Source organism: Scyliorhinus canicula, chromosome 20 (assembly GCF_902713615.1).
Source record: "Scyliorhinus canicula chromosome 20, sScyCan1.1, whole genome shotgun sequence".
NCBI classification, from domain to species: domain Eukaryota; kingdom Metazoa; phylum Chordata; class Chondrichthyes; order Carcharhiniformes; family Scyliorhinidae; genus Scyliorhinus; species Scyliorhinus canicula.
The window spans coordinates 29,875,119-30,019,297 of record NC_052165.1 but is presented as its reverse complement, the minus strand read 5'-3'; the positions used below and the strand labels follow the sequence as shown (position 1 = coordinate 30,019,297).

At 45.1% G+C, this 144,179-nt stretch overlaps 1 protein-coding gene across 1 annotated transcript; it reads left to right on the top strand.

The window, feature by feature from the left end:
- The first annotated feature begins 39,467 nt into the window (after positions 1-39,467).
- Positions 39,468-121,080, top strand: lrig3 (leucine-rich repeats and immunoglobulin-like domains 3). The gene is made up of 19 exons (XM_038780476.1): positions 39,468-40,026; positions 55,650-55,721; positions 55,824-55,898; positions 84,401-84,529; positions 92,613-92,756; positions 92,919-93,062; positions 93,477-93,620; positions 95,937-96,080; positions 99,749-99,829; positions 100,493-100,564; positions 100,968-101,039; positions 101,245-101,408; positions 101,599-101,919; positions 105,695-105,976; positions 106,211-106,660; positions 108,425-108,580; positions 109,271-109,417; positions 109,523-109,777; positions 120,332-121,080. Exons 1-19 carry the CDS (start codon positions 39,824-39,826, stop codon positions 120,574-120,576), a joined length of 3,300 nt encoding a protein of 1,099 aa, XP_038636404.1. The 5' UTR covers positions 39,468-39,823; the 3' UTR covers positions 120,577-121,080.
- Positions 121,081-144,179: the final 23,099 nt, after the last annotated feature.

Here is a 144,179-nt window from a genome sequence, read left to right as displayed (position 1 = left end):
ACCGATCGTCGGGCTGGCCTGTTCCCCCACCCTTCCTGGGCCTACTTTGTTGCGCATCCGCCCCCAGAAGCCCCGCGCCATGTTGTGTCAGGGCCGGAGCGTTCAGTAAGGCCACCGCGAATGCGCGGGTTGGCGCATCGCCACTGCGCATGCACGGGTTGCCGCTGCCCCCAATGCACGCCAGGAAGTAAGGCTGGAGCGGCGTGAACCACTCCAGTGCTGTGCTGGCCCCCTGTGGAGGCCAGAATTGGTACTGCCAGCGCCCGTTTCACGCTTGGACATACTCTTAACCTCGGGCGAACAAGGGCAGCACGGTGACTCAAGGGCAATTTAGCATGGCCAATCCACCTAACCAGCACATCTTTGGGTTGTGTGGTGAAACCCATCAGACATGGGGAGAATGTGCAAACTCCACATGGACAGTGGCCCAAGGCTGGGATTCAAACCCAGGTCCTCAGCGCCGCAATCCTAGTGCTAACCACTGTGCCACATGCCGCCCGTAAAAAATCACTTCTAACTCCAGAATAACTTTTAAAAACCCATACCCAGCCTCGCACAGGACACCCCCACAAATATGCATCCCCATTAAAGAGAGGTAAGTGCAGTGAAATCAAACACTTGAGTGATTGGAATGCACCTACTGCTTGTAATGCACTTACTTCTCTTTGATGTGGGCAATGTTTATAAACTTTGGGGTTGCACCACTTAGGCCACTGAACCAGAAGATGAATGAATCAAAGCTGCAGATGGGCAGCAGGGTAGCATGGTGGTTAGCATAAATGCTTCACAGCTCCAGGGTCCCAGGTTAGATTCCCGGCTGGGTCACTGTCTGTGCGGAGTCTGCATGTCCTCCCCGTGTGTGCGTGGGTTTCCTCCGGGTGCTCCGGTTTCCTCCCACAGTCCAAAGATGTGCGGGTTAGGTGGATTGGCCATGATAAATTGCCCGTAGTGTCCTAAAAAGTAAGGTTAAGGGGGGTTGTTGGGTTACGGGTATAGGGTGAATACGTGGGTTTGAGTAGGGTGATCATGGCTCGGCACAACATCGAGGGCCGAAGGGCCTGTTCTGTGCTGTACTGTTCTATGTTCTATGTTCTATGGTTTGTAGAAGCTGTCAATTACAGACCACTACTAGAAAGCTATGAATGGCTTGCAACTAATGGATCTGTGGGAACCAGATGCAGGTCACAGCTGTTCTCCCTTGAGGAATGGCCTCTTGGAAAGAGCTGAATCATACATTGGTACTACAAACTTTTAACAGAAATTAATTCGTAAGTAACACAGAGATCGCAGAGCCACTTCAGAAGGTACTACACAAAGGTGCACAGTGGGAATGGACAATCACACAAAAAGAGTGTTGTGGTGGTATGACTAGGAGGTTTACGGTACCTCAGAGTAGGGCTGCCATTGGTGCAGAGGACTCGCTGCCCATTGGCTCAGGCAGGTCATGTGTCTCTCTGCCAATTGGCTGAGGCTAGTCACGTGACTGCTCTCTGATTGGCCGAGAGGCCAGTAGCCCCTCCAACAAGGCGGGGTATAACATCCCATAGCAGCCGGCAGTCGGCCTTTCTCTGTAAGTCAACTGCCGGGCACACAACTAGTTCATTAAAGCCTGATATTTGGAACTTCTTCACGACTCGAGTCCAATTGATGGTACATCAAGTGTTTGATACATTAAAGATGGAGATTAGATCTCTGCCAATCCTTGTACATTTCAACCCACATGCATAAATACATGTCACAATAGATGTGCCAGGAAATGCGATTAGAGTTGCACCCTCACAGTGCATTGAAAGAAGTTAACGGCAAATGCAATATGCCCGTTGTCGGAAAATAAATGGAGAGCAGGAAATACTCTCCTGCATCTACATTTGCGAACATTGGCACATGCATCTTTATGGTAGAAAGTTCACTCTTCAGACCGACCACCAAGCATTGACTTCATTGTTCACCATGATCCCTGGAATGAAGAGTTTGTCATATGAGGAGCGGTTGAGGACTCTGGGTCTGTACTCATTGGAGTTTAGAAGGATGAGGGGAATCTATTGAAACTTACAGGATACTGTGAGGCCTAGATAGACTGGTCGTGGAGAGGATGTTTCCACTAGTAGGGAAAATAGAACCAGAGGGCACAACCTCAAACTGAAGGGATGATCCTTTAAAACAGAGATTAGGAGGCATTTCTTCAGCCAGAGGGTGGTGAATCTGTGGAACGCTTTGCTGCAGAAGGCTGTGGAGGCCAAATCACTGAGTGTCTTTAAGACAGAGAGAGATAGGTTCTTAATTAATAAGGTGATCAGGGGTTATAGGGAGAAGGCAGGAGAATGAGGATGAGAAAAATATCAGCCATGATTGAATGGCGAAACAGATTTGATGTGCAGTGTGGCCTATTTCTGCTCTTATGTCAGGGTCTTGTCACTGACCTCTGCATGTGTACCGATGGTCCGATCTTTATCAATATAACTTCAAGGTAAAATATTTTGCAAATTCACGCAGCTGAGTTGATCACATGGAACCACAACCTCAAATTTACAGATCTTGGAGCTGTCATCAGAGGCCATTGTATCTCGAAGACTATTTCTGTGCCTGTAATTCAACTTGTCCATTATCATTCAGAAATTACTTGAAGTATGCGTGTTTGTTGTTTAGGGTGGTTTAATTTAAAATAAAGTTTGTTTTAGTTTTATAATGAGTGAAAGATAATATTCAATAAATCAATTGTTTGGTGTCAGATTATGTGTGTCTGTTGACTACTCACTGTATATGTTTAGTTAAATCCAGGTGTGGTCAAGTAGGAAAATTGAGAGAGCAGACATGTTAATGCATCGAATAAAACTCCGGTTCTACATATCTCTGAGTCAGGAAAAACAGCACGCTGAACAGCTGTATGAGAGCTGCAATCTGTAACCTCTTTACCTGCATTTCAATTGAATGATGAGCAACAGGATCAATTATTCAAAAGAATCAGATATGATAAGATTTGATATCCTCTCCATTGTGCTGCTGTTAGATGGAGGCAAGGTTTGCAGAATAATATTATCCACCTAAAATTACATATTTCTACTTCCTTAGTCTGGGATACATTAAGTAGGTGTATGTGGGCTCCACTGATGGTAGAGGGATCACAACGCAGGGTGATCAATTGGTATTATGAAGATAGTTGTTGCAAGGTAAAATAATGTTTTTAAATTCTACCGTCTTTAGCCAGAAAGCCATCGTTTTTATAATAATAATCTATATTAGGGGCAGCACGGTGGCACAGTGAGTAGCACTGCCGTCTCACGGCGCTGAGGTCCCAGGTTCGATCCCGGCTCTGGGTCACTTTCTGTGTGGAGTTTGCACATTCTCCCCGTGTTTGCGTGGGTTTCACACCCACAACCCAAAGATGTGCAGGGTAAGTGGATTGGCCATGCTAAATTGCCCCTTAATTGGAAAAAATGAATTGGGTCATCTAAATTTATTTTTAAAAAATAATCTTTATTAGTGTCACAAGTAGGCTTACATTAACACTGCGATTAAGTTACTGTGAAAATCCCCTAGTCTCCACACTACGGCACCTGTTCGGGTACACTGAGGGAGAATTCAGAATGTCCAATTCACCTAACAGCACATCTTCCGGGACTTGTGGGAGGAAATCGGAGCACCCCGAGGAAACCCACGCAGACGCGGGTAGAACATGCAGACTCCACACAACAGTGACCCAAGCCGGGAATCGAACCTGGGACCCTAGCTCTGTGAAGCAACAGTGCTAACAATTGTGCTACCGTGACGCCTTTGTGACAAAGCAGCAGGATGTTCATAAGAGTCAGATGTTTACAGCATGGAAACAGGCCCTTTGGCCCAGCTTGTCCATGCTGCCCAGTTTCTATCACAAAGCTAGTCCCACTTGCCCACATTTGGTCCATATGTTATTCTAAAATGTTCAACTTTTCCATGCAGGGCAGACCCCATGAAGCACCTTACATACAAATGACCCATTCCACTATCCTCCACTTTTGGCAGTGGACCAGGCATCTTGAAGATCGAGGTTTCAGAAATTAGTGCAACTAACACCCTACTGGCAATATTAAAGCAGCTTTTAGTTTGGACTTGCCACGTAGTACCCACGTAAACCAACATGAAAACATTATTTATTGTGGAGTTAACTTGATATAAAAGCAGACTGTTCAGCCACGCCCCATTGTTTACAGCTCATCCAATTATTATTGTGACCTATTTTCTAGTATTATAGCAGTAGTTAATCAAGAATCAAGGGTGAGAATTCCAAAATATACAAAACAGCTTCCCAAGGCACCACAGAGTAAGCAGATGCCTGCTCTGTGGCAGTCAACCATTCAAAATGTAATTATCTCGAGGTCCTGAAAGGTAGAGCTCTTCTGCTTGCTCTCCACTTACTTTTAAAATAAGGCATTGATGCTGCCTAAAGTCCAGATGTCTTTCCAGGGTATTACTGTTAATTGTGGAACAAGTTGACATTACTATGGAATGTCTTGCACTTTGTTGCAATTTCAATCCAACACACAAATTAGTCAGCAATTCAGTATTTGTCTGGTGCCGTGAAAGACGTCCCATGTATTTCATCAAGGGAAAAACGAAATGTGGAATCTTGCAGAATTATAAAAATGAGAACATATTAGGCTGTATTACAAACCACAGGTCATGTGTATAATTTACAGATTTAAAACATCAACAAAGTTTTGAACATTTTCTTTCAGAACAGATGAAGGGCCATCAAATCAATGATAGGCGTCAGTAACTGATGTGTCAATGTAGTCAGATGAAGTTCCTGGGCTGGGTTCTCCAGTTGCCGACGCCAAAATCGCATTCAGCGATCAGCCGGAGAATCACAGTTCCCGACCAAAACGGGGGCAGCGCCGCTTTCACGATGCTCCGCTGTAGGCCACCACCATGCAATTGAGCAGCCATGGACCCGGCAATTCTCTGGACCGCATTGGCAGCTAGAGCCGGATGCTCTACGCTGCCAGCATGCTAGCCCCCAGCAAAACGGGGAATCGGTGGCCATTTTACGCCGTGATTTCTGGCGCAAAGCAGCACTGATCCCACACCGGCGTGGAGACATAGCCCCAGAATCGGAGAATCCAGCCCCCGTCTTCCATTTAAACAAAAATATTAACTCCGAACTTAATCAAGTTAATGTAGTCGTTAAAATAGTTAGTAATGGAATTTTATATGTGAAAGAAAGAAAGGGGTGGCACGGTGGCTCAGTGGTTAACACTGCTGCCTACGGTGCTGAGGACCCGGATTCGATCCCGGCCGCGGGTCACTGTCTGTGTGGAGTTTGCACATTCTCCCTGTGTCTGCATGGGTTTCACCCCCACAAACCAAAGATGTGCAGGTTAAATGGATTGGTCACAATAAATTGCCCGTTAATTGGAAAATAAATTATTGGGTACTCTAAATTTATTTTAGAAAGCGAAAGAAAGAAAAATCTTGCCTTTTATTGGCCCAGGATATCCCAAAGTGTTTCTACCTAATTAATTACTTTAGAAATGTATCCATAATTGTTACGTGGGGGGAAGTTGCCAGTTTATATACACTAACCTCGCACAAAACAGAACTTAAATAAAAGACCAGAAAGTTTATTTCACTGATATTGGTTGAGGGGTAAATGTCTGTTAATAGTGCTGCAGGATCTTTCACCTCAACCTGAGAGGGCAGACAGGGCATCTCATCAAAAAACACCACATCTGTACTGCAAGAAGCGATAACCTAGATTATGTAATCAGTGTTTCAGTGAGGCTTGAATTCACAACCTACAACACTGAACCAAGGCATCTAATGCAAGGTAATTTCAAACCACTGATATTGCGTTATCAACTGTTCTCATGTATTGATAACAAGAAAAACGACAAATGCTGGAAATGTGAAATAATAACACAAATTCCTAGTAATCGTTGATCAGCATCTGAGAGCGAAACTAACAATGTTAATGTTTCACAAATCATGTATTCTATCCATCACCAAGACTACTTTCTGTTTTTTTACATCACTCAACTACCCCATCACCACTAAAATTCCAAACCATACTATTGTTACCTCCAAACTGTTTGCTTCACTTTGAGTCACTCCCTACTCAAATTTCAACTCACCCCAAACCCTACAAAAAGCACCCTGTCTTAAAATAACAGCCAGATTTTCACTGTTAAGACAGGTAACTTGAGTTAGGAAAATTTCCAGACCGGCCTCAGTTCAAAGGGCATTACACTTAATTTATGCTCTAGAAGCTGTGTAGCCCTCTAGCTCTAACCCCTTACATCTTCTCACCACACCATCCACCCCCTCTGCTCCTCCATGCTAACTCATGGCCATTTGACCTTCATCACATCTCCATGGCATCTTATACCCCCATGCCACTTCACTCATCACCCACTCAGTATCCTTCATGGGTATATTCAGGAACCATGTGGAAATTTATAAAATTAAACCTCTAACAATCTAATAGAGCTCTCATTGATCTGCACTTACTGCAGAAAAAAACTCAATCATGAAACCATTCAAATATGTTAAATCCCCTCAAATATTCAATCTATTATAGAAACAAACCAACTTCTATTCAGTAACCGAATCAAAGATAGCTAATCCTTTAACAGCCGTTTGAAACTGTGAATCAAAATGTGAACTCAGCCCCTGAGTAATGATCCCAGCTGTAAGAATGATCCTCAGAAAATGTCAAGAATGGACTGCCTGGTGGATAGGACCCAGGTGCAGACGTCCTGGCAGTAGAATGGTTTTATATTTTCAGTGACAATGGTTAAAAATGTATGATTTGAATCTTATCCATTTGGAGTTTTATCAAGTGTTCTCATAAACTTTTCCCATCTCCAGACTTAACTAACCCTCTGAATCCAGAAACAAGCTGCCTCAAGCATCATACGCCCAAACCAATTTGCTCACCTGCACAAGCACAGTCATGTTAAAAAGCCTGAGTGTGTTAATGCATTCCACCCATATGCACTGTGAAGTTAGGATGTGCAATGATTTTGGGAATATGTATGAGAATGTTCAATTTCATAAAATATATACGTGAATGTATACCTAAATGTGCTAGGACCTCATAAAATATGTATGGGAAGATGCACTTTATTGCACAATGACTTTACAAAATAGATTTGTGAAAGTACGCCTGTGTGTATTATAGTGTCATACATATGGAATTGTACTTTCTTCAGGTTTCCCCAAAAATCTTCTCTGTCAACAGTAGCTTCTGAAACAAAACATTAATATCTACTGGGCTCTTAACGGTTTTACTGTGGGTCTCATGTGGTGGGTAATTGGAAATTGGATTTATTGGTAAGCAATGGGGAAAACATGTAAACTAATGTACCTGTATCCTGTCAGTGCAATTGACTTCATCCTTTGAGGATCGAAGTAATATTTCTGCACCATACAAAAATGTAACAAACTTACAATCTTACACTTCGAGAATACAACAAATCAATAAATACTTTACGGTCATCGCATTGCTTTTTAAATTAATTTAGTTTGCTTTCCATTTTATTTACTTTCCTGCAGCTTAGCATCGACCCAACCAAAAATTATTTCTGCAGCTGTTAGATAAAGAAAAGTATAATTTGAACACTTGAAAGGGCTTTCAATAAGTTCATAGAATGAAAGTAAACATTGAAGCAATCACCCTTGGGTAACAGTATATACAATATTAGTTATTACTGTATTTGGCTTGAACTGTCTGTATTCGAAGCTCTGCAATTCAATCTTGGTCCTGATCCGACTTACTAACTTGATCTGATTCATGTTCAATTCCCTCCTCCAACTCTGTTAATTTAAGCTGCTTTCCTGTGTTTCCACCTCATTTGAAACAATTATAATTAAATACAAATCTCTTCAAACCCAAATCGAAGAAAGCATTTTCTTGGCCTGATTACACTGAGCAAAGTGGGTAGGGTATGGGGGGGGGAGTGCGGTTTTGGGGGGTTACGAAGGGTGCTCTGGTAGTTGAGAGAATCGGATGAGGGGCAAGAGGGTAATTGGATTGTTGGGGAAGGTAGATGGGGGAGTCAGGTAAGGGGCTCGGGGGAGCCGGGAGTTGGGAAGGAGTGGGGTGGAGGGTATCTGGGGTCGTTGGTAGTCAGGGGGTTGAGGTGTTGGGTGGTGCATAGGGGGTTCAGGGATCAGGGGTTAGTCAAGGAATAGTTAGGGGGTGGGGGGGGATAGTCTGGGGTAGCAAGAGGGTAGTCAGAGGGCCCAGTGCGGGAGGAGTGGGGTGTTTGCAGCAGGGTCCATAAGACCATAAGACCATAAGACATAGGAGTGGAAGTAAGGCCATTCGGCCCATCGAGTCCACTCCGCCATTCAATCATGGCTGATGGGCATTTCAACTCCACCTACCAGCATTCTCCCCGTAGCCCTTAATTCCTCGCGACATCAAGAATTTATCTATCTCTGCCTTGAAGCCATTTAGCGTCCCGGCCTCCACTGCACTCCGCGGCAATGAATTCCACTGAATGTTCCAATGAATTCAGGTGGTAGGGGGATAGAGGGTAGTTTAGGGGGCAGGCAGGGTGGTCAGAACTTTGACAGTTTCTGGACAGCTTGACTGTTCCTGAACAGGTTGATATTTCCTCAATCGTTTGCGAGTCCCTTAACAGCTGGGGACCTCCAGCCAGTTCCAATGAGTTTGTGCGTAAAAAGTGAATAATCATATTTAATTCTAACAATACCTAAGGGTACCTTCCATCTTCCAAAGGGTGCTTTACCTGTTCCAAAGGTGTACCTGGACCATATCTAAAGGGGTACTTATCTTTTCAAAAACGATCCAAAGAGTACATAAAGTTCAGACCGCCTCTTCGCTGTTTGCTCTGTGCACTTTGAGGCAGCTGGTGATTTAAATGGCCAACTGCCTCCACAAGTCACGTATGCACAAACCCTGTACTAACTCCAGTCCAATCTCCGTGAAGGTGGGAAATGCCACATTTGCGGGCAGGAGTTAGAAATGGTGAAAATCCAGGCCTGTATGTCTAACATCCAGTATCAAATGAACACAAACTTCATTCAATTTCCTCCAGTTAAATATTTTTATTTTTAAATAATTTTTATTGTCTCAAGTAGGCTTACATTAACACTGCAATGAACTTACTGTGAAAATTGCGAAGACAGAAGCCATTTTTCATGATCCCCATCACAAGTTCCATTCTCTAGCCACCAAATCCCTGACCCTGGCAATGATCAGAGGCTAAACTAAACTGTTTTATAACCTTAGTATTATATTTGATCTTGAAATGTGCCTTACCACACATCAGCCATAATTGTCTTGTTCCGACTTCACAACATTGCCGAACTGCCCTTGCTTCAGTTTATCTGTTGCTGAAACCCTCACCCACGCCTTTGTTACATTTCGGGTGAGGTTTTCTGACCCTTCTGTAACCTTCATGCCGGTGGCAGAATCTTCCGGTCCTACCAATGTCTACAGTGTTTCACATGGCTCACCAAGGGGGGATTCTTTGGTGTGATCGAAAGATCGAGAGCTGACAAATCCCGCCCTTAGACTTAATTATTCCAATGTACCTCTGGAAAGTCTGCTTTTGCTGCCATCTGCAAAATTGAGTATATTCAGAACTCTGCTATCCATGTCATAACAGGCATCACGTCCTGCTCACCAGTGTCCCTGTTTTTGTTGATCCACAAGCTTCCTGGTCAAAAAATGTCTCAATGTTAAGGATCTCAGCTATATAGTCCCTTAAATCACTGCATTCTGTAAATTGTGGCCTATTGAGGATTCCACATTTTAATCACTCCACCATTGGCTGCTATGCCTTCAGCTGAATAGGCCTTAAGCTCTGGCATTTCCTAACCTTATCTTTCCACCTCTGTCCCTCTTTTTCCTCTTTTTCACCTATTCCTTTGACCAAAGTTTTGGTCATCTGGCTTAATATCTCCTTACATGGTTTAAGGTTTCATTATACTCCTGTGAAGTGGTTTGGCATAATGTATTTAGCTAAAGGCATTCGATAAATGTAAGCTCTTGTTGTTGAGATGCTGATAGGTAATAAAGGGCAAAACTTTTATTCCATCAGTCTGCATTGAATTCAAGCAGTTTATTGTCCACTTCACTCCAACATCAGTCTCTATATTAGAGTTGATGAGAATATATCTCCTCTGGATGGATACAATGACATAAATGCCCCTCATGTGGTTAAAGATTCAGAATAAGTGTTCCATAAAAAGGGCAATCAATAAAACAAAAATAATGGCAATATGGTTTAAATAAATTTAAGATAACTTACAAGATAATACATGGCTTAGAAAGGGTGGACGCAAAGAAACTGTTTCCGTTAGGCGAGGAGACAAGGACCCGTGGGCACAGCCTTAGAATTAGAGGAGGTAAATTCAGAACAGAAATGCGGAGACATTTCTTCAGCCAGAGAGTGGTGGGCCTGTGGAATTCATTGCCGCGGAGTGCAGTGGAGGCCGGGACGCTAAATGGCTTCAAGGCAGAGATAGATAAATTCTTGATGTCGCGAGGAATTAAGGGCTACGGGGAGAATGCTGGTAGGTGGAGTTGAAATGCCCATCAGCCATGATTGAACGGCGGAGTGGACTCGATGGGCCGAATGGCCTTACTTCCACTCCTATGCCTTATGGTCTTATGGTCTTATGCTTTACTATGTTAAAGGTGCTGTATAAAAGTTGTTGTTATCCGGAGCCAAATATTCATTTCATAATTTAATTGGTGATAAAAGGCTATTTCACTGCACAAATGAATGTTTTATAAATCAGGCCAGATACTATTTGTATTAAAACAGCTAGAGGTAGGATAAAATAGATTGCAAAAACAGTGCTCAGCCTTCTTGAAACACTGAAACGTATAATTATTTTGCCTTGACAAGTTTTTGCATGATTTAGAAAACACATTGAAAGTCAAGCTGAACCAAAGAATTGCTTCTATTTGAATTCCTTCCTATAACAAATCAGCCCGGAACTATTATATCAAGACTATGCAGAAATGTATTACTAATGCCAAATGGACCTTTAAAAACAAATGTTACAACAGAGATACTCTGCATGCCTGCAGCTACTGTATTCATCAATGTCATAACAGGACATTGTCAGCGCTGCAGTTTCATACTGGCCAAAATGCTAGCATAATAGAGAAACAAGACTGAAATTGGGTCAAATCCAATCCAAAAGTGTCAAAAATCATGCCAAAAGTGATTTATAAAATTGGCTCAAGTAAAAGATCTTTATTAGAGTCGTCCTTCAGGACTTCACTGTGCCTGTACCAACCTGTGCCTGAAAATTTTCATATTATGTGTAAAGACTTGTAGCATTGCTATGATTCTCTTCTTGCAAGTTAGTAAATAGGCTGTTGCCATGGGTAGGTTGCAGCAGTAGTAAATATCCCAAACAGCAACAATTTTAGTAATATAAATTAAGGGCAAATCTCCTTCACAGGACCAGTAGGCAAAGATGACACACCGTGTGCTATTAACCTGTACAGGCAGGAGATGCCAGCTTTTAGCCACAGTCTGTTCTGTGTTAGTCAAACACAATTCTTTTTTTTTAATTTAGAGAACCCAATTATTTTTTTTTCAATTCAGGGGCAGTTGAGTGTGGCTAATCCACCTAACCTGTCCATCTTTGGGTTGTGGGAGTGAAACCCACGCAGACACGGGGAGAATGTGCAAACTCCACACAGACAGTGACCTGGGGCCGGGATCAAACCCGGGTCCTCAGCGCCGTAGGGTCAAACTTAATTTGAGTAGAAGTTTGAGTACTAAAATTGACCTCAACATCCCTGCACTAGAAAGGGAAAAAAATAGCTAGAGTATCTACTTCTCATCTTTCCAGTGGCTTCTACTGTAACGTATATGTCTGTGGACATCAAATCAAAACATGATTGAGGTTAGCTGCCAGGGTATCTTCCAAGGTGAATTGTCATCCAATGCTTTCCATTGAAATTTATTCCTTAAGGATGGCCATTTGGACAACAGCCCAAAGAGTTCATACTAGTGGTAATTTGAGTGATTTTTAAAGCTAGTTTAAAGTCATTGGGAATGTTGACTAGATGAAAATGATGGATACTGTGGATTCCATCTCAAGAAACTGGGATTCGGCAAATTCTACAAGATCATTAGTGGGGCTATGCACATGTGTGATCAAGTCAAACATCCATGCTTATACCTGGCTTTTACATGGGAGCTGCTACAGCTATGGACCTTGATTTTGTATGAGTCAAAAAGGTCCGTAATGAGTACCAGCAGGGAAGCCTTCTATGTCAACCTCTTTCAATCTATGGAACTATTCCAGACATTACTTATTGATATTCTGTATTTTATATGCAGAAGTTTAATTGCTAAACCAGTGTTATTGGAGCGTGTTTTAAGTCACAAGTATGCTCCTGGATTGTATCCAAAAATAAAGAACCATTTTCTTTCCAGCTTTTCTATGCCAACAGCAGCTATCTGAATCAATGACCTGAGGTATCAGTTCCAAATATTGTTGCTCCTGGTGCACTATATTGCTATGCCACTGAACATTTTTTAAAAATTGGCTGAGGGAAAACATGTTAAAAAATCTCTGTAACAAATGGCAGCTTCTTGTAGCAAAAATATGAAAGAGTGCCTGAATGTTATTCGATTACTGGCATGATACCAGAAGCACTGATCCCTGTTTGGGAGTCCCACAGACTGCCAGCTCCTCCAGCCACTCAGCCTTACAGTATTCTGTGGTGAGTGAATCCTTTGACATTAAAGCAGTATTTGATTCTGACATCAACTAGCACTAGCAATTGGGAATCAGGAGAAGAATTGCAATCATACCTAGTGCAAAAGATGATGGGGGCCATTGTTTTCAGAGACCAATCATCTCAGCCACAGGACATTGCTTCAGCAGTTCCTCAAGGTAGCATCCTAGGCCCAGTCATCTTCAGCTGCTTTATCAATTAACTCTTTTTTTTTGGAAAATCTTTTTATTGGTTTTTCTCATATTTATTAACCGTTGTTATGTATGGACATTACATTTTTCTTGCCGACTAATTTACTTTATTTTATAGATAGGTTTATTTTGCCCTTCATTTAACTAACTCTATGTACATTTTGTTGCCCTCTGGATCGATCTATAATTCCCCCCTTCCTCCCCCCCTTCCCTCCCCCTCCCTCCCCTTTGGCTTCAGCACCCTTCCTCTTCTCTTGTGGTTTCCTCACCTACCTTCCACCCCCCTCCCCCGCTGGGTTGCGCAGTCCTTTGGTTCCTCATCTATCTTTTTTTTATTCTTAGCTTACTCCTCGTTGCTAGCCTCGAACAGGTTTTGGAATAGGCTGACGAACTGCCTCCAAGTATCCAGGAAGCCTTCCTCCGACCCTCGGATGACGTACTTAATCTTCTCCAGGGGAAGAAATTCCGAGAGGTCAGCGAGCCAGTCTGCAACTTTGGATGGTGCTGCCGATCGCCAGCCGAGCAGGATTCTACAGCGTGCGATGAGGGAAACGAAAGCAAGGGCGTTGGCCCCCTTCCCCATGTGTAACTCTGGCTGCTCCGATATCCCGAAGGTTGCCACTATTGTGCATGGCTTCTCCCTCACCCCGACAACCTTGGACATTGCCTCGGAGAAGGCTGTCCAGAACCCAGCAAGTCTGGGGCAAGCCCAAAAAATGTGGGTGTGGTTGGCCGGATCCCTCTGGCAGCGCTCACATTTCTCCTCCACCTCTAGGAAGAACCTGCTCATTCGGAATCTGGTCAGGTGCACTCTGTGCGCCACTTTGAATCAATGAACTCTTAACTCTACCATAAGGTCAGAACTGGTGATATTGACTGGTTAATTGCACAGTATTTATTTCCATTTACAAGCCCTCAGGTAATGAAACAGTCCATGCATGTATGCTGCAAAACCTGGGCAAAATTCAGGCTTGGGTTGAGAAGTGGCAAGTAACCCTTGTGCCACACAATTGCCAGGTCAATGACCATCTCCAACAAAGAGAACCTAATCATCTTCCCTTCAAATTTTGTCATTGAATCCCACACCATCAACATTCTGCAGGTTACCAATGACCAGAAACATAACTTGCAATATAAATACTGTGGCAGGTCCAAGGCTGGGGATTCTGTGCCTCACCTCCTGTCTCCCAGGAACAATGCACCAATCAGGAGTATGATTTTGACAACCCCAGGATGTCCCAAAGTGCTTTATAGTCAAAGAAGTACTTTTGAAGTCAGTACAAATAGACATGTGATGAAATACTCTCCACTTGCCTGAATGACTGCAACTCCAAATACACTCAAGAATCTCAACTCCATTCAGGGCAAAGCAATCTGCTTGATCTGCATTAAACCCATCCACCACATTAAATATTTGCTCCTCGACCATTAGCAACAGTCCATCGAAATGGTGCACTAAATACAATTGCCAAAATTCTTCGGCAGTGCATTCCAAACCCATGACGTCCACGACTAAGAAAGAGAAGGTCAGAAAACATAAGGAACACCACCACCTGCAAGTTTCCCTCCATGCCATACACCATCCTATCTGAGAACTATATTGCCTTTCCTTCATTGTTGCCGGGTCAAAATCCTGGAACTTCCTTCCTAACAGCAATGTGGGACATCCACACCACAGGGGCAATAGTGGTTCAAGAAGGTGACTCACCAGCACCTTCTCAAAGAAAATTAGGGATAAGCAAAAAAATGCTGACATAAATAAACAAATGAGCCAGCTAAAGAACACCCGATAGTTGTAAAATGCTACAAACTCTGATTGTGCCACTGAAATATGGTGAAAAATATAGTGGCCATGTTTGCGCCCCTATGAAGAGAAAATTAAGATAATTTTAATTCCTTTGATTTCATATTTCAAAGTTGTCTTTCTTTGGTCATCCATGTCACAACTGGAAATTATGAGTATTGTAGCACCACACAATCCACAAATTTGGCATGATTCAAAAAATCTGCTTGTTACCAAAATTAAATCATACTGAACTAGAAAAGTTAAAAATCTGCCAAAAAGAGATTACTGAATGCTACCATCTGAGAGAAAAATCTCCATTGTTCAAGTCTGTTTCCCCCTCTTTTCTGCTCTCTTATAAGTGACATGGCCTTGTCATAACATATCTTTTTATGCGCTTGCACAAACAAAAGAAATGGGAATTGGTATACCTAATGAGAGGCAGGTAACCAATTAAACATGAATTTCGGCAAGAGAAACTTCAGCAAAGATTCTCTGTTTGAGAGGATAAGGGCGATATTCTCTGCTCGGGAGACTATGGCGGGATTCTCCGCTTGCCGACGTCGAAATCACAAAATGCGATTGGGCGGAGTATAGCTTCCAACGCACGAATCAGGGTAGGCGCCAAATTGGGATGCTCCGGCACCCCGTAAATGGCATAAATACGTCGCTCGTCCCGCGGGAGTGAGCATATCATTAGCGGGCCTGACACCCTATTCTCCGTGGCCTCCGCGATTCCGCACCTCCAATGGGCCGAGTTCCCAAAGGCGTGGTTCACTTGTGGTCTCAAAAATCGTGAACCTGGTGTCGTGGCTGCTGAGACGGAGAGAAAGGAGGTAGGAAATGGCATGAAGTGACTGCAGGCTGCTGGCTCCGGTGGGGGGCCCCCTGCCAAGGCCGGGGGAGGGGAGGGGGTGGCCGAGCAGCCGGGGTGCCCCTCACAGGACTGGGGCAGTGCCGAGGCACCGACCACCATTGGTGGCCATCTAGGTGCACACCAACTGACCACCCACCTCGGCCCTGATTCTACACGGTGACACCGGCCGTTTGGGTGCGCTCACCGCCATACCCCACCCCCCCGTCAAAGCACGCCCCTCCACCCCAAACACCCTGCCAACCAGCTGCCACCCACCAGCAGAGCACCCAGGGCCACACCCACAGCCGCTGCCAGTGAGGGCAGTGCCAGCCAATGGTACCAAGGCAGTGAGGACTGGCCAGGACAGGGGAACTGAAGGTGCCGGATAATGACGGGGCAGGGGTGTGGGGGAGGGACATGTATGCGCGGAGCCCGCAGTGCCAACTGGGGTCACCATGTACCCATGGAACCTGGTTGGCCACAGGAATATGCGCCAGGCTAACATGTTGGCCTTTCACCCCATGCAGACAACGGCGATTGGCATTCAACCAGCAATGCTGGCCGCCAGGGTGATGGCCGCAGCTGTGAGGTGCCCTGCGGCCGCATGAGTGGGGGCATCTCAGACAAGAAGGGGGAGCTGCAGCAGCGGAGCGGGCAGCAGCAGAGCAGGCAGCAATGGAATGACCAGCAGAGGACTGGGCAGCAGAGGACCGGGCAGCAGAAGAATAGGCTGCAGAGGGGCAGGTGGCGGCTGCACAGGCTGGAGGGCTGGCAGCCCAACAGGCCAAGGAGGAGGAGATGCCAAGGAGGCGCCGCACGTGGCCTTGTATGTACCAGCACCGTCTGTTATTTGTGGACCTGCCAGACCGGGCATGCTGTCGGAGACTCCGGCTGAGCAGAGAGACAGTACGCCACATCTGCCAGATGATGACACACCTGGCATTGCAGGGGTATGGGGAGGGCATCTGCTCCCGGTGACTGTCAAGGTGATGGTCGCCCTGAATCTCTAAGCGGCGGAGTCCTTCTAGTCACCGAGTGGGGACCTGTCCGGGATCTCACAGACCTTGATGCACGGGTGCATCTGCACCGTCACGGAGGCCCTATATGCCCAGAGCCCACTAGGATGCCTGGACAGCAGGGTTCACTGCAATGGCCAGGATGCCCTGGGTCCAGGGGGCAATAGACGGGATGCATGTCGCCCTACCAGGCACCTGAGATAACAGGCCACTCTACATTAACCGAAGGGGGTACCAATCGATGAACATCCAGCTGGTCTGTGACCATTAGCTGCGCATCGTGCACCTCTGCGCCCGATACCCGGGTAGTGTGCACGACTCCATACTGGCACACTCGGTGATTCTTGACATGTTTGAGGGGCACCACCCCGGCTGAGGGGTTGGCTCGTGGGCGACAGGGGTTACCTGCTGCGACTGTGGCTGATGACACATATCTGGATGCCACAGACAGGCGAAGCGGAGACCTTCTACAATGACCCCACACAGCGACCAGGAGTGTGATCGGCATCCTGATGATGCGTTTCAGATACCTGGACCGCTTTGGAGGGACCCCATTATAATGCTGAAAGGATTTCCCGCATCGTGGTGGCCTGCTGCATCCTCCACAATATCCCGTCAGCCCACCGTGAGTTCCGTTACATCAGGTACACATGTGTGAATCCTGCCCATATGATTTCCTCCTGGAGGACTAGAGAATCGCGGAAACCCGGAGACTCAGGGTGCCCGGCAAGCTAAGTGGATGCAAATGGGTCATTAGGACCTTTTTGCATCCGCTAGCATCCTACTGCTGGCACATGGTCGCGAACCCCAATCCAGCCGCCAGTGGGGGTGCCAGAGCATAGCTGTCGGTTTTGTGCCTGGCGTGATCCTCAATTTTGGCCGGACACATGATTCTCCGCCCGATTTTGTGATTCTGGCGGTGAGAGGCGGTGAATTTAGCTCTAAGTGTACTCGCCAGAACTGAATTGTATGTCCCGTTGGGGCCGTTAGTCATTCAGCGAATCAGGACATGCAAATGGACCAGAACTATGCCCACATGAATTAAGAGCAATTCCATTTGCTGTTTTTGTCTGAATTAGCATTGGAGTGCCTGACAAACTGGAGCTGCTTCTAAGTGCTTCACTCACCACACACTCTCATTCCGGCCAAGAAGATGGCACAAAGGAGACCAGTCCACCCCCGCCTCTTCCAGTTTTCGGGAAAGGGAGCTCGATCGAATGCTGGACACAGTAGAGGAGAGGAGGGACACCCTCTTCCCTGTGGTGGGATGCCGACTAAAGCCAGCTCTAGTGAACAGGGCCTTGGACGAGGTGGCAGAGGCAGTTAGTGCTGCCAACCTCTCTCAAAGGACCGGAACCCAATGCAGCCAAAAGATGAATCCCCTCCTCAAGGCAGCTCGGGTAAGTCACCACCTCTGTACCCCTGTCATCACTCCCATCCACCCCATTCACTCCTCACGTCACCTCCCAATCCCCGAGAGGCCAACACCGCACCTGCCTGCATCTGCAACCCACCGTCCACTGGACCACAACACATGTATTATCCTCTTTGGCCAGGGGACTTGCACATAGATGCTACCAGCTACAGGCCCCGCCTTGACCTCGCCCCACAGGCTGGCACTGTGTCCTTTTTGTGTTTATAGTATAAGACGGCCCATAATAGGTGTGAGCACCAAAATACTGGATGGGGCATCCCTGAACTGCGGATCCACACCCCAGCTGAGGAGAGGGCAATGCAGCTAGCGGGCGATGTCATAAAAAAGACAGTGGCTGACACAGAGGTTGGTATATGGCAAATAAGTGAGAGACTATAGCAATGCTGATGGCCCTATAGCAAGTGAGTCTCCCCTCTTCCACAGACCAGTCCATCCCAAGATCTCACCATGTCTTTTGTCTTGCAGGATCACTATTAGACAAGGCCGGGTCATGCGGGGTCGCTGCACCCCAGTCACGTCCCCAGTATTCCCCAGAGCATAAGTCCAGAGAAGACACCGGGTTTTCGTCATTACTGTTACCTGCACCCTCCACCTTCTATCGCCTATCACCTCTTTGGGTCAATTTAATGAAGAGGCTCCTGGGTCACCTTCTGGTGCTTACTTCATACATCCTGCAACACATCAAATGAAGGCAGGGACTCTCAAGGGTGTGGATGGTCGGAAGGCTTCCCGATCCCTGGGAACAGCTGCAGTTCAGACAGGTGTCACACTTCTGGAAAGTATGATCCCACCACGTAAAGATGCAGACAAAGAGCCAGAATTTACAGGAAGGGGTGAGAGCATCTTTCTAGCTCTGACAAGTGCAGCTGGTGGAGTCCAACCACCTTCAGACAAAAGGAGGTGGGTTGACAATGTGTGGTACCCAGTCCAAAACTAAATGGGTGGCGATCATAGTGGAAACCCTGAGGCAAGAAGTCAGAGCCATGAGTTCTAGACATCCAAGAGTTGGGGCACACTTTATGGTCGATGGCTGAGGCACAGGACAGGGGAGCCAAATCACAGGCAGATATGTCCCAGGTCTGCATGGATACTGCTGCGGTGCTCCAGACCTTGGCCAATTCCACACAGGGTCATGGCTGAAAGCATCAAGAGCATTGGCTGGGTGCTGACTAAACCTCAGCTAGTCACAGAGGGAGATGTCACAGTCACAGAAGGATATGACCGAGGTAGTGAGGGACATGTCTCACTCGTTGAGAGACATGTGCCAGTCTGAGTGCTCCATGGCTGAGGGCATCAAGGCCATGGCTGAGGGCATCAAGGCCATGGCTCAGGCAAGCGTGGGTCTCCAGGACTGGCAGTGCCAAATGACGATGGGGCCTCCAGAATTCACTCCAGCTTCACCTCCATCCCATGGAGTAGCCCGGGCACTCGGAGGGAGGAGGAGGTGATGGGGCCTATGTCGTTGCCTCCACAGGGGATGTACGCCTCAGCCCTTCCGAATCCACCCACTAATGCTGGCACATGGGCAGCGGGTGGAACAGGGTAGTACATCATCACACGTGACACCCGAAAGTCATCCAGGTTAGAGGTTAGATCTGCTTCTAAATCTGTCTGATTTGTGTTCGGGATGGGCTGCGCCTGGGTGTAGAGGATGTGCCAGGTCGGTAAGCAGGAGGCTGGAGGACAGAGCAGGGCTCCCATGACACAAGCACACCCCACATGGTGTCACCCTCAGAAAGAAGTGGCAGGTCACAGGGCCAGAAGTGAGAGCCCGCCTTGTGCGACAGCTTACCGAGTGAGTGAGCCCCAATCGTTCATCATCGCCCGACACCCCCCCCCAGGGATATACAGGCCCGTGAGATGGATTAGTCAGCACACATGCAGGGGTCACCCTAACGGACAGTGAAATGTGATCGTAAAGACAGGAGTCAGATATTGTCAAACGATGATGAGCACCAGAGCTTATCTCATAGCGAGTCATCATTATCCTCAGTCCGCCTCCTCGTGTCTGCGTGGGTTTCACCCCCACAACCGAAAGTGCATGGTAGGTGGATTGGCCATGCTAAATTGCCCCTTAATTGGAAAAAAATAATTGGGTACTCTAAATTTCTGTAAAATATATTTTTTAAATTATCATCCGTCCCGCGGACAAGATCCGCTGATACTGCCAACCCAGGGCCAACATCTGGGGTGATACCGATGGGAGGGTGAAGGAGAAACTTTGGTAGTGGGAAGGAGTGAAAGGCTAGGGGGAAGATGGAGTGAAGGACTGAGAGAGAGGAAAGACAGAGTGAAGGACTGAGTAACAGGGGAGGAGTGAGTTGTGGTGGGGAACGAGGTTAATTTTGAAGTGGTGGAGGGGGGTATGGAGAGGTGGGACAGGGCGGCGGAGCTGTCAGTGGCCAGGCCTTGTAGTTAGAAAATCGTGATGTAATGAGGTTTTCCCATGACCGCTGGCCCTGCATCACATGTTGAGCGGCCATCCTGCCAGTCTGTGCTCCATACCCAGATCATCGTCGACACCCTCCTCGTGAGATGAGACCTGCCATTCCTCTTCCTCCTCAGCATGTCGCCCCTCTGCTGCGCGATGTTGTGCAGAATGCAGCAAGCCAGCATGATCCTCGAGAACCTACTGGGGTTATATTGGAAAGCCCCATCAGAGCAGTCCAGGCATCGGAAGGGCATCTTGAGGATGCCGATGCACCCGCTCAATGACACTCCTGATTGCTGTATGGGCGTCATTGTAATAGGTCTCTACGTCAATCTGGGGCCTTCGCACTGGTGTCACAGCCATCACCTCAACAGGTAACCCTTGTCGACCAAGAGCCAACCCCTCACCCGAGGGAGCACCTCGAAGGTGCTGGGAATCCCAAAGTGCACCAGAATGTAAGTGTTGTGCATGCTGCCTGGTTATCTGGTGCAGACGTGCCTGGTGTGCAGCTGGTGGTCACACAATAACTGCATATTCGGGGAGTGGAACCTTGTCCTATTGATGAAGGGCATCCCCTAATAAACCAATGTTCGGAGGGGTCATGCGTTTCATCGATCTCCCCTGGACCTGGGGCATTCCAGCCATGGCGGCAAATCCTGCTGCCCGGGCATCCTGGTGGACCTGGACCAGATTTAAGGTTATATCGGCCAATGCACAGGCGCAAAGGGCAACCGTAAAATCGCAGACGTTTGCCAAAACCCACACAGGTCCCTGCTCGAGCTCTGGAATGACCCAGAGGCATAAACATTCAGGGCAATCGTCACCTTGATGGCCACTGGGGGCAGGCGTCCTCCTCCAAACCCAGACGTGCCAGTTGTGGCATTAGCTGGTACAAGTGACGCATGATCTCCCTGGTGAGCTGAGGTCTTCGGAGTCACATGTGGCAAAGGTATATACATGCCTTGATGCGGTGCCGCCGTTGCACCTCCTCCTCAGCCTGTTGGACAGCCGGCAACTGAGCCTCAACAGCTGGCCCCTGCTCTTCTGTATCATCTTTGAACTGGCCCTGCTCCTCCAATCTTTGTGCATCCACAATGGCAGCAGAGGCCAGGTAGATAGTGAGCATAACTGGCTGTACTCCAAATCCATTCTCTGCAGGGGACGGAGGAAAGAGACAGAAGTATTAGCAATATGAGTATTCCCATGACCATCCAAAGCCACCAGGTTACATGGTGACCCTAGATTGTAATGTAGCGCCACCCTCATCATGTTCCCACTCCCACCCCCACACCTCAACCAGTCCCCTCAATCTGTTTCCAAAAACACTGCACCCCTGTCCTTATCAGTGAGTGGCACCAGGCCTATGGTGTGGGGAGCCTCTATTCTCGCCATCCATCCCTGTAAACGATGGGCCATAATCCATGTCAGCGATAGACTCTGTGGCTCCTCTTCTGTTTCTCCCAGTGGAGTCGACTGTGGATCTCCTCACTGGTTGGGCGATGTGTTATCCTGCCAGCAGGGTGGCACCTGGTTAAGTTGTGGAGAAGTTCACCATGTGCCACCAATTGCCTCCATGCTTAGAGGTATTTGTGTAGGCAGTCTCTACAGATGGGGGTGAGCGAGGGAAGTGTGTCTGCTGGGCCCTTAGCTGCAGTGTGATCTAGGTCTTGGGCATAACACACAAGTTGTGGCAGAGAGCTAATCATACTTCCTATCTGAGGGCAGGATGGATGGGAGCAGGGGCATGGTGCACAGGCAGCGCTTGAAGACACCTTGTATTCCTAACGGGTGGGCTAGCTGATAGTGTCACTGGTGAGGCCTCTGCCCTGAGAGGGGCAGTTTGCCAGGGAAGGTGCGAAAGGCCACGGTGTATATGTCCTTTGTTTGGGGTGAGCTCTGCTATTTCCCTGCAGCGGGGTGCACTGACAAGTGCACTGAGGAGTTCCAGCACCTGGTCTGCCGGAGATTAAGCATGGCCACACCCATTCCATTGATGATACTACTGCGATATGAGGTTTCCTGTGTGGTGGCCTGGGTCCATTCCCAGATGACCAGAGGCTCTTTGAACATTTACAGGACGGAGTGAGCAATCAGCAGTGTGAACAGCCAGGGGGCCTGTAAGTAGCATCAAAGGGGTGCATTTAAATCCACAAACTTCAGCAATGGCTGTCTGAGCCAGGCCACCCTGATCCTGAGGGGACACCCAGCGTCAACGGAATTGGCATTAAGTCATTCCTCAATACTCCCCCCAGACCAGGCAGTCACCCCCACCCCCCCCCCCCCCCCCCCCAGCATGCCTGACAATTTTTGAGAGTTTTCTTTTTTTAAAATAAATTTAGAGTACCCAATTAATTTTTCCAATTAAGGGGCAATTTTAGCGTGGCGAATCCACATACACTGCACATCTTTGGGTTGTGGGGGCGAAATCCACGCAAACACGGGGAGAATGTGCAAACTCCACACGGACAGTGACCCAGAGCCGGGATTGAACCTGGGACCTCGGCACCATTAGGCAGCAGCACTAACCCACTGCACTACCGTGTTGCCTTGAGAGTTTTCTTACATGTTCGCCGCAATATTTAAATCCATGCAAATGACGGTTTTGCTATTTTCTGCCCAGTCACAATACTCGCTGCCAACATTGCAAACGGAGAATTCAGCCAATATAACATCACAGGGAACAGGAAATTTTAAAGACTAAAATTTACAATCATATGTATAAAATAACAATTACAATATATCATATATATTATTTTAATATCTCAGGCAGATACTTGTACATGCAATCCCTCAACTCAAAAACTGTATATTGACCAATTTCATAATGCTATTTAATAAGCAAATAACTGTTCTCAATATGATAGTAATTTTGCTAAGTGTTCAAACTAGGAACAATGACAAAATAAATCATTAGAAATTAGAATTAATACAATAGAAGCCTGGGAACACAAGAAGTTGATGAACTAATAAAAATTGGTCATGTAGGTTCATCCCTCTGATACCTCAACGAGGAATGTTCCCAATCTTTGATGAATTCTTTAATGGAAAGCATATCAGAGGTGAAAACAGATGCACAAACATTCAAACTCTGCAAATGAGTCAGCATTTTATATACTGGAATTAAATGTACTGTCAACCATAAGGCATAAATATTATCAACAACAACTTGCATTTATGCATGATATTTTGGGCGCGTTTTATGCTAAAAAAAAGAGTCCCATTTTGACAGCGTATAGCGGGTGTTTCTCTGCACCTGCACCCCTGCAAGCCTCTCACAAGACTTAATGACCTCGTCACGTCACCAAGTTGGGCACAATGAAGCTATTAGATCGCACCCTTTAAGCACACAAAGGGACAACTAAATAAAAATTGGTGCAAAAATTAGTTATTAGGAGGGCTAATAGAAAATTTCCCTAAGTAACAAGTCTTAAGTACTTAAAAAGGAGAATGAAATGGAGAGGCAGGGGAGTTTAGTGAGTAATTCTAAACCATGAAACAATTTCAATCCTTTCTGTCATCAGGAACCAAGTTGCCAAAGAAAATGGAGACAAACACAGCATTTACTTCCCCACTCCCCAATCAGGAAAAGGGTTGCATATTTATCACTAAGCTCGCCAGGATCAGACAGCTGCACTGCAGGAGATGAGCCATTCAAAGTAATTGAAGACATGGTTGATGGGGTAATTTGTGTGGAGTCTTTTGAAGGTTAGAAGAGAGGAAGAAAGCAGAGAACAGATGACTCTATTCTGATGATGTAGATAGAACTGGTATGCACAGTAGTCAGAAGAAATGGTGAAAACTGGGACAAAGCATTACTGGGTCACAGTGTACTAGGTTTTTTGGGGGGCGGCACAGATTATTCAGTCCAACCATCTCAGGCTGCTGTTATAACCTCCCCGGATCCTATTGGCTGCGGACAACTGGTTACCCCATGTGGTCTTTTGGGTCCAATCAAATCAATAAAATAAAGGAAATTAACAGGGGCAAATTAAAAGAGGCAGTTCCTGGTAGGGGGCAGACACGGCCCAAAAATAACAAAGCAACAAAAACTGAGCAAAGATCAAATAATAATGTGAAAAGAGGGGGTTACTGAATGTTGTCTTTGAGGTCCAATCAATACAATAAAGGAAATTAACTCAGGGGCAAATTAAATTACTCGTGGTAGGGGCACTGTCCAAAAATAACAAAGAACAATGGAAGCTTTAACAACATCAAATCATATGTAAAGAAGGGGTTACACCATGTTACTTGGGGAGTATGAGCTCCCCGATGAGAGGGGGGTGGGGCAATCATTTGTAGTGCAGCTGTATAAATAGAGCTGGCCAGTGTGGTACCAGCTGGAGTGGGAACCAGTAGTGAACTACTGGTCCTGTGTACATATTCTAACAAATAAAGTTACTTTCTTTTTGACTCTACAAACCCATGCTGGATTATTTTTGGCCCTCACAAAAGCCACCTTACAGCAATAACACGCAGGGGGAAAAGTAACAAGCTGAGGGTCGGAATTCTGTCTGTCAGTAAAAGCATTGCCTGTCCTCAAGAGCTGTCAGCCAATCAAAGGGTGGCACTGTAGCACAGTGGTTAGCACTGGTTCTTCACAGCCGCCAGGGTTCCAGGTTCAATTCCCGGCTTGGGTCACTGTCTGTGCGGAGTCTGCACGTTTTCCCTGTGTCAGCGTGGGTTTCCTCTGGGTGCTCCAGTTTCCTTCCACAAGTCCCAAAAGACGTGCTGTTAGGTAATTTGGACATTCTGAATTCTCCCTTACTGTATCCAAACAGGCGCCAAACTTTGGCGACTAGGGGACTTTCACAGTAATTTCATTGCAGTGTTAATGTAAGCCTACTTGGAGGGCAGCACGGTGGCGCAGTGGGTTAGCCCTGCTGCCTTACGGCGCCGAGGTCCCAGGTTCAATCCCGGCTCTGGGTCACTGTCCGTGTGGAGTCTGCACATTCTCTCCGTGTTTGCGTGGGTTTTGCCCCCACAACCCAAAGATGTGCAGGGTAGGTCAATTGGCCACATTAAATTGCCCCTTAATTGGAGAAAATGAATTGGGTATTCTAAATTTATCCAGTGAAAGATGGTGGGCTGGGCACTTGGTGCCAGTCTCCCTCCATCATGAGTAAAATCAACAGGATGGGGCTCTTAAGTGGCCTTCAATTGTTCATGATCCAATGCCACCCCTGCTGCTAGTAAAATTGCAATTGGAGTGCATGGGTAGGCAGCAGGAATGGTGCTATGGCATGGCACCCAATTTTACAACTGACCCACATACCTCTCAACCCACCCATGGCATGTGTATGTGTGGGGGACAGGGCGAACTAAAATGCAGTCCAGTGACTGTCGGGCATTCTGCAAATATTAAGATTCTACTAGAAAGTCACCCAGCTCCCTAACTTATAAAAGACAATGTTAGCCCCCCAAAAAGGAAATAATGCTAACATTGCAGAAAATGGATTTTAATCTTACAAATCAACTGAAATAACACACTCAGCATGTGAAATTCTGAGACATTTCCTTGGAGTACTGGAGGAATGTATGCAGCCACTGTGCTTCTTCCCACTGGCTATCAGGTTTTACACAAAATGGTTCTCCTCATATTTATAATACAAATCAACGATTCAGTTTCCCCATACTGAGCAATGTGAATTTTCTTTGGTCAATAAGGGGTGATACTGGTGGACGTGATGCCATAAATAAAATTCAGAATTGTAACCTTTTGAATAACTGTACTCTGAAATATAAGATGAAGAGAGGGTGGATTCATTTTGCAAAAGTACTTCAAGTAGAACCAGCTCGGCAATGTCAAGGGGATAGCAGAATGTTCGACCATATCTTCCATTTTTTGAAGCAATTTCAAGAAAGACTTTGATGTTCATTCACATTATATTCAAAGTAGTTTTGTCGCTGTCCATGCATACTACCTTCACTGATCCATTGAATGCATACTGCAACATGGAGGTAACGAAAAGCACCATTTTTTATTGACCACATCCATTCAAGCAATTCCTTTGTTGTTATAAATAAGTTTATCTTCACACCCTAGCCTTTATGGATATTGATTCTGTAATTACTTCTATCCTTAAATACTCAATGTGGTGAGAACATGTGTGTCACATATCTTGAAGATATGTGTTAAACTGGAAATGCCTTAAGTTGTTCATTTATTTTCTTTTAATTCAACAAAAAACACTTTTGCATTTTGACTTCAATTAACAGAATGTGAACATTATTTGCCCTAGGCAGGACGTGTGCTGAAAGTTCATGTGGTTCTGCTGTTTGCAATCACAGCATTCAAATTATGCATAATTTAGTTGCCATAGTTTCAGTCTGGGATCATATAAAGCCAAGCATAATTGTTCCCAATGAGAGAACCTCTATGTGTACCTTGGGACATCCAGCATGTGTTTGTAACACACCAGAAAAGGACCAAAATTAATAGGAAACCACTTAAGTACATACTACCATTTCCTTCAAAGGCACATCGAAGCAAAATTAATGATAATAGGAACTTCTGTAAATAAGCATGAGTTTTTTTTATGAAGGGGCAATTTGGCCAATCCACTTACCCTGTACAGACACGGGGAGAATGTGCGAACTCCACATGGACAGTGACCCGGAGCCAGGATCGAACCCGGGTGCAATGAGGCAGCAGTACTAACCACTGTGCCACGTGCTGCCCCGAAAATAGAGCATTTTAAACTTTAACAACTTATTTTGAAGTGAAACAATTTACTGTAACGATATTGTACATTTAATCATTTGTCAATAAAATTCCAGGGGCATATTCCCATTTTGCTTTTTGTCCTTAAATGGTGCAGGGAATAAAACAAAGGGCTGGATTCTCCAAAAATGGGGCCTTAAGGAAGTACCTGCAGGGGGCTGGCAGGGCCCTGGAGTGCTCCGCGCAGCTCTGTCCAAGGGAGTCCGCGCATGCGCATGGCGGCGGCCTGCAGCGGCTGCGCCGTGCGCGATAGCGGACTCGGACCGTGGACCGTCATTCAAAATGTAGGCCTCCTGAGATCACGCGCGTCCGCGGATCTGTGCTGCCCGATCGCTCCCTTGAACATCCAGGAGGACCCCCCCGATGAGCGATGCCCCGCCCACCACCAGGGGGATGCACACTGAGTCCGCAGCCACCACCCGAGGTTCCCGACGATACATGGTTAGAGCCACGCCGTCGGGAGCTCGGCCAGTTTTGCGCAGAGGATCGCTCTGTCAATGGCCCCCTAGCTGTGCCACGTAGATCACGTGCGAGCGATTCCCGAGCGATTCTCCGGGGACCGGAGAATCACTTCAGCGGCGCCGGTCCCGATTTCCTCGTAAGAGGCCATTCTCCGCCCCCGTACCGAATGCGGAGAATCCAGCCCAAAGTATCCCAGTTACCTGTTCTCTTTTTATAAAAGGTCAGCAGAAACATTTAAACATGTATTGAGATTTATCATTAACAGCATTGATAAACCAAGTTCTCAAGGTCTTCTTGCACAATCAGTGCAAACAGAATTTAATTTGAAGATGTGATGTTCCAATATTGAATATTATATTTGTTTACTGTAAATGAGAAATACTGGCAAAAGTCACCCATTTTGTTGACAGGAAAGTCAATGTAAATCACTCAATTATGATTAAATGTAAACAGAAACATTTATTTTAAAAATCTAAACTTTTCTTGCCTAAACTTTTCAAACTTCAGGCTGAGCACTCAGTGAAAAGCAGATACCAAAGTGCCTTGTTTGAATGGAATTCCAAATTTTCATGGCTATGTCAGAAGGACAGAATCAATTTTATAGTACTGTAGTCAAATGGCACTGACTCAAGCTAGGATACTAGTATACCAGAACTTGACCTAAACAAGAGGCCACTTTTGCATTCAGTCTTTCTTACATCACTGATTAGTAAGTTTGCAGACGCACAAAGGTTGGTAGAATTGTGGATAGCGATGAGGACTGCCAGAGGATACACCAGGATTTAGATTGTTTGGAGACTTGGACGGAGCGATGGCAGATGGAGTTTAATCCGGACAAATGTGAGGCAATGCATTTTGGAAGGTCTAATGCAGGTAGGGAATATACAATGAATGGTAGAACCCTCAAGAGTATTGACAGTCAGAGAGATCTAGGTGTACAGGTCCACAGGTCACTGAAAGAGGCAACACGTGGAGAAGGTAGTCAAGAAGGCATAAGGCATGCTTGCCTTCATTGGCCAGGGCATTGAGTATAAAAATTGCAAGTCATGTTGCAGCTGTATAGAACCTTAGTTAGGCCACATGGAGTATACTGTTCAATTCTGGTCGCCACACTACCCGAAGGATGTGGCGGTTTAGGGAGGGTGCAGAAGAGATTTACCAGGATGTTGCCTGGTATGGAGGGCATTAGCTATGAGGAGAGGTTGAATAAACTCGGTTTGTTCTCACTGGAACTACGGAGGTTGAGGGGTGACCTGATAGAGGTCTACAAAATTATGAGGGGCATAGACAGTGGATAGTCAGAGGCTTTTTCCCAGGGTAGAGGGGTCAATTACTAGGGGGCACAGGTTTAAGGTGTGACGGGCAAGGTTTAGAGGAGATGTACGAGGCAAGTTTTTTACACAGAGGGTAGTGGGTGCCTGGAACTCGCTGCCGGAGGAGGTGGTGGAAGCAGGAACGATAGTGACTTTTAAGGGACATCTTGACAAATACATGAATAGGATGGGAATAGAGGAATACAGACTCCGGTAGTGCAGATTTTCGTTTAGACGGGCAGCATGGTCGGCACAGGCTTGGAGGGCCGAAGGGTCTGTTCCTGTGCTGTACTTTTCTTTGTTCTTTGGCCTTAGTGAATCCATTAGGCTTACTCTGGAACTGCTGATGGCTATGCAAGACCCTCGAGTTGGCAACCATCATCTCTCAGGTAATCAAATGCGATGTAAAAATAGTTAAACTGTCGACTGTCATATCCTCCTCGAAAAACAAGGGAAAATAAAGCAATTTTTAAAAGAATTTAGAGTACCCAATTCATTTTTTCCAATTCAGTGGTAATTTAGCATGGCTAATCCACCTAGCCTGCACATCTTAGGGTTGAAGGGGTGAAACCCACACAAACACGGGGACAATATGCAAGCTCCACACAGACAGTGACCCGGAGTCGGGATCGAACCTGGGACCTCGGTGCCGTGAGGCAGCAGTGCTAACCACTGCACCACCATGCTGCCTTGAAAATAGAGCATTTTAAAACTTTAACAACTAACGCCAAGTGTTTGTAAATGTTAATACTTGCGAATGGTGGAATCTGAAACAAAAACAGAACGTACTGGAGAATCTCAGCAGGTCTAACAGCATCTGTGGAGAAAAAAGGGAGCTAATGTTTCGAGTCTGGATGACTCTCTGTCAAAGCTTTGTCAAAGAGTCATTCAGACTCGAAACACAAGTATTTGGAAAGATATTATTCCAGACATCTACCATTCTAGGTCTTTGTTAAAGGTGGAATTGATCTGAGATCTGAATGATTCAGAGATGAATAACAGGAAGTGTATCTATCACACGTCTGTGAATGGGTTCTCGGGACAGTGGTGTGCTGGGGGGTGGGGGGGAGGGGTAAAATTGACTGCAGTTATTCAAGATGAGAAAACAAGTTTAAAATTCTCCCTCCCACTAAACAGTAATCCCGCGTGAAAGTGTAGGACTTTGGGGGGTAGAATTGGAACTCTTATGTCTTCTTAATATGCACTCTTAATATATGCACACAACTGTATTAGGGAAAACTTGGGGAAGGCACTGTGGAACTGAACCTCATTAGATTGTTAACTAGACAAAAGGAGAAAACAGGAATAAATAGAAGGATCAATATTTAGGAATATAAAATAGTTCATTATTTTGTTTGCCACTTCGGGATGGTCTCCCACATTCTAAGCTCCAGAAACGTGAGGATATCCAAAACTCTGCTGTCTGTGTCCTGACTCACACCAAACTCCGATCATCTTCTGCTTGCTGACCCATCCTGGCTCTTGGTTAAACAGTACCTTTCATCCTTTTTTAAAAATCCCTCTGTAGCTTCACTCCTTCCTACCTCTGTAATCACCTTCGGTTCTGCAACCTTCCAAGATATCGCCCTCCTCTAATTTCCTCTCTTGAGTATCCCTGATGTTAGTCGCTCCAACATTGGTGGCTGTGCCTTCAGTTGTCTAGGTCCGAAACTCTGAAATTCCCTCCCTCAACCTCTCCACATCTCTACCTCACTTTCCTCCTTTAAGACATTTCATAAAATCTGCCACTTTGACCAAGCTTTTGTTTATCTGCCCTAATATCCTCTTATATGGCTTGGTGTCATGTTTTGTTTTATAATCCCCCAGTGAGGTGCCCTGGAATGTTTTATTATGTTAAAGGCGATATATAAATACAATGTGTCATTCTTATTAAAAGCTGCACCTTCTGCAGATTAATCACTCCAATTTCAATTCCATTTTTATACCATCTGAACCCCTTGGTGTATTTCTTTGTTTTTTTCTTTATTCTATCTAAATTCCATAAATCTAAATTGCCCTATTTGGCATATTAAAATGTATCATTTACAATTTTATGGTGCCTAAGGTCCTTTGAAGTCACCACATTCTAATTATCAGACTGCTGAATGATTACAATAAACTACAACGATGCCAGGACATAGAGATTTCACTGAGTAATATCCAAATGCCTTTATACAGATATTGCTACAAGATTATATTTAAATATAGTTATGATCTTCATAAACCTTAATTCAGTATATTTTTAGTCAAATAAAGTGTAGTTAATTTTTCAAACCAAACTTAGGGCGCAATTCTCCGCACTCACGACGGTGCGGAGAATAGCGGGGTTCGTAAATTTTTACGGCCACACTAGTCTGACGCCCTCCCGCTATTCTCCCCCCCCCCCCCCCACGCCCGACTCCCGACACGAATCGCTGCCGCCGTTTTTTTACGGCCAGCAGCGATTCTCAGCTGGCCGATGGGCCGAAGTCCAAGCCCTTTACGGCTCTTTTTACGAACGGCAAACACACCTGGTCTGGCCGTTCGTAAAAGCGGCCGTAAAGTCCCGATTTTGAAAACCATGGCACCGATTGTGCCATGGCACCAAGGGTGCCATGGGCCCGCGATCGGTGGGCACCGATCGCGGGCAGCGGGTCCAATTCCCGCGCACTCTTTGTCCTTCCGCCGCCCCGCTGTATCACTTCGCGGGGTGGCTGAGGGGCATCCCGGCCCGCGCATGCGCGGGTTGGAGTCTTCCAATCTGCGCATGCGCAGCTGACGTCATGTGACGCGTCAGCCGGCGCAAACTCTGGCAAGCGGGCTTAACGAAATTCGTTAAGCCCGCGATGCCGGAGTTCACGGCCGCGGCATACTAGCCCCGACCGGGGACCAGAATCGGTTCCCGGTCGGGGAGGGGGAGGCTGGCGTCAAACCCGCCCGGATTTGACGCCAGCCTTACGATTTCTCCCCGTCTGGGAGAATCGCGCTCTAAATTCTTTGTGCACTTCACAAATGTTGTCCTCCTCACCAGAAGCCACTGACTCTAGGCTGGGATATGTATTTTACCTGGTTCTTTGCTGCAGCATCCTTTATCCATATTTGATCTACAGCTTAAGGCATTGACGAGCTATCTATATTGTAGTGGGGGGACATCACTGTCAACCCTGAGCGTATATTGGGCGGAACAGTGGCAGGACCCGGGTTCGATCCCGGCCCCCTGTCACTGCCCATGTGGAGTTTGCACATTCTCCTCGTGTCTGCATGGGTCTCACTCCCACAACCCAATGGTGTGCAGGGTAGGTGGATTGGTCACGGTAAATTGCCCCTTAATTGGGAAAAAATAAGAATCGGATGCTCTAAATTTTTTTAAAACCCTGATCATATCATCAATTAGAATCCACATTCAAGGGCAGCATGGTGGCCTAGTGGTTAGCACAACTGCCTCACGGCGCTGAGGTCCCAGGTTCGATCCCGGCTCTGGGTCACTGTCCGTGTGGAGTTTGCACATTCTCCCCGTGTCTGCGTGGGTTGCACCCCCACAACCCAAAAATGTGCAGAGTAGGTGGATTGGACACGCTAAATTGCCCCTTAATTGGAAAAAATAATTGGGTAATCTAAATTTATAAAAAAAAAGAATCCACATTCATGCATTTCGAGCAGAAATCACTGGATAATAATTGGAAGAAGAAACTCAGGCTGACTTTTTTTCCCTCCTGAACCCCAGAGGCCTATTGTATCAATCTTATAGCCATCCTGGTTGTGATTAGTTTTGTTTTTAATTATAAATTTAGAGTACCCAATTCTTTATTTTTCTAATTAAGAAGCAATTTAGCATGGCCAAACAACCTACCAGGCACATCTTTGGGTTGTGGGGTGAGACCCACGCAGACACGGGTAGAATGTGCAAACTCCACACGAACAGTGACCCGGGGTCGGGATCGAACCGGGTCCTCAGCAGTGCTAACCACTGCTCCACCGTGCCGCCCTTTGGCTGGGATTAGTTAACTGAGCACTCACGTAGGATCAAACCTGGGACACAAATGTCAGTATGCTTCAGCTACATTTTGGATCAATTCACAAGACAATTAGAGCATCACAAAAATGTTCTTTCTTAATGAGATCCATTTTATGAACTTTAGTTTATGAGTCTTTAGTTTGAACCTATATTTTTCGTTACATTGTTCTTGTGATTCAAAGCCACTGAAAGCATAGCAGCTTTTATATCACAGGTGTGGGCATTAATCATGGAAAATACATTCCACAGGCGATTGACACCACCAGCTGTGGTGATTGAATGTACTTTTTACAAGTCCCTCATTCCCAGAAACTTCCTGTTCCCACCATCACATTTTATTTATCCTTGTTTGAATTTCAATCTCCTTGTATCTTTGACCTTAAATATTTAAAAAATTTAACACTGAAAAGAAAACTCATAACATTACTTGCTATCTCATCAGCACAGGGAAGGTCACTCCAGGCAGAATGTAAAGAGCATAAATGCAGACTGAACTACACAGATCTGCAGCTTGAGTGGCTTTTGTAGAACACAACCCTGCAACTCTTAACTTTTGTCATATTTTGGTAAAAAAAAGAAAGGATAATCAATAATGAAACAAGACATTTAAATACATTTAGAGTAATAAGTTCTGTTCTAGGAACAGGGTATTCAGCATTTCAACCTTTCCCAAACAATTATGAAAAATGTTAATGAAATGAAAAAAAAAAGAAAATTGTTTATTGTCACAAGTAGGCTTCAAATTAATTTACTGTGAAAAGCCCCTAGTCGCAACATTCCGGCGCCTGTTCAGGGAGGCTGGTTCGGAATTAAACCGTGCTGCTGGCCTGCCTTGGTCTGCTTTAAAAGTCAGCTCTTTAGCCCTGTGCTAAACCAGCCCTGAAAAGTTGTTACTTTCGAAGCTCAGACCAGTGACAGCTAAATCCAGCCCAATTCTTGGCATCATCTGGGCCTGAAGGAAGTCACATGTAATTAAAGTTTCCTCTTTTATTTTGAGTATTATTAATTTCTCAAGGACAATTAGAGATGGGTAACAAATGCTGGCTTTTCCAGTGATGCTCACATCCTGAAGTGTTGGCTAGTGTAGACATGAGAGATGAACAGACACTTCCAACACTGATGAAGGTTCAACTCAATTTTATTAACTATTTCTAACTAACTAACACACGATGACTGTGGGTCTAAATGATGCTAATTTAAACTAGAGACCTAAGCCTTGTCCAAACCAGTTGATTCGCTCAGCACGTGTTGTGAGTCTGTGCTGGGCTGGATGAGTTCTTGTTACACTCAGAGACAGCACCCAGAATGAGTGGGAACCGTGGTGCCCTCTGCCTTTATAGTGTGTGTATTCTAACTGGTGATTGGCTGCGGTGTTTGTACATGTTGATTGGTCCTTGTATGTGTCCATCAGTGTGTGTCTGCACCATGATGTACTGGTGTATATTATGACACATCCCATGAAAGATTTTTAAAAACTGCTATAATGAAACCATAAATATTGAAGGGAAGCCCAATATTCTCTCCGTGTCTGCGTGGGTTTCCTCCGGGTACTCCGGTTTCCTCCCACAGTCCATATATGTGCAGGTTAGATGGATTGGCCATGATAAATTGCACTTCGGGACCAAAAAGGTTAGGTGGGGTTATTGGGTTATGGGGATAGGGTGGAAGTGAGGGCTTAAGTGGATCGGTGCAGACTCGATGGGCCTCATTCTGCACTGTATGTTCTATGTTCTATTCATTATACAGGTGGCTGAATGCATAAACGTATTAAAGAACAAAAAATGCTTGATCTGCAGAGAAAATCAGCATTTAGAAGGGAAAGCAATGTTAATATTTTAGATAGAACCCTTTCTCAGAACTTGAAAAAGTGTTTACTTTTTATGTACATGTTATATATATAGAATTATCCAAGTATGAACCCTGTTTTTAACCAAATGAAAAAAGTGGTGCCGTTTTCTATTTTGTGAAAGAAAGCACATATTAATTTAAAACATTTAGAGGACAGCACAGTGGCTAGCACTGATGCCTCACGGCGCCGAGGACCCAGGTTTGTTCCTGGCGATAGGTCACTGTCCGTGGAGCTTGCTCATTCTCCCGTGCCTGTATGGGTCTCACCTCCACAACCCAAAGTTGTACAGAGTAGGTGGATTGGCCACGCTAAGTTGCCCCTTAATTGCAAAAACTTTTAAAATGTTTTAAACATATAACATTAGATCTTCCAGAATAGTGCAGTTCACTGCCCTGTGAGAGAAACACACAGGTATGGAGAATACAGGCTTTGGAAACAGATTATACTTCTCAAACAAAAGCAATTAATTCAAGTAATTTTAGCATTACAAGAGACACGTGATGATATATAATAATCTTTATTGTCACATGTAGGCTTACATTAACACTGCAATGGATTACTTTGAACAGTCCCTAGTTGCCACTTTCCGGCGCCTGTTTGGGTACAGAGGGAGAATTCAGAATGTCCAATTCACCGAACAGCATGTCTTTCGGGACTTTCGGAGCACCTGGAGGAAACCCATGCAGACACAGGGAGAACGTGACCATAGCCGGGAATCGTACCTAGGACCTAACCACTGTGCTACCGTGTATACTACACACAAAATTAATCATGAATTCTATATATTAGTAATAAATAAATTGTAACCAAACATTCTTAAGAAATTCCTCCGACATTTTAGCCCAGTTGTTAAATTGGGAAGAAACACAGAGCTTGCAGTGAACCGTGCAATTACTGTTGTAATGTGGGGAACAGTCAATTTGTACACAACAATTTGCCACAAATGTCAGAGATAAATAACAAGATCATTTGATATTTTAAGATATTGGTCAACGAATAAATATTGGCAGAGCAGTGAGAACACTCCTCTACTCTTCTTCAAAGTGTCATGAGCTCTTTTACAACCATCTGAGAGGGCATTTAAGTCCTGGCTTTAATAAGTAATTCAAAAGAGAAAACCTCAAACATGTTAGTACTCTAGCTGTAAAGTATTACCTTAGGTTATCTGCTCCATTTGCTGGAGTGGGACTCCAACCTGCAACATACTGACACAGAGATGAACCAAGGTAGATCACAACAGCTGATTATAAATTGAATTTGTAGCCCTGAAACAAAGAAGGAATAAAACCTTAAAACATTTGTTTTAGCCATTACGCAGACATAGAGGGCGCGATTCTCCACTGCCCACGACGGGTCGGAGAATAGCGGGAGGGCGTCCCCGACATTTTTCTCGCCCTCCCGCTATTCTCCGCCCCACGGCCGCCCCACGACACAAATCGCTGCTCGCCGTTTTTTACGGCGAACAGCGATTCTCCCCAGGCCGATGGGCCGGGTTCCCAGGCCTTTACGGCCGTTTTTACGGCAGCAAACACACCTGCTTGCTGCCGTCGTAAAAACGGCCGCAACATGCCTGTTCTGGGCATCCAGAGCCCCGATTGGCACGGCAGTACCACGGCCGTGCCAAGGGGGGCATGGGCCTGCGATCGGTGGGCACCGATCGCGGGGCGGCCGAGGGAGATGACGGCCCCGCGCATGCGCGGGTTGGAGCCGTCCAATCCGCGCATGCGTGGCTGACATCATCATGCGCGTCAGCCGGCGTGACGCTTGGCGCGCGGACTTAGCGACGGTCGCTAAGGCCGGGCTTCACGGGGCCCCGCTGCTAGCCCCACCCGGGGGGGAGAATCGGGTCCCGGGAGGGGGCGCGGAGGCTGCCGTGAAACATGGCCAGTTTCACGGCAGCCTTTACGACTCGCCGCATTTGCGGAGAATCGCGCCCAGAATATTTTGCCTTTGGCCATTAGCAGTTCTTCCCCAGCATGTACTGGTATTTTAGTTGATTTAGTTGTTCATGGGCAGCACTGTAGCACAGTGGTTAGCACCGTTGCTTCACAGCGCCAGTGACCCGGATTCCATTCCCGGCTATGGTCATGTCTGTGTGGAGTCTGCACATTCTCCCTGTGTCTGCGTGGGTTTCCTCCGGGTGCTCCAGTTTCCTCCCACAAATCCCGAAAGACGTGCTTGTCAGGCGGATTGGACATTCTGAATTCTCCCTCTATGTACCTGAACAGGCACTGGAGTGTGGAGACTAGGGGATTTTCACAGTAACTTCATTACAGTGTTAATGTAAGCCTATTTGTGATACTAATATACGATTATTATTAGAAGGAATTAGCTTGCAATATAAATGACGTGGATTTTATAGCAATGATTCCAGTATTGGTAAGCCATTTCTCGCAGATCAAGATTTTGTAGTGTAACATTCTACTGAGTTCATCATTCACCACTGATCATAGAATCGTATAGTCATAGCCCAGAAAGAGGCCATTTTAGTCCATTGTGCCTGTGCTGGGTCTTGTAGAAAACCAGTCCATTAGTCCCTTCAAACTCCCCTCACTTTTTTCCCATAGTCATATAATTCTGTTTCCTTTTCAGGTACATATATCCAAACTCCTTCCCAATGACCGCCTAACCCATCAACCTACTCCCCTCCCCCACCCCGCCCGCCTCTGCTAACCACAGTGATGCTTAAGTTCTGTTCTGATGAAAAATCATCGGTCTAAAATGTTTTCTCTCCTCAGACATTCTGCCTTACTTACTGAGTGTTTTCAACATTTCCTGTTTTGTTTTCTGAATTGTTCTCTTTCTCTGCAATGTGACAGAATTATGTCCCCAAAGTCTGCCGTCAATTTGCAGTTTTTAATTTCAATCTTCAGTCCTGCTTTTCCCTTTCATTCACAGACCCTCTACTGCACTGAGATGTTGCTACCTTCTTCAAGCTGCACCAATGTGTCTTTGACCACAGGACCAGGAAGCACAGGGGCAGCACGGTAGCATGGTGGTTAGCATAAATGCTTCACAGCTCCAGGGTCCCAGGTTCGATTCCCGGCTGGGTCACTGTCTGTGCGGAGTCTGCACATCCTCCACGTGTGTGCGTGGGTTTCCTCCGGGTGCTCGGGTTTCCTCCCACAGTCCAAAGATGTGCGGGTTAGGTGGATTGGCTATGCTAAATTGCCCTTAGTGTCCTAAAAAATAAGGTTAATGGGGGGGGGGGGGGTTGTTGGGTTACTGTTATAGGGTGGATACTTTGGCTTGAGTAGGGTGATCATTGTTCGGCACAACATCAAGGGCCTGTTCTGTGCTGTACTGTTCTATGTTCTATGTTCTAAGTCAACCAGAGTCCTGATTTAGAAGACCGTTGTGCTGACCACCCTCCTCTATTCTAGTGAAACCTAAACTGTCTATCGATGCCACATAAAGATCCTTGAGAGTTTCCAACAATGATCCTCTCGGTGCCTGCTTGTGTTGTTACTTTTTTGTTATTTTCATCTCGAGTTCATTTGCTTATTTTCCACATTCCTGACAAAATACTCAATAGGGACTAGTTGAGCGTGAATATATACTGTCGCTTTTACAAATTGACTAATACACCTTTCATTAGGAAACATGAATGGGGCAGTTTTAAACTAACGCACCAGGTTGGACCCACAGGATCAGGTGGAATACTGATTTTACACCACCTCCAGTACTACTTCTTGACAACAGAGAGTAAAATTGGGCGAGGTTTAGAAACCTCACCCAAACAAAGCATGTTTTGGTTAGTTCCCTGACTGGCAGGATAGGATAAAATTGCATCCATTGGGCGGGATGTTTTAATCTGCAGAATTAATCTTCCCAGCCTTCTGGAGGGAATGGAGATGGGGCTGTAGGCTAGTAAAACGGGGATGAATTGCTTCAAGACTGCTCCTTGATGCATAGCCATGATGGGATGTTTCCCCAAAGCGTTGGAGGTAACATAATAGCGTGCATGGAGAATTGGTTAGCACTTTCCGTATCAGCCTCCCCGAACAGGTGCCGGAATGTGGCGACGAGGGGCTTTTCACAATAGCTTAATTTGAAGCCTACTTGTGACAATAAGTGATTTTCATTTCATTTTAGCTGGTTTAGCTCAGTGGGCTAGACAGCTGGTTTGGGATGCAGAACAGGGCCAGCAGCTCGGGTTCAATTCCCGGAGCAGCTTACCCGAGCAGGTGCCGGAATGTGGCAACTAGGGCCTTTTCACAGTAACTTCATACTTGTGACAATAAAAGGTTATTATTATAGTCCAAACCACCAATCTTGCAAATCACCAAACAAGCAGCGAAGCTTTCCGCACAATCAAGTAGCATCCTTATTTAATGGATGTCACAATGTTAAATAGCTTTATTTACATGCCCTGCATGCATCTTCCTGATCAGTATGAGCATCAGATAAATACGGTCAAGCACATCAGATGGGCACTTGCATGCCTTGCAAACTCCAACACACGTGCCTTCCCAGCGCCTCGCGCGCGGAGCTCCGGGCAGCAAGCAGGCGCGCGCGCGGCAGGCCGGGAGTCGTAGTCCCCGCCGGCCCGACCAGCGGCCACGGTGCCGAGGGAAAAACTTCAATGACCAGAAGGCACCGCGCAGGTCGGCTGCGAGGGCCGGGGCTGGCGCCTTGTTTTGGTCACGCGGGCGGGGGGAGGAGGAGGAGGAGGAAGGCTGTCGAATGGGAGGGCGAGGGGGCGAGGCTCCGGGCCGAGTGGAGGTTTTCCCTTCCCACAACTCGAGAGACAACAATCGATGGTCGCCGCTCCCTACCTGGCGGCGAAGCGACCGGGATAACAGTGGGATTTATCGGAAAGTTCGAAGAGAAGAAAAAAAGTTGTGCCAACTTTCTCCTGCCGCCGTCTCCCCGATCGTCGTTTTTCTTCAGTTTCGGTGACAAAGAGGGTTTGAAGTTGGAAGTTTTCGAGTCGGACGAAAACATCCCCCCCCCACCACTTGGATTCGGGAAATTGGAATCTGGGGGGGGGCGGTGAGAGAGAGAAAACACAAAACAATAAGAGAGGTGGAGGTGCTGTTCTGTGGATAAACATGTCTCCGCCGCCGCCGCCGCTGCTGCTGCTGCTGAGCGGAGCGCTCGCGCTGCTCGGCGCCCGCACTCTCCCAGCCGTTGCCCTGGAGCCGCAGCCTCGCGCCTGCCCGGCCCGCTGCTCGTGCCCGGCCCAACTGCTGGACTGCAGCCGCAGGAGGCTGCGCCGGGCGCCGGCCCCGCTGCCCAGCCGCACCGTCCGACTGTGAGTACCACTTTCGCTCCTCTCGCTCTCTCTCTCTCGTCGGCGCCAGCATTCCGACTCCGCTGCCACTCTGTTCTTTCCCCAGTTGCAGCCAAAACTCTTCAGGGTTTTTGCCAGCCCTCCGCGCGCCATCGAGACTAGACACCCCCTCCCTCCCCCCCCCCCCAACCCCATCCTCCTCTCCCCCCCAACCCCATCCTCCTCTCCCCCCCCCCCAACCCCATCCTCCTCTCCCCCCCCCCAACCCCATCCTCCTCTCCCCCCCCCAACCCCATCCTCCTCTCTCCCCCCCAACCCCATCCTCCTCTCTCCCCCCCAACCCCATCCTCCTCTCCCCCCCCAACCCCATCCTCCTCTCCCCCCCCCAACCCCATCCTCCTCTCCCCCCCAACCCCATCCTCCTCTCCCCCCCCCAACCCCATCCTCCTCTCCCCCCCCAACCCCATCCTCCTCTTCCCCCCCCAACCCCATCCTCCTCCCCCCCCCCACCCCCATCCTCCTCTCCCCCCCCAACCCCATCCTCCTCTCCCCCCCCCCAACCCCATCCTCCTCTCCCCCCCCAACCCCATCCTCCTCTCCCCCCCCCAACCCCATCCTCCTCCCCCCCCCAACCCCATCCTCCTCTCCCCCCCCCAACCCCATCCTCCTCTCCCCCCCCAACCCCATCCTCCTCTCCCCCCCCAACCCCATCCTCCTCTCCCCCCCAACCCCATCCTCCTCTCTCCCCCCCAACCCCATCCTCCTCTCCCCCCCAACCCCATCCTCCTCTTCCCCCCCCAACCCCATCCTCCTCTCCCCCCCCAACCCCATCCTCCTCTCCCCCCCCAACCCCATCCTCCTCTCCCCCCCAACCCCATCCTCCTCTCCCCCCCCAACCCCATCCACCTCTCCCCCCCCCAACCCCATCCTCCTCTCCCCCCCCCAACCCCATCCTCCTCTCTCCCCCCCCAACCCCATCCTCCTCTCTCCCCCCCCAACCCCATCCTCCTCTCTCCCCCCCAACCCCATCCTCCTCTCCCCCCCCAACCCCATCCTCCTCTCCCCCCCCCACCCCATCCTCCTCTCCCCCCCCAACCCCATCCTCCTCTTCCCCCCCCAACCCCATCCTCCTCTTCCCCCCCCAACCCCATCCTCCTCTCCCCCCCCAACCCCATCCTCCTCTCCCCCCCCAACCCCACCCTCCTCTCCCCCCCCCAACCCCATCCTCCTCTCCCCCCCCCAACCCCATCCTCCTCTCCAACCCCATCCCCCTCTCCCCCCCCCCAACCCCATCCTCCTCTCCCCCCCCACCCCCATCCTCCTCTCCCCCCCCAACCCCATCCTCCTCTCCCCCCCCCCACCCCCACCCTCCTCTCCCCCCCCCAACCCCATCCTCCTCTCCCCCCCCCAACCCCATCCTCCTCTCCCCCCCAACCCCATCCTCCTCTCCCCCCCCCCAACCCCATCCTCCTCTCCCCCCCCAACCCCATCCTCCTCTCCCCCCCCAACCCCATCCTCCTCTCCCCCCCCCCAACCCCATCCTCCTCTCCCCCCCCCAACCCCATCCTCCTCTCCCCCCCCAACCCCATCCTCCTCTCCCCCCCCCAACCCCATCCTCCTCTCACCCCCCCAACCCCATCCTCCTCTCCCCCCCACCCATCCCTCTCCCCCCCCCAACCCAATCCTCCTCTCCCCCCCCAACCCCATCCTCCTCTCCCCCCCCCAACCCCATCCTCCTCTCCCCCCCCCCCACCCCCATCCTCCTCTCCCCCCCCCAACCCCATCCTCCTCTCCCCCCCCAACCCCATCCTCCTCTCCCCCCCCCAACCCCATCCTCCTCTCCCCCCCCCACCCCCATCCTCCTCTCCCCCCCCAACCCCATCCTCCTCTCCCCCCCCAACCCCATCCTCCTCTCCCCCCCCAACCCCATCCTCCTCCCCCCCCCCCAACCCCATCCTCCTCTCCCCCCCAACCCCATCCTCCTCTCCCCCCCCAACCCCATCCTCCTCTCCCCCCCCCAACCCCATCCTCCTCTCCCCCCCCAACCCCATCCTCCTCTCCCCCCCCAACCCCATCCTCCTCTCCCCCCCCAACCCCATCCTCCTCTCCCCCCCCAACCCCATCCTCCTCTCCCCCCCCCAACCCCATCCTCCTCTTCCCCCCCCAACCCCATCCTCCTCTCCCCCCCCAACCCCATCCTCCTCTCCCCCCCAACCCCATCCTCCTCTCCCCCCCCAACCCCATCCCCCTCTCCCCCCCCCAACCCCATCCTCCTCTCCCCCCCCCAACCCCATCCTCCTCTCCCCCCCCCAACCCCATCCTCCTCTCCCCCCCCAACCCCATCCTCCTCTCCCCCCCCCAACCCCATCCTCCTCCCCCCCCCCAACCCCATCCTCCTCTCCCCCCCCAACCCCATCCTCCTCTCCCCCCCCCAACCCCATCCTCCTCTCCCCCCCCAACCCCATCCTCCTCTCCCCCCCCCCAACCCCATCCTCCTCTCCCCCCCCAACCCCATCCTCCTCTCCCCCCCCCCAACCCCATCCTCCTCTCCCCCCCCCAACCCCATCCTCCTCTCCCCCCCCCAACCCCATCCTCCTCTCCCCCCCCAAAACCCCATCCTCCTCTCCCCCCCAAACCCCATCCTCCTCTCCCCCCAAAACCCCATCCTCCTCTCCCCCCAAAACCCCATCCTCCTCTCCCCCCCCCAACCCCATCCTCCTCTCCCCCCCCCCCCCCAACCCCATCCTCCTCTCCCCCCCCCCCAACCCCATCCTCCTCTCCCCCCCCCCCAACCCCATCCTCCTCTCCCCCCCCAACCCCATCCTCCTCTTCAAAGCGTCCTGAGTTTGGTCCCCTTTCTACTCCCACGGTCAAATCGGTGGGTGGTGTGGGGAGCCCGGAACAGGTTTGCTAAAGCTGTGTGGGTGAATGTAAGATCTGGATGGGGGTGGGGGCGGTTAGGAAGCCGTGCCGCGTCTGGGCTTGGAGCGAGCGGTGCAATCATCCTCTGCCACCCGCTTCCAAATCGTTGCCACCAGTTTCCATAAACGCAATACTATATCCATAACGCAATACATTAAAACACAGAACTGCGAACCAAGAGGCTGGAACTGCTAACTCCTTTCTAGTTCGTATTGGTTTGCAGTTGGTGCTTATATTCGCGCGAGTGTAGTCCTGTATCAGATTGTGAATGTATCAAATGCAAGCGATTAAGCAACGTCCTAGTTCTGCTGTAAATGTTTTGGCTCTTTTGCACATTGTTTTGCCACAAGTTTGTTCAAGGTGGTTTCCTCTATTGCACTTTTGGCTACGTTTTTTTTTCGGTACTAGATGAGACCAAAATGATCCCGGCTTTAACGTGTGATCTGAGACCTCTGATCTCAGCCCCGAGGGAAGCATAGTTACTTTGTGCCCAGGGTTTGGTGCAGGAAAGTCCGCTGGGGTTCATATTTCTGGACACTATCTGCTGGATGCGTGTGTGATGTTGGGTGAGGACAGAGTTGTATTTGGTCTCTGCTTTCTGCAGTTGGCTCGTTCACCATGTACCCCTTGGGTGAAGTACCAGAGTGTTGATGGCACATCTGTCCAAGCTGTCTGAATGGAGCTCCAATCCTCAGAAGGAAGAAATGTAGAACAGAGAAATTGATAGAAAAAAAGGGAAAAATTAATTGGCGAGTAATATTTGTCGTGTAATATTGTCCATAAAGCTATGAAGGAAGTAAAGGAATAGGCACTCAATTTTTTGCAAATCTTCACCACATTTGAACATGTGCTGAGAAGGGTCTAAATGTTGAACAAAGCAGGAAGACTTGCAATTAGTTGTAGCTAATTCCCTTCCAATTAGCTCATCTGGAGGTCATGTGGCCTTTACTCTCGATACTTGAGTAGCTCTTTCAACACTTTTTTCAAACATCTTGAATGCCAATTGGTGAACAACTTCCAAGGATTAAATTTTAATAAATGCAATGGATTTTCAAAATAAGTTACTTTATTTGGAGAAAGTGTGCCCTTTGTCAAATTGAAGTGCCTAAAATTTCTATAAATTGCATATTAAACAATAGGTTCCAGTATATTCTATGATTGAAAGTGAATTAATTTCTTTGGGTGAACATAAAGAATTCTCTTTTCATCTCATAATAATTGTTTATTGAGAGCCAATTTTTGGAGTTTAGTGATATCCATCTTGAATTATAACTGGAGGTGGCACATTGGTGAGCACTGCTGCCTCACAGCGCCAGGGACCCAGATTAAATTTCAGCCTTGGGTGACGGTCTGCGTGGAGTTTGCACTTTATCCCCGTGTTTGTGTGGGTTTCCTCTGGGTGCTCTGGTTTTCTCCCACAATCCAAAGATGTGCAGGTTTGGTGGATTGGCCATGATAAAAATTGTGTAGGATGCTGTTTCAGAGGGACTCAATAGACCGAATGGCCTCCTGCATTAGATTCTATGGTTCAAAGTTTCCTTTCTTGAGGAACTAGGCATTATTGTTATTGGACAAGGCATCTTATTGCGCTGGGTGTTTTAGTTGCTGTAAATACTAGTTCCTTCAAAGCACTCAAAATAAATTTTCCCAAATTTTATTAAGCTCAATATCTAATTTATGTGGTTAAGGTTTTGTTTTGATAATGGATCAACAGATAAACATGTTCAATGTGCAGGAATTTGGAATTGCTTCACAGTAATGCTTTCTGAAAGATAATGAGCAGACTTTTTTGTATTAGGTATTAGCCAGTGATGATGATGCAGCAGCTGGGTCGTCTTGTTTGAATTATTCCATTATTTCAATCCCTTCAGAAATGCGAATTGTACCCATACGTTCCTCTTGGTTAGTAGGGAAGTGTTAATGAGAAGAGCAGCTGTGAATAGTTTCCAGTTGTGTAAACAAGTACTAGCATTGCTGTTGGTGCACATGCTGTGCTCACCCTTTGGAGAATTCTGCCAGTTGTTCAAATATCAGTGAGCATCTCTTCTGTTTACACCAAACCATGTGTTAATGTTATCAGAGTGTAAACACTTATTAAGCGTATTCACTATCAATCAAATGCTTCCTGAGGAAAACAATGGGTTACATGTATTGGGGTTGAGCTGAGGAAGCATTTCATATAATTCCCCGTCCTCGGGTAGATGGCCATGTACACCTGGAGCAATGAAACACACTTTAGACAAAATATAATTGGTCTGTTGAAATAACAGCTCTCAATCTTCCTTTAGTGTCATTGCTGTGATTCTGGAACTGCTTTTGGAAGTTCTGTATCCCTTTCCTAATAACAACTGAGAAAGCACTTGATTTTAGACAGTGCTTTTCATGTCTTCAGGATATCCCAAAGCACTTCACAGCCAATTAATTACTTTTGAAATAAAATAGACAACACACAGCCAGTTTGTACACAGTAGGCCCTTTAAAGTTCAAATGAAGTAAGTATTGTCTGGACCCTGGAAGGACTCCCCTGTCTTCCTTTGGGTAATTCTATTGGCTCTTGTGTCCGCCTGATCAGGCAGATCAAATTCATCCAATTCTTTAAAACTTGCTATAATATAGGGGGTATGGTTCAGTCATCCTAGATTGTAATCTGTTACACAACATATTACCTCTTTAATAAAGCAAAACAAGTTACCTGAACCGTTTCCTTCTTGATAACTAACTTTATTTCTTGTCCCCCTCATCCTTCAATCTTATGGCCACATTCAAATAGGCCTCTTTCAAGCTTTTCCTTCACCAACTCTGTATTTCCAAAGAGTGAGGTCCCAGGGCAGACTATCTTAACTCGATCTTAAAATCAGCCTTGGATTTCTCATTTTGGACTCTTCTGTCTTTATTGCGAATACTGAAACTAGACCTCAGCAGTAAAACTGCCCCCTACTATGGCCATAAAAGACTTCACCATCATCTCTCCAAAGTTTAGCAACATTCTAATTTGTAACAACACATCTCAACATGTATTTGTTTACCAACAGTTTTAATCTATTCACCGAAGTCCCCCAATGCTTCAGGCCACCTTATTCTTAAACTTAATCTTGTGATTTTATACTTGTTAAAGTTTGTCACTTGGCCTATCCACCACCCTTTAAATTAACACCCAATGGTTAGCATTATTAGCCACTGCATCCAGTTTGGTGTCAATTGCAAACACTGGCAACCAGTTTCACATTTCACAACTCTCCACGTACACTGTCCTTAATCATCTCCTTTTCAACCTGCATGAATTTAACCCTATATTTTGCTTGATATCTTGGAAGTTGTGGAAATATCATAGTTTGATTTCCAAGTTCTCTGTTCAGATGCATGGCATAGGATTTTCAGTTTTGAGACCTCCTATGAGCCAAATAATACTTTAATTTTAAAAAAAAGTGCAGTTTAAAAAAAATAAAAGTTCAGTTGGTAAAAAAGGTATTGGTGTCAACATATGATCAACCATGCTGTCAATGCATTGTACAAATAACATCAGATTTTATTTCGATCACATTTTGATAGCTTGATGCAGTCTCTCATTGATGGTGAATTTATTAATTTCAACAGCAATTTGCATTCCTCTAGTTCCTTTTAAGTACACAGTGTTTCATAAGGAGATGCAGACTGTATGGTAGAATTTGAAGATATGGCATAAGAATGATCAGAAACTAGATTGAGGAGGTTAAGACTGAGAAAAGGTCAAATGGGTGGGACGTGGGGAATGGCAGTGGTGTCTAGCTAGACATGTGTGTTGCAGAGACGTAGTTGTCATTACTCATCTTTTTTCAGGCAATGGTAAAGGTATTCTACACTCAAATTATCTTGATCATTGTCAGACCATGCTATGACCGATGAGCAGCAGGGACAATTAAGAATGAAGCAAGTTAGATATTTTTCATAATTAGTAACAAAATAATTTTATATATGCAAGTTTAGTGGAACAAATATGTACATCAGTAGGGTCCTGATTTATTGAGTTTCTCTGCCTATTCCAGATCCTTAGCATGAGGCATTGAGCAAATAGTTACCCCACAGTGCAAAAAGGAAAAAAGCCAATTTCAACTTCTAATAACAATTTCTCCCTGGGAACAGATTACATGCTAAAGTGAGTTGAATGGGAGGGGGAGTGGGGAGAGTAACATTTAATTAATGAACTCCCTGACATGTGAGAATTTAAAAATAAAAACTCCTTCAATTGGGGATCAATTTTGAATCTTGTGGATGCTTTGTTTTGTGCGTAAATTACTTCCAATACACCGTTTCATGTCCACCTAGTTCAGTTTTGTCTATGTTCTAAGTCTCTACTTAAAGCTACAACTGATGATTTACACCAATGCTATGTGGTTATAATGTAATTCTCAGAGTCATAACATGCTGGACTCCTGAGGGAAGATTGTTGTCTAGAGGTGAGAATTTAATTTGAATTGCCGTCAAATTGCGAAAGCCCTGACCTGGCGAGCTGATCATTTTAGCTGATGGTCTGCAGTTGGCATTGTGTATCTATTTTAGCGAATGGTAAAATCAATACGTTTCCTTCTTGGTATTCCCGCTGACCATGTAAATGCTTGATCTCATATGGGAAGGATCTAGCTTTCTTTAATAAGCAAAATGTTGCTGATACAGGAAATCGGAAATGCTAGAAAAACTCAGCTGTGGAGAGATAAATAGTTTTTTCAATTAAATTTAGTGTATCCAATTATGTTTTTTCCAATTAAGGGCCAATTTAGTGTAGCCAATTCTTTGGGTTGTGGGGGTGAAACCCACACAGACACGGGGAGAATGTAGAGAAATAGTTAATGTTTTGAGTCCATATGACTCGTTCAGAGCCTCTGAAGAAGAGTCTCAGATGCTGCTATCCCTGTTTTTCCAGCATTTTCTGTTTAGTTTCATGTTTGATGACCCCTCTGTTAAATAGCTCAGAAGTATATAAGTCAGCCTTGTGTATTGGTATCAGACAGCTGGGGCCAACCATAGAACTACTTAAATGTGAATTGCTGCCTTCAAGGAGGAGGGGTAAAGGAAGAAAACTGTAGGCAAAGTAGAGAGAAATTAAGTTTTGGGTGCCAAAACATGCACTCGGTTGTAATTAGATTTTTTTCAGAGCACACTGTTAAGACTGAGCTGTTCAACTTGTGTTGGTATTTGAGTAACTTTCAGTGAATTGAATTAGCTCTTTGTCGTCAGTGGATTGCTGTTTGACTGGTTTATTTGTTCTTTGAAGATTGGTCACAGTCATAATTGCTTTAAATACTTCAGCACCTGTCAATTGCAGTGTAAATAAAAATGTGGAGAAAATTAACTTTTGCTTAGAAAAGTACTTCCAATTGAAAACCATAATTACAACCTAAACTAACCAAACAAAGGGTTAATTGGTTATTTTCAATGTTGGCTTTGCTTGTAAATTAGCATAAAGTGTTAGCCGATCTTTTAGAAAGGTTTATTTAAGCAAAGAAAGACATCAATGGCTGTAGGGGTGGCAGCAAAGTAGTTATTTTGACTGTTGTCTATTATAAATTGACTTTGGCTATCATGTATATAGACCTGTACTGTACAAGTTTATTAAAACCCAGTGGATGCGTAACTAGTGAAATGCAAGAATAAGAACCTTCCTAGTGTCTGTCTGGTAAATTTACTTTGGGATTGCCAGTGGGCTGTGGCAGACCCATGTCAAGAGTCAGTGTTTGCAGGGCAGATAGCTCAGCATAAGAGCAACTTCACACTAGATAATGCAGGAAAGACTGAAGGAGCAAGTGATGGAAGTGTGTAGAAGCACCAGGAGAAAATAAATAATTGTAGCTAGAAATTAATCTCTTCTGAGACTGCACATAGTTATAAATAGAACGAATGGTTATCTGGGACTGACTAAGGCAATAATCTAATTGAGATTGCAAATGTGAGGGCAAAGCTCAAACTGTTGATCAATTTCTAAGATTAGTTCATAGCTTTGAAATCAATCTAAATTCTTTATAATTTATATGCTATTCATTTAGAAATTGGGAAGGGAGAGAGGATATTCCATCTTCAAAGAAATTCAGGCTTGTGGCACCTGACTACTTGACACAACAAGAACTGTAGTAATATTCATTATCTGGAATTTCTCCAATGAATGTTTGCTAATTTAGAGCAGGACGTCAGAATATTCTACCAGTTGTTTAACTTTCCTTTGCAATTAGTATTAATTACATTGTATGTTTCTACTGATGGTCAAAAAAATCTAATACCCACTATTTAAACCCTTCAGCAAAATCCTGTCTAAACAGGGTAAATTCTACTTAGAATGCCAATTTGTTTTCTGGCGCAACAATAAAATAAGTGTAGCATGTGGAGGGAGAAAAATTGGTATAAACAGTCGTCATTTTCCTGAAATTAGCACAATAACTGTTAAGCTCCAGTAAAAAAAAACCTTGATTTTATTGTCATGGCAGCCAGGGAAACACATGGCAATGAGCTGTTCTCCACAGCTGTTTTTCTGTACAATCCAGACTTTAACATACCAGATTGATTTATGAGTCACTCAGTATTGATGTCTTAAAGTAGTTAAAGCTTTGCTCTCCTTACCAGCATTTTTTTGGCTGAATTAGCAGATCTACCCACACTATGGTATTGATTAAAATCTATTTAACTTTGCTTATGCAGATGTTTCGACTATGGGATTAAACTTTTTGCAATACAGGAATAGCTTTATGTATGCTATCCTGCAACACAAATGTAGTCTGCAATTCTCCCGAGTTATGAAATTAGCCCCTTGCAGTCTTTTGGCCTCCAGTATTTACCCCAGGTGCAGATTGTTTACTGGGTCACAATGTGGTCTTAGTTCCCTGCAGGAAGAATATATGGAGGTATTAATTTTCTTCCAAGTGACGGCTGTTTTGTTCTGTATGGTTTGGAGCTATTTCCTGACTTTCTTTGTTTCACACCTTTCAAACGAGTTTGAGGACTAGTTCTATTGAAAAGGGCTAATTGAGGTGGCTAAGTATGAACTGTGGGCTTAACTATTAATTGTCCTTAAATGCACCAAACTCCCTTTTATTCAGATGTACTTTTTTGTGAAGATTTTCAAAAAACACGTTAGAATTTAAGCAGGAGCCAACTTAGGGGAGGGGGGTGTTGGGGAATTGAGTTTGGTACAATGCTGCTCACAAGAATGAAAATAATAATATGCCATCCTGTGTTCTGTTGTCAATATAAAACCGTGAAAGCATATGCAGGTTTGGCTCTACTCATTTATTGCAAGAGCTATACTTGACCCAAAGGCTTACACACTGTTGTGTACATAGTGGAATATTGCAAAGGGGAGATCTGCTGTCTGCTGCTCTCACATTTGTGCAAACATCTGAAGTTGCTTCCAGAACAGGCATCTTTTAATGCAGATTATTTACAAATTTATAGTTAGATTTAAGAATATCTGGTTGCTGTTTGATTATCTGTAATTAACAGGCAATTGTTTTCAAATGTTTACTTGGGTTAAATGCACAAGTTACTGATAAGACCACTAATCTATGGCCACATCCTGTGACTATCTCCCCTCTCTTTGGCTTCAAATTGCCAAAAGAAAAATTACCATATGATTTTATTTCTGTTTTGTCACTAATTTTCTTTCCTTTACCCTCCTCCTTTTGGTATACTTCCACACGAAGGGTGATTCTTAAATATCTTAATCAATCATATTCACAAATGATGACAATGAATTGGTAGATGGTTAAGCCACGTATTTATACATGTAGCAGATGCTGTTGGATTGTCATCAGTCATGGGAGCCCTAACCAAACTCACTCAATTTGAGATTCAGAACTGGATTTTTTTTCTACCAAGGCAGAATGCATGAGTTGTGAAATGTCTTGACTCATATATTTGAGAAGATTTTAGGCCCTCAGTCCTTTGCCCATATGGCCCCTCATAAAACTCAATGCCAGCTCATGCCCCCACTCTTCCTGTATCCACCATGGGCAGACCTCAGGAAGTTTAACAAGTTGGAATTGAAAAATCTTCAGATCCTGATTGTTAAACAGACCTTTTGTGTTTTTGGCTACTTGTCAATTTGTGACTCCTACTCCAGGTTAAGGCCGTTGCAACAGCCAAATTGGACCCTGTTTCAATTCTGCATAAACTTATATGACCCTGCTGAGTTTGGGTCCTCTCCCCACCCTCTTTCTGTCAATTGCACCCCTACCCACTTTTCTCTGTCTCATCCATTGCTCATTCGCCATTTTATAGACCCACTATTTCTCGGCAACACAAAGATCCAATCTCAAATAGCTTGATGCAGAGCAGGGATTAAATGTGTTCATTTTCTGTATAGCTCAGTTGTTCATGAGACAATAGAGGTGCCTTTGGAGTCCAATCAGTTTTTTTAAATATCCTGTCATCTGTGTATTCATTTGTAACAAACATTTGGTTTTGGATTGTGATGAATTTAGGAGCTGTGTAGTACGAGTAAGAATCTACTTGCAAAATAAATGAAGAGCAAATGCTAACAATTTATTTCATGATGAGGTTTGTGAAAGTACTACATATGATGAGGTACTAGGTAAATTCAAGAATTGTATTTATCTGCCTTATAGGTGACTTTTTCTTAAACCCCGGATGTTGCATGTACTTCTGAAAGGAATGACCCATGCTCTTAAATAACACAAGCAAATGGTTATTCTTTCTGAGATTCATGAGAAAATGCATAGTTCCAGGGAAGTCCAAACGTTATGGATCGCTTAGTTACATACTGTATATAAAGTTTAGTATTTCTATTAAATCATTTATGTTTGGATTTTATACATCGGGGAAAGAGTATAGGTTATGATGAATTTGAACAAAATGAGAAGATAACTAGGTATTTAGTAAATTTCAGAACCCCATTATAGATCAGACTAATACCGGAAAAGGGAAACTGTAATCTTGAGGAGAAAGTTGAGATTCTGGGACAATTTTCACCAACAGAGACAGATGAAAGAGATTTTAAATTGCAGTCTTGAAAATTGTGAAAAGAATTGATGAGAAATATTCTTTCCCAAGTCACTATAATTGCAGAGTAGTGAAAAGAGGTTATCAGTTTAAAATGGTCAGTCAGGAGGGGTGGAGAAAGTCTGGGATGAAGCTCTTTATGCAGAATGCTGTTAAACTATAAAATACTTGTGTTTATCGGGGTTATTTGAGGCAGAGGCCATTGCACTTATTTTTCAGAAAGAATAGATAAATATTTTGAAGGTACATGGTTATGGAGCGAGAGAGCAGGGTAGTGAGGTTGTGCTTTCTAAGATCTGATACTTGCAAATAACGATTGTCCACATGGATGAGATATTAGAAGTTTCTTGCTTGTGGAATTGTACCTCCGTAACAAGTCAACACCTTCAGAAAAGAAAGAAATTTAATTATATAAATCTACAATTAATTCCTAGCTTTTTGTATGATCAAACAAATGGCAGGAAATTCCTGTCGACTTGTAATTTTTTTTTCTCGGGCAGACATCTCTGCCTAAATAGCACGTTTTTGGACCTTGATCATATCCTCTGAGTTCACATACTAATTTTTCAACTGTGGGACTGAATATCATTTGGGAGTGAACTTGCAGCTGTTTTTTGTTCTTCGAAAATCTTCTCAAACCTAAGAACAGAACAATCAAATTCAACATCCTCTTGACTGAAAACAACCCAGCAAAGGCTCGCGATCAACATTGCCATATGATCAGTACAGATTAGTGTTGTGTTGGGCAGTGACTTTTTTTTTGTTTCAGTCGACAGCAAATCGGAAACTTTTTTTTGTCAGGGGCTGTATTTCCTTTCCTCCTAAAGGTGGTGGTGACAGTGCAATTTCTGCAAACCTATGGTAGTCAAGTGACCATTCTTTGTATTTTTTGTTGGAAATGGGAAAGAGAGGGCATTGTAGAGGAGCCATGGGCTGCCTTCATCCAGAGTGCGTATGCACACTTCACAGCAAGATTCAGTGGGAAAAGACAAGAACACTGACTGTTTATTTCTGTTCACCCCTTATCCCTTCGCCAGTGGCACTAAGGGTTATCACTTTGATCTGACAACAGGTACACTGGAGGCAGTTAACCAAACCTAAATCGGCCATTAAACATAGGATCAATTCCTCTTTTTATGATACATTTACCAACTGAGCCAAGGGGACAGGGCTGTTTTAATCACACTTGTGTGTGAATTACCTGATTTTCTCTTTTCATTTTACCAACTGCAGTCCTAAAATAAATTCAAGTTTAATTTGAAACTTACTTTCTCAAAACTTACTAGCTCAGCCCATTTGTGCCAAAAGAAGATAACAAATCAGTAGTTTTAGAGGCTTAGTTTCTTTGGTCAAAACAACTGTGTCAAGAATCTAATTCCATAAATGGTAATTGGCTTGGCTTGGGATTTTCTTTTTGTCTGTGTATAAAGAAATTTATATGTGAAGTGGGACACAGCACTTTTCAAGGGCAAGTTGCCATATGTAGAAAATTCCTTAGCTGAAAATAATCCTTTACTAAAACAAGCTGTTCTTCTAGTAGAGACTTGCACCTATGTGCAGACTATAGTGTCTGCATTTTCTAAACCCATTGCATAAAAGTGCAAAATGGAACGCTGTTCCACAAATGGAAAAAGTGCCTTTTGACTCCAAATTTTTTCCCCAACTGACATTTTGGAGATGAAAGTTACTGCAGAGTTACTTGCAGTAGGAGCCAGATTGGTTGAAGTACTTGAATGATGATTGAAAATATGTTTCGAAAACTTTGTGCACAAGATTGCTGTGAATTAAGCTTGCGTATGGTTCCAAGCTTCTCTCAAATCCATTTATCAGCTTGTGCTGTAGTGTTTTAAATTTCTGCTATAGTTTCTTTGACTTTTTATAATCCTCTTCAGAAAGTAGATAGGGCAACGTTACTCCAATGGATTGAATGCTTTTTTCACAGTCACTGATAGACTACAGATGGGACGGAGTTTGTACTCCCAAGTGAAAGTGTCTGGCTCCAGTGTGGCGATTTTGCACAGCAGTTTTGGTAATTGGAGGATTTTGTAGTTTAAATTCTTTGCCAGCTTAGTACATGTTGCAACTGCAGCAGAACTGATCTGCTCGTGTCTATAACTGTCTGGTGGGTCCCTTTTACAAACATTCTTAACATAATTTTTTTTTTAAAGGGTTTTGGTTTAAGTTCTCTGGCATGGATTGCAGTTGAAAAACTACTGTTCATTCGCGACCAGGTTGGGCACATCCTGATATGAAACTGATTTGATCCAGAATAACTTTTTTATATTGTAAAAGCAAAATACTGCAGCTGATGCCAATCTGAAATGAAAACGAAAAATGCTGGAAGTAGGTCAGCTAGCATCTTTGGAGAAAAACAGAGTTAACCGACTTTCAAACTGGCGGGATCCTGCAGTCCTGCCGATCAGCACCCCCCGCCGCAGGTTTCCTGATGGCGAGGGACGGAAACAGGAAGCCTAGTTGACAGCAGTGGAACCAGAAGGTCTTGCTCCAGCCAAGGGTGAACTGTCTTCACCACTGCAAAACATGGCGGGTTGCATGGAAAATACCGCAACCATTTCTGGTGCCATTCGCTGGCGGTGGATTCTCTGTTCCCACTGCTGTCAATGGAAATTCTGAGTTTTGAGGCCTCCAGAGGTCCCCGGGAAACCGCAGACGGGATACCCTGCCGGCGGGGCCAGAGAATCCTGCCACCAGTGAACGGCTGGAAATCAGTTGTTATGTTGTCTTTATTTTCTTCTGGAAGTAGTGCTGTATACATAACTGGGGCACAGTTACTTTGGCACCAACAACTTTGTGCAATAGGCAGAATTCTGGCTATACCCGCGATGGCAGTGAGGGGTGCGTACAGCAGAGAACCCCATTGGCAAGGCAGGACCAGAAGGTCCATCACCAGCCTATGGTGGGCAAATCACACAGCGGGTTGGGTGTTAAATCCCGCCCATTGGCTACATGATCATTCATTGCGTTAGCTGGGACAGTCACTGTTTGGCAGACATTGTATGCTAAATTATGTCACAGTTGACACTGTTTTCAACTTGTCTATTTATTAAATTTTTAGAGTACCCAATTATTTATTTTTCAAATTAAGGGGCAATTTAGTGTGGCCAATCCACCTCCCCTGTACATCTTTGGGTTGTGGGGGTGAAACTCATGTAGACACGGGGAGAACGTGCTGGGATTCAAACCCGGGTCCTCAGCGCCATAGTCCCAGTGTTAACCACTGTGCCACGTGCTGCCCTTAACTTGTCTATTTATAAACTATAACTTCCCAATGGCTTACTGGATCAGTACACCACAAATACAGTTTCTGATATCAATCATTCAAAACAGATCAGGAAACCTCTCTGTATTACCTCTGTCCAAGTCTAGGGGCTCCAGAGTACAATTAGGGTTTCTCCATTGTTGTCCTGCTGCAGATGAATTAATTTTGAATGAGAATTAAACCGTTGATCTTTTGATTTGTGTGTTTCAGAGTCCTACATTTATCTGATGTGCTATCCGGCAGCTACTTTTTGTGGTTCAAAACCTGCAGCTAATTTACAAATTTAACTAGTTTAAAGATTCAGCATGAGATGTGCATGCAAATTTAACTCTTATATTCTCATGACCCCAATATTGTACTTTGTGCAGGTGGTTTTATCTAATTATTATGTAATTTTGTTGTTAAGCATATGCATTGAAGTAGTTAGATATTAATGTGTAATGTGTGTCATGTTTTACAGGGATTTGAGCCACAATCGGATTACTTCTATCGATAGCAACTTATTTAACAATCTTCACAACCTACAGGAAGTGTAAGTCGCGCTATTTCCGTTTAAGAGATCAATATAATTTAAATTGAGATTATGATTAATTCACTATTCATATATAACTCTGCCACCATTTTTGACTTCCAGAAAAATAACGCACAATGGATTAACTGCAGTGCCGAACTTTGGAATTGTGGCTTCAAACATTACCCTTCTTTCACTGTGAGTGTCAGATTTTTTCTTTTTTGGTGTCTTCTAGTTTTGTTTGAAATTTAGGGTACCATCAGGGAGGCATGTATTGTGATAGCGTCCTGAGCTTCCATGGATACTTCAAAAGAAAAATCTGCCCACTTTGCACTTGTGCCGTGATTTATTATTGCAGGAATGTGTCACTTGGCATTGTGGCCTTTGGGTCAGAAGATTGCGGAAACAAAAGCTTGATCACAGTTAAAATAATAACCTAAGATCTCAACTTACTGTATCCCTGAGTTGAGCTGCATTGTTGGATGCCCTATTCCTAAATTAAGTGTTACAAATGGTGGTTTTAAGACAGTAGTGTGACCCTCCTGTTTTGATCAGACTACATTATTCAAAGAAATGCAAATCTCTTGTATTCTAACTCCTACATTTTGAATCAGGCAACTGATCGATCATGTTACTAGTCTGTAGAAAGTAACTGGGACAGAATGACTACCTCAAACGTTGAGGCATCAGAACAGTTTAACGATGTGGGCAAAGGCAAGTGGACAGAGTAAGGCCGTTACAAGGAATAGAAGTAGAAAAATGAAAGGTTGTTCATTTGAATGCACGAAGAATCTGCGATAAGGTGGATAAACTAGTGGCACAAATAGAGGTAAATCATTTAGATCTAATCACTTTCAGAAACATGGTTACAAGATGGTCAAGAGTGGGAAATAAGGATTCCATGGTACACAATATTTCAGAAAGACAGAGTTGCAAAAGGTATGGGGTAGCCCTTATAATGAAGGATAACATAATTAATAAGAAAGGACCTGGTCTCACAAGGTCATAAAGTAGAATAGTATGTGTGGAAATTAGTAGCAAGTATCCAAAACACCGGTGAGAGTGGATCTGGGCCCCCTAACAGTAGTTAAACCAATGGACAGAGCATCAAACAAAAAAAAATATTAGATTGTAACAAAGTGGATGTAATATTTGTGGGGACTTTAATCAATGGAAATTCTCATTGAAGCCACTTCAGGAATTCCTTTTCTTATCGTCCTTGTTCTCAGCCCCCTGGCCTCTGTGTCGATTTGTTTTCTCGTCTCCCCTCCTTTTACCTGTAGCCTCCTCGCCCTTCCCTACTTTTTCCTGTAGCCTCCTCACCTCTCCCTCCTTTTTCCTGTAGCCCCCCCGGGCGCCTTTCCTGTCTGCTCTCTGTGATCCCACTGGCACCCATGCGTCCCCCCACCTCCCCCTCTCTATTGGCTGTTGGCTGTCTAAGAGTCATCCGGACAGGTCCTCACAATTAATTTCCAAGATTGTCCACGTCCAGTAAAGCCTCTACCATTGTGCTTCTCGGGGTTTGTGGGTGTGTAGTCGTCTCCTTGCAGAGAAAGCTTTTGACCGGCAGATGTCGGGTTCCAGTCACTCCGTCAGCTCCTCTAAGGTTGCTAGTCTGTGTCCCGTGTTAAAGTCCCCAGTGCCGCCGTCGTCAGAATAAGTAACAGGGAATCAGTAGATTATATTATATCTGGATTTCCAAAAGACGTTTGATAAAGTGTTACACAAGTTATTAATAGGCAAAATAAGGGCACATGGAGCTGGGGGTAACATATTACCATGGATGGAAGATTAGTTAACGGACAGGAAGCAGAGAATAAGCATAAATGGAGCATTTTCAAGATGGTAGGCAGTGAATAGTGAAGCACCTACTGCAAGGATCAGTGCAGGGACCTCTGCTATTTACGATTTAGATTAATGACTTGGATGAAAAGTGAGTAATGTCTGCTGATGATGCAAGGCTAAACAGTGGGAGGCCACAAAGGCTTTAAAGAGATATAGACAGGTTAAGTGAGTGGACAACAACATAGCAGACAGAGTCTAAGGTAGGAAACTGTGTTTTCATTTTGGTTGTAAGAATTGGAAATGGTAAGAAACTCCGGTGTGTTTGTACAAGAAATTTAGGATGTTAGCATGCAGGTACAGTAAGCAACTGGGAAGGCAAGTGGTATGTTAGCCTTACTGAACAGGGATTTAAGTACAGGAATAAAGGAGTGCTCCTAAAGTTGTACAGGGCTTTGTTGCGACCACATCTGGAGTAATGTGTGCAATTTTAGTCTCCACATTTAAGAAAGAATATACTTGCATTGTGGAGTTTGTGTAGCAAAGGTTCCCTAAGTTGGTCCCTGGGATGAAGGGACATTGTTCTATGATGATGGACTTGAGTATAATCTCTGGAGTTTAAAAGAATAAGAGTCAATCTCATTGAGAAATGCAAGATTCAGAAGGAGGGAATCTAAAACGCGCTGGCACAGTCTCAGGATAAGGGGTCGATCATTTAGGACCAAGATGAAGAGAAATTAGTTCACTCAATTGTGAACCTTTGGAGTTGTCTATCACTGAGGATCAGGAGTTTTTTAGAAACCAGCAAAGGGCTGGTGAATTGTGGATGCTCCATCGTCCAATACGTTAAGGTTGGGATAGGTATTTTATTAGTCTCTCAGGAAATCAAGGGATATGGACAGCAGGTAGGAAAGTGATATTAAAACCTAGGATCAACCATGATCATATTGAATGTCAGAACAGACTTGATGGGCCTTGTATTCTATTCCTATTTCTTTTGTTTATGTGCCTACTAACAGGCACTGCACTTTAAAGTAATAAGTTGTGTGAGGGGCTATGCTAATGCAAGCATTATGAGTTGGATTTGTATTGTTGGAAAACTTTGGTAGCCTTAACTGCCTGTGGTTTGAAATCCCATTTTAGGAGGTAGACGTTCATGAACTTACCTTGGGTGTATGACTGCCAGCGGAGTAAGGGAATTATGAGTACTCTGATTGTTTGTGCTGGATTCACAAATGAAAATATGTTGATATAGTGGCTTTTAAATACAACATTCATACCTGCGGTGCCCAATAGCTGATGGTCTGTGACTCTGTGCTGCACTGCTTGACCATTGCATTGAATAGCTTTGTTGCAAGTAACCTTACCTAGAACTGCTTGATTTTAGTACTGGAGTTCTTCACTGGGAGTTTTCACATTGTCTTTATGGATAACAGCAGGAATGCAGGAACCAACAGAGCCGAGGAGGAATTTCTTCAGTCATAGGTTGGTGTATCTGTGGAACTCTTTGCCGCAGAAGGTTGTGGAGGCTAATCACTGAGTGTCTTTAAAACCGAGATAGATAGGATTTTGATCAATAAAGGGATCAGGGGTTATGGGGAGAAGGCAGGAGAATGGGGATGAGAAAATATCAGCCATGATTGAATGGCAGAGCAGACACGATGGGCCGAGTGGCCTGATTCTGCTCCTATGTCTTATGGTCTTGTATGAAATGAAAATGAAAATCACTTATTGTCACGAGTAGGCTTCAATGAAGTTACTGTGAAAAGCCCCTAGTCGCCACGTTCCGGCGCCTATCCGGGGAGGCTGGTACGGGAATCGAACCGTGCTGCTGGCCTGCTTGGTCTGCTTTAAAAGCCAACGATTTAGCCAAGTGAGCTAAACCACATGGTATCTTGGAGTAATTGTTATTTTTTTCCAGTCAAATAATATTTTCAATGATCAGAATCCGATTTAGGGGAAAAAAAGAAAGGCATACCCATTGGAGCTCAAGTTTTCTGTAGTAATCCTAGTTACATGGAAACATCTGAGCTTGTTGCTTTAGAACCCTCCTGTCTGCCCATTTATCCATCAGGCACCTGCAAGGTCAATTTTGTACGTCCTATTTCTCAGAATCCAAGAAGCAACAACATTGAAACGTAAGGACTGCCATGGCAGTGCAAACTGAGCTGCTCTAGTTGAATTTTAAATCTTTCAAGGTAGCCAGAACCATAAATGTGTACTGCTCACGGTACTGAAATAGATCTTTAGTATTATGAATGTTAGTCATTAAAGAAGTGTCACCCCAACTCTCTGCTACATTCCAGTTTTTATAATTGCATTCCATATTAATGTTTACAGTATTTGTATTTTGCTACAAAAGGTAAAAATAGAAACTAGGAGGCCCTTCCAGCACTGCTCAGTCATTCAATATGCTCATGGCTGAGCCCTAATCTCGGTGCGATATTCACACTTTCTCCCCATACCCCTTAATGCCAGTAAAATCTTTAAACATTATCTGTCTCTTTCTTCAAAACATTGTGAATTCACCTCCACTCTTCTATGGTAGGGAATTCCACAGGTTCACTACCCTTTGGAGTGAATAAATTTTTCCCCATATCCTGAGATTGTGTCCCTTGATTCTAGATTCCCATACCAGGGGAAACCTCCATCTAGCAATAATAATAATTGCTTATTGTCACAAGTAGACTTCAATTAAGTTATTGTGAAAAGCCCCTGGTCGCCACATTCCAGCACCTGTTCGGGGAGGCCAGTACGGGAATTGAACCCGCGCTGCTGGCCTTGTTCTGCATTACAAGCCAGCTGTTTAGCCCACGGTGCTAAACAAGCCCTGTTAGAATTTTATATGTTTCAATCAGATATCCCCATATCCTTCCATACACTAGTGAATACAGGCCCATTCGACCCAATCTCCTCATAGGACAGTCCTGCTAACCCTGTTATCAGAGTAGTGAACTTCTGCACTCCCTGTATGGCAAGTATATCCTTTCTTGGGTAGGGATAATAAAACGGCATACTACTCCAGATGTGGTCCCTCCAAGGCCTTGTATAACTGCAACAAAATGTCTCTACTTCTGAACTCAAACCTTGCAATGAAGGCCAACATACCATTTACCTTCCTAATTGCTTGCTGCACGTGTCTCCTCTTTGATAAAAGCAAATTACTGCGGATGCTGCAATCTGAAACCAAGAAGAAAATGCTGGACAATCTCAGCAGGTCTGGCAGCATTTGTAGGCAGAGAAAAGAGCTAACGTTTTGAGTGAGAATGTAAGGGGGGACATGAAGGGGCCTCATTAACATTCGAGGGAGTTAAGGGGGTCGGGGCGAGGGGTGGGGAAGCCTGTAGAAGGGGGGTCTTAATAGTGGAGTGTCCTCACTTGGGGCGGCGTAAGGTAATGCCCATGTATGTGGGTGTTGGCATTGTCTGTAGGTATGGGACCCTCTAGCTCATTTAGAGATTGGGCCACCCTTTCAAAATGACAGCCTGCTCTCTGAGGAGCCGATCTAATCAGCAAGTTCAGCCCCCCATAATGATGAAGAAAAAATTTCCCAAGTGTGGGCTTGACCGGGGAGAAACTCCCCAAGGTCCATAAAATGACAAATGTGGTTGATATAATGGTTGGATCTCTCCCAAAAAGCCGGCAAGAAACACCCTGCCAAACTTGCCCAAAATGACACTTAGAAATCTTTTGGTTGAATTCCACCCTCAAACTCAGGACATCCCAAATCCAATGAAGCACTTTTTAACTTAAAGTCAGAAACTTGGCAATCCGTTTGCATGCAGCCAGCTTCTAAAGGTGGCAATAAGATAATGACCTACTCTCCTTCAAATTAATGGCATGGGTTTTTTGTGACAACCTGAGAGGTGTAGTTGGGCACCTTGACTTAACGTTTCATCCAAAAAATGGCACCTCTGACAGTGTAGCACAGGGCATGTTTGACTTTGTGCACAGGGCATGTCAACCTATATTTTGTTCTCCAGTCTCTGAAGTGGGACTTGAACCTTCACCTTCTGACTTGAAGATGAGTGCTACCACTGAGCCACATCTACTGTATGCAATTGCGTCGTGATAATTTATTGTACATTGCCTGAGTGGAATTAGATGACCTTTCAAAAAAAAATTCCTTTTAATCTCTTCTGAAAGCTTAATTTTATGCTTGCGTTCCATCTGTACATGGCATCCTCCCGTGAAGTAATATCCTTCATGTGAGGCTAGGCAGCCAGTGTGGTAGTCTGGGGCAGGGCATCCGAGCTAAGATCAATCCTGTCCGCAGGAAAACCAAGCCAATTTATATCTGTCCTTAAAGCTCTAGAACGGTCATTGTCAAAGTCTGGATCGGGACCTGTGGGTGGATCACAGGCAGGTGTTGGGAGAGCATTCCCGATCGCGGGAATTAATGCGCAACATCTGCAGCAGCCGGCTTTTAAAAATGATGGCCGCGATCGACTTTCAGAATGTGGGGTGTGCTGCGCATGGTACCCGCTCATGAGTGCACATGCCCAGAGCCCAGCGAGAAACACCACCACCTGACGTCAGCACGCTGGCCCAGAGGAAGATTTTTCTTTAAATTCACTGTAGTCTTCCTGTCTGAAACGACAGCAGAGAGCAGATCACACTGATGTCACATGCTCTGGGCGCTATTGCGATTCCTCCATTTTGACAGCCGCAAACCAGCATCAGGACTGTAAAATTTAAAATGGATCATATTGTAATAAGAAAGAGAGGGCTAGTGACACAAACAGGCCAGGATCTCTCAACTAAACCTGCTGGAGAGAGTTGCTCAGGAGAATCCACAGCAGGACAGGGCAGTTCTGATGTGAGCTCCAGGGCCTCTGATGAACAACCCATACAGAAATGCAAGATTGAATGACAAAAGCAAGTGAGATTGTGAGGACCAAGCAGGCTAACCAGTCGCATTAAAGGTAAGCGAAAATGGTGGACTGCGAGGGCATGGTTTGCAAAGGTCGACCGGTATGGGTCCTGAAGGTTGGCCAGTTGGTAAAAATGGATCCCTGGGGGGGAAAAAGCGATATTGACGCTGTACAGATCTGCTGCAGCATTCCCTTGCTACAACCAGAGTTCTTGCTTCTGTTCCTTTACAAAGGAACTCCAGTTAGGATTGTGTAAGTTGAATAGCGATATACTTGGCCAATGGATTACAGAAGAAAATGTTGACCATAAGAGAAACAATATAGTTCGGTGGTGAGAATGCAGAAAGACTATGTTGCACACATTCTTGAATTAAACCAATGATGGGTGAGATTGTTTCACCTTTGATGACTAGCCACATGCATGAATCTTCGTTTTGTGTCTTTTCATTTACAAAGGCAATCTGAATTATCTTTGAACCCACCTGTTATCTCCACACTATCGATCACGACTTTATGTGGCTCCTGAACTGGCTATGGCATCGTATTAAAGTCTAATGTTAGCTGTGGGATTTGGGTGAGAAAAGTAGTGCTGTTATCTCTTCCTGCAGTTGGTTACTGCTGGGTTGCAGCTTCAATGGTGTCAACTTGCTAATTGTATATCAGTTGGGTGTTAATTGTATTCGGGTTGTGGATATTGATTGGAGGCTCAACTGTGCTCTTGTAGGAACTGGCTGGAAAGGGAATGTTTTCCCTTTGTACAATATGCAATACTCCTGTGTAGATTAGAAGGTGGGTGGGGGAGACTAGACTCCCATGTTTCTATCCTTCACCATCTGGCTATCTGAATTTTCACGTTGGCATCTCAGCCCAGTTGTTCATATATGATTTCTAAAGAGCCTTGGCAGGACATTGTTGTTTGGGAAGGGTAGTTTTTTTGTTGGTGTAAATGTGACTAGCTAAATGTGTTTGTTTCGAAACTGTAATATGCAGAATCGCATCATTTGCAACTTTGGCACAACCTACACTGCATGTGTGGTATTTCTTATTGGAGAAGGAACACACACTTGTCAACCATAGTATGAAATGTTTCATTCCGTGGTCCCTTTAATGAAAACCAGAATCATCTGCACTTTGAAGGACTTTGACTCATAAGATGAAATGAAACTTGGGAATTAGTACTGAATGTTACCAGATAAACACGGGATGTTGGCTAATCGGACTTTATTCAGGGCGAAACTCTGCCATCACCATATGTTCATTTTTAGCAACTTCAACCAATCAGACTTTTGTTCTTGCAGAAAGTGACACACCAGTGTTGGACTTGCAAATGATATGTAGCATAATTACTTCAAAATGAAGTTTGAAAGTTACGTAACGCTATAAATGCCCAGGAAACTATTCAATTAATTAATCTGATCAAGCTCAATTATTTGCATCTGGTGATTTATTGGGGTTTATTTTTACTAGGCCTAGGTCAGCTGGTCCAGTCAGCATGTCTGCAGTACTGCTTGAATAAGAGTTAAGTGATACATGATATGAATGTGAGCTTTCCAGGAGTTGAGGGAAAAAACAGATGGCACTTGAGAAATATGCCATTAAAACAGCAAACTGTTTTACGTGCTAATATTTAAAGAATAGGAGATGAAACCTTGAGAATCTTTTCTTGAGGTCAAGCATGATTGCTCATGTTAATCTTATTGTCTGTGGTCCGCAGTAGAATTCTTATGGGAAACTAAAAGTGATTTTCAAAGTTTAATTGGCAGCCAGCGTAATGAATGTAGCATATCAAAGGCTGCTTTTATATTACATGAGGCCTTTGTTGATGTAGCCAGATCCTGGAGTGCGAGTTTCATGCAGCGAGTGGCAACACCACAAAAAACGTGCTGGTCTTTCACTTTGCAAATCTGGCAAGTTTACTTTGGTCTGCTGGCTCATGACCCCAGAGTCTTGCGTAGCTAGCAACAATGTGTGGGACTCAAAAGTCAGCCGAATACTTTCCTTTTTAGCAAAGGACAGAATTGAAACACGCCTGTATGTGTTTCTAATCCTTTTCTTCTGTCTGCCATATGAGGTACAAATAGATTAAGATGGTCTTTTGTGAGAAGCAGATCAATTTGTGCTCTGAAATGTAAACGTGAAAATTACAAACAAATGACAACACTAACAAAAGAGTAACTGTATGTAGCTTTGTAGCTTGGGGTGGGCATAGCTTTGAAGTGCAGAAACACATGCTGGGCCATAATAAAATTAGGTGATTTTTAGATTGTAGAAATGTGAGAACGGAAGAGAAGAATGTTCTGCTCAAGTCAAACGTGACAGTAGATTGATGGCTGTTTATTGATCTGAGATCTGTAAATTGAGACTGACAGTTCAAAGATACTGGAGTAATGCTATCTGGCTTGAGCAGTGACCCAGAATGAAGCTTGTATAAAGGGATGGAAAGCTTGTTTTTGTAGTATTATTAAACCTTTTTTGAAAAATCTTCTCAAAGGAGCTTTGTATCAAGAAGAGAGTTGCGCATTGTTTTTAAAAACTGTAATTTCACTAAAGCACTTGTGCTTTGGTGATGTATGAATCAGAAATGAAATTCTAGTTCATTCTGTTCTATATTGCCTTCATAAATAAAGAGAAATAATGTTTGGTATTAATGTCTGTGCCATGGTTTGAGGAGTCGCAACAATAACAAGTGAGAACAGTTTAAGCATTTAAGTGTAGGTAGGAATAGAAAATAACTGCCAATCTTCATTATTTTATAGCCTAAGGTATAAAGAGATATAGTAATTGTAGCACTTTGCATTATAGACAGCTGACATTTTATTGGATTAAAGATGATTTACTAAATGTTCAATTTAGTAAATTCTGCTCTCAGTTGACATAAAAATAACCACTTCATGTGACGTTATTGCCTTTCACATCAAAAGGATTAAATTCAACATAAAATATGGAGAGTTTTTAATCTTTTGGGTAGTAGGAGGTTCTGCATTAATAAATTCAAAATCTTTCTTCTGTTCAATTTGGTTTTAAAGTTGTTCCAGTGGCAAGAACAGCCACATTGACTGCAACTTCGGAAAGTAAATGAGCTGGCATTACTGAATATGCATGTACCAAGTCCTAATTAAAGTGATTTTTCCTTATGCCTGTCGAGGCAACCTAATTCTCTACTAGCTTGAGTCATACCTAGCACAAAGAAAGATGATTTTGGTTGTTGGAAGACCTATCCACTCAGCCCCAGGACCTCACTGCAAGAGTTCTTCAGATACTGTCCTAAAGCAGCAAAATGGCCAAGCCAGCAAAGCCCATGTCCTATGAATGAATAAAAAGGTATTTTGTTGTTCACCCCTAATTGCTTTAGAAAAGGTGGCAATGAGCTGTTTTCTTGAAAGCTGCAGGTTTGTGTATAGGTAATTCTCGAAGGCAGTTGGGGATGGTCAGTAAATTGTGGCCTAACCAACCCATGAAAGAACTTTCAAAAAATTAGAACAGTGATGTAAATGGGTATTTTCTTGGATGCGTGCTTAGCCCGTCCCAAAAGGCTGCCGTATGCATGCGCGGACCCAGGGCCGGCTACCAGCGCTGCATGGGGCACTCCGCCGCTGTGCTCGCCCCCTGTGGGCCACGGAATCGCTGGGCCAGGAGGCCCATTACGCCAGCCTCAACATTTAGACGTGAGTTCAGAAAATCCTGGCCCAGATGTCAGCATTTCTCACCATATTGCAAAAATAAGTACTCTTTTTCTCTCTGGTCCTCTTCTCTTGTCCTAATTCAGTGTTTCAATAAGATGCATTGACCTTGTGGAGTAGGTGTCGTTAGTGTTAGCCCAAATTTGAATTACATTCTTCAAGTTATCTTTTACACACTTGGAATGTGTGAAACTCTCTATCTGATGTTCCATATCTGCTCTGGTGAAATGCAAAGCAGTTGGAATCCTTTTCAAACAGTGTTAAGTACATCTTGTGCAAGATAAATCTTGAGATGCAGTCTCTTCTCTCTTTCCTCCTCCTCCCCCCCCCCCCCCCCTCCCCCCCGGGGCCCCCCGACCCCAAACTATACTGCTATTTCACTGACTGATTAAGGTTATTTAAGCTTATTTGTACAATACTAACCATTTGGGATTCTGCAGTAGATGGGTCAGATAAAGCTGAATTCACTAATGTCGGAACTTCATGAATGGATGATTGTAATGCCTTTACCTTCACCATCACGCCCTTAATTCACTTGTTTCGCAAGATGGATGCTGATTGCACAAAAAAAGTACTGCATTAAAATCATCCTTCCTAAGAGTTTCTGCAATGTGCGTAAAATGTCCAAATCTTCAAAAATTGAACCATGATGAAGGAATTTAAAACAAAATAAACCGAATATGCTGGGCGACTGGAGTATTTTGACCTAATTTTGGTCCTCTGTCCAGTTGAAACATGAGATTCTCAAGAATATTTTTTTCTGTATTCTTTAATGGAATGTGAGCTTCACTGGCAAAGTCAGCATTTGTTCATCCCCAATAACAAAGAACAATACGAGGGTGGATGTGGCTCACTGGCTGGGACTGTGATGCCTAGGAATCCTGGCCCTGGGTCACTGTGGAGTTTGCACATTCTCCCCATGTCTGCATGGTTTCACCCCCACAACCCAAAGATGTGCTGGTTAGGTGGATTGCCCACGCTAAATTGCCCCTTAATTGGAAAAGAAAAATAATTGGCACCTCTAAATTAAAAAAATAACAGGCCCTAAAAAGAAACAGGCCCTTCGGCCCTCCAGGCCTGCGCTGGTCATGGTACCTGCCCTAACTAAAACCATATACACTTACGGAGTCTGTATCCTTCCATTCATACCCTATTCATATATTTGTCTAGATGCCCCTTAAATATCGCTATCGTACCTGCTCCCACCACCTCCCTAGGCGGCGTGTTCCATATATTTACCACCCTCTGTGAACAACTTGCATCGCACATCTGTTCTAAACTTTTCCCCACGCACTTTAAACCTATGTCCCCTAGCACATGACTCTCCTACCCTAGGAAAGAGCATCTGACAATCCACTCTGTCCATGCCACTCATAATCTTGTAGACATCTACCAGGTCGCGCCTCAACCTCCGTTGTTCCAGTGAGAACAGACCGAGTTTATCTAACCTCTCCTCATAGCTAAGGCCCTCCATAACAGGCAACAACCTAGTAAACTGCTTCTGTACCCTCTCCAAAGCATCCACATCCTTCTGGTAGTGTAGCGACCAGAATTGTAAAGAATGTTCCAAATGAGGCCTAACTAAGCTCCTGTACCGCTGCAACATTAATTGGCAATTTTTATATTCAATGCCCTGACTGATGAAGGCCAGCATTCCATATGCCTTCTTGACCACCTTATCCACACATGTGTTGCCAATTTCAGTGATCGGTAGACATGCACGCCCAGATCTCTCCAAAGAGTTCTACCAATGTGTAATTCCTACATACATTGGATTTTCCAAAGTAATGCAGGACCTTCCAAAGTGCATTACATCACACTTGTCCAGATTAAACCCCATCTGCCATTTCTCTGCCCAAGACTCCAACCAGTTTATATCCTGCTCAATCCTCTTTACTATCTGCAACTCCACGAAATTTTGTGTCATCTGCGAATGTATTAATTACCCTTGAACTGAGTAACTTGCTAGGCCACTTCAGGAGGACGGTCAGTCATATTGCTGTGGAGCTGGAGTCACATGTAGGCCAAACCAGCTAAGGGTGTCAGATTTCAAGCCCAAAAGGATATTTGTGAACCAGATAGGTTTTTACAACAATCTATGATAGCTGTTACGGTCATTGTTACCGAGACTAGCTTTATAGTTCCATATGTATCAATTGATTTTAAATTCCACCAGTGACTATGGTCGGATTTGAACCCATGACACCAGAATATTAGCCTGGACTTCTGGATTGCTAGTCCAGTGGCATATGCCACCATCTCGCCACAATGTTATGTGCTGCACCCTATGTGCTGAAATAAAATATTATTTTCATTGCTGCATTCTGCCAGGAGTGCCAGTTTATGGCTGTGACTTAATCCAGCAAGTCCCCTTAACCTCTGCCAGACAGTTATGTCATGAGGTAGAGAAGGAATATGAGCAGAAATTGGCTACATCAGCAGTTGCAGACCTCCTGGTAGAAAGCTATGAAGTAGTAGCTCCAGAGATCTCCGTACAGGTGGCTTGCCCTGGGGAAATAAAATGGAACACCCAGCATGTAATTCTGGAAAAAAGTGGAATTTGTTTGTGTAACTATGATTTCACTATTTAACCTGGTGTAGGGAGAAAGGGCAAAATAATTTTGAAACCCTCTTAAAAAGAATCTCTTTTCTCTTCCGTCTGATTTCTCAGCAGACTGGCAACCTCGGGTTGTATTTTTCCACCTGGGAACCTTGATGATGGGTGACCATGGCCCTCAATGAAGGGTCTCACAGCTGAGCTTGATGCTGTCCCATCCTCTCCTAGCTTAATGCATGCACACTTACAATTATGCTTGTTACAGCAGTTTACAGCAGGAGAATTGAAGGGCAGTTACAATAACATTTTGCACAGAAATTGGTTAGGACTTCTTGGTACCACATAGAGCTGTTGAAACAGAGCGCATAAATTCTTCTAAATTGGTAGACAGAAAGGATGAGAGAATCTAGCAGGACAATAGGATTGGGGGGGAAATACCAATGCAGACTTGATTGGCTGAATGGCTTGTTTCCGTACTGTAAAGGGGGAGCCGGTGGCATTGTAGTAATATCACTGGACTAGTATCCATAGGCCCAGACTAATGATCTGGGGTCATGGGTTCAAATCCAATTAAGGTAGCTGATGGAATTAAAACTCCATGAATGTATCTGGGAATGAAAGTTAGTCTAATACTGACCATGAAATCATTGTCGATTGTCATAAAAACCCATCCGGCACACTAATGTCCTTTAGGGAAGGTAATCTGCCGACTTCACCTGGCCTGGCCTACGTGTGACTCCAGACCCACAGCAATTGGTTGACTTTTTAAAAGTGATCACCTGGCATCAACCGAGGCACCGGAAATTACAACACACGACCATGTCGGCCCTGCAAAAACCTCCTTATGAACATATGGAAACTTGTGCCACAACTGGGAGAGCTATTCCAGAAACTAGTTGAGCAACAGCCTGACATTGCCTGGAAGGAATGATTCCATGAGTGTGACTATGTTCCAGGCACCACCATCATTCACTGATGGGACAGAACCACCAGAGGTGGCAGTGGCACAGTGATGTACAGTCAGGAGGGAGTTGCCCGAGGAGTCCTCAACATCAACTTTGAACCCCATTGAAGTCACATTGCTTCAGGTCAAACTTGGGTAGGGAAATCTATTTACCACCGACTGTTCTTCCCTCTGCTGGTGAATCAGTACTTGTCCATGTTGAACACTGCTTGGAAAAAGCACCGAGGATGGCAAAGAGCACCAGAATATATTCTGTGTAGGGACTTCAATGTCCACCACCAAGAATTGCTCGGTAGTACCACTACTAACTGCACAGGCCGAGTCCTAAAGGTCATTGCATCTAGACTGGGTCTTCGGCAGGTGATGATGGAACCATCAAGATATAGAAACCTTACCTCATCTTTACCAGTCTACTTGTCACAAATGGATTGGCCCACGACTGCATTGGTAAGAGTAACAATCGCACAGTACTGAGGAGATGGATATTCTACCTTCACATGGAGAATCTTGTGTGGCACCACCACCATACTAAATGGGATAGATTTTGAACAGATCTAGCAATTCAAGACTCTGCATATGAGATTCATCATCAGCAGCAGAATTTGATACAGCTACAATCTGTAGCCTCAGTCTGGCATGTTTCCATTTCTACCATTACCGCTGAGGTATCACCCTGGTTCAATGAAAGAAGGAATTCCTTGTTCAGCCTCAAGTATGCCTAAGAATGAGGTGTCAACCTGGGGGGGTGAGATACAGTACTCTTATCGTGTGGAGTCATATATAGTACAAAGGAAGATGGTTGTTGTTGACCGTCAATCATTTCAGTGCTGGGACATCACTGCAGGAGTTACTCTGGACCCTTTCTTGGCCCAGTTATTTTCAGCTGTTTCATAGTTACCTTTGTTCCATCATAAGGTCGGAAGTGGCGTTGTCAGCACCTGAGTGCAATGTTCAGCACCATTTGCAATGACTCAAATATTAAAGCAGCCCATGTCTGTATGCTCTTGAAGAGCTGGGCAACATTCTGGCTTGGGCTGATAAATGCCAAGCTGATGATTAGTCAAACTGCATAAGTGCCAGGTAATGATCATCTTCAACGAGAGAATCTAACCACCTCCCCATGCCATTACCATCACTCTGAATCCCCCACTAGCAATATCCTGGGGGCTACTATTAAGGAGAAACTGAACTGGACCAGCCGTCAAAATACTGTGGCTACAAAAGCAGGTCAGATGCCTGGAAATTTGCAAAGAGTAACTCACTGACTCCCAAAGCCTGTCTACCATCTACAAGATACAAGTCAGAAGTGGAATGGGATGCTCTCCACTTTCCTGGATGAGTGCAGCTCCAACAACACAAGCTCAATATCATCCAGGACATAGCAGCCCACTTGATTGGCACTGCTTAATTGGCACCCCATCCATCACTTTCAACATTCACAAGAGTAGCATGTACCATGCAAATCACCAAGGCTCCTTTGACAGCATCTTCCAAAACTTAGAAGGACAGTGCATGGGAACACCACACCTGCAGGTTCCTCATTAAGTTGCACATCTTCTGACTTGGAACTATATTGTTATTCCTTCTTTTTGTTGGGTTAAAATCCTGGAACTCTCTTCATACCACACTGTGGGTGTCCCTGCAGCACACAACTCCAGTGGTTCAAGAAGACAGCACACCATCTCCTCAAAGGCAATTAAGGATGGGTAATAATTTCTAGCCCAGCCAGCGAAGCCCACATCCCTTGAATAAATATATTTTTTAAAATCCCAATCTTGTCTTTTCCTGCTGCTTTCCTATAGGTGCTACAGTGGGTTAAAACACTCTTACTACTGTCCTGAGGTTAGCTAACACAGCATAACCAAGTGGTTTGAATTTTGGGTCTTCAGCATGAACCAGAAATTGTCTTGAAATATTTTTTCTGCTCCATTAGTAATAGCTCTGAATGCACATGTCTTGCACAGAAGGTGGTCGCACCAAAGCAAACTTCATAGATTTAATGCAGGGTTAGGAATATCCAGTAAAAATTGGGTCTTTCTAGCTGCTCGTCTTAACAAATATGACAAGTTTGTGAAGTGACAGACTCCTTGCAAATGTGTGATCACAGGATACCAGTTTCACTATTTTCAGACTTCTCAAACATATAAAACCGCTCTGAACAGAATCCACTCAACCAAAATCTTGTAATTCATTTCTGGAATATCAACATGGCTGCCTCCGCTTTTGACCAGGTGGTCATTTTCTGAGGGCAGCAAAGAATCAACAACATTTCTGGGAGTCTGAACCATTGTGGCCAGTCCAGGAAATGATGGCAGATTTCCTTCCTTAAAGGACATTAGTGAACTAGATACATTTAGTTTATGACTATCTGGTAGTTTCATGGTCATCATTACTGATATTAGCTTTTTACTTTTAAAAAAATAAATAAATTTAGAGTATCCAATTCTTTTTCTTCCAATTAAGGGGTGGTTTAGCATGGCCAGTTCACCTACTCTGTACATCATGAGTTGTGGGGATGAGACCCATGCAGACATGGGAAAAATGTGTAAACTCCACGTGGTCAGTGACCCGGGGCTGCGTCCTCAGTGGCATGAGGCAGCAGTGCTAACCACTGCACCACCGTGCCACCTGACTAGCTTTTTGCTAATAGCAACGTGGAATTTAGAGTACAGAAGGAGGCCATTCAGCCCATCCGAGTCTGCACCGGCCCTTTGAAAGAGCACCTACATATCCCTGAATTCCAGTAACCCTGACCTTTTTCGACATTAAGGGCAATTTAGCATGGCCAGTCCACCTAACCTGCACATCTTTGGACTGGGGAGGGAAACAAGAGCATCTGAAGGAAACCCATGCAGACTTTGTACAGACAGTGACCCAAGCTGGGAATCGAACCTGGGACCCTGGAGCTGTGAAGCAACTGTGCTAACCACTGTGCTACCGTGCTGCCCACTTAATTTACTTATTGAATTTTTATTCCTCAACTGCCACGGTGAAATTTTTGAATTATTTTTACCAGATCATTTACTGGTCATAGCATCATCAAAGTCTACTGCACAGAAAAGGCTCTTCAGCCCAATGTGACGGCGCCAGTAAAAAAAAACAACCACCTATCTATTCTAATACCACTTTCCAGCACTTGGCCCTTAGCTTTGTATGCTGGAATCATAGAATTTACAGTGCAGTCGGCCCATCGATGCCTTGGCCAAGCACACATCTAAATATTTCTTAAATGTTATGTGGGTCTCTGCCTCCTCCACATTTTTAAGGCAGTGAGTTCCAGACACCCCTCCATCCTCTAGGTGAAAATGTTTTTCCAGTATTATAACAATTATGTTACTGCATCCTGTATTTACAGATGTACCTGTAGGACTATATAATACAAATACAACAATATAAAGGCAGGTTGAAATATCAACTTTCTTTTTTTTAAATGGGTTTCTCTGGGTCAGGAGTAAAGGGGTAAATTTTCCCACCCCATCTGTCATGGGAATTGTCACAGGTAGGATGGAACTTTTGATGGACCGTTGAAGGCACATTCTCCCCGTGTTTGTGTGGGTTTCGCCCCCACAACCCAAAGATGGGCAAAGTTGGCCATATTAAATTGCCCCTTAATTAGAAAAAATGAATTGGGTACTCTAAATTTTACTTTAAAAAAAAAAAAAAATTACTGACACTGTTATTAAATTTGTAATGTAATTGCAGTGTTTTATGGAATAAAATGTGACATCTATCTATACTGATCAAACCTGGCCTGATGGGCAAACCACATTTATTTAACTCCTCAAGTAAAATAACATTTAATAACAAAATAACATTTTGTTGACTAGTAAACAGGAAGTGAAGGCATTTGAGATAGAAGGCATATAATACATTTTCTAGAAGGCCGTTGAAGGATTGAGTGGGAATAAGGGCTGGAATCTCCGTTTCAGCGGCTAAGTGCCGGCTGAAATGGTGAATGCCCGGGCGTTTTACGACAGCAATATCTGTGCTGAACCCTCACCGATTCCGTGACCGGTGAGGGGTTAGCAGTGGCGCCAGGTTAAAAACCCCAGCTCCCACTCCAAGAGTGGCCAGGTCCGTGGTCGCGCATACACATGGCGATGACCTGCAGTGGTCACTCTGTACAACATGGTGCCGGCCGTGCGTGGACCCGACCTGCCAAATATGGCACCATTGGCCACCCATCGGCCAGCAGCACGGCTCCCAGCCGACTGTGGCGGTGCTAGACACAGTTCGCAGTCGCCATGTCGGGTTCTCGACCGTTCAGACCACGCGTCAACCACGCGGTCGAGAACTTGGCCCATTGGGGGAGGGCCTTCCGATGACACGCCAACGCCGTTCCAATGGCGTGTGCCATGATGGTGCCATTTTCAGAGGGCGCGGAGACGAAAAAATCAGCGCCGCCCATGATTTGGGAATCGGAAGGGATTCTCCACCCGATTACGATACCGGTGTCGCACAACCGAGAATCCCGCCCCTTACCCTTGAAGGTTTGGCTCCATTGGTGGAGTGCAGTGCCTGCGTCATAGTCTTGAGTTGGAAGAGCAAAATGCTTGGACTGAGAAGTATGTATGGTAATTGTGGTAGTAGGGGCTTAAAATGAGGATCACATAAAAAGAATCCGAGGATGCTGGACAAAATGAAGATGATGACTGTGAATACAATTTCGGGAGAGGACAGAGAAGCTTGCATCTTGGTCTGTACTCTCATGTTGCACTTATTTCCAATTCAGTGAGGTTTACCTTATTGGATATGCTTCATGTGCTCTTCAACTTTGGTAAGGGTTTAGGCATGTGGGATCATAACTGATATGCAACTATTGGTGCAATTCAAACAAAGACTCATGAGATGAGGGTAGCATGATGGTGCAGTGGTTAGCACTGCTGCCTCATTACACCGAGGACCAGGGTTTGATCCCGACCCTGGGTCATTGTCGGTGTGGAGTTTGCACATTTTCACTGTGTCGGTGTGAGTCTCGCCCCCACAACCGAAAGATGTGCCGGCTAGGTGGATTGACCATGCTAAATTGTCCCTTAAATTGGGGGAAAAAAGGAATTTGGTACTCTAAATTTAGAGTAAAAAGGAATTTTAAGATCAAAATGAATAATTTGCTGATTGTAGCCAGCTGCATAATTTAGGCTTTAGATTCATAGAATCCCGGGCAGCAGGGTGGCGCAGTGGTTAGCATTGCAGCGTCACAGCACCGAGGTCCCAGGTCCGATCCCGGCTCTGGGTCACTGTCAATGTGGAGTTTGCACATTCTGTCCGTGTTTGCTTGGGTTTCGCCCCCACAACCCAAAGATGTGGAGGCTAGGTGGATTGGCCATGCTAAATTGCCCCTTAATTGGAAAAAAAATGTATTGGGTACTCTAAATTTATTTTAAAAATCATAGTGCAGAAGGAGGCCATTTGGTCTGCACTGACCGTCTGAAAGGGCACTCTGTCCTATCCACGTAACACCACCAAACTTGTCAGAAATAGATTGTGCAGATGCTGAGCTTGCCAATTCCAGACTTTCAGTGGCGACATTGCATCTCCAGATGAAGGGAAAACTCAGCAATTATTATTAGATTGTCATTACCGACAATAATAATACATGCTAAATCTAAAGAAGGGGAACATAGCATCTCTTCTAGCACCTCTTCTATCAAGTTCTTCAGTGATTAGCAGAAAATGCAAGGAATTCACACCAGCTTTGTCATCCTCTATGAATGGGCACCTTTTGTTACTGTAAACCTTTTGAAGTTAATTAAAGTGTAGTTAGTGGCTTGTATTCAAACTGGTAAATCACATATATTTTTGCTCTGAATAAGCTGTGAAGAAAGGGGAACTTCCACCATTGCTCAAGGGAGTCATTGAACCCTGAGGTTTGTGAAATATTCCTGATTATTTAATCCTGATTATTTCATCCAACAACCAATGGAAGAGGACTGTAACATAAGTTGAGCTCCAAGTTGAGTTTTGATAACACAGTACATAAAAACGTTTTTCCAACTATTATTAATATACATGATTGAACTGATCATTAATGAATTAGTTTTGGTGCTGTTATAGTTTTGAAATTTAAATCAATCCAAAAAATATTCAAGTGCCAGAAAGAGCTATTAGCTACAACAATCCTATTATTTTTCCATCAATTATATCTAATCTTTTTTTTTTTCAACTTGCATTGTCTACCCCCATCTTTGGCGGGGGAGAAACATTTCTTCTGATAATTGTAGCAAATTCATAATTTCTTGCAAAATTTCCAACATTTTGCAGGCAACTTGTTTCTCAAACCTGATATATTGCGGAGTCTGCACGTCCTCCCCGTGTGTGCGTGGGTTTCCTCCGGGTGCTCCGGTTTCCTCCCACAGTCCAAAGATGTGCGGGTTAGGTGGATTGGCCATGCTAAATTGCCCGTAGTGTCCTAAAAAGTAAGGTTAAGGGGGGGGGGGGGGGGGGGGGGGGGGGGTGGGTGGGGTTGTTGGGTTACAGGTATAGGGTGGATACGTGGGTTTGAGTAGGGTGATCATGGCTCGTCACAACATCGAGGGCCAAAGGGCCTGTTCTGTGCTGTACTTCTATGTTCTATTCCAGAGTACTTAACTTTTATGTGTGTAGGTTTTAACATTGACTAAGACAAACTTCACAGCTGAGCAATCTGCCCTTTTCTGCACCCGTGCATATGCCTTTCGGCTAGATTTACTTGTTGGCTAGGAACAGCAACCCTGCTTTGCGTGCCCAAGCTAGTTGTACTGACATTGTCATTTACTCCTGATTCAATAACACATAGGGGAAAAAAAGCCTGTTTCTTATTCCAAATTTTCCTTTCTTAGTGCTGCTCTCCAGTTTTCAAAAGTTCTTGAATTCAGTGAACTGCCTGTTGTAATTCCACTAATTTGAATCCCCCTTATTTCTAAACTTTAAGCTCAGTGAGGGCAGCACGGTGGCGCAGTGGGTTAGCCCTGTTGCCTCACGGCGCCGAGGTCCCAGGTTCGATCCCGGCTCTGGGTCACTGTCTGTGTGGAGTTTGCACATTCTCCCCGTGTTTGCGTGGGTTTCGCCCCCACAACCCAAAAGATGTGCAGAGTAGGTGGATTGGCCATGCTAAATTGCCCCTTAATAGGAAAAAATTAATTGGGTACTCTAAATTTATAAAAAAAAAAAAAAAACTTTAAGCTCAGTGTTGGCCAAATAAGGTACTTTTCCCCCCTTTTTTTATTCTTGAAGCACCGTTATCCTTTTTACACAGGTCATCTGAAAAAACATTTAGGATTAACTAATTTACACACAGGCTGGGAAATATATGGAATGGACTACGAAGGTGGGTGGTATGGTGGGTCAGTGAGGACTGATTGTACTTGTAAGTTTAGGAAATAGCTAAGTACCTGAAGAAAGATTTAGTAGAGAGGGCAGGGAAGGATGTATAATTTATCTTCCAGTTGTGTGGTTTCTCGGTCCACGAGATCTGATCTGTGCACTTTTTCTTTGTCCTTTTCCTCAGTTATTTTTGCATCCATTAATAATGTTTGATTGAGTTTTTGTCGTCCCCCCACCAGTTTAACGATTGTGAAATCCGTGCCACCTCTTTATCAATGTTTTAGAACAAAATTAGCAATAGAATTATAGGTGATGCAGCAGTATTGCTGTGTTTTGGAGCAGATAACGAAAACAGCATGTGAATGAAGAGGTATGTTCCAGAAACACACCGACAAATTCAAAGATGCCAGACAATGCTTAGAATGCGAGCATTTGCAGGTAATCAAGTCTTTACAGATCCAAAGATAGGGGTAACCCCAGGTTAAAGAGGTGTGAATTGTCTCAAGCCAGGACAGTTGGTAGGATTTCGCAAGCCTAGGCTAGATGGTGGGGGATGAATGTAATGCGACATGAATCCCAGGTCCCGGTTGAGGCCACACTCGTGTGCGGAACTTTTGAATTTGTGTATGGAAGGAGCAGTGCTCCAAAAGCTAGTGTTTGAAACAAACCTGTTGGACTTTAACCTGGTGTTGTAAGACTTATTACTGTGCTCACCCCAGTCCAACGCTGGCATCGCCACATCATAATTAATATGAGGCGGCCAGCACATTTTTCTTAATGAATACACCTACCCGACTAACCTGATTTGAAGTGATTTTGAAGTGGCAGAAACGGTTGATAAAGGTAATGCAGTAGATGTACATATGCGCTTTCAAAAAGCACTTAACGAAGTATCACACAATTGACTTATTCAAAAATGCAGAAGTGCATGGCAACTTTGGTACATAATTGGGCAGCCAATAGGAGGAAAGTATGCTTTTCTGGTGAGGCTTATGCAGTGGGGATTCCTGAAGATCAAGAGGACCATTCGTTTTGTCTATGTAAATGACCTGGACTTAGGTATAAGAGACCAAAACTTGAAGATTGCAGGCAATACAAACTTGGCGCTGTAGTAAATGGTGTGCACGACAGCAGACTTCCGATCAAAACAATCTGAAATAGTCGACATGTGGCAAATCCAATAATGTCAATAAGAATGTACTGTGGGCAAAATAACATGGAGAGTTAATATTATCTAAATTTCATTTTGAGGGACATGCAAGAATGGAGAGAATTGGGATGTATATTCGTAAATCTTTGAAAGTGGTAGGAAAAGTTATAAGGCAGTTAAAGTGCATGGAACTGTTGGTTTTGTAGATAGGGACGCGACTTTCCAAAAATAATGAATCATACTAAACATTTATATAAATTTATTTTTTAAAAATTTAAAGTACCCAATGCATTGCTTGCTTGTTTGAGTATAAACAAACTACCATTATAAATAAATCAGATTTACAAGTCAGCATGGTGGTACAGTGATTAGCACTGCTGCCTCACAGCTTTATGGACCTGGGTTCATTCCGACTTCGGGTGTCTGCACTTTCTCTCTGTGTCTGCGTGGGTTTCCTCCGGTTTCCCCCCTCAGTCCGAAGATGTGCAAGTTAGGTGGATTGGCTATGCTGAATTGTCCCTTAGTGTCCAAAAGGTTAGGTGGGGTTACTGGGTTACAGAGGTAGGGTAGAAGCGTGGGATTCATAGGGTATTCTTTCCTAGGGATGGTGCAGACTCGATGGACCGAATGGCCTCTGACACTGTAAATTCTATGATTCTAAATAGTTATGTAAATTTTAAGTAAGGGAACATTGCACTTTTCTAATTGATCCTCCTTATGCTATCATTTCGTAAAAGAAAACTGCAATGAAAATTATTTGAACGTACTTTTAAAATTATTCCAATCCCAGCACGAGGGAACGAGAGTATTGGAGAAGGGAGAGCAGGCGAGAGGGGTGCAGGGTAGGATGGGGGAAGAGCGGGCAGAAAACCTTAGAGACCAGGCAGGGGAGAAGCGAGACAACAACCCCCGAGAGGGGAGCCACCGTACTAGCAGGAAAGCTAGCGCCGGGGGCACGCAACAAAGCAGGGGGGAAGGTGCCAGGCAGGGGAGGGGGGGGGAACACCCGTCAAAGTCGGGAGAGCAAACGGGGACAGGAATAGGGGATAGAGGGGCAAAGGAGGGGTATACGGGGAGGAGGGAAAAGGGAGAGACCGGGGAGGGGAAATGCAGGGACGAAGGGACAAAAGAGGCCAGAAAAGGAACAGGGCTACAAAGTGCCACAACCAAGGGCTCGAAACAAGGAACCGCTGTAAGCACCCACCCTGTACGGTCTGTGGGCGAAGGGAGCCCCCAAAGTGCAGGGGACTACCCGCGTGGCGGACACACAGTGGACGGCCATGGCGGGTGCCCCCGGGACAAGGGGAAACCCCGGAGCGCAGAGACCCGACCGCATGGGGAGAGCAGTGATAGTGGCCATCCTGGACGGCCCCCTAACAAAGGGAAACCCTGGAGGGCAGGGGCGCATCCACCAGATAAATATGGTTAATCCCACAGGAACGAGGGGGCAGAAGCCCCCCACCAGGATAATCACCTGGAACGTAAGGGGACTTAACGGACCAGTGAAGAGATCTAGAGTCCTCACCCACCTCAGAAACATGAGGGCTGACATAGTCTTCCTCCAAGAGACGCACCTGAGGGAGCAGGACCAACTGCGGGTAAGAAAGGGCTGGGTGGGACAAACCTACCATTCCTGCTATGGGACAAGGGCCAGGGGGGTGGCGATCCTGATCAGCAAGAGGACAATGTTTAGGGCGACAAAGACGGTTACAGACCCAGGGGGGCGGTATGTCATGGTCAGCGGGGCCCTGGATGGGGCACCGGTAGTTCTAGTCAACGTGTACGCGCCCAACTGGGACGACAGGAGTTTCATCAAAAAGACCATGGCAGAAATCCCGGACATAGCGACGCATCGACTAATCGTGGGGGGGGGGACTTCAACTGTGTACAGGATCCAAAGACGGACAGTTCAAACGCCAAAACGGGGAAAACCTCAAGCATGGCAAGGGAACTCAGTCACTTTATGGAGCAGATGGGAGTAGTGGACCACTGGCGGTTCGCCCACCCGGGGGAGAAAGAATTCTCCTCCTTCTCCCCAGTACACAACGTGTACACCAGAATTGACTTCTTTGTGGTGGGGAAAACGGTGCTTCCAGGGATAGACAAAGTGGAATACTCCGCAATTGTGATATCAGACCACGCTCCACACTACATGGACGTGCGGCTAGAGACGTGAAGGGCCCAGCGCCCCACATGGAGGTTGGACGGTGCCTTACTAGCTGAGTAGGCCTTCAGCGAAAGGATAGCGCGGGCCATAGCAGAGTACACGGTGAACAACCAAAACGGGGAGGTCTCACCCTCCACATTCTGGGAAGCGCTTAAGGCCGTACTAAGAGGGGAAATCATTGCCTTCAAAGCGCAAAGAGATAGGGAGGAAAGGGTGGCTAGGCAGAAGCTGGTCGACTCCATACTGGAGGTAGACCGTAAATACTCCGAGGCCCTGGCGGAGAGGAAAGAACTACAAAGGAACTTTGACCTGCTCTCCACCAGGAAAGCAGTACACCAACTCCGCCAGGCGCGCGGGACCCTGTACGAACACGGAGACAAAGCCAGCCGCCTGTTGGAACACCAGCAGAGAAAGCAGGCAGCCACCAGAGAAATTGCGCAAATCAGGGGTACCGGAGGCACGTTGGAAACAGAACCAGAGAGGATTAACAAAACCTTCAAGGCCTTCTACCAAGAGCTGTACACCTCAGAGCCCCCAATGGGGAAGGCTGGGATGAACCGGTTCCTTGATGGACTGGACATACCAGTCGTGGGAGAGGGCAGAAAACAGGACCTGGAAGCACCACTAGCACTGGGAGAGATCAAGGACAGCATTAGCTCAATGCAGATGGGGAAGGCGCCGGGACCGGATGGATTCCCGGCATACTTCTACAAAAAATGTGCGACAGCGCTGGCCCCGCACCTGCGGGAGATGTTCACAGACTCGCTAGCTAGGGGCACACTGCCACCCACGTTAGCACAGGCCTCAATCTTGCTGATACCCAAGAAAGACAAAGACCCAATGAAATGTGGGTCATACAGACCCATATCTCTGCTGAACGCAGACGCCAAAATACTGGCCAGAATCCTAGCCAAAAGGCTAGAAGACTGTGTACCTGAGGTGGTCACAGATGACCAGACGGGCTTCGTCAAAGGTAGACAGCTTACCTCGAACATCAGGCGCCTGCTGAACGTGATAATGACCCCTTCCGGGGAGAGAACACAAGAGGTGATCGTCTCCCTGGACGCAGAAAAGGCCTTCGACAGAGTCGAATGGAAATACCCCATAGAGGTACTGGAGCGGTTCGGGCTTGGAACAGGGTTCACCACTTGGGTAAAGCTCCTATACAACGCTCCTATGGCGAGCGTACGAACCAACAATACCAACTCCCAATACTTCCAGCTGCACAGGGGCACCAGACAAGGATGCCCACTGTCCCCGCTGCTGTTCGCACTAGCGATTGAACCGCTAGCAATCGCGCTCAGGGCAGCAGAAAATTGGAGGGGGATCCGAAGGGGAGGCAGAGAGCACAGAGTCTCGCTCTATGCAGATGATCTGCTCCTCTACATCTCGGACCCACAAAGCAGCATGGACGGAATCATCGCGCTCCTGAAAGAGTTTGGAGCCTTCTCAGGCTACAAACTCAACATGAGCAAAAGCGAGATCTTCCCAGTACACCCGCAAGGGGTTGGGGGGGGGCAGCACTAAAGGGGCTGCCGCTCAAACAAGCCCGACACACATTCCGCTACCTGGGGACCCAAATAGCCCATGACTGGAAAGGGATCCACAAATCGAACCTCACCAGCCTGACGGAGGAAGTAAAAAAGGACCTGCAAAGATGGAACACACTCCCACTCTCCCTCGCGGGGAGAGTCCAGACGATCAAAATGAAAGTACTGCCCAGGTTCCTCTTCCTGTTTAGATCCATTCCGATCTACATCCCCAAGGCCTTTTTCAAAGCGCTGGACAAACTTATCATGGCGTTCGTATGTGGGGGTAAAAATGCTAGGATCCCAAAGAAGGTCCTACAAAAAACAAAATCCAGGGGCTCGCCCTCCCGAATCTACAATTTTACCACTGGGCAGCAACAGCCGAGCGAGTAAGGGGATGGATCCAGGAGCCAGAAGCTGAGTGGGTGCGTGCGGAGGAGGCCTCCTGCATGGGAACCTCCCTCCGGGCCCTCGCCACGGCAGCACTCCCATCCCCACCCAAAAAACACTCCAGCAGCCCAGTGGTGACAGCCACCCTCCAATCCTGGAACCAACTGCGGCAGCAACTTGGCCTGACCAAAATGTCAGACAAGGCTCCCATCTGCAACAACCATAGGTTCACACCAGCACTGACTGACGCCACCTTCAAAAGGTGGAGGCAGGACGGGGGGACACTGACAGTCAGGGACCTATACACTGACGATAGGATCGCAACACTGGACGAACTGACAGAGAAATTTTGGCTAGCCAGGGGAACGAGCTACGGTACCTGCAGCTCAAAAACTTCTTATGAAAGGAGACAAGGACGTACCCACAACCGCCACGACAGACACTACTGGAAGACCTACTGGACGCAAGTATCCTAGAGAATGGGAACTGTAGCGACATGTATGACCGACTGGTAGAAAGGGACGACACCATACTGGACGCAACAAGAAAGAAATGGGAGGATGACCTGGGGATTGAGATAGGGTGGGGACTCTGGTGTGAAGCACTGCATAGGGTCAACTCCACCTCCACGTGCGCAAGGCTCAGCCTGACTCAACTAAAAGTGGTACATAGAGCCCACTTAACAAGAAACCGCATGAGTAGGTTCTTCCCGGAGGTGGAGGACAGATGTGAACGGTGCCAAAGAGGCCCGGCCAACCACGCCCACATGTTCTGGCCTTGCCCCAGACTTGTGGAGTACTGGACAGCCTTCTTCGAGGCTATGTCCAAAGTTGTGGGGGTGAGGGTGGAGCCATGCCCGATAGTGGCGGTCTTCGGGGTTTCAGACCAGCCAGATCTATTCCTGGGGAGGAGGGCGGACGCCCTTGCCTTTGCCTCCCTGATCGCCCGCCGTAGAATCCTGTTTGGCTGGCGGTCAGCAGCACCGCCCAGAGCTGCAGACTGGCTGTCCAACCTCTCGGAATCTCTCCAAATGGAGAAAATCAAATTCGCCATCCGAGGGTCAGACGCCGGCTTCCACAGAACGTGGGAGCCATTCATGCAATTGTTCCGGGACCTATTTGTGGCCAACGAACAAGAGGAAGAATAGTCCGGTGGCCAAGAATCAGGGGAAAATGGACGGGAATCGGGGAAGGTAGCCGGGGGGGGGGGGGTGCTACGGGTTCGTTATGGGGGTTTGAAGGCAAGCTAAGGCCCAAAACCAAATTGTAAATAAATGCCTATAAACATGTGCCTCGGCCATATTGGGGAATGTAACATATGTATGCCGGTTAAAGGGGGCGGCCACAGTTGCTATTATGAAGATACTTACCTGTAAATATACATGTTAATTTTTGCGTGTTTTTTTTCTAATAATTTGTAATTTGTTGGATATAAAATATGAAAACTCAATAAAAAAATCATTAAAAAAAAAAAAATTATTCCAATAACTATTTATGGGTAAGTTTCAGGAGTAGGTTTTAATACTCAACCAGAGATGCAGAGTTAATTCTAGCAAGGGGCATCCTCGCTCCAGTTCTCTCAAAACAGTATGATCAAAGAACAGATTAATTTGGTTATTCATCCAAAACCAAGGATTTTTGTGCACAAAGTGGCTCCAGTTATTGCCTACTTAAGTCCAAGTCATTCATCATTGCTTTGCAAAGTTTTTTTAATATGGTGAGCTTATGTATTCATGCACCCATCCAGTTCTGAATCATCGTTCTACAACATAGAGGGAGAGCATTTGGACCGTGCACCTAAACTGACATTCTCAAATCTATCCATTTTACCCTACTCAATATCTTATCTACTTCCTGTAACTTTATAATGAAGAAGATAAGATAAAGATTTATCTTTCTGAAATAAATACCAATCCCCTGACAAGTGTGCCATGGACAGTTGGCTGGCCGCCGAGAGTTCCAGTCGGAAGCCTGGTTCAGTTTGAGGCATGCTGGACTGTGGCTGGAAATCTAATGCCCAGAGGGAGCTGGTCAGCTCCACGCCGCCACAAAATACTTGACATTTTTTCACTGCTCTGTGCCCTTTATGGTCATGTAAACTTGAGCTGCTATGTTCTTGTTTCTTCAGGGCACAACATCAACCTGGATTGCTTTATTTCCAATTTATTGTCTGCACCTATAATATATACTATTTTGCTCCTCCACACTCTAACAATTAATTGTATGAATGATAACTTTGCTTTATTTCAAGTGGTTGCATCTTTGTAGAAGTAGATTTGGTTCACCTGGTTTTAATTTCTCTGCAGGTCTAATAATAAAATTGTTGAGCTACAATCCGAACAACTGACACCATTTTGGTCTTTGGAAACACTGGATCTCAGTAACAATCACATTTTTGAACTGACTAGATTCCCTCCTCTACAACTTCAGCATCTGTAAGTATGTTGGACGGTTTCAGACGCATTTTCTGATAATCATGCTAAAAGAATTGTGTTTTAGCAGACGGGTAACATTTCAGATTAAACTTGAAAGCCTTTCGTCCTAACTTTGTTCAAAATGCAGGATGCTCTCTTCACAGGGGAATTATCAGAGCAGATGTACTTCAAGCCAATGGAGGCAATGTTAGGAGTGTTCTTAAGGAGGGTGATGATGGCAGGGAGACAAAAGGAGATGTCGAGTTGAGAGGTTGGCCAGGAATGTGTACAGGAGATATATTGACAGTCAATTGGAGGGAAGAAGACGTAGGGAGTAGAGTCACAACTAATAATAACCTTCCTATTACATGCCCTGGCCTTTCCCGTTTGCTATTCACAGCAGCAACTCTGAAATGAATAGGTTAATGAGCCACAGATCAGATGAAGTTGGTATGAAGGGGCTGGTTTAGCACAGTGGGCTAAACAGCTGACTTGTAATGCAGAACAAAGCCAGCCGCACGGGTTCAATTCCCTTACCGGCCTTCCCGAACAGGCGCCGGAATGTGGCGACTGGGGACTTTTTACAGTAACTTCATTGAAGCCTACTTGTAACAAGCGATTATTATGTTATGGGCCAGGGTTTAGAGAACTTCAAAGTGTATCATGGAGTTCACCTGACCCACAACTTTTTAATAGATTGTGGTATGGGGAGCGCATGGCTCACTCTGCAGGTGTGGTGCAGCATAAATGGAAAAGTATTTTTTAAAGCAAAACAATATTTATTCTATGAACTCGGGTTAACCTTTTTGAAACATACAGCGAACATCTTCGCAACCATTAATTAAAATCCAACCCCCAAAGAATACAACACTAAGTAATCCTTTAAGCTTTCCTTTTAACATCCATAAGACGTAAAAACCCCTTTTTACAGAAAGACATCAGGCTTAACTTCACTACTGAGAACAGTTACCACGTTGAAATCAGCAAATGGACACTCATAAGCTTGCAGAAATTCACACACATCCTGCTGTGATTGCAGCTTCTCCAAAACTAAAATGAAACCAAATCCACCCTGCAGCAAAAAGCCTAAAGCGAAAGTAAAAAGCTGACAGACAGCCCAGCTCCACCCACGCTCTGACATCACTGCAGTAATAAACACCAATTTCTTAAAGGTACTCATGACAATTATATTATTATTGTAAGTTAAAAGTGGCAACTTTTAGTTTGCAGTGAAATAATTATGCAACATTGCAAATTTAAGTGTACAGCATCTCTGATACATCAGTATAAATGTTATTCTTGCCATCATTTACAAGTTCAATGTTCTAAAAATTTATGGTTTACAAAAGCTTTTCTGAAGATGAAGCCTATATATGGATTATAGTAAAATATGATTTCCTCGACAATGGAAAATTTCAGATGCCACAATGCAAGTTATGACTTTAATCAGTAACATTGTTAACCAAATTATAGTCAACACAACGTTTGAATTGAACATGTGGAACACTCTTGTTAAAGACCGTTTTGGCTGTATCTCTGATTTACGGTTTCACCTGGATACTGCCTCATCTATACTTTTAATATTTGTGAAGCTCTATTGTTGTGTATGCATCCATGTCCTGGAGGGCTTTTCTCATTGAGTAGATTCTTTTTTTTTTTAAATAATTCTTATTGAAATTTTTCGATACAAACATTTACCCCTACTACATTTTAAATTATAACACAACAAATCCCCCCTGGAAAATCCTCCCCACGCCCTCCCCCGCGCGCACCCCCCCCCCCCCCCCCCCCCCCCCCCCCCCCCCCCCCCCCGCGCTACCCGTCTAGCAACCAAACCGTTTTTCCCTTTCTGCCGATGGCCTCGGGCAGTCATTGCCCGCGACCCCCCGCTGACGTGCTCCCTTCGTTGCTATCTCCCTTCCCCCCCCCCCCCCCCCCCCCCTTTCTCCCCGGGTTGCTGCTGTTTCGGCCTCCAGTTCCTATCTCTGATCCAGAAAGTCAAGGAAGGGCTGCCACCGCCGGAAGAACCCCTGTACCGACCCTCTCAGGGCGAATTTGATTCTTTCCAATTGGATGAAGCTTGCCATGTCGTTTAACCAGGTGTTAACACTTGGTGGCCTTGTGTCCCTCCACTGAATCAAGATCCTTCTCCGAGCTACCAAGGACGCAAAGGCCAATATTCCGGCCTCCCTTGCCTCCTGTACTCCTGGCTCCACCCCAACCCCAAAAATCGCTAGCCCCCACCCTGGTTTGACCCTGGTTCCCACCACTCTCGATACCGTCCCCGCCACCCCCTCCCAGAACTCTTCCAGTGCCGGGCACATCCAGAACATATGTACATGGTTCGCAGGGCTTCCCGAACACCTAACACACCTGTCCTCACCCCCGAAGAACCGACTCATCCTAGTCCCCGTCATATGGGCTCTGTGCAGCACCTTAAATTGGATGAGGCCCAACCTTGCGCACGACGACGACGAATTGACCCTCTCTAAGGCATCCGCCCATGTCCCATCTTCTATCTGCTCTCCCAGCTCCGCTTCCCACTTGTCTTTCAGCTCCTCTATCGATACCTCCTCCACCTCCTGCATTATTTTGTAGATGTCCGAGACCTTCCCTTCTCCGACCCAGACCCCTGACAGCACCCTATCACTCACCCCTCTATCGGGAAGCAAGGGAAATCCTTCCACCTGTCGTCTGGCAAATGCCTTCACCTGCAGGTATCTAAACGTGTTCCCCGGGGGGAGCTCAAATTTCTCCTCCAGCTCTCCCAGGCTCGCAAACCTCCCCTCTATGAACATGTCCCTCAGTTGCCTGATGCCCGCCCTGTGCCAGCTCTGGAATCCCCCGCCAGTGTTCCCCGGGACAAATCTGTGGTTCCCTCTCAGTGGCGCCGCCATCAGACCCCCCACTTCCCCCCTGTGTCGCCTCCACTGCCCCCAGATTTTAAGGGTGGCCGCCACTACCGGACTCGTGGTATACCTTGTGGGGGGGAGCGGCCATGGTGCCGTTACTAGCGCCCCCAGGCTTGTATTGCCGCAGGACGCCCTCTCCATACGTTTCCAAGCTGCCCCCTCCCCCTCCATCACCCACTTGCGCACCATCGATGCGTTCGCCGCCCAGTAGTATCCGGAAAGATTGGGTAGCGCTAATCCTCCACTGTCCCTACTCCGTTCCAAGAAAATCCTTCTCACTCTAGGGGTGCCATGTGCCCACACATAGCCCATAATGCTGCCAGTTACCTTCTTGAAGAAGGCCCTGGGGAGAAAGATGGGCAAGCACTGGAACAGAAACAAGAACCTCGGGAGGACCGTCATTTTGACTGACTGCACCCTCCCTGCTAGCGACAGCGGTACCATGTCCCACCTCTTGAACTCCTCCTCCATCTGCTCCACCAGCCTTGAAAAGTTCAGCTTGTGGAGGGTCCCCCAGTTCCTTGCCACCTGCACCCCCAAGTACCTGAAGCTCTTTACTGCTCTCTTAAAGGGGAGCCGCCCAATTCCCTCCCCCTGATCTCCCGGGTGTATCACAAAGACCTCACTTTTACCCACATTTAATTTATATCCCGAAAAGTCCCCAAACTCCGCTAGTATTTCCATTACCTCCGGCATTCCCCCTTCCGGGTCCGCCACATATAACAACAAATCATCCGCATAGAGTGATACCCGATGTTCCTCCCCTCCCCTTGTCAGTCCTCTCCACCCCCCTGAACCCCTCAGTGCCATCGCCAACGGTTCGATCGCTAATGCAAATAGTAAGGGGGATAGGGGGCATCCCTGCCTGGTACCTCGATGGAGCCCAAAATACTCTGACCTCCTCCCGTTTGTAACCACACTCGCCATCGGGGCCGAATACAGCAGCTTCACCCACTTGATAAATCCCTCCCCAAACCCAAACCGTTCCAGCGTCTCCCACAGGTATTCCCACTCCACCCTATCGAATGCCTTCTCCGCATCCAGTGCTACCACTATCTCAGCCTCCCCCTCCACTGCTGGCATCATAATCACATTCAACAGTCTCCGGACATTTGTGTTAAGTTGTCGTCCCTTTACGAACCCTGTCTGGTCCTCATGGATTACCCCTGGCACACAATCCTCTATTCTGGTTGCCAGGACCTTTGCCAACAGTTTGGCATCTACATTCAAGAGGGAGATAGGCCTGTAGGACCCGCACTGTACGGGGTCTTTGTCCCGCTTCAGGATCAAGGAGATCAGGGCCTGTGACATTGTCGGGGGCAGAACCCCCCCCCCTCTCGCGCCTCATTGAAGGCTCGCACCAGCACTGGACCCACCAAGTCCACATACTTCTTATAAAATTCCACCGGGAACCCATCCGGCCCCGGCGCCTTCCCCGCCTGCATCTGGCCTATCCCTTTAACTAGCTCCTGCAGCTCTATCGGCGCCCCCAGCCCCTCCACCCGTTCCTCCTGGACCTTTGGGAACCTCAATCTATCGAGGAAGTTCTCCATTCCCCCCCTCCTCCTGGGCGGCTCAGACCGGTACAATTCCCTGTAGAAATCCCTGAAGACCCCGTTCACCTCTTGCCCCTTCTGCACTACGTTCCCTCCCTTCTCTCTCACTCCCCCAATCTCTCTGGCTGCATCTCGCTTGCGCAGCTGGTGTGCTAGCATCCTGCTCGCCTTTTCCCCGTACTCATAGACCGCGCCCTGTGCCCTTCTCCATTGCGTCTCCGCCTTCCTAGTGGTCAGTAGGTCAAACTGGGCCTGTAAACTGCGCCGCTCCCTCAACAGCCCCTCCTCTGGTGTCTCCGCATATCTCCTGTCCACTTCTATAAGTTCCCCCACCAGTCTCTCCCTCTCCTGCCTCTCCTTCCTTTCTCTGTGTGCCCTTATGGAGATCAGCTCTCCTCTGATCACTGCTTTCAGGGCCTCCCAGACTACCCCCACCTTCACCTCGCCCGTGTCGTTCGTGCCCAGATATCTCTCAATGCCCTTCCGGACCCTTCCGCACACCTCATCGTCCGCCAGCAGCCCCACATCCAGGCGCCACAACGGGCGCTGGTCCCGTGCTTCCCCCAGTTCTACCTCTACCCAGTGTGGTGCATGGTCCGAAAATCGCAATGGCCGAGTACTCCGTGTCCTGCACTCTCGAAATCAGACCCCTGCTCAGTACAAAAAAGTCTATTCTGGAGTACACCCTGTGGACGTGGGAGAAAAAAGAATACTCCCTCGCCCTTGGCCTGCCAAATCTCCAAGGGTCTACCCCCCCCATCTGCTCCATGAACCCCCTTAGCACCTCTGCCGCTGCCGGCCTCCTATTCGTCCTGGAACTCGATCTGTCCAGCCCAGGGTCGAGCACTGTATTGAAGTCCCCCCCCATGATCAGGCCCCCTGCCTCCAGACCCGGAATGAGGCCCAACAGGCGCCTCATAAAACCCGCGTCATCCCAATTCGGGGCATACACATTCACCAGCACCACATTCTCTCCCTGCAGCCTACCCTTCACCATCGCGTACCTACCCTCCTTATCTGCTACCACCTGCGCCGCCACGAACGACACCCTCTTTCCCACCAAAATCGCCACCCCCCGGTTCTTTGCGTCCAAGCCTGAGTGGAACACCTGTCCCACCCACCCCCTTCTCAGGCGTACCTGGTCTACTACTCTCAAGTGAGTCTCCTGCAACATTGCCACATCCGCCTGCAGCCCCTTTAGGTGTGAAAAAACCCTTGATCTCTTGACCGGCCCATTCAGCCCCCTCACGTTCCACGTAATCAACCGGGTCGCGGAGCGACCCGTCCCTTTCCCCTGTCTATTAGCCATGTCCTGTCCCCTGTTCGCCCCGGGTCGACCCTCCCCTTCTGACCCGTTCCCCATGGCGATGGCCCCCCCCCCCCTCTCTCCTCCCGTTCTTCCCTTCCCGTCCTCGACCTTTCCAGCAGCAACCCGGTATCCCCCCCTAACCCCCCTTCCCCCCCCCCCCCCCCCCCCCCCCCCCCCCCCCCCCCCCCCCCCCCCCCCCCCCCCCGGCTAGGACCCCTCCTAGCCGCGGTGTATCCACCATCGTACTCCCGAGGGTCAGCTGGCTTTCGCTGACCCGGCTGCCCCTGCCACACTCCGACTCCTCCCGATGTGGGGGGGGAGGGGCCTCCCCCCCCCCCCTTGCCATCCCTCTCTGACCCCGCTTCAGCGCGGGAAAAGCCGCCATTGCTGGCCACACCCCACTCTTCTCTCCTCCCCCTTCCTCCGTCCCGCGCGCGGGAAACAGGGGAAAGCCCGCGCTTTCGCCCGGCCACACCCTACCCCGCCATCTTCAATTCCACCCCCGTCCCCATCCAAGCCCATAAAAAAGCCCCCTTAAAACGAGAGGAAGAAAAAAGAGAAAAAGAAAATACGCATAACCAACTTGCACCCCCCCCCGTCCCGCCTCCCCAACTTAACAATATAACAATATAAATAACAAATCTCAAATAAATACATAAATACATAACTATGCCTGCATAACTAAATAACTACCCAATAATAACGTATTTAACCATCACCCTCCATCGAACAGAACAGTAACCATAACCCTTAAAGAACAGATCAAAAAACAGTAAAAAAGCCCCCCCTACAACAACAATAATTAAGGGAAGTTGGCAACGGGAAGAGACACACAAAAAGGAACAAAGAAACCCCCCATAACACAAGTTTCAAAGAAACCAAACGATCCATCAACTTTAACCAAGTTCCGACCTGGCCTAAGAAAGACATGGGCCACTTGATCAGTCAAGGGTACTCGGGCGGCCTCGACCGCCGGCGTTCCCAAGTTCTAGTTCAGGTCCAGCTTTTCCTCCCGAACAAAAGTCCATGCCTCCTCTGGGGTCTCAAAGTAATGGTGCTGGTCCTTGTAGGTGACCCACAAGCGCGCTGGCTGCAGCATTCCGAACTTGATCCTCTTTGCGTGCAGCACCGCCTTCGTCCGGTTAAACCGGGCCCGCCGCTTTGCCACCTCCGCACTCCAGTCCTGATATATCCGCACCGTCGAATTCTCCCATTTGCTGCTTTTCTCCCTCTTGGCCCACCTCAGCACTTTCTCCCGATCACAGAAACGCTGGAATCGCACCAGCACCGCCCTCGGGGGCTCGTTCGCCCTAGGCCGCCTAGCCATGACCCGATATGCTTCTTCCAGCTCCAGGGGCGATGGACCGGCCCCCTCTCCCATCAGGGAGCTCAGCATCTCCGCTACATATTTCGGGAGATCAGGCCCCTCCAGGCCTTCTGCTAGGCCCAGGATCCTCAAGTTCTTCCGCCTCATTCGAGTGTCCAGCTCCTCAAAGCGGCTCTGCCATTTCAGGTGGAGTGCCTCGTGCACCTCCACCTTTCCCACGAGGACCGTGGCCTCCTCCTCCCTTGCAGTCATCTCCTGCTGCAGCTCTCTTATCGACGCCTCTTGGGTCGCCTGGGCCCCCATCAGCCTTGTGGTCGTCGCGTTCATAGACTCTAAGAGTTCCACTTTCAGCTCCGTAAAACACCGGAGGAGAGCGGCCTGCTGCTCCTCCGCCCATTTTCTCCAATCTTCTAGTGCTCCACCGGCCGCCATTTTGGTCCTCTTCCCCCGCTTTTTTCGGGGAGCTGCTGCCGCTTTTTTTGTCGCCCCACTCCGAGTACCGACCATAAAGTTGGTCTCACTCTCCTCAGGGAGCCTTCCCCCACCGGGATTCGTCTTTACAGTACCGTCGGGGCCCTCCAATCGGCCCTTAAACACCTTTGTCGCAGGAGCTGCCAAATGTGCGACTTAGCTGGTCATAGCCGCAACCGGAAGTGCCATTGAGTAGATTCTTGTAGAGGTCACTTGATGAAGATAATCTGGAGTGAAGCCATTAGCTGAGGTTTCCTCTTTCTAACCCAAAAGCACCTAGGTCAGTTGTCAGGGTCTGGCTGCCACTCAGACAGGAATTGCTAATTCACCACAGAATAAGGATTAAAGCTAAGATTTTGTGAATGGAATGACATCTGTTTTTTTAAAACAACTTTGGAAGGGAGAGGAAGAAGAACCAACGCTCAGCCTGAGAAATCAGATTAAATTTGTTCACTGAACTCTTCTGCAAATGTCTTTGGTGCATTTTTTACAGGTCACCCGATCACTAACCTTAACTGTTATTGTTTAGGTACATCAGCAATAACAAAATAACTTATCTGGATCCTGGTTGCTTTGATAATCTTTCCAACACCCTTCAAGTCTTAAAATTAAACCGGAACAAAATTTCAGCTATTCCTCCCAAGAGGTTTAAGCTGCCACATCTTCAACACTTGTAAGTTCATTTTGTATCAAAATTGCATAACAAAAAAACAGCAAATTTCAATCGCGTTTATAAATGTGAATGTCTGATTCTGCTCCCTCTATTCAATTTTGTTTCAAATGGAAAAGCGTTTCTTTGTTATACCAGTCTTTTTTCACTTTTATTCTGATGCAGGGAACTCAGCCGCAACAAGATCAAAAAAGTAGTCGGCCTTACGTTTCAAGGACTCGGTGCTCTGAAACTTCTCAGATTGCAAAGAAATGGCATTACTGAACTCATGGACGGAGCTTTCTGGGGACTGAGTAACATTGAGACCTTGTGAGAACTGTTTTTAATTATTTAGTATGGTTTTATATGAACAATTCATAAGCCCAAAATAGATTGATTTGCGACTCTTAAATGCAGTAAAAGATTTATGTTCACAAAGTTACTAAATAACTTCATTTGAGTTTTAACCAAAATAATTTAGTTTTTTTCTTAAACAAATTATTTAGCTCAGCAAAATATGTATAGGCGGAGGGGGTAGGAGAAAGTTTTAAAATGAGCTACTTTGTACCTTTTTGGCCTTGCAGCTGTGGCAATTGAGTCTCATTCTAGAAAATTCAGCCACATTACCTGGATCTTTTAAATCTCCTTTGCCAAGCTTTTTAACTGTATAACAAACGGTTAATAAAAAAAAAACCCTATTTTTCAGGGTAATACAAGTTGACGTTTTAATTTTTCCCCCCCCAGACAACTAGATTTCAACAATTTAACAGAAGTAACGAAAGGATGGCTGTATGGTTTGCGCATGCTGCAGCAACTTAACCTCAGCCAGAACGCCATCCACAGGATCAGCCCAGATGCCTGGGAGTTTTGCCAGAAACTCAGTGAGCTGTGAGTAGCTTTTATTCGATTCCAGTTTGTGCAGACATCCAGCCAAAATGTTAGCTTTGGGTTTGAGTATTTTTGGTAAAGTTTACAGGAAGATGACCAAAGCAGGAGTTTCTTACAGGAGGCAAGATGCACGTTTTCTTTTCAAACTCAAATGACTTATTTGTTGTGCTGCTGTTTTCCTACTCTTCATTTGAGTTGACAGCTGTAAAATTTAATTTTTACTAACTTAATACCCTTTGAACAAAGAAAAGTACAACACAGGAACAGGCCCTCGGCCCTCCATTTTAATATGTAAAACAAAATAAAACAAGGCATTTTGATGAAAAGAAAACTTAGACCAATTATGGAATGGTTTGTTTCTTGCACTTAACTTATGCTCTGTGTGTCTACTGGATACAAAAGACCCCAATGGCGTTATGAGGGGAAAAAACAAGAAACTTTCCTCAATTCATGACTAATATTCCCCCCCTTCCAAACCAGCACTGACCATTCACCTCATTTGCTCTTTCTGATATTTTGGTATTTGTTTATGTAACAAAAGTGACTGCACCTCAAAAGTTATCCCGTGGCTGAAATGCTTTTGAGTGATATTTTGAGGAATTCCAATGATGCAAGGCTGATGTGTAAAGCAATTTTTTTTTCAGCGAAGTTAACTTTTTACAGAAATGTTTAGAAATCGGTTTCTTGTTAATGGATATCTTTTAGTTAATTGCAACAACATTAATCTCTACAATCCAGTGTGGAAGCTGTGCTCAAAAGGAGTGCATTTTGGGGAACCAGGGCTATTGTTAATTATTGAATGCTGACTGGCAAGTTTCAAAATCCCTCTTTAAATTCCTGGCTAAGGCCCCTTATCAGAGCTTTTTGGAGACTGAGGGAAGGGTCCTGGGAAATGTTTACCCCTTTCAACTAGTGGTCCAGCAGAATAAGTACCTCAAGTCCAGCACAGTGGATAGCATTGTTACTTCACAGTGCCAGGGTCCCAGGTTTGATTACCAGCTTGGGTCACTGTCTGTGTGGAGTCTGCGCGTTCTCCCTGCATGGGTTTCCTCCTTGTGCTCCGGTTTCCTCCCACAAATCCCAAAAGATGTGTTGTCAGGTAATTTGGACATTCTGAATTCTGTGTACCCGAACAGGCAGTGGAATATGGCAACTAGGGGCTTTTCACACTAACTTCATTGCAGTGTTAATGTAAGCCTACTTGTGACAATTATTAAGTGATCATTTCATGTACCCTACTGACCATATGCCCCTGTGGGGATGCTGGTGCAGAGGGTAGGTGGGGACTAAGACTCATCCATCACCTGTGGAATTTTGGGTTTGTCAACTTCAAGCATTGTAATGAGAATGCTGCACATCAACCTGCAAATATGGGCTGCTTGCCCAATTGTAGCTTTGTTTATGGAATGTATGCAAATGAACTGGATTTTACAGCTTCCCCCACCACGCAAGTGTAAAATAGGGCGTGATAACATTAGGTCAGCATTGTGACATCCATGGGAAGGTGAGCGGACACAAAAATCAAGCCTGTCTGCCATTTTGTAGTTCAAGGCTCAGTTATAGTAACTAATCAGTAATTACCAACTCCTACAATTTTTCATTGTCCACTGCATTTTTTGGGTGGTGGACTTGGAAAAGGTTTAGTCGCATTTTATGATAGCTGTGGCAAGGGAGCAGGAGGGCAGAAGAAAAGGCCTGCAACCAGGACTGTGACTTAATTTAGCAGAAAATCCTGCTGGGGACGGTGGCCGTGTCATTTTAACTTATTTTGAAATCTGTTTTCGAGTCTTTTAATATAGATAAAGACAGATTATAAGGGTCTTTTAAATTTGTGCTTGTGAATGACTTCCTCTTGGCGACATACCCCCTCTGCCACCCGATCTCCTGGAGTAGCCTCTCAATTGGGTGCAGTTCGCACTTCTAATGGGCCACCTTCCTTCTGGGTGGCCACTAATTGGCGAACTGGTACTTGCTTCAAGAAGCTGAGGCAGCTGTAGCTCATGGACCACTCAGTTTCCATTCTGCCCCCTTTACCCTGCCAGAAAAGCATAAAATCCACCTCTGTTTCACATATCCTGTATAAGTCGTTTTAGTTTAAATGGAGACAACAAAGATCATAGCAACAGGTAGGGAACATATTCTTTGTTTATCTAGTCCATCTATCTACCATATTCCCTTGCTGACTTTCTAATAATCCCGATTCCCATGCTCATACTTGGTATGTTTCTTTTCACCTGTGACTGGACATGTAAATACAACTGGTATTTGTCTTTGTACCTTTATTCACACTGTTCAATTTATTTTTCCTATTGACAGCGATGTTTCATTCAATGAGTTAACGCGACTAGAAGATTTCAGCTTTGTTGGCCTGAACCTTCTAGGACAGCTGTCTATCGGAAACAATCAAGTGAGCTACATTGCTGATGGTGCCTTTGGAGGACTTTCCAGCTTGCACAGCCTGTAAGTTTTATAACCGTATTCAGTTTTTGTCAAAAACTGTAATGGCGTATATGCGAAAAAGTGTTTATTTCAATCTATATATCCCAGGCTGTTTTCTTGATGCTCGTGCTCTAATCAAGTTTCTGCCCATAGTACCGACAGCTGTTTGTCACAGATAACGCTGTTACTGTAACAGTGGTGAATTATTTACCCCACCCCACCATCCTTCTCAACCTGTCTGTGCCTTTGAATAATTGACCCCTGGGTCCTCCTCTGCAACTGGGTTGGACTGCACTCATCTGGTTCCATTCTGATTTATCCAGTCACAGCTAGAAAATCACTTTCAATGGCTTCTCTTATACCCACACCACAGAACCTGGAGAACACCATGGATTAATCCTTGCCCCCACTTATTTCTTATCATCTTGCTGTCCTTTGGTGACCTCGTCCAAATGCACAGTCAGTTTTTGCATGTACACAGCTGTACCTCACCACCGCCTCCCTCCACTCTATCTAAATTGTTAGATTGCTTGGCAACATGCATGTGGCAGTGGAAGCCACAAAGGGGCACCCTGCTCAGTCGATCTACAGTATCCTCACTGAATATCCAGACTTGTGCCGCAATTGGGAGAGCTGTTCCCCAGACTTGACAGACAAGAGCCTGACCTCATCGTACTCACTGAATCATACCTCATAACTAGTGTTCCAGATTCCTTCAGCACCATCCCCAGTTATGTCCTGTCTCCCTGCTAGGACAGATCCACCGGAAATGGTTGTTTAGTGGTAAACAGTTAGGAGGAAGTTCCCTGGTAGTCCTTGGTGTTGAATCGACCAAATGAAGTTTCATGGCATCAGTTCAAAAACAGGTGTCACGGTACTCTGGGCAAGTGCGCAGTCAATTCCAGTCCCACTGGTCCCAGAGTCGCAACACAAATTAATTAACCAGTAATTCTTATAAAAATACCTCTCATCTTTGGCACTTACTGCCCAATAATTACAGTCACCAGGTTTGTAAGTTTAAACTCAATTACTGTTTATGTATAACAAGAATGATAATGAACTATGAAACAAATACAACTGGTTAACTAATTGACTAATTTGTGCATTTTCTGGAGGGATATAGCACTCGCAGCAACTGATCTGGGGAGAGTTTGCAGGTTCCTATCTCTCAGCTGCCACTGAAACTCCTTGGGATTCTGAAAACCATTCCACTAGGATATAATCCATTCACGACCTGTTACCAGGCAGAGTACTGCCAATCAATCAAACTGAGTCCCAACCTATCTCTCTCATTGGCGCTGACAAGTCTGTGGTCTCCTATTCAAACCAGCAAAGTGACCTCCCCTCTAACTTCTGGATTCTTTTGATTGAATTTAAGGTACAGGCTACTTGCCTTAAAGAGACATGTCCATTAATCATCCACAAATCCAAATAAGAACGACAAAATAAAAGAAAAGGGCAATAAGGGAATAAGCAGGAAGGATCCTTGCGGGCAAGGAAACTACTTGCTGATTACCACTTACCCCCCTCCCTCTGTTGATGGATTGGCAGTCCTCCACATTGAACACGACTTGGAAGAAGCAAGTCGTTGAACACGACTTGGAAGGGTACAGAATGCTCTCCAGGTGGGGACTTAACTGTCCATCATCAAGTGTGCCAGTGCAGTCAGTAGTGCTGCTGCTAAATTGGAACCCTGAAGGACATATTTGTCAAACTGGACCTACAGCAGATAGTAAGAGAACCGACACAACAGAAAAACCTTCATATTCTCAATCTACTTGTCACTCTGTAAAATACACAACACAATGCCAGGACAGCCAGAATTTGGAGTGGGGGGATGGGGCATTACTTAGGAAATAAATAAAAACAGAAAATGCTGGAAATATTCAGCAGGTCTGACAACATTTGGAAAATAGGTTTACTGGCTGCTTCCAACTGCTTTGAGCTGGTAGTGGACAAATATGAGTAAGGAGGTGACTACACAGGCCAACAGTGTTACCACACAAAGGCGGATGTTGAAACTTGATTTTGTTGTCCGTTCCACCCAGCAATAGATATGGGGCTAACAAATTAAGTTACATTGGGAAGTCCTTTTTATAATATTTTTTTACGAGGTTCAGTCCTTGGCTGTCTTCGTTCATTTTGCTTAGCTTTATTTAACCAGATTTCCTTTCTGTTCTGCTTGTAGAGGAGTGGGCAGCATGATAGCACAGTACTTAGAACTATTGCTTCCCTGCGCCAGGGACCCAGATTCAATTCTAGCCTTGGGTAACTCTGGAGTTTGTATGTTCTCCTGGTGTCTACTCTGGATGCTTCCATTTCCTCCCACAGTCCAAAGATGTACAGGTTAGGTGGTTTAGCCATGCTAAATTGTTCCTTAGTGTACAAAATTTTAGTAGGGTTACGGAGATAGGGTGGGGCCTGGGTGGTGTGTTCTTTCGGGGAGGAGTTCGGTACAAACTCAATTTCGATTTGGATTTGTTTATTGTCACATGTACCGAGGTACAGTGAAAAGTATTTTTCTGTGAGCAGTCAACAGATCATTAAGTACATGGGAAGAAAAGGGTGTAAAAGAAAATACATAATAGGGCAATACAAGGTATACAATGTTACTACATAAGCACAGGCATCCTATGAAACATACAGGGTGTAGTGTTAATGAGGTCAGTTCAAAGAGGGTCATTTAGGAGTCTGGTGACAGCGGGGAAGAAGTGGTTTTTTGAGTCTGTTCGTGCATGTTCTCAGACTTCTGTATCTCCTGCCTGATTGAAGATGTTGGAAGAGAGAGTAAGCCGGGTGGGAGGGGTCTTTGATTATGCTGCCCGCTTCCCCCAGGCAGCGGGAGGTGTAAATGGAGTCAATGGATGGGAGGCGGGTGTGATGGACTGGGCAGCGTTCACGACTCTGAAGTTTCTTGCGATCCAGGGCTCAATGGGCTGAATAGCCTCCTTCTGCTCTGTTGGGATTCTGTGATCTAGCTGGAGGTGATTACTAAGTCCCTGGACCATTCAGCTGGCCAGTGAAAGGATAGTTGAACATGCTATCCATTGAAGTTCAAGCAGTGCAATTTCACGTGGGCCCTTTTTGTTCGACAATAATTATGAAGAGCCTAATTGTTTTCTTCAACATAAATTGATCATGCAGCCTTAACCGCCAGCTATGGATTATTTTTGACTTTCAAAATGCTTCCAAGCTTATAAAACCTTGAAGCCTAAGCAGTTCATGTTAATGTTTAGACAATTCTGTTCTGTTATTTATTGGTAGTTGTCTTTGGCTTGGTGACGATAACAGCTTGTAGGTGGACCAACTCTGAAATATAACGCTTTTAATGCAAATTACATTAATGTATTTGTATTAGTATCAAAGGCTTACAGTTGACTTGAAGTAAATTTGTGTTCTTTGACACCGGTTTTGTTTACGTAGGCCAAAGTTTACCAACCCTTGCTGCCGGCGGGGTCATCTAGTCCCACCGATGATGACCCACATTCCCCGACAGTGGACAGTGCAGGGCATACAAAACCCCATGGACAGACTAGAAGATCTCGCTGTCAGCCAATGGCTGACAACTGTGAAGTGGCTGGAAAATTCCGCCCGTAGTATTGAGCCAGATTGATGTGAAATGAATCCATATTTTATAAAACATTTATTTGCCTATTCTCTAATACCTTTATCTTGATCCACCCAAACAGAGACCTGAAAAACAATGAAATATCATGGACGATTGAAGATATGAATGGAGCTTTCTCGGAATTGAGCAAACTTAAGAAACTGTAAGTGTTTGTTTGTTTATGATGGAATAATCACTAAATTACTGGGATGGCTTCAGTGTATTGTTTTGTGCATGTGACGTTGGGTGCAAAGACTTTCAGAGGTGACTTCAAATGTTGAAGCGAGCTATTTTGGGCTCTGTGAGAAAAGGGAAAGTAATGAGGGCTCTGTGAGAAAAGCAAGCATTCCTTCAGATGTTGTTTGATCAGTGCAGCTTGCTGGAGCCATGCAATTGGAGATGCTGTTGAAACCCGAGGACCCTGGGCTTTTTTTTTGCAAATTTAAAACTGAAGGTCAGGATTGTTTTTGAATAATCAGGCAAAAATGACCAAGTTTTACTTTGCGTAGTAGAAAAAGCAGTCAAGTATCGCAACAAAATTGGATATCTTGTTAAATAGTGTGATCTTGCCTTTAAATGTAAACTTTTAGCTTAACAATTTTCAATTTAGTGTTAGCAAGATGATGCAACAGTAGTTATCTCACAATAGGTTTGTGTGATTTTTTTGCTTGCCAAATGTCTCTTATATGAATATAGAAATGAGATTCTTATATAAAGTGAAGTTAGATTCATCTATATATTCCAAACCCCCATTAATACTGCTGATTTTTCTCAAATGTGCACATTTCTGTTTCCCTTTAATTAAAATTAAATGCTTATTCTCCAGGGAACTACAAGGGAATCGAATTAGATCAATCACAAGAAAAGCATTTTCTGGCCTGGATGCACTTGAATACCTGTAAGTATCCTGTAATTCCAGCACAGATGGTGCTGGATGCTTCAGCCACTTAAACCATTAATATGTACTTGCTGATAAAGTGGCAAATGATCATTTTAAGTGTGTATTAATTGTAGTGTATCGATGTTGAGATGAACACTTTGTGCCATGCCAAAAACCTGTGGATTTTAATTGTTTTTGCTTATCATCACTTTACAATCAAATTATGTGATTAGTAGTCTTTAAGCAACCAGAGATTACTAGTCCTCTGAGCACAGTCACTCTTTAATTAATGCTTTAAATCCAATATTGTATAGCCGACAAAGTTGGAGCAGTAATATAGAGTAAAACAAATTGCTGACTAGAGAATATCTTAGTGGGTGTTGTATTTCATTGATGCACATTTTCTGTGTTTTTTTTACAGTGATCTGAGCAATAACGCAATTATGTCTGTCCAAAACAATACCTTTTCTCAAATGAAGAAACTTCACGAATTGTAAGTGTGACGTGATTGTAAATGTTATCTAGCATGAAGGGCTGCAACTAAATTTTGGATGTCTCTTGGGTTTATTAAAAGCAAAATGATTGTAACATGGCAGTTTGATATCTATCACCCTATTTATGAAGTCATAACCTCCATTTTTGATTTCTTTTGTGAACTTGCATTGCTGACATGATATTCAAACATTTGTTCCTCTTAGGTACTTGAACACTACAAGCCTTCTTTGTGATTGCCAGCTAAAATGGCTGTACCAATGGGTGACGGATAATGGATTTCAATCATTCATTAATGCAAGTTGTGCTCATCCTCAGTGGCTGAAAGGCAAAAGTATTTTTGCCACCAAACCAGGCGACTTTGTATGTGGTAAGTGGTGAACTTTTTAGAATTAAAATTAAAATCTCTGAACTCATTTAAGAACAAAAATTGTTAATATATGCCAAATGTGAATCATTCTCAAATGTGCTTTCTAATCAAAACTTTTCATAATGCATCTGTCCAGAGGGTTTTTGTTTTTGCTTAGTTTAAATTTAATTGGAAAATGATTCCTCAACAGATGACTTCCCCAAACCTGAGATTATTGAACAGCCTGAAACACAAGCTGCCGTAAAGGATTCCAATGTCAGTTTCATCTGCTCAGCAGCGAGCAGCAGTGACTCGCCGATGACCTTTGCCTGGAAGAAGGATAATGAAGTGCTTCATAATGGCGAGATTGAGAACTATGCACACCCCCGGTCTCAAGGTGGTGAAGTAATGGAGTATACTACCATCTTGCGCCTTCGACATGTGAATTTCAGCAGTGAAGGAAAATACCAGTGTGTCATTTCCAACCACTTTGGTTCATCCTACTCCAACAAAGCCAAGCTAACTGTGAATAGTATGTATCAACAATTTTCACTGAAACTGTTGAATATGGTTGTTTAAATATATTTAATTTGGAACTTTTGACTTGGACGTTTCATAGCACACAAGTGTTACAGTCCAACGGTCGCAGTTGATATAACTGGATAGGAAGATCACAGAATGGAATGCTGTCTCAAAAGACCGTAACATTTTACTTTTTTAAATGTTAAATTAGTTTTAGCAGGGAAAAAAAACATTTATTAAATGTGAAAAGTTGGATTATTATTCAATACTCCTTTACTCTTTCCCCCTCACCACATCTCTTAGCTTAACAATTATGCACCTGTTTTAAGAGTAACTGATCACAAGGTACATCTTAAGCTAAAATGGCCTCATTAACACAAAGTCCCTTTAAGCACACACGTTGGCTGGGATCAGATGCACACTCCACTCTGAACCCAAGTTAATGTTTGTGGATTTCTCCTCCGAATATCCCCAATGACATGTCACATAAGAGTTACTCCACTCCCCAAAAAAGGCGTTAAAATCTCAATAATGCTATCCCTTGGTGGTTTGCATTCCAAAATGCAGGCCAGATTTTCCAAATAACACTTAAGCAAAGCTTCTGCACTTTTATCAACAATTACAGTCCAGGATTTTACACACGCTTTTCGGATTGCTTTGTTTTGACTGCTGTGCAAACTGCTCACAGTTGCTTTAACTGTTGATTCCCAGACTGTATTAAAATAGCATCAGGCATTTTATTTGCCTTTGATGTCCCGCTTTAAATCTGGTTACTGCAATTGTCTCCTCGACTTGGAACACTTTGCTCTTCCTTGAAGTCTTCTGAGCAACACCTTGGTTTCTATTCATTGCACTCCAGTCGTCTTAAACATTTTTCCTGTCCTAATTTCCTGGTTATCTGGACTGTACCTTGTACATTAGGAAGACTTCCTCTTTGCTCCTGTCCGGTGCAGTTTTTCTTTATTTTCTTGCAGAGTTGACAGGTGTTCGTTCCCTGAGGTCCAGACTCTTTAACTACCCACAAATTCAGCTAAAATTTCACGCTTCTCTACCTTACAGGGCCCCTAGTTATGCTTACACCTTTTGTTTATTCTTCATACTGTAGCTCTCTCTCTGCACAAAAGAAGTACAGTTGGAACTTAGCCAGCCCCCACACATACAAAACCACCTTTGTCCAGCATGAATCTAACTATAGGATTTACCCTTCCAGATGCAGAAACATTACATTATACCCACTTGGAAAAATATACCTTATTTCTAATGTTTACCAATACAAATATATAAATCCCTTAAAACTACCGTTGTTTTCATAACAAAAGCCAGTTTAGGAATGTTTGGCAAACATCTCTTAGACATCTGAAACGGAGGACACACCATTAATTACTTTAAAATGATAACTTTTCTATATAGCCATGCAAGGCAGCTATTTTTATTTGACAGGATTCCACTACCCAAATAGCTTGTTAGATGAGTGGCCAGACCAGTTAATTTTTGTTGTAGCGATGGAATGTATTTTTAGTGTCTGGTTTAAAGAGACAATACCTCCAGTATTCCCAGAAGAACATAGAAGCAGGAGTAGACCATATGGCCTGTTGAGTCTGCTCTGCCAATCATTACGATCGTGGCTGAATTTGTGCTGTAACTAAATTTTTTTTAACAAATCATTTTTACGGGATGTAGGCTTCAGTGGCTATGCCAGCATTTGTTTCCCATCTCTAACTGTCCTTGAGAAGGTGGTGGTGAGCTGTCTTATTGAACCGCTGCAGTTCACTGTGCTATTAGGGAGGGTGTTCCAGAATTGTGACCTAGTGACAGTGAATGAATGGCAATATATTTCCAAGTCAAGAGTGACTTGGAGGGGAACCTCCAAGTGGTGGGGTTCCCAGGTATCTGCTGCCCTATTCCTTCCAGATGGTAGTGGCCGTGCATTTGGAACGTGCTGCATAAGGAGCCTTGATCCTCCTGCAGTGCATTTTGCAGATGGTGTACAGTGCTGCTACTGTGCATCCGTGGTGGAGGGAGGGAATGTTTGTGTAAGGGGTTCCAATCAAGTGGGCTACTCTGTTCTGGAGGGTGTCGAGCTTCTTGTATTGTTGAAACTGCACTCATAGAGTCATAAAATTTACAGTGCAGAAGCAGGCCATTCGGCCCATCGAGTCTTCGACAACCCTCGTAAAGAGCACCCTACCTAAGCCCATGCCTCCAACCCAATCCCGTGGCCAATCCACCTGACCTGCACATCTTTGGACTGTGGGAGGAAACTGGCGCACCCGGAGGAAACACACGCAGACACTGGGAGAACGTGCAGACTCTGCACAGACAGTGACCCAAGCGGGAATTGAACCTGGGACCCTGGAGCGTGAAGCAACAGAGCTACCCTGCTGCCCCATCCAATGCTCATCCAGGCACATCCCTTAATTTCCCCGAGAGATCAAATAACTGCCTATTTATTTTAAAATTTGGAGTACCCAATTCATTTTTTTCCAATTAAGGGGCAATTTAGCATAGCCAATCCACATAGCCGGCACATCTTTTGGGTTGTGGTGGCGAAACCCACGCAAAATCGGGGAGAATGTGAAAACTCCACACGGACAGTGACCCAGAGCCAGGATCAAACCTGGGACCTCAGAGGTGTGAGGCTGCAGGGCTAACCCACTGCGCCACCGTGTTGCCCAAATATCTGCCTATCCTAGCGTTAAATAGAAAATGTAGCATTGGGGTGTCAGCTGGGACTGTTCTGAATCTACCCCCATCTGATTTTAGCGCAAGAGCGGCAGCAAATGAGCCAAGCCGACACTTGTACTCAAGGATTTCACTGTGCTACAAGTGCTGGTTATTCCTAACTCCTTTTTCCCCCTCGTAGGAATTTCATTAACGTAAGTATCCTAATTTATCACAGTGGCAGCAATACATTTGGTTTATGTCTGCTTTTCCTGTCTCATCCCAAAGGTCTGGAGGCAACTGTCTGCTTTTTCAACAACAAAGAAACTGAGTGTGCTCAAGAATAATGCTGTTTATATTGAATTGACAAGTTGTGCTCAGCAGATCTACTTTTTTTTTTCTATATTTATCTTTTATTCCTGTTAGTCTTTGCTATTTTACTGTGTTCATGCTTGGGTATATAAGCAATGGAAAATATGGAAACAGCAGCATTGACTGTGCTGAACTTATTTTAAAAATGTTTTTACTTCACAACTGGCTATGATGTAGTCCTGTGTTCTAGTTATGTTCCCTTCTGTTAATTTTTATTTTGTCCATTTTACCTGAAATTACTGTATTCTTTAATATGTAGTATTCTTGGATGGCAATTTATTTCCTGCCATGCCATTTGCATGCAGGTGGTGATGTAATGGTAATCTCGCTGGTCTAGCATTTGATTGAGCCAGGCTAATTCTCTCGGGAATATGGGTTCAAATTCCACCACTGCTGCTGGTCGGATTTTAAATTCAATTGATAAACCTGGAATTAAAAGCTAATCTCGGTAATGGTACTCTCTGGGTGTACTGTCACCGCCTGGATTGCAGTTGATTAAGAAGGCAGGTGGTGACTGATCTGCTGTATCTTTCCTGTGTAAAGAGAAAAGATGGGTAGTGACACAACTGCTCTGTTGAAACATCACTGCCAGTCTTTTCTGCCAGGGATGTTGTGTATTTCTAGCATGTTCTACTTCCTTAGTTCTCTTGTCGTTAAGGTTTGAGTAAACTCCGTTGTTTATGGAATCAAGATGCCCATTAGATATGCTAACAATATCTTCCATAATTTTCATTTTGTGTTGTGCTTTGCAGTGTTGCCATCCTTTACAAAATCACCAACGGACCTTACAATTCGAGCAGGAGCTATGGCCCGTTTAGAATGTGCCGCTGTTGGTCACCCAACACCCCAGATAGCCTGGCAAAAAGATGGTGGCACTGATTTCCCTGCTGCACGAGAGAGAAGGATGCATGTTATGCCAGAGGACGATGTATTTTTTATTGTAGATGTGAAAATAGAGGACATTGGAATCTATAGTTGCACTGCTCAAAATAACGCAGGAGCCATTTCAGCCAATGCAACACTAACTGTACTAGGTGAGACAATGTCATTACTTAATGAATGTAAATACATTTTAGAAATAGATATGTAGTGTTCATTTATATAATGTGAAACATTACAATGTGAGCTAATGTGAAACAGCTCAGCATAATTGATGAATTAACTTTTGCAGCTTGTGATCTGCAACATTTAACCTATGAATTATTTTTGAGACATCAACTGTGAAAGAAATTTAAGAAATAATGATCTGATGTGTTCTTTTTACACAGAAACACCTTCATTTGTGCGCCCTATGGTTGATAAAACAGTAGCAAAAGGTGAAACTGCGGTTCTGCAATGCATAGCTGCTGGAAGTCCCCCACCGAGGTTAAACTGGACCAAAGATGATAGCCCTTTAACAGTGACTGAGAGACACTTTTTCGCTGCTGGAAATCAACTGCTGATTATTGTAGACTCCAACCTGGAAGATGCTGGGAAGTACACTTGTGAAATGTCAAATACCCTTGGAACTGAGCGGGGCCACATACGTCTAAATGTCATTCCGATACCTAATTGTGATTCTACGCAGAGTGCTGCACCATTTGAAGAGGATGGATGGTCGACGATTGGAATTGTAATCATAGCTGTGGTCTGCTGTGTGGTCGGCACTTCTTTAGTCTGGGTAGTTATTATTTACCATACAAGAAGGAAGAGTGAAGACTGCAGTGTAACAAATACAGGTATGAGAATGCTTTGAAGTTATTTATCACTAAAAGCACAGACATTGTATCTACCCTTATTTTCTCTTCCCCTCCTATTTATTTTGAGAAGAGTTCTAAATAAGCATAATAGAAAATATGCAATTTTACATTATTGCTGGGCAAGGGTAAAATTTCATGAATAGGGATCACCCTGGAAATGAGTGCAGAAGAGATTTACAAGGAGGTTGCCTGGTATGGATGGCATTAGCTATGAGGAGAGGTTGAATAAACTTGATTTGTTCTCACTGGAACTACGGAGGTTGAGGGGCGACCTGATAGAGGTCTACAAAATTATGAGGGGCATAGACAGTGGATAGTCAGAGGCTTTTTCCCAGGGTAGAGGGGTCAATTACTCGGGGGCATAGGTTTAAGGTGCGAGGGGCAAGGTTTAAAGGAGTTGTACGAGGCAAGTTATTTTTTACACCGAGGGTAGTGGTTGCCTAGAACTCGCTGCTGGAGGAGGTGGTGTCTTTGTTCTTTGTTAATGTGCAAGACTCAGATATTCACTGGATTGAATTACAGCACCATCTTAGGAGCTGGCAAACCTTTTTCTATAAGCTCTTCTATTGTTTTTATTTAACCTGTTCTCCCTCCCCACCCGCCCTTATTTAAAAAAAGCATTAAAATAGGAATGATCCCTTGATAATTTAACTCTACGCTTGCACCTGTACTCGCACTTTTGTGTTGTGACGCACTTTGAAAGCATTGAAGACAACATGTTCAGCATTTATTCCCAAGTGTAAAATATATTGTTTCTCTTCTAATATCTCATTGCGCAGAATAGTGTGCTTTAAATTAACTTTCGAGTTTTTTTAAATAAATGTAATGTGGGGGGGGAAAAGGGATTTTTTTAAAAAAAAGTTGAAATTTTACTATTTCGGGATGTTTTTGTTTTTTAAAATAATTTTGCTCTTTCAGATTGGCTGCTTTCAGAATCACCGATAACGTTGTAGCATCACTGGATATCATGCCTGATCAATATAGAGTATAAATAAGCATTTTGCTACCTTTCATTCCTTCCTGTCATTCTTTCCCTTCCAAATGCTGTAAACATACTATCGTAGCCATTCCTTTTTTGGCTGTGGGGAGAATTACAGGTGGCCTGTCCCTGCCTTCCATTGATGTCCCTATAGTGGTCCAGCAGGATGCACTGTGTAGTGACCAGAGACAAATAACCCTTCCCATCCTTGTCATTGGAGCTCCTGAGGCCATTGGTTTTAACTCTTCATTGGCCTCATTGAGGTGGCCAAACTTAACACGAATGCCAGTGTCGTATTTAGGTCTCTTTGGACTGCAGGGCTCCATGCTGTATCTTATGTAGTATTTACACACTGAACTTCTTGCCTTACTGCACTCATTTTCCTGAGTGGAAGAATTACATGATTTTGTAGTCTTATTTGTAAATCTCAAATTGAATGCACTATATTACAAACAGTTGTAATTTTGAAGCTTATACAAGAGTATGAGACCATAGAAGAGATTATAATTATTACATACAACTCACCAGTGTTATTTAGGAAGGAGATTACAGAGTAACTTGCAAAATTACTTCTCCATCATTAATGCTGCATTGAAAAATTGGCTGCCATGAATGTATTGAACCAAAATATTTTCTGTCTGGAAAGGGAACTAAAGTGACTTAAGGAATTTTATGTGGTAGGTTTTTTTAAATTGAGTTAATGATTAAAACAAATATGTTCTAGCTATAATTTAACATTTTGGATCATAATATTTGTTTCACAGATGAGACACACTTACCTGCAGATATCCCAAGTTACTTGTCATCTCAGGGAACACTATCAGATCGCCAGGAAGGGTATGGACGATCGGAAGCTGGAAGTCACCATCAGCTTATGGCTGCTTCTATGAGTGAATATTTACTTCACCGAGGAAGTGATGGTGAGCATTGAAATTAACTTGCATGGGAAAAGTCCTCAAATTATCACAAAAATCCAACTGCCTTCATTTACACTAAATCTATTTTAGTGAATGTTCATAACTCGTATGCAGACGCATCCTGACTGCTAACAACACTACATGGTAGCGCAGTGGTTAGAACTGTTGCTTCCCCGTGCCAGGGACCCGGTTTCGAATCCCGGCTTGGGTCACTGTCTGTGCGGCGTCTGCGCGTTCTCCTTGTGCCTGCGTGGGTTTCCTCCGGGTGCTCCAGTTTCCTCCCACAAGTCCCGAAAAACATGCTGGTTAGGTGAATTGGACATTCTGAATTCTCTCTCGGTCTACCCGGACAGGCTCCAGTGTGGCGACAGTAACTTCACCGTAACTTCATTGCAATGTTAATGTAAGCCTACTTGTGACACCAATAAAGATTATTATTATTATTTAACTGCTAAACCAGAATGATATATTTTGGATATTGACTTCCACAAACACTCATTTCATTGGAGGGAAGATTAAACCATTCTATAAAGCCCCCTCCCTATACGATAGCAAGCAGCAGGAGGGAATTGATGATATTTCTGAAATGTGATAGACAATGATTTTTGTTAAAGGTAATGTACAGAAAAGGAGATATTTAGAAGAAATGTTGCATGGATCAGCTTAATTATAATTTGTTTTGTTTTGTTTCAGATCTTGGTCACATTGACAATGGAAGTGACACAGATATAGAAGGTATGGCTGATCCACTAACGTTTCATGACACCGACCAAACAGGCTCAGGGTACATGGGAGGAATTGTGTATGATTCTGAAACGCTGCAAGGAATGCATCAACAAGGTAAATGCAAATTAAGTACAATATAAAACCAGAATGCTGTAGATGCAGAAATGTTGACCATGCAAAACATCTCTGTTTTTCACTAATATTTGTTATTCAAACCAGATGGAAGCTCTGATCAGGTGGTGGTTTGTGCAGGTGCCTATGATGATTCCCGCATACTATCAAAGAAAAATAAATATTGTCAATACACCCAAGTGTCCCCAGAAGACCCTATCGATCAAGCTATTGCGAAGATAATGGTACAACTCCCAAATTCAAACTTGTTCAATTCTATGAAAACTCTGCACAAAGGGTCTGCTGTCAGCATTCCAGTTTCAAGCAGGAATCCAGAAAAACTGCAAACAACTATGTATGGTGGTAAGTATTTTGTTTTCCCTGATCAGTACAATGAAAGGATTAGAAAAAGATTAGATGCCCCTGTTGGGTGATATAATTTAATTTTTTTTAACCATTGCAATGTTCCTTTTTCATATGTCAAGTTTGCCACAAGTAGATATTTAAAGTTGATGTGGCACTAATTATTTTAAGAATTCTATTTGTTCGCTTTGATAATTCAAGCACAAACGCATGTGTTTTTCCTCATTTTTGTCATTCAGTAACAAAGTGTGCATATAAAGTCAGGGGGCACCGGCGGGATTCTCCATTTTGCCGACGCCCTGGGGTTTCCCGACAGCGGGGGGGCTGCCCACAATGGGAAACCCCATTGACCACCCGACGTAACGGAGAATCCCAGCTAGTCGGGGCAGAAATGTGGCGGGATGGAGAATCCAGCCCAGGATCTTTGGCCAATTTGTTTTCAGCTTCTTTCCGTCACATAAAGCCATTGAAGCAAACTAGTGCTCTTGCCAAAAGAGAAAATGCTGGAAAGTCTCAGCATGTCCGGCATCATCTGTAGGGAGAGAAAAGGGCTAACATTTCGAGTCCAGATGACCCTTTAGTGCTCTTACCAGTCTGACTAAAATCACTGCCCCGTCATAAACTGGTGATGTAACTTGGGATCTAGACGTCTGTGTGGTTCAGCTACTCATTAAATCAACTGGTATCAGAGGAGCTGTCAGTGACAGTTCAGATCCTTTTTTTTTCTCCAATGTACGATCACATTTCTATCGTAACATATATAGATCTAGGGGGCATGGTGGCAAGAACTGCCTGATAACGCCCAGGTTCAATCCCGACCCTCGGTCACTGTCCATTCTCCCCGTGTCTGCATGGGTCTCACCCCCACAATCCAAAGATGCAGGTGGATTGCCCCTTAATTGGGGGGAAAAAAAGAATTGGGCACTTTTATTTTAAAAAAACATAGATCTAAAATTGGACTATTAGAATCCCTTGATTCCCTACAGTGCGGAAGGAGGTTATTCGGCCCATTTGAATCTGTATTGACCCTCCAAAAGAACACTTTACCTTGCTGGACTCCCTCACCCAATACCCGTAACCCCGCGCATTGATCACAACCAATCCACCTAACCACATCTATGGACTGAGGGAGGAAACCGGAAAGGAAACCCACACAGGTTCTGGGTGAACACACAGTTGCCCAAGGCCAGAATCAAGCCCCAGCGCTGTGAGGCAGCAGTGCCAACCACCATGTTGCCCCAGATTTAATTGAAAAAAGGATGTGTGCTTTTTTATTAATTATATCCTTTTAGTTGCAGCATCAATTCCATGCTAGTTTCTCTTCTTTTGCCGGCTGGGGCTTGGGTTGAAAAAGGAGAAAAGATTTGTGTCAATACAACTAAACTAGAAACTTGAGTAATGTTCAAAGAACACTATGATTTTTGTGGTTCAGTGAATCTTCCTAATTCTACTTTAGTTCAGGATTAAAAATTTACAGTTCCTTTCTGCTTCACTGGCTATGAAGGGGAAAGAATTTATCTTATGGCTCCATCTTTAACTGAACACTAATGTGTCGCCAACTTAAAATCTTTCAATAGATTTAGAAGTAACTTCATGTGTGACTTTTTTCTCTTTTGAAAACCAGCACATTTGAAGCTCCTGTGGTCCATTTACATTTCTGTAACATATGTCACCACAAAAAATTGAACTGTGTAATAACTTTGGCTCACACTTAGTATGAAACAACTGACATTTATTTGCAGCATACTATCTTAGAGTTCTGCAGCTACCTGGCTGTCAGTCAGCGCCTGGAATCACTTGCTAGGGTGAACCCTCACTGTATTAATCTGGGAGACGCACAGAAGAAGGCTAAGTTTATTCTAACTCAAAAGATAAAACCGCTACAGCAGCATGCAACAAAAAACGCCCCAGCCCGGGGCTATCTGAACTCCCAGTCCAGGTCTGGGAGCAGCATTTAAAGGGCTCACTAACAAGACCCAGCTGGGTGGACGTACGCTTGCTACCATGGGAATTTGTATCCTACAAGTCCCATGGGGAGACTGATTAATGATTTCCCCACCACCACCACCAACAGTTGGGGGCGGCTCAGGGTGGCAGCATTGACTATGTCTGTGCCAGGGCATTGTTTGAAGGAGTACTCATAGGCCACCAAATGTTCGATTTGTGCCAAGGCAATGGAGGGATCTCTTTGTCCTGAAAAAGGCCTACATCGTAAAGTGCCAGCGGGAGATGTACAGATGGAATTTCTTTACTCTAAATATCATGGCCAGTCCCTCTTTCAATTTGGGCATAGTGTCATTTTGCATCTGCCAAGTTTCATGATGCATATGCAGTTGGTTGCTCAGTCCCATCGATGGGAGAGGACCTCCCCTACTTTGTTTGGAGAAGTATCTTGTGCTAATATTGTGGAATCGTAGTGCGCCAAGATGTTGGACGATAACATGTTGTTTCACTTGAATGTCTCGTCCTGTAATGCTTACCAAAACCAAAGTGCTTCTTCAACAATGCGTATAGGGGTACCAATAAGGGCTGGTTTAGCTCACTGAGCTAAATTGCTGGCTTTTAAAGCAGGCCAGCAGCACGGTTTGATTCCCGTACCAGCCTTCCCGGGCAGGCGCCGAAATGTGGCGACTAGGGGCTTTTCACAGTAACTTAATTGAAGCCTACTTGTGACAATAAGCGATTTTCATTTCATTTCATAAAGTTCCCGTAATTGAGGCCAAGAAACGACTTCAATCCTGTTGTGTTTTCGGGGGTAGATTACCCTTTTATGGGCATCACTTTGTCCTCTACAGGGTGCAAGCTGTATTTATCGTGTAGTACCTGACGTAGGTTACCCTGCCCGCCTGAAACATTCACCTTTTGAGGTGGACACCTGCATTAGAGAATCGTCGTAAGACTTACTCCAGGTTTGCCTGATCTTTTTTGGTGGCTCCTGTAACTAACACACCATCTAACATGCTGGAAAATTATGCATGCTGATGAGACTCTAAAAGGCAGGCGATTGTGTTCATACCAGCCCTTATGGGTATTGATAGTTACATATTTTCTGGATTCTGTATCAAGCTCTAGCTGGAGGTACGCGAGGCTCATAATCAAACTTGGGGTAGAAATGTGGCTTCCTGCCAGTTTTGAATAGAGCTCCTTGATGCACGGCATGGGGCATCAAGTCATGGAGCACCAAGAAGCTCAGTTAACAGTCTATAGTCCCCACAAAGGCAGCCGACTTGTTGGGCACGAGGATCAGGACAACTGTTGCGGCCCATTCTGTAAATTATACCGGGCGTATGAAGCCAAGCCTCCAATCGTTCAAGGTCGGTCTCTGCCTTGCTGAGCAAGGCAAAGGGGACCAGTCGTGCCCTGAAATACATAGGTAGGGCATCGGGGTCTACATAAATTTTTGCCCCTGCTCCCTTGATTTTGCCACGTCTTCCTGAAAAACCTCTATTTTCCGATGACCTCTATAGACAGTGAATTCCCATTTTGATTATTTGCCGGCAGTCCAAACGGATCCGTTGGAGCCAGCCTTGCCCAGAAAACTAGTTCTTGGTCCTCTTGCAACTATTAAAATGAGTTGGACCATCTGCTGCCCATGGGTAACTGGTATCACTGGTATCCATAGAGGTTCCCCTGTATACGTGGCCAACTTGGCCCTGGTGTCTCGCAGGCCCAGGGGCATGAAGCTCATTTCGAGCCGCCTGAAGGTCTGTTCACAATAATGGAAACGGTGACTCGTGGAGTGATTTTTGACCTGGAGTTTGATTTTAATTGGGGCAACCTTGGGGATGACACAGTTCAACTGCATGGGCCTGGTGTGGCTTTAGCTTCTGGCCTAGGCGGCACATTCTTGATGGCAGCCTTGCTGTGTGCATTTCCTTCGGCCACAGGATTCTCCAAGAGTCCTTCCAGCCGCGTTAAATCTAACCCTGGAGACTTATTGATGGTCTTGGTCGCACAGGTTTGCCAAGAACTCTGCCAGTTTGTTACAGGTTTTCTAGTCCGGGCTGCTGGTATGTCAATCTCTTAATGCTGCCTAACACCGGGATCCGCAAGTAGTGAGGGTTGCTTTGTGCCGGTCGTCACTTTCGATGTCGTTAGCACAAAAGAAAGCCCATTATTTTGGCACACTGGTGCCAGTTCTCTGTTCCCATAACATACGGCTCAGTTTTTCTGAATAGGGACATATATAGATTTACCTTGCACTCCGTTCCTTACCGGAGTTTCAAGAAAGGGTGTCCTGAAACTCGTTCTCTTGTAACCAATGTAGTAATCCAGGAGATGGGAAGAAGAAGGCTAAACAAGTTTATTCCAAAAGGTAATGTCGCTACTGCGGAGTAATACACAATGTTCCGTCCAGGGACTATCTGAACGCCATCTCTGGGAGCAAAGGACTCAATAACGAGTCCCAGCTGGGCAGGCCTCCACCCGCTACCATAGGAACTCTTACTCGATGGGCCCTATGGTGAGATCGATCGTGATCCCCTGTGGTCCTCATGAAGCTTATCACACCCACCCTGATTGGTTGTTCTTAAGGTTGATCACCCCGTAAATGGGCCAGCATCACATCGCACCCCCCTCTACGTCCTTGTACAAAGATAACAGTTAAACTATACAATCCTCGATGCATTTAACCCAACACAAGAACTAGGAGCAGGAGTAGGCCATATGGCCCCTCGAGCCTGCTCCGCCATTCAATGAGATCATGGCTGATCTTTTGTGGACTCCGATCCACATTCCGGCCTGAACACCATAACCCTTAATCCCTTTATTCTTCAAAAAACTATCTATCTTAAAACGTTTAATGAGGGAGCCTCAACTGCTTCACTGGGCAAGGAATTCCATAGATTCACAACCCTTTGGGTGAAGAAGTTCCTCCTAAACTCAGTCCTAAATCTACTTTCCCTTATTTTGAGGCTATGCTTTCACCCGCCAGTGGAAACAACCTGCCCGCATCTATCCTATCTATTCCCTTCATAATTTTATATGTTTCTATAAGATCCCCCCCCCCCCCTCAGCCTTCTAAATTCCAACGAGTACAGTCCCAGGTGACTCAACCTCTCCTCGTAATCCAACCCTTCAGCTCTGGGATTAACCTAGTGAATCTTCTCTGCACACCCTCCAGCGCCAGTACCTCCTGTCTCGGTAAGGAGACCAAAACTGAACACAATACTCCAGGTGTGGCCTCACTAACACCTTATACAATTGCAGCATAACCTCCCTAGTCTTAAACTCCATCCCCCTAGCAATGAAGGACAAAATTCCATTAGCTTTCTTAATCACCTGTTGCACCTGTAAACCAACTTTTTGCGACTCATGCACGAGCACACCCAGGCCCCTCTGCACAGCAGCATGTTTTTAAAAAAAATAATTTTTATTGAAAAATTTTGAATTTGTACAACATCGAACCATAATAAAATATCAACAATAACAATAATGATAGCAATCATAAACATTCGCCCCTCCTCAATGAACAACACAACATATTAACAACAACTTAAATTAACACAATGTTAAGTTACATAACCCTAGGAAAAAAAAATAGAAACTATAATACGGAACCCCCCCCCCCCCCCGGGTTGCTGCTGCTATTGACCAAGATACCTATCTTGAGCCAGGAAGTCCAGAAAAGGCTGCCACCGTTTATAGAACCCTTGTATTGATCCTCTGAGGGCAAATTTGACCCTCTCCAATTTTATAAATCCCGCCATGTCACTGATCCAGGTCTCCACACTTGGGGGCCTCGCATCCTTCCACTGCAGCAAGATCTTTCGCCTCCTGCACTCCCGGCTCCGTTTTAATATTTTATCATTTAAATAATCCCTTTTGCTGTTATTCCTACCAAAATGGATAACCTCACATTTGTCAACATTGTATTCCATCTGCCAGACCCTAGCCAATTCACTTAACCTATCCAAATTCCTCTGCAGACTTCCAGCATCCTCTGCACTTTTCGCTTTACCACTCATCTTAGTGACGTCTGCAAACTTGGACACATTCACTTGATCCCCAACTCCAAATCACCTATGTAAATTGTGGGCCCAACACTGATCCCTGAGGGACACCACTAGCTACTGATTGCCAACCAGAGAAACACCCATTAATCCCCACTCTTTGCTTTCTATTAATTAACCAATCCTCTATCCATGCTACTACTTTACCCTTAATGCCATGCATCCTTATCTTATGCAGCAACCTTTTGTTTGGCACCTTGTCAAAGGCTTTCTGGAAATCCAGATATACCGCGTCCATTGGCTCCCCATTATCTACCGCTCTGGTAATGTCCTCAAAAAATTCCACAAAATTTGTTAGGCACCACCTGCCCTTCATGAACCTATGCTGCGTCGGTCCAATGGGACAATTTCCATCCAGATGCCTCGCTATTACTTTGATAGATTCCAGCATTTTCCCTACTACCGAAGTTAAGCTCACTAGCCTATAATTACTCGCTTTCTGCCTACCTCCTTTTTTAAACAGTGGTGTCACGTTTACTAATTTCCCAACCGCCGGGACCACCCCAGAGTCTAGTATCATAGATTTAGTATCATTGATGCTTTCTGGTCGAGCAGTGTAACTCCACCAACTTGGGTGCTTCTGCTGAGGTACGTTTTGAAGAAACAAGAAACTGCTACACCTGGTATATCCTTGGGCACTGGCAACTTGGTCATCCATTTCTATGATGGCAGCAGATTCTCCTGTCATAGGATGACTCGGTATTTCACTACTTACACAATCAACAACGTTTCCTGCTGGCAATATGGTTTTGGGCTGTAGTACTGGATGCTAGGACAGATGTCCACGCAAGTGGTCCACATGTTTCCTGACGATTCTATCTCGTATGTTTTGTAAGACAGTGTTTCTGTCTTGGCTACAACAACTCCTAGGAACCACCTTGGTCTGCTTCTGAAATTTCTGACAGACACTGGTTCATCATTTGCAAATTACCTTGCTGCTCTTCCTGAATCATGGTTTTTCTTCTGACTGGCCTCTACCCTCCCCAGCAAATTAAGAAACACCAGACTTGGTCTGGTCCTAAGACAATAATATCCACAATAATTCACCATCCCCAAGAAGGATGTGTTTCTGGGGGCAGGTGCCTCCTTTATTGCTCTAATCTAGTCTTCCATGGCGTGCAATTATCTAGTAACTCAGGTAAACCTCTTCGTTGGCCTGAAAAGTACATCCCTCCTGGAGGCAAAGTCCAGCCTCTTGAAACCTTCTTAGCATCTCTTTCAAGTCAGCTAGATGCTTGACTTCCGTCAATCCCGTTATCAATACATCAATAATAATACATGTGTATTATTACACATTGCAATCCTTGCAACAGCCTTTCCATCGGTCTCTGACGGCACACGCTGACGACACACCAAAAGGCAGGCGGGAATACAGGAGCAAACCTGGGTGTGTGTTAATTGTAATATAACTTCGGGAAGCATCGTCCACCTCCAGCTGCTAAAATCTTCTATCTTTGGTATGGGGGACTTATTTAGCTTGGCATGCTGATTCGCGGTCAGATTGTGGCCCCCACAAATGCGGACATACTTGTCTGGTTTTATCACCGGGAATATGGGGCTATCCATTCTTCAAATTGGACAGGCCAGATGATTCCCAGTTCTTCTAACTGTTTCAAATCTCTCTCCACCTTTTCTAACGAGGCATAGGGCACCGGTGTATGGCCCTGAAAGGCCATTGAGGAATTCTGGTGGACCTTTGTTTGCAGGCCCGTAAAATTTCCCCCAGCTCATCACAAAATACATCTTCGTATTTCTTTATTAATTCTAGCAGACCTCCTTTTATTTGAAAAATTTCTGTGCAATTGAATTTAATTTCTTTGAGCCATTTGCAGCCCAGTAGACTTGGGTCCTTGGCTTGAAAAAACAATTCATGGGAGTTGAGTAGATTGCTGCTCATATCTCATTGGTACAGTAATAAGACCCATGATCTTGATGACCTGTCCTGTAAAGTCACAAATTTTGTCGATGTATTCCTTCAACCCAAAGTTTGAGCCCATTCTTGCAAGTACGTGTACAAGTCTCCCCTATCACAGTAGCGGACGCCTCGGTGTCTATTTCCATCTCTGTAGGTTTACCATGAACCAAAACACCGCCATGATGGGGACTACTTTGCCCACTTTCATGTTTTTCAGTGACTACACAAGTCATTTGTAGGGAAATTTCTATACTGTGTACTTGTGATGCGCTGAGTTAAAGGCACTGCCTTTAAGGCTGAGCAGGCTTGGTTACACCAGTGCCTCAATTGTCCCTTCCTGTGCCATGAATAGCATTCTGCTTCCTTAAATGCAAGCTTCTGGGGAGTGATTACCCCCGCACTAGTAACACACTCCTTCAATCCTTGGTGTTGCATTCAAATTTAGCTTGCTGCCACATTTGCTTCCCGTTTAAAACTAGTTTCTCCCTTTTGGTACCACCGCTGACTGCAGTTTCCCTCCCTAACTGATAAACCACGCTGCCATTTTGCGTGGTCGGAAGTACCTGTGCGCTCTTTTCAGTGATCTCCATAGTTAGTTCTCTCTCCAGCACCTTTTTAAAATTGATATATGCCTCCATTTACAGCTTCCTTTGAATGTCCTCATTATTGACTCCACAAATAAGTGAGATCTCAGCATGTCGTTCAAGGTAGCCCTGAAGTTGCAGTGCTCTGCAATTTAGCTTCCCAATGAAGATTGCAATGGTCTCTCTTGGGGCTCTCACCAAGGAATTAAACTTAAAACACCGCAGGATGACTGAGGACTTTGGATGATGGTGTGCGTTCACCAAATCCACCATCTCTGTGCATGAACTAGAATCAGGCACATTTGGGGACATAAGGCTGTGGATCAGACTGTAGGCCTGAATCCCACACGCGCGTAAAGGATTGCTGCCGCCTTCCCCACCTCCTCTGTGCCATTAAACATATAATAATGTAAATCTTCTGTATACTGTGTCCAGTCCTTAATGGAGGCATCAAAGAGATCTAATGGATTGAATAGAGTAAAAAGTCTTACAACACCAGGTTAAAGTCCAACAGGTTTGTTTCAAACACTAGCTTTCGGAGCACTGCTCCTTCCTCAGGTGAATGAAGAGGTATGTTCCAGAAACACGTATATAGACAAATTCAGAGATGCCAGACAATGCTTAGAATGCGAGCATTTGCAGGTAATTAAGTCTTTACACATCCAGAGATAGGGGTAACCCCAGGTTAAAGAGGTGTGAATTGTCTCAAGCCAGGACATTTGGTAGGATTTCGCAAGCCCAGGCCAGATGGTGGGGGATGAATGTAATGCGACATGAATCACAGGTCCCGGTTGAGGCCATACTTATGTGTGCGGAACTTGGCTATAAGTTTCTGCTCAGCGATTCTGCGTTGTCGCGTGTCCTGAAGGCCGCCTGGAACGCTTACCCAGAGATCAGAGGCTGAATGCCCTTGACTGGTGAACTGTTCCCCAACTGGAAGGGAACATTCTTGCCTGGTGATTGACGCGCGATGTCCGTTCATTCGTTGTCACAGCATCTGCATGGTCTTGCCAATGTACCATGCTTCGGGACATCCTTTCCTGCAGTGTATGAGGTAGACAACATTGGCTGAGTCGCACGAGTATGTACCGCGTATCTGGTGGGTGGTGTTCTCACGTGTAATGGTGGTATCCATGTCGATGATCTGGCACGTCTTGCCGAGATTGCCAACTCGTGCGACTCTGCAAACGTTGTCTACCTCACACTGCAGGAAAGGATGTCCCGAAGCAGCATACAACAAAAATGCCCCACCCCGGGGCTATCGGAACTCCCAGTGCGGGCCTGGGAGCAGCATTTAAAGTGCTCACGAATGAGTCCCAGCTGGCTGGGGCTCTACATGCTACCACTGGATCTCTTGCTCTACAGCAAGCCCCACTAGGAGATCTATAGTGACCCCCGTGATGGTTACCACCCCCCCCCCCCCCCCCCCCCCCCACCCCCCCAACCAACTCTGACCCCATGATTGGTAACCATCACTCCTTAAAGGGGTCAAATTGCTTCATTATTTTTCAGATTACTTTGTTCACAAACTTCTGTTATAATCCAGTAGGCAGCAAAACCTCTTACTGTAATTTTTCATAAGTTTGTCCAAGACAAAGGGATAAATGCTATGAAAATGGTGTTTTGTGCATTAGCTTTTAAATTTGCAGTCCATTTGTATTTCTGTGTACAGAGCAACATAAGATCTCGGAGCAGGAGTAGATCATTTGGCTCCTCTAATGTGCTCCGCCATTCAATTTGATCATGGCTGTTCTTCTACCTCAACTCTGCTTTCTCACCCATTTTCCCATATCCCTTGAATCCCTGTGATACTGCACTTAGTTCTTCATATTTTGTACTATGTTTTTGATATTTACACTACACCATTGGTCCATGTCTTTTTCTGAAGTTTTATTTAATCTGCATAATCAGAAATGCCATTTGATGTTCAGAATTTGGTAGTAAAAGCAAAATTGTATTGTGTAGATTAACAGTTTGAAAATTTGTGCAACTAACTTGGAAGATCTCCTGCTTCTTTAACACTTGCATCTCCTCTTGTTTCAAGGGACATTTGGAAAACCTTTGTGGAGAACATTCCAAGATCCCTATTCTAACTGTACCCAACCAGCTGAATCTCCGTCGTTAACTCTTCATCATAATCCTCAAGCCTCATTGGACACAGACTCTGAGGCTGAAGAAGAGTCAGAGAATCCCTCCGTTTCTGTTACTGGGCAACACCATAGTACTTATGATCACACCGTTGATAAATGCAGGACTCAAACATTTCAACCGTACGGAGTTCATACGTAGACACTACTACCATGCTGAAATTTATTGTACCAAAGAAAAACTTGGAAAAAAACTACCTCATAAAGCCGTGTTGCTTCAGTTTTCCAGAAACTGATACTTTCATTTAAGAAATATTTGTATCTTGAGCTGGTTGTAGATTGGCATAAACTGATGCTTGATGAACAAAGAGGAAACATTGCCAATGTATGCTTTGATTTTGAGAACACTCTCCTTCTGAAGTCTGATGAATTTGCTATATTTTTTATTATTTTATACTTTTTTTTACTGAATATTATAAATGTTTCACCTGTAAATTATGTAAATAATTAACCAGTATTTTACCTATGTTTGTATAATAGGAGATACTTTTTTACCGAAACTTCTTGTTGGTATGCTAAAATTTATCATTGGCGGTACAGCATGTTAGTTATGTGGTGCTGATTTTGACTATAGGTCAGAATTTTAGTGCCTTGTTTGCACATTTATGTTGGCAATAAAATGGCAGTTGGCTTTGAACTATATTTATGAAGGAGCCCAGTGTATTTATGTTCTGACTTGAATTTGCTCACTATGTAATCTTTATTAATTGCATTATGTTCTTAACCCAGTGCCACTGCTGCTGAAGGTGATTGAGTGACCATGATAACATCTGGAAAAAGAATATTTGCACTTAAAAGACGAGGGGAATTTCCTGCCTCTATTTTGGTGGGTGGAAATGGCAGAGGGAGTGGAGGAGTGTGGGGCACCGAAAATGGCATTTATGCTGATGGGATTTCTGCTGATGGGATTTCCCCGCTTTATTGTCCCTGCTCGATTGTTCCTGCAGTCCTCTAATGACTTAATTGGCTTCCTGTCATGCAATGATGGGAACTCCCATCATAAATACATTGAAATATAATATGATTGGGCCTCCCCGCTGTAACATCCCACTCCCACACACTGGAAAGTCGTTACTCTCCCTTCTACCCCCTCCGCACCCCCCCCCCCCCCGACGGCAGTGGTGCAATGTCACGTCAATGTGGTTCATGACTGGCTTGGAAAATCGGGGAACTGGCAAATAGATTCCACAGGATCTGTATGGGGGAGGGGGGGGTAGTAGTATTAAAGAGAGAAGAGTCATGTGGGTGGTGCCCTCGGGTCTGGGCTTGCATTGGTGAGGTTTTGGGGGAAAGAGGTTCTGTGTCCATGGGATGATCTATTTTAAAGGGTGCCCCAGTCTTTCAGGAGCCTTGGCCATTCTGAGCCTCCCTCACCAGCATGACGTGGAACCCGCCTGGTTTCCCTCTTCCCCAAGTGTTTAAGGATTTGCCGGTGGGCTACACACCACTTCCTGCCCGAGTTGACGCTTACAAAACAAATTGGGAAAATTGCCCCCTTTGTGTTGAGCCTAACAAGATGAATATTGTTGCGTCTCTATACTGTAGTTCATTGTAATAATTCATATAAAAAGTAAAGATTTTACTTAAAGCCATAATTGCTCAGATCCTACATCTTGTAATTTATTAATTTTATTGGATAAGGTCCTGTTTGCTGAGCACTATGGTAGATTATTTTTCAAGGGCATTTTTTGAGTTGCTATTTAATCCCTTAGTGGTATTAGAGAATAGTGGTATTATCCTCGAGATATAACTTAGTTACTTTGCTATTTTCTGACCCTCATTGTTCTGTCAAGAAAATAAACTTATTCTTTCTCATATGACCTACACTTTCAAACTTCTATTGGTGCCATGCTACCCAGCCAGTAGGATACGTGTACAGATTGTCTGGAGTAACTTTACTCACTTTAAAAATACTTACATTTACCTTGTGGGGAGAATTCAAAGTCTTGCCTGCTTCACTATAACATTCTGCCAGCATGGATTCGATCAGATAACTATGCATGGCTAATTGCAGATGCAAATCATTATCCTGCATTCATAGTAGTATGTCTAACCATTGGGATTTAAGCTTTTGTTAAGAAAGGTCTACGTGTATTCAGAATAATCAGCAATGGTTAGTGTAATATTTATGCCAAGATACACCAATTATTTAGCCTTAAATCTGAGACAGATTTAGCCTTTTTGTAATTTAAAATGTATTGAAAAGTACTAAATAACTCCCAATTGATTATCTATTGTAATTTGCATTACATGAAAAGGAACCAATGACTCATTTCCCCCACTTCATTCATGTGTTTCCAAGGACTTGAACATTCTGATTGAGAATAGGCGTCAGTTTAAAGAGGCTTCAATTTTCACTCTGGGAAGGTTGAACCAACTGATCCTGGGAGCAAATCTGATGAGCAACAGGGTGACATGGTGGCAAAGTGGTAGCACTGCTGCCTCACTGTGCAGAGGACCCGGGTTCGATCCTCGCCCCAGGTCACTGTCTTTGTGGAGTTTGAACATTCTCCCTGTGTCTGCATGGGTCAACTCCCACAGCCCAAACATGTGCAGGATAGGTGGATTGGCCACGCTAAATTGCCCCTTAATTGGAAAATTGAAATTTTAAAAAACACATGGGCGAGTATTTACCAGGGCAGCTAGTTAGAATGTCTGCTTATTTGGATTTGTTTATTGTCACATGTACTGAGGTACAGTGAAAAATATTTTTCTGCGAGCAGCTCAAACAGGTCATTCAGTATATTAAAATAAAATACGTAATAGGGCAACACAAGGTCCACTATAAATTCATAGACACCGGCATTGGGTGAAGCATACAGGAGTGTAGTATTAATCAGGTCAGTTCATAAGCGGGTCATTTAATAGTCTGGTAACAACGGGGAAGATGCTGTTTTTGAATCTGTTCGTGCGTGTTCTCTGACTTGTATCTGCTGCTCGATGGAAGAAGTTGGAAGACTGAGTAAGCCCGATGGGAGGGGTCTTTGATTATGCTGCCCGTTTTCCCCAGGCAGCGGGATGTGTAGATGGAGTCAGTCAATGGATGGGAGGCAGGTTTGTGTAATGGACTGGGCTATTACACGAGTATAATGCGGGGCCCTGGAATCGAGGACTATTGTGGAGGAAGTGTTGTTGTTTATTCTTACTGATTGTGATCTGTGGGCTAAAAAGCCAAGGATCCAGTTGCAGAGTGAGGAGCCAAGTCCTAGGTTTTTGAGCTTGGCTGGAATTATGGTGTTGAAGGCGGATCTGTAGTCAATAAACAGGAGTATGATGTAGGAGTCCTTGTTGTCGAGATGCTCTCGGGATGTGTAGGGCCAGGTAGATGACGTCTGCTGTGTACCGGCTGCGGTGGTATGCGAATTGCAGTGAATCTGGGAGTATGGAGTTGATGCGCTTCATGACCAATCTCTCAAAGTACTTCAGGGCCACCGGACGGCAGTCATTAAGGCACAGTGCCTGGTGGTTCTTTGGCACCGGTATGATGGTGGTCTTCTTGAAGCAGGTGGGGACCTTGGAGCGCTGTAGGGGCAGGTTAAAGATGTCGATGAACACATCTGTTAGCTGGTCTGCGCAGGCTCTGAGTGCATGACCAGGGATCCCGTCCGGACCTGTCGCCTTCCGAGGGTTCACTTTCATGAAGGCCAATCTGACTTAAGCTGTGACGGTGGGTATGGGTGAGTTCTGGGCTGCCGGGGCATTCGACAGTGGGATCGATTGTTTCCTGCTCGGACCAAGCATAGAATGCGTTGGGTTCATCGAGGAGGGGTGCGCTGCTGCCGGAGATACTGCTCGGCTTTGTTCTGTAGCCCGTTATGTTGTTTAGGCCTTGCCACAACCGACGAGAGTCTGTAATGCTAGTTTGTGACTCTAGCTCGGTCTGATATTCACTCTTGGCATCTCTGATAGCTTTGTAGAGGTTGTACCTGGATTTCGTGTGGAGGTCAGGGTCGCCTGACTTGAACGCCTCAGACCTGTCCTTCAGTAGGGAGTCAATCACCTGGTTAAGCCATGGTTTCTGGTTTGGAAATGTACAGATTGATTTCTTTGGCATTGAGATGGACGTTGTAATTGTTTTTGGGCAGTTCAGTTCGGTTGGTGCAGTGCAGTTCTAGCCCTCACACCCATCCAACTGATCCACTCACCCTTCATATCCCCGTGACCTTATTCACCTCTCTTGTGCCCTTCATGACTTCTCAAAATCTTGCAGCATGCGTGCGCTTTTGGGCAGCATTTTGTGTGTTCCCGATGCCTGTCCTCTTGCTATATTCCACTGACTTCCTGAGTCAGATTTCAAGAGTTGAGATAACTCCCCAGACCTTTAGCAATATTGGGTGGGAACTCAATGTGGAGCTTTTGCCTTCATTTAAAACATATTTGCCAAAACGGGGCAGGGCTTGACTCGTACGTAAAGGAGCCACAAACTCAGCAGCCATTAAACTTAACTGCTGAGTTCAGACAGGCCAAAAGTCTTTAACCCACAGTGCAGGAGTCACCAATTGATGGACTGCACATAAATGATTTTGAAGGCCAGATAAGGTCAAGTTTATAAGTCATGATCTGAATTATTTTTTTTTTTAAATTTAGATTACCCAATTATTTTTTCCAATTAAGGGGCAATTTAGCGTGGCAATCCACCTACTCTGCACATTTTTGGGTTGTGGGGGGCGAAACCCACGCAGACACGGGGAGAACGTGCAAACTCCACACGGACAGTGACCCAGAGCCGGGATCGAACCTGGGACCTCAGTGCCGTGAGGCGGTTGTGCTAACCACTAGGCCACCGTGCTGCCCATGATCTGAATTATTTTGAATTCCCTGCTGTTTAAACAAGAGGTGAGGGGTTGGGGGGGGGGGGGGGGGGGGGGGGGGTGCAGGCTGAAAATATCAGTGCAAGTTCCAAAAGAAACTCCATGCTGGAGTGCTTTTGATTGACAGGCCAGGTTGTGTGCCTGTCAATGACACCCGTTCACACAATTTCAGTTGTGACAATTCTTAACATGTCCCTATTCGTTATGAAAGCTTGGCTAATTTCCAGAAGCAACAATTATCTCAGCAGTCACAGTTTGGTTTAAATGGCTTGATATAGGATCAGCTCACTTTGATGTCGGGTCTGAATAGAAGTTTTTGTTAATGAAAAATTAACCACTTTATTTAAAAGCATTGAATGGGTTTCAGGAATGGGAGTTATTTTCATTCTCAAGTTTGAGAGAGCTGTAGTTCGTTGTTAGATTTCATTCGTCTCCTAAAGTCTTCCCATGGTGGATGCAGAGTGGGGGGGGCTATATAGGTAGCATAGTGATGGGTGGTGGGGGCAATGGTGTAGTGGTATTGTCACAGGACTTGCAATCCAGAGACCCAAGATGCTGCTCTGGGGACGTGTGTTTGAATCCCAGCAGGGGACTTGGTGGGAAATGAATTCAATAAATTAAATGTTTAATGACAAGTATGAAACCATTGTCAATTGCCATGAAACCCCATCTGGTTCACTAATGTCCTTTTGGAGAAGAAAATCTGCCATCCTTACCTGGTCTGGCCTACATTACGGCCCCACAGCAATGTGATTGACTCTTAAATGCCCTCCAGGATGGACAATAAATGCTGGCCCAGCCAGTGACACGAATAAAGGAAAAGCTGGAATTGAGGTGGCATGGGGGTATGAGCGAGCAAGGGGTTGAGTGGGAGTGAAGAATGAGAGCTACAGGGACGAATAGCTTTTAAAACAACTGGGACAGGGCAGCACGGTGGCCTAGTGGTTAGCACAACCGCCTCACGGAGCTCAGGTCCCAGGTTCGATCCCGGCTCTGCGTCACTGTCCGTGTGGAGTTTGTACATTCTCTCCATGTCTGCGTGGGTTTCGCCCCCACAACCCAAAAATGTGCAGAGTAGGTAGATTGGCCACGCTAAATTGCCCCTTAATTGGAAAAAATAATTGGGTAATCTATAAATTAAAAAAAAACAACTGGGACAAAGTCTAGGAGAACCAGGGCAGAGCTTCTAATCAGCTCACCTCCCGCCTAGCCCACCCCAGGGCTGCCTTGGATCTGCTTCTAGGGTCGGCGGACCTGACTCTCGCAGCAGGGTAGCATGGTGGTTAGCATCAATGCTTCACAGCTCCAGGGTCCCAGGTTCGATTCCCGGCTGGGTCACTGTCTGTGTGGAGTCTGCACATCCTCCCCCTGTGTGCGTGGGTTTCCTCCGGGTGCTCCGGTTTCCTCCCACAGTCCAAAGATGTGTGGGTTAGGTGGATTGGCCATGCTAAATTGCCCGTAGTGTCCTAAAAAGTAAGGTTAAGGGGGGGGTTGTTGGGTTACGGGTATAGGGTGGATACGTGGGTTTGAGTAGGGTGATCATGGCTCGGCACAACATTGAGGGCCGAAGGGCCTGTTCTGTGCTGTACTGTTCTATGTTCTATGTTCTATGGTTCTCTTTAAACTGAGGTGTCAGTCTAATCTCCCAATTTGAGTAGCCTGCCTCGTCAGTGAAAATCCGGTTCATTTCCAGCAGGATGATTTCATGATTCTTGGCATCCATTCTATGCCTTGCGCATCTTCTCTTCACTTGACTCTTGCTGCTAACCCTTCACTTGATTTGCTGGCGATGAATTCTTCAATAACTACATCCATGCCATCTCCCTAAACAATGCAGATTACTGCTTTTTAAAAATATGCCATAAACTTCTCTGTCTTTGTTTTGGAACCATCTTTGCTAATTATTTGCATACATTTAGTTCATCTTAAATAGCTAAGTGTGGACAGCGTGCTGTGCAAATATATGCTGCTGTTGTGTTCTAATCTATTACACCATCCAATTGTTGCCCATCCTCAACTCAGTCTTCTCTTCTTTCCTGGAGTCGTGTTGGTGGGCGATTATACCAACAATGATAATGCACCAATGCTTCACGCAAAAGACATGGGACTGGATTCTCCAATTCTGAGGCTAAGTGCCGGTGCCAACGGAGAACCTGTGGTGTTTCTCGGTGGGAAAATCTGCGTGAAACCCTCACCGAATCCGGTACCAGTAAGGGGCTAGCACCGGCGCCACTTGAAACACCTGCGGAACGTGAAGAAAATGGGCAGAGAATCGCCGGGTCCTGGGCCGCACATATGCAGGGCTGACAAGCTGCAGCCGCGCACACCTACACACACACCGGTTGCGCTCGAAAACATGGCGACGGCCGCGTTCGACCGCGTAGCTTCCCATCCCAAGCCCACAGCCCACCTCCTGCCCCCTGCCCCCACCACTCTTCCCAGCCCTAGCAGAAACCCCGGCCATCGGCACAAATCTCGACCGAGTGTGACGGCGCTGGACACCATCCGCAGCCGGTACGCCAGGCTCCCGACTGCTGGAACCACAAGTGGCCTGCGCCATCGGGAACGCGGCTCGTCAGAGGTGGAGCATCATGGGTGGGCCGGCTGATGGTGCTCCAATGGGGTTGCGACTGCGCAGCGCGCGGCCCGATGACGTCAATTTGGAGGGGGGGGGGGCGAAGAAAAGCCAACCTGTGTCAAACCGCCTCCTGCCCTGATTTCAGCATCGGGAGCGGTTCTCCGCCCGATCGCCGTTCTCGATTTCAGCATCGGGCTACGGAGAATCCCGCCCATTATATGTGTGAGCCTGATCAATGTGCACTGGACACTCAACTGAAGTGGCATCTAATTCTCATCTGATCGACATGTTCACTTTTGAGTAATGCTCACTGAAAAGCAATAAGGAACTCTATTGGGACACTGAAGCTTAACTATATATTTTCGCAAGCCATTGGCCAGGATCAGCTAACTCAGCATGGACTGGAATCCAGCTTAGAATTTTCAATTGAAGCATCATCCACAATCTTTTAGACCAATGTTACATATTTAAAATGATTCATTGTACGAAAAGATTCTTCCCAACTTCACTTCTAAATGGCCTCGCTCTCATTTTAAAAAATGTTCTCTTAATCAGGATTATTTACCCTATCAAATCCTATTATCCGTTTGAACATCTAGTAATTTAACACTCGAGTGCTAAGATTAAGGGGATACAGAACCGGTTTATGCAGCCTGTCATTATTTTTGGGTAGGCAATCTATTAAATGGCTGTATTTACTTAAACGTTCAATAGATAAAAGATAGACAGGTTTGTAATTACTTGATGATTCACTTAACAACTACATTCCCCCGCTCGATAACTTTCTTCCTGAGTTATTCTACCTCAACTTTATTTTCACCATTGCTTTGCAGTTATATCACCAATTTGTATTTTCATTTGGAGGTAGAATTCTCCAAACAGTGACGGCTGTGAACACTGGGCAAGATTCCCCGTTCCCTGGTTCCACTTTCGAAATCGTCAATCGGGCCGAAAATCCCTTTTTACACCGCAATCGGGGGGTGGTGCCTCTTTGACGTAGGTCTTGTATGCTCCGTCTGCTCCGAAACGGCGTAATCGCGGCGCACGCTGCTGGGACGGCCTCAGCGCGTCTCCTGTAGGTCCTCCCCGCTGCACCATCCCAGATGGACCGGGTTCACAATGGCGCGTTTCACTTCTGGTCTCAGCCGTGCGGGAACCCGGCGTGGCGTTTGCGGACTGTGTCCAAAACCACCACAGTCGGGCAGGAGCCGTGCTGCTGGTCAGAGGGTCTTCCGCAATGGCTGAGGAGACTGATGAGGGGGGGGCCAGGGGGGCACTATCTGGCAGGTCGGGTCCACGCATGGCCGGCGTCATGTTTTACGGCACATGCGTGGCCACAGACCCAACCATTCCCGTTTATTTTGTGAAGACTGGAACTTTACGTGGCACGGCTTCTAGCTCCTCACCGGTCGCAGCATCGGTGAGGGGGCGATGCCTATTTTTTCCACGTAAAATGCCACATATCCTCCGCACCTAGCCTCAGAATCGGAGAATCTGGCCCTATTTGTTTTTGCATTCAGTCCAGTTCAGACATACTGCAAGTCCTTCATCGAGAAGTTATCTTGGAATTGAAAGGTGATCCAAAGTAACTCATGTCATAATATCCACTCATGTATATCATGAGATGCAGACAGGCTGTGATTGACACACAGGATAACCAATGAATACACGCGACACAGAACAACCAATCACCAGACAGGACACCACCGCTATAAAGCCCACAGGGCATTAAGGCTCTCTCTCTCTCACAGGACACAGCCAGGGAGATAGTCGCAGTGCAAAGGCCAATGAACATCATCACCATGTGATAGAGAGCTAGTCTGGTCAAGCCAGTAGAAGGTTACTAGAGTGTCAACCCACAGCAGATTATGTACAGCAATCAACAGGTTCAATAAAACAGTGTTGGACCATCTCCTGTGTCGGAAGCCTGTTTCTCGTATTACTGCATCCAGTTGCAGTCGATGTTAGACCAACACAGATAACACATCAACTCAGAAAACCTTTTATTTGCATCATAGTTAAGTTGTGTCATACAAGTTCCTTTACTTTTTTATGTGGTGTCATCATCTCAATTGCTGTAGCCACAGGCGTGGTTTGAGGCTGCATAGTAACACAGTATAAATTATGGTCTTTTGAAGCAACTGGTACTAAATGCAAAATGAAACCTGGGGAATCTGGTGTGGGGGAATGTCATTTATTCAGAAAGTATCAACAGTTGAAGATTTGCATTTCTTGCACGACAACTGACAAACATTGGCCTGCATGGTAAGCAATCAGGCACAATGAACTAGAATAATTAATTTTCTTTTGTCTGGGTTCACTGTACCATCACAGCGAGCATTCAATTGTTTGGGCGTTACTTAGATCCAAAGCGTATTTTCTGTACAACTCTTTCAAGCATCATGTCGCACAAAGGTGGTAGCTCGAGACTGAGTGCGGCGAGACAGAATGTTTAAATCCAAGAATTTGGTATGTAGGGGAGTTTTAAGGGTTGGATCACTTGCTAAAAGCTGGTAAAGTTTGCATTTAACACTTAAACTACAATTTACTGTTACAGTTATTTAAGTTGCTGATAATCAAGGTCCTTGCTGAGAGGTAGTGGCTGACTTACACACTGGAATCGGAGCTAGTAGGTTTAAACCTCCTAGCCATGAGATTCATCACATGTACCAAGCAAGTCGCACGAAGGTGGAAGCTGGAAATTGAGTGCTTACATTTGGGAGTTTGGTGAGGAAAGTCAGTGCAGTGATGGAGGAGGTGCTGTCTGGCGTTTTATAAAACACTATCCTGCCACCAATCTAAAGCAGGAAGTTGGTACCCTCCCTGTCCGCTGATGCACATGCGGTTCCTGCACTCCTGATATAATTGTTCTGCACTCGTTGAACGCTTGCCACCCAATCTTTGTCCTGCTCATAACCCATTCCTACCTCCCACTTGCTGTTACAATTGCCACCATGCTTCCTGTTTAGACCCCAGAAAAAGACCTATTCATGCCTATGCTCTGTTTACCATTAGCTCGCTAATTTTCTGTCCATGCTATTATGCTACCTCCCACACCAAGAGCTTTTATTTTTCACCATCACCTTTGATGTGGTACCTTATCAAATGCTTTCTGGAAATCTAATAATAGTACATTTACTGGTTCCCCATAATCCACAGCATTTGTTACTCCTTCGACGAACTCCAATAAAATGGTTAAACATGATTTCACTTTCGTAAAATTACGTTGACTCTGCCTGATTGATTACCCTGAATATTTCCAAGTGCCCTGCTGTAACATCTTTAAAAAATATTTTAGAGGACCCAATTCTTTTCTTTCAATTAAGGAGCAATTTAGCCAATTCACCTACGCTGCACATCTTTTGGATTGTGGTGAGACCATAACAGACACGGGGGGAATGTGCAAACTCCACATGGACAGTGGCGAAGGGCTGGGATCGAACCCAGGTCCTTGTGGCCATGAGGCAGCATTGCTAACCACTGCACCATTGTGCTGCCCACTGCTATTTTTTTTTTAAATTTAGGTACCCAATACATTTTTTCCAATTAAGGGGCAATTTAGCGTGGCCAATCCACCTACCCTACATATCTTTAGGTTGTGGGGGTGAAACCCACGCAAACACGGAGAGAATGTGCAAACTCCACATGGACAGTGACGCAGAGCCAGGATCGAACCTGGGACCTCGGCGCTGTGAGGCAGAGTGCTAACCACTACGCCACCATGCTGCCCCCGCTATTTTCCAATTTAATGAATCCTTCCCCAAACCGATGGGGTTTTGGAAAGTTAAAGGTATAAGGGCCCTTCCTGTTGATTCCCTTATTTCCCCTTTATATTTGCTGTTATCATCTTGATCCATGGATGTTTAATGGACATATATATATGTTTTTAATTTAGAGTATCCAATGCATTTTTCCAATTAAGGGGCAATTTAGTGTGGCCAATCTACCTACCCTGCACATCTTTGGGTTGTGGGGGCGAATCCCACTCAAACACGGTGAGACCATGCAAACTGCACACGGACAGTGACCCAGAGCTGGGATCGAACTTTGGACCTCGGCGCTGTGAGGCAGCAGTGCTAACCACTGTGTCACCGTGCTGCCCTAATGGACATATATCTTTAAGTCGAGCAGGGGAGGTGAGTAATCCAAATGTTACAAAAGAGAACACTTTGCTGGCTTTGAACAGCAGAACTCAGACTTTTCGGCACCTGAGAGATCAATGGGACTCAGTTTGCTTGATTGGCTAATGGCCATTGAATTGGCCAAAAGGCCGTATTCTGCCTGGAAACAGGCGGTGATTGGTCCCTGCCTGAGTGGGGTGATTTTCAGAGAGCCAAGTGAAGGTCAGTTGGAGTCCTGGTTGCTCAGAGGAAAGAAGATGCTCTCACTCTCCCTCATGTTTTCTCCAGAATCTGCATGAATCTACAGTGAAAACCTCAAACTGAAAGCCTAAATTGAAGGAAGGTGTGCTGTAAGACAACCATCTGAAACAAAGGCTTTATCCCTTTTACTTACTATTTTACACCCCTCTCCTCCCCTCTGTGTTTGCCTTATGTGTGTGTAGAGGGTGCGACACGTTTAAGTAGGGGTGGGGTTAAGAATTATAATAGTTAACTTGTTGTATTTGCTACATATTTAATTGTAGTTATTGTTATTAATAAAGTTAGTTGTATTTAATTATTTTTTAAATTTGGAGTACCCAATTCATTTTTACCAATAATGGGGCAATTTAGAGCGGCCAATCCATCTAACCTGCACGTCTTTGGGTTGTGGGGGCAAAACCCATGCAAACACGGGGAGAATGTGTAAACTCCACACGGACAGTGACCCAGAGCCGGGATCGAACCTGGGATCTCAGCGCCGAGAGGCAACAGGGCTAACCCACTGTGCCACTGCGCTGCCCAGTTGTATTTAAATTTTACAAACCTGATGACTGTAGTTATTGTGCAGCCAAGGGCCAAAGATTTTGAATGTTGTTCCAAGAATTATTTGTTAACTCCAATCATGTTGCGATGCTGGGTCAAGTGGGGCTGGAATGGACGCGTACTAGCCCAGTCGGTCATTACAAACACAAAGTTAAAAATAATGGTTGTAATCTTCCAAAATTCCATAGATTCTGAAAGACCACAGCGAATTGGAAAGCTGCAACTATTAGTCAAGAAAGGAGGGAGACCGAAAGTAGGATATTATAAGCCACTTAGTGTGAAATCTGGCATTGGAAAAATGCTAGAACAGATTATTAAGGAGGTAGTGCCAGGAGATTTAGTAAATCAGTACAATTATGCAATGCATGGCTTTATGAAAGGGAAATTACATTTGACAAATTATGTATGACAAATATATTAGATTTCTTTGAGCATGAAAAAGGAGGGGGGGGGGGGAAACTGACGTGGTGCATTTGGATTTCCAAAAGGGATTCATTAAGGCGCCACATAAAATGTTACTGCACAAGATAAGAGTTCATGGTGTTGGGGGTGGGGGTGTTATATGGATAGAGGATTCACTAATGAATAGAAAACAGAGTTGGGATAATTGGTCACTTTCACGTTGGCAAACTGCACCTAGTCGAGTGCCACAAGTGTTGAGGGCTCAACTATTTCCAATCTACATTAAGAACTTGGTGAAGGGACTGATTGTACTGCAGCTGAACTTGCTGATTATACAAAGGTTGGTAGGGAAGCAAGTTGTTAGTCGTTTACAAAGAGTCCAAAAAGGACTTTGGATAGGTTAAGTGAGTGGGCAAAACTTTGACAACTGGTGTATAATGTGAGGTTGTCCACTTTGGCAGGAAGAATAGAAAAGCAGAATATTATTTCAATAAAGAGAGCCCGCAGAATTCTGCAAAACAGAGGGATCTGGGAATCCTTGTACATGAATCATAAAAAGTTAGCATGCAGGTATGGCAAGTATTTAAGAAGGCAAATGGAATGCTGGTCTTTATTGCAGGAGGAATGGAGTATTAATGTATAGACAGCTTGATCCAACTATTCTAGGCATTAGTGAGACTGCACCTGGAGTACTCTGTACAGTTTTGGTCTTGTTACTTCAGGAAGTGCACACTTGCATTGGAAGCATTCAGAGAAGGTTCACTAGGCTCATTGCTGGGATGAGGGGCTCACGATGAAAGGTTGTGCAAGATAGGCCTATATTCCTTGGAGTTTAGAAGAATGAGAGGTCATCTTATTTAAACATATAATATTCTGAAGGGGCATGACTGGATAAATGCTGAGAGGGTGTTTTTTAAAATAAATTTAGAGTGCCCAATTCATTTTTTCCAATTAAGGGGCAATTTTGCATGGCCAATCCACCTACTTGCACATCTGTGGGTGGTGGGGGCGAAACCCACGCAAACATGGGGAGAGGCAACAGTGCTAACCCGCTGCACCGGGAGGGTGTTTAAAAATAAGGAATCTCCCATTCGAGATGGAGATGAGGAGGGTTGTCAATCCTTGGAATCCTCTTCCCCAAAGAGCAATGGAGGCTGGGCGTCCATATATTATTGAATGCATTCAAGGGCATAGTTAGACAAATTTTTGATTGATGAGGGAGTCAAGGGTTATGGGAGACAGGCTGGAAAATGAAGTTACCGCCACATTCAGCCATGATTTTATTTGAGCAGGCTCCATCGGCTGAATGGCCTACTACTGCTCCTATTACTTATGATCTTGTGACCACATGCAGAAATTGGACACTGCCTCTTTTAGCAAGGAATATGTTACAAATGATTGATAAAAGTCAAATCCTGCACTGTCATATCTGATAGTTTCAATGGAGCAAATTTAAATGATTGATATTCAGAGGAACGGAACAGGCATTTCATTTTGTTCCTTTTCTTACTTAGTTATTGACCTTACACTGAATCCATTGACAATCTTGTTTAACAGCTGCTCTTACATGTGAGATAAATGATTGACAGGAGAAGAGAAAGTGTACTGGGTGAATCATTGATTGATTTTATTTCTGTTATTCGCAGCATCAGCTTGAAACAAAAGAACAGTGTTAGGATGTCAAGGTCTTCCAGGGTAAAATAAGCAAGGGCAAAAGTGTGGAAAGCACATGCAGACTACACAAAGCAGGCTACTAAGAATTGTTGTAAATCAAATAAATTGCCTTGTGTAAAATAGATATTAATTAGGCTCACCAGTTGAGTTTTCATTGTGGTTTTAAAACTTTTTTTAAATTTAAAGTACCCAATTAATTTTTTCCAATTAAGGGGCAATTTAGCATGGCCAATCCACCTAACCTGCACATCTTTGGGCTGTGGAGGCGAAACCCACGCAAACACGGGGAGAATGTGCAAACTCCACACGGACAGTGACTCAGAGCCGGAATCAAACCTGGGACCTCGGCGCCGTGAGGCAGCAGGGCTAACCCACTGCGCCACCGTGCTGCCCTTTAAACCTTATTTTTAAGGCAAAAATGGAGGGTTTTATTTTCGAATGGGAAGAAAATTACAAATATATATCTAAATTCATATATAGCAATACACCAAAATCTGTTCAAATTTACAATGTATTGTCAGATTACGAGCACTTAGAATTATTGTCGTTGCAAAAGCATTGGTTTCTACTAGATGAGTACTGAAATGATCACCCTCACCAAGAGCAAGTTAAATACAGAGACAAATCCAGTACTAAAAGAGATATTGCTGCATAAACTAAGCAGGTTTGGCGATCATCTGTGGAGAGAAAAAGAGTCAAAATGACCCTTCCACAGAACTCCGGTTGTGCATTTTGAAATATATATTGCAAACAGCATCCTCAAATATACAAGAAAAACACATCTCAAAAGTTTAGAAATAAGATCTAATATTACATACAAAGTACTCAACTGGCAAATGACAAGATTGTTAAGTGGAATATCACATACAGTGGTTAATGGGACATTCTCTTCATTCAGGTTTTTTCTATTGAGGGGCAATGTCACATTACGAGAGAGTTTCTGTTGGCTTAATTCTTGGAACATGTAAGAACCACCTGTTCTGCATACAATGCAGAAGTTGGAGAAATATCCAAGTCATTACTACCTCCTGTCACTCTTGTCAATTGCCCTTTAATTGCTTACTCGAAAATTCGCTGTTGGACAATTGGCTGTTGGCACCTAGTTTGAGGTCTAATTCTCCAGGCGTATTATAAACAACATGGCTGGAACATCAGCAAATAACGAACATGAGGTGGTGACCTTCTGGTAATCAAATGCTTTTGGACACAAGATCCATTGTTAAGTCCCCAAAGGGGCAGCACGGTGGCCTAGTGGTTAGCACAACCGCCTCACGGCGCTGAGGTCCCAGGTTCGATTCTGGGTCACTGTCCGTGTGGAGTTTGCACATTCTCCCCGTGTCTGCGTGGGTTTCGCCCCCACAATCCAAAAATGTGCAGAGTAGGTGGATTGGCCATGCTAAATTGCCCCTTAATTGGAAAAAAAATTGGGTAATCTAAATTTATAAAAAAAAAAAAAAGTCCCCAATTGTTATTGGTATGTTTATAACATTAGCTTTCTCAAGATCTACTTACATTGTGCTAGCTGTACATAAAATATTCTATGCTCAACTAAACATAGAACATAGAACATAGAACATTACAGCGCAGTACAGGCCCTTCGGCCCTCGATGTTGCGCCGATCTGTGAAACCACTCTAAAGCCCATCTACACTATTCCCTTATCATCCATATGTCTATCCAATGACCATTTGAATGCCCTTAGTGTTGGCGAGTCCACTACTGTTGCAGGCAGGGCATTCCACGCCCTTACTACTCTCTGAGTAAAGAACCTACCTCTGACATCTGTCCTGTATTGGATTGGATTGGATTGGATTGGATTTGTTTATTGTCACTTGTACCGAGGTACAGTGAAAAGTATTTTTCTGCAAGCAGCTCAACAGATCATTCAGTACATGGAAGAAAAGGGAATTAAACAAAATTCAAGAAAAGACAAGAAAATACATGAGAATGCATAATAGGGAAACACAAGATATACAATGTAACTACATAAGCATTGGCATCGGTTGAAGCATACAGGGTGTAGTGTTAATGAGGTCAGTCAATAAGAGGGTCATTTAGGAGTCTGGTGACAGTGGGGAAGAAGCTGTTTTTGAGTCTGTTCGTGCGTGTTCTCAGACTTCTGAATCTCCTGCCCGATGGAAGAAGTTGGAAAAGTGAGTAAGCCGGGTGGGAGGGATCCTTGATTATGCTGCCCGTTTTCCCCCGGCAGCAGGAGGTGTAGATGGAGTCCATGGATGGGAGGCAGGTTCGTGTGGTGGACTGGGCGGTATTCACAACTCTCTGAAGTCCTTGCGGTCCTGGGCCGAGCAGTTGCCATACCAGGCTGTGATGCAGCCCGATAGGATGCTTTTGTGCATCTGTAAAAGTCGGTAAGGGTTAACGTGGACATGCCGAATTTCCTTAGTTTCCTGAGGAAGTATAGGCGCTGTTGTGCTTTCTTGGTGATAGCGTCGACGTGAGTGGACCAGGACAGATTTTTGGTGATGTGCACCCCTAGGAATTTGAAACTGCTAACCATCTCCACCTCGGCCAAGTTGATGCTGACAGGGGTGTGTACAGTACTTTGCTTCCTGAAGTCGATGACCAGCTCTTTAGTTTTGCTGGCATTGAGGGAGGGATTGTTGTCGTTACACCACTCCACTAGGTACTCTATCTGCCTCCTGTATTTGGACTCGTCGTTATTCGAGATCCGGCGCACTATGGTCGTATCGTCAGCAAACTTGTAGATGGAGTTGGAACCAAGTTTTGCCATGCAGCCGTGTGTGTACAGGGTATCTATCTGTATCTATCTCCCCTCAATTTAAAGCTGTTTCCCCTCGTGCTAGACATCACCATCCGAGGAAAAAGGCTCTCACTGTCCTCTCTCACTGAAGTATTTCTTCTCACATGCCGGGGCGAATCTTTGCTCCCAGTTTGAGCACAGAGTTGAAGAACACAAGAAATAGGAGCGGGAGGGAGGGGAAGATGCTCTCTGGAGTCTGGTCCACTGCCCAGAAACAGTATAGAAACAGGCACATGGGCTGCTGGATGCTGAGGCAAGCTGCTTAAAATGCTCTGGGACTTTGTTCCAGTTACAATAAAATCAAGAAAACAAATAACAGCCCTCTCACCCTCACACCCCTTTGCCACCCTCCCCACACACCTCTTTCCCCATAGCAACTCATGCTATGATCTATCCCCACATATAGCTCCTCATAACCTCCATGCCAACTAAAGACCGTCTACCCATCCTCATGGCTCTTAATAGAGCCTCTGTCAACTTAATGCCAATTTATGCCCACCCCTCAGCCCATTCATCCCCCATGTGGTTTATAACCCATATGCCAACTTTTGCCAACCCATGACCCCCATCAATTTACATTTAGCGGTACAAATTCCATGCCAACTCAACCGGCATCCACCGTGGGCAGATCTTATATGTCATGATGAGATGAAATAAAAATATGTATCCCTTGCAGGCTTCACTATTTTAAAAAACACTCTCACTCCTTGAAGTAATTCATCCATTATATAAGCTAACATTGTCTTCAATTACTTAAACTCTTATGAAAATAAACATTCATATACATCTCCCACATCAAAGACATTATAACGACTTGGAGATGTCAATCAAACTGTCAACCCCCCCCCCCCCCCCCCCCCCCCGAGATAATGATAGGTCACGGAATCAGTCATGTAGCATTGTTCCTATGATGTCAACCCTCAGCCCAATGTCAACAGACAGCGAGTAAATTTGCAATCTGCTTCAGCAGGCTTCTTATTGTCCAAAATATTAAAGAGCTTGAGCATTTAAGTGACGGCCTGGCCTGGGCTGAGAGAATCCCACCCGGGAGTTCCGGAATCGGGGCTCAGGCACCATTTTGGCTAAAGTCCACTTTGTGAAAATTCCATCCACAGTCTATCACCTAGTCCACAGAATCACATGTGTACCCGAACAGGTGCCGGAGTCTGGCGACTATGGGATTTTCACAATAACTTAATTACAGTGTTAATGTAAGCCTCCTTGTGACAATAATAAAAATTATTATTATTACCTATTCATCACCCACTTTGCAACCCACCTTTGACCCAAAGAATTGACTCAAAATCATTATTCTTGTCTACATTTTCCAGTCTCCTCTCAGGTTCTGCTCTTCTCTGCAGCCTTTTCTTCCCACACCCCAGAACTCTTTAACGCTGCACCTTGCTGCATCCTTAAAACTACATCCCTGAATAAGAAGTATTTTGAGATGTTTTGCCAGCTTGAAGGGGCCGTATAAACCTAGGTGCTTCTGAAACCCCTAATTTCATTAACTATGTGGCAAGAAACATTACCTGTATTAAAAATTCTTACATCTGCTAATCCAATATTAAATGAGTTAGAGCATTGAGGAAGAATCATGTCTGAGAAATAGCAACTGATACCTAAACTGTTCCCATCAACCGGCAGGCTTTCTTATTAACATATATGGGAAGTAAGTTGGTGCCTGAATAAATGTTCCCTTTAAGCAAACATTCTAGGATTGCCAAAACCAGAGTACAGGACTCTTAACTATGAAACCACAAGTTATTCCCAGTCATTCCATTCCCAGTTTTCTCCCCTCCAGTGCTGAAGATGGTGACTCATAGTGGACTGAATTCTACAGTTGTTGGTAGCCCTTTTGACATAAACGCCCATTTTTTAAGTGATGGCTATCCAATCATATGGACCTAACTTCTTTTTTCAAGCAATGCTCACTACCCAATAAGTGTTAGTGGAGTGAAGGCTACCAAGCCGAATTTTCACCTCACTTGTCAAGAACACTTAGGCCAAATAACGTTGCTGTGACCACTGATCCAGGTAACTCAGCAAAAAGGGGGTATGAAACTTGTGACCTACCCAATCTGTGGAGTCTGAGCACCGTATTGTCACTGGACTAGTAATCCAAAGACCCAGGGTAATGATCTGGGACCTAGGTTTGAAACTCACCACGGCAGGTGGTGGAATTTAAACTCAAAAATATGTCTGGAATTAAAAGTCCAATGATGACCACAAAACCATTGTCGGTTGTCGTAAAAACACGTCCTCTAGGGAAGGAAATCTGCCATCCTTACCTGGTCTGGCCTACATGTGACTCGAGGCCAACAGCAATGAGGTTGAGTCTCAAATGCCCTCTGAAATGCCGTCCAGCAAACCACTCAGTTGCATTCAACCGCTACAAAAACACGAAAAAGGAATGAAATCGGACGGACCACTCGGCATCGATCCAGGCGCTGGAAATAACAAGCTGTGTCAACTCTGTGAAGTACTCCTTACTAACATCTGGGGGCTTGTGCCAAAGTTGGGAGCGCTGTCTCACAGACAAGTTAAGCAACATAGTCATACTCACAGAATCATATCTTACCGACAATGTCCCAGATTCCACCATCACCATTCTGGGTATTCAACATCAACTCTGGACCCCATGAAGTCTCATTGGCTTCAGGTTAAACATAGGCAAAGCAACCTCCTACTGATTACCACAGACCATCAGCTGATGTTGAACACCACTTAGAAGAAGCACTGAGGGGGGCAATGGCATAGAATGTACTCTGGGTGGGGGATTTCAATGTCCATCACCAAGAGTGGCTCAGTAGTACCACCACAGACTGAGCTGGCCGGGTCCAAAGGATATAGCTGCTAGACTGGGACTGCAACAGGTGGTAAGGGAATCAATAAAAGGGAAAAACATACTTGACCTCATCCTCACCAACCTGCCTGCTCCAGATGCTCCTGCCCATGACAGTATCGATAGAAGTGACCATAGTCCTTGTGGAGACAAAGGTCCGTCTTTGCATTGAGGATACCGTCCATCATGTTCTGTGGCACTACCACCATGTTAAATGGGCTAGACTTCAAACAGATCTAGAAACTCAAGACTGTCCATCCATGAGGCGCTATGGGCCATCAGCAGCAGCAGAATTGTATTCAACCACAATCTGCAACCTCATGGCCCAGCATACCCCCCACTCTACCATTACCATCAAGCCAGGTGATCAACCCTGGTTCAAGGAACAGTGCAAGAGGCCATGCCAGAAGTAACACCAGGCATACCTAAAAATGAGGTGTCAACCTGGTGAAGCTATAACACAGGGGTTTTTGTGTACCAAACAGTATAAACAGCAAGTAATAGACAGAGCTGAGTGATTCATAGAACATAGAACAGTACAGCACAGAACAGGCCCTTCGGCCCTCGATGTTGTGCCGAGCATTGTCTGAAACCAAGATTATGCTACCCCACTCCCTGTCATTCTGGTGTGACAGAACGATTCCACAACAAACGCATCAGATCTAAGCTCTGCAGTCCTACCACATGCAGTTGTGAATGGTGGTGGACAATTAAACAACTCACTGGAGGAGGAGGCTCCACAAATATCCGCATATCCAATGATGGAGGAGCCCAGCACATGAGTGCAAAAGACAAGGCTAAAGCATTCACCACAATATCCAGCCAGAGGTGCCGAGTGGATGATCCATCTCGGTCTCCTCTGGAGGCCCCCAGCATCACAGATATCAGTCTTCAGCCAATACGATTCACTCTACCTGATATCAAGAAATGGCAGAAGGCACTGCAAAGGCTATGGGCCCCGTTAATAGTGCTGAAGACTTGTGCTCCAGAAATTGCTGCACCCCTAATAAAGCTGTTCCAGAACAGCTACAACACTGGCATCTACCTGGCAAATTGTCCAGGTGTGTCCTGTACACAAGAAACAAGACAAATCCAAACCAGTCTATTACCACCCTATCAGTCGCCTCTCCATCAGCAGCAAAGTGATGGAAGGAGTCATCAACAATGCTATAAGGCGGCACTTACTCTGCAATAACTAGCTCATGGATGCTCAGTTTGGGTTCCGCCAGGGTCACTCAGCTCCTGACCTCATTAAACAGTTGATTCAAACACGGACAAAAGAGCTGAATGCCAGAGGTGAGGTGAGAGCGAGGGTCCTTGAGATCAAGGCAGCATTTGACCGAGTGCGGCATCAAGGAGCCCTAGCAAAACTGGAGTCAATGGGAATCGGGGAAAAATCTGCACTGGTTGGAGTCATAGCTGGCACAAAGGTTGTGGTGGTTCGAGCTCTAGGACATCACTGCCAGAGTTCATCAAGGTAATGTCCGAGGCCCAGCCATCTTCAGCTGCATCATCAATGACCTCCCTTCCATCATAAGTTTAGAAGGATGAGGGGGGATCTTATTGAAACTTACAGGATACTGAGAGGCCCTGATAGAGTGGAGAGGATGTTTCCACTCATAGTACAAACTAGAACCCGAGGGCACAGCCTCAGACTGAAGGGATGATCCTTTAAAACTGAGATGAGGAGGAATTTCTTCAGCTAGAGCAGGGGTTAGCAAACTTTTCCGTGCAAGGGCCACATTCAGAAATTCACAATTCACAAAGGGCCGCATAGTATATTAAGTAAAATAATTACTTCACCCGGTTATGATTCTGGGCGCCTCATATAGAACATAGAACAGTACAGCACAGAACAGAACAGGCCCTTCGGCCCTCGACGTTGTGCCGAGCAATGATCATCCTACTCAAGTCAACGTATCCACCCTATACCAGTAAGTAACCCAACAGCCCCCCCATTAACCTTAAAAAAAAAATTTTTTTTTAAAAATTAAAATTTTTTTTTTTTTTTTTTTAATGACTTGGAGGGCCGCAGAAATACCTTTGGCGGGCCGCATGCGGCCCGCGGGCCGTAGTTTGCCCACCCCTGAGCTAGAGGATGGTGAATCTTGGAATTCTTTGCTGCAGAAGACTGTGCAAGGCAAATCACTGAGTGTCTTCAAGACAGCGATAGATAGGTCTTGGTCAATAATGGGATCTGGGGTTGTGGGGAGAAAGCAGGAGAATGGGGCTGAGCAACATATCAGCCATGATTGAATGATGGACAGACTTGATGGGCTAAATGGCCTAATTCTGATCCGATGTCTTATAGTCTTATGGAACATCCTGAGCTCATGAAAGATACCATATAAATGCAAGTCTTTATTTAGAACCTTTCCTTTTTTATTTTTATTTTTTTTAAATAAATTTAGAGTACTCAATTCATTTTTCCAATTGAGGGGCAATTCAGCGTGTTCAATCCACCTACACTGCATATTTTTGTGTTGTGGAGGCAAAACCCACGCAAACACGGGGAGAATGTGCCAATTCCACACCGATAGAGACCCAGAGCCAGGATCAAACCTGGGACCTTGGCACCGTGAGACTGCAGTGCTAACCACTGCACCACCGTGCTGCCCGAGTCTTATGGTTTTGTAAGGTCAGCAGTGGGGATGTTCGGAGATGATTGCAGAATGTTTTGCACCATTCGCGACTCCTCAGATAATGAAGCAGTCCATGTCCAAATGAAGCAAGACCTGGATAGTATCCAGGCTTCGGCTGACAAGTGACAAGTTACATTTATGCCACACAAGTGCCAGGCAATGACCATCTGCTACAAGAGAGGATCTAACCATCGCCCCTTGACATTTAATGACATTGCTTTCGCTGAATCCCCCAGAATCACCATCCTGATAAGAAACTGAACTGGACTAGCCATATTAATACTATGGCTACTAGAGCAGATCAAAGGCTTAGGAATCCTATGGCGAATAACTCACCTCCTGATCCTTCAAAGCCTGTCCACCATCTACAAGGCAGAAGTCAGGAGTATAGTGGAATAATCTCCACTTGCCTGGATGTGTACAGCTCCAACAATGCTCAAGAAGCTTGGCACCATCCAGGACAAAGCAACCCACTTGATTGTTACCCCTTCCATAAACATTCAATCCCTTCACCATGGACGAACAGTGGCAGCTGTGTGTACCATCTACAAGATGTACTGCAGGAACTCACCAATGTTTCTTACGCAGCACCTTCCAAACCCATGACCACTACCATCTAGAAGGACAAGAGCAAAAGATATCTGGGAACCCTACCATCTGGAGGTTCCTCTTCAAGTCACTCACCATCCCGACTGGAAATATATCACCATTGCTTCATTGTCACTGGGCCAATATCTTGGAATTTCCTCCCCAACAGCACTGTAGGTGTACCTACACCTCAGAGACTGCAGCGGTTCAAAAAGGCAACTCACCACCACCTTCTGAAGGATGGTAATAAATGTTGCTTAACCAATGACAGCCACATCCCGTAAATGAATAACCATACCAAATAGCATGTTTATCTACCAAACTATTGTTGGATTCCTGCAGCCCATTGTTTATTGACACTTTATCAAAGGCTTTCTCACATGTGGCAAGCACTTAATGGAGGTGGTCATGGGTAGAGACCTGCCAAAACAAGGAGGATTGATAGGGGGGCCAATAGGTATGGCACTGCAGTAATTTTATTACTGGGCTAATACCCAGA

What these genes read in the sequence shown, in the direction of transcription:
- lrig3 (XM_038780476.1), top strand. Translation starts at nt 39,824, where the DNA reads ATGTCTCCGCCGCCGCCGCCGCTGCTGCTGCTGCTGAGCGGAGCGCTC. An exon ending in CTTCACAACCTACAGGAAGT is followed by an intron (nt 55,722 to 55,823) that starts GTAAGTCGCGCT and finishes TTTGACTTCCAG; the next exon opens with AAAAATAACGCACAATGGAT. An exon ending in ATGAAGAAACTTCACGAATT is followed by an intron (nt 101,040 to 101,244) that starts GTAAGTGTGACG and finishes TGTTCCTCTTAG; the next exon opens with GTACTTGAACACTACAAGCC.